The 130,116-nt window shown below is 38.5% G+C and overlaps 31 protein-coding genes across 47 annotated transcripts in view; 13 read left to right on the top strand and 18 right to left on the bottom strand.

Moving 5' to 3' along the window:
• The window catches only part of LOC117613922, a 3,538-nt gene extending 1,911 nt beyond the window's left edge, over positions 1-1,627 (bottom strand). Inside the window, exons 1-8 of one of the 2 annotated variants that reach the window (XM_034342537.1) lie at positions 1,598-1,627; positions 1,326-1,504; positions 1,168-1,229; positions 797-847; positions 660-686; positions 460-564; positions 160-267; positions 1-13 (exon numbers count right to left, since the gene is read on the bottom strand). The exon at positions 1-13 is cut by the window's left edge and continues 59 nt beyond it. In XM_034342537.1, the coding sequence (XP_034198428.1) occupies positions 1-13; positions 160-267; positions 460-564; positions 660-686; positions 797-847; positions 1,168-1,229; positions 1,326-1,422 (463 nt within the window). In that variant the 5' untranslated portion in view covers positions 1,423-1,504; positions 1,598-1,627. The remainder of the gene's footprint in view (positions 14-159; positions 268-459; positions 565-659; positions 687-796; positions 848-1,167; positions 1,230-1,325; positions 1,505-1,597) is intronic. The other variant, XM_034342538.1, reaches the window with a different exon arrangement.
• A 255-nt stretch (positions 1,628-1,882) lies between these two features.
• On the bottom strand, positions 1,883-5,884 carry LOC117616291 (conserved oligomeric Golgi complex subunit 8). Of its 2 annotated transcripts, XM_034345551.1 has the most exons (12): positions 5,558-5,884; positions 5,316-5,468; positions 5,062-5,210; positions 4,718-4,795; positions 4,513-4,606; positions 4,323-4,397; positions 3,896-4,192; positions 3,366-3,433; positions 3,227-3,281; positions 2,929-3,067; positions 2,558-2,742; positions 1,883-2,467 (listed from the first exon to the last, which is right to left on the bottom strand). In XM_034345551.1, the coding sequence occupies exons 1-12, from the start codon at positions 5,678-5,680 to the stop codon at positions 2,111-2,113; spliced, it is 1,773 nt and encodes a 590-aa protein (XP_034201442.1). In that variant the 5' UTR covers positions 5,681-5,884; the 3' UTR covers positions 1,883-2,110. The 2 variants fall into 2 exon arrangements, with proteins under 2 accessions (XP_034201442.1, XP_034201443.1); XM_034345552.1 differs by lacking the exon at positions 2,929-3,067 and having other exon boundaries at positions 3,227-3,276; positions 5,558-5,835.
• A 602-nt stretch (positions 5,885-6,486) lies between these two features.
• LOC117615310 (leucine-rich repeat extensin-like protein 3) lies at positions 6,487-7,244 on the bottom strand. Its single transcript, XM_034344376.1, has one exon. It carries the CDS (start codon positions 7,175-7,177, stop codon positions 6,596-6,598), a length of 582 nt encoding a protein of 193 aa, XP_034200267.1. The 5' UTR covers positions 7,178-7,244; the 3' UTR covers positions 6,487-6,595.
• A 663-nt stretch (positions 7,245-7,907) lies between these two features.
• Positions 7,908-11,543, bottom strand: LOC117631276 (U-box domain-containing protein 35). Of its 2 annotated transcripts, none has more exons than XM_034364331.1 (9): positions 11,194-11,543; positions 11,019-11,095; positions 10,788-10,909; positions 10,453-10,665; positions 10,058-10,346; positions 9,852-9,953; positions 9,308-9,736; positions 8,381-9,163; positions 7,908-8,270 (listed from the first exon to the last, which is right to left on the bottom strand). In XM_034364331.1, the coding sequence occupies exons 1-9, from the start codon at positions 11,375-11,377 to the stop codon at positions 8,220-8,222; spliced, it is 2,250 nt and encodes a 749-aa protein (XP_034220222.1). In that variant the 5' UTR covers positions 11,378-11,543; the 3' UTR covers positions 7,908-8,219. The 2 variants fall into 2 exon arrangements, with proteins under 2 accessions (XP_034220222.1, XP_034220232.1); XM_034364341.1 differs by having other exon boundaries at positions 10,058-10,340.
• Positions 11,544-11,866: 323 nt separating this feature from the next.
• Positions 11,867-15,641, top strand: LOC117631293 (peptidyl-prolyl cis-trans isomerase CYP57). The gene is made up of 10 exons (XM_034364366.1): positions 11,867-12,279; positions 12,386-12,564; positions 12,677-12,778; positions 12,877-12,983; positions 13,139-13,280; positions 13,614-13,836; positions 13,972-14,011; positions 14,241-14,436; positions 14,774-14,914; positions 15,173-15,641. The coding sequence occupies exons 1-10, from the start codon at positions 12,060-12,062 to the stop codon at positions 15,311-15,313; spliced, it is 1,491 nt and encodes a 496-aa protein (XP_034220257.1). The 5' UTR covers positions 11,867-12,059; the 3' UTR covers positions 15,314-15,641.
• Positions 15,642-17,681: 2,040 nt separating this feature from the next.
• LOC117631299 (protein ALP1-like) lies at positions 17,682-19,653 on the top strand. The gene has a single exon (XM_034364379.1). The coding sequence runs from the start codon at positions 17,928-17,930 to the stop codon at positions 19,383-19,385; it is 1,458 nt and encodes a 485-aa protein (XP_034220270.1). The 5' UTR covers positions 17,682-17,927; the 3' UTR covers positions 19,386-19,653.
• A 567-nt stretch (positions 19,654-20,220) lies between these two features.
• LOC117631308 (protein WHI3-like) lies at positions 20,221-22,621 on the bottom strand. Its single transcript, XM_034364391.1, has 6 exons — positions 22,338-22,621; positions 21,984-22,105; positions 21,585-21,906; positions 21,393-21,454; positions 21,161-21,242; positions 20,221-20,897 (listed from the first exon to the last, which is right to left on the bottom strand). Exons 1-6 carry the CDS (start codon positions 22,384-22,386, stop codon positions 20,782-20,784), a joined length of 753 nt encoding a protein of 250 aa, XP_034220282.1. The 5' UTR covers positions 22,387-22,621; the 3' UTR covers positions 20,221-20,781.
• A 2,424-nt stretch (positions 22,622-25,045) lies between these two features.
• Positions 25,046-31,209, top strand: LOC117631287 (serine/threonine-protein kinase tricorner). Its single transcript, XM_034364354.1, has 12 exons — positions 25,046-25,379; positions 26,794-26,968; positions 27,155-27,238; positions 27,344-27,585; positions 27,731-27,974; positions 28,074-28,153; positions 28,232-28,316; positions 28,441-28,572; positions 28,663-28,776; positions 29,012-29,059; positions 29,664-29,748; positions 30,611-31,209. Exons 1-12 carry the CDS (start codon positions 25,246-25,248, stop codon positions 30,700-30,702), a joined length of 1,515 nt encoding a protein of 504 aa, XP_034220245.1. The 5' UTR covers positions 25,046-25,245; the 3' UTR covers positions 30,703-31,209.
• A 5,680-nt stretch (positions 31,210-36,889) lies between these two features.
• LOC117627431 (probable protein phosphatase 2C 6) lies at positions 36,890-40,391 on the top strand. 3 transcript variants are annotated; one of them, XM_034359550.1, is made up of 5 exons: positions 36,890-36,985; positions 37,560-38,827; positions 38,945-39,262; positions 39,341-39,446; positions 39,743-40,391. In XM_034359550.1, exons 2-5 carry the CDS (start codon positions 37,934-37,936, stop codon positions 40,078-40,080), a joined length of 1,656 nt encoding a protein of 551 aa, XP_034215441.1. In that variant the 5' UTR covers positions 36,890-36,985; positions 37,560-37,933; the 3' UTR covers positions 40,081-40,391. The 3 variants fall into 3 exon arrangements, with proteins under 3 accessions (XP_034215441.1, XP_034215433.1, XP_034215449.1); XM_034359542.1 differs by having other exon boundaries at positions 36,911-37,194; XM_034359558.1 differs by having other exon boundaries at positions 36,923-37,031.
• LOC117627415 (aminopeptidase M1-like) lies at positions 39,567-46,110 on the bottom strand. Of its 3 annotated transcripts, XM_034359512.1 has the most exons (19): positions 45,801-46,110; positions 45,423-45,568; positions 45,210-45,312; positions 44,754-44,943; positions 44,577-44,670; positions 44,234-44,387; positions 44,017-44,121; positions 43,824-43,940; positions 43,513-43,626; positions 43,123-43,305; positions 42,636-42,951; positions 42,411-42,532; positions 42,236-42,333; positions 41,726-41,903; positions 41,525-41,639; positions 41,374-41,441; positions 41,185-41,259; positions 40,870-40,947; positions 39,567-40,750 (listed from the first exon to the last, which is right to left on the bottom strand). In XM_034359512.1, the coding sequence occupies exons 1-19, from the start codon at positions 46,014-46,016 to the stop codon at positions 40,565-40,567; spliced, it is 2,658 nt and encodes an 885-aa protein (XP_034215403.1). In that variant the 5' UTR covers positions 46,017-46,110; the 3' UTR covers positions 39,567-40,564. The 3 variants fall into 3 exon arrangements, with proteins under 3 accessions (XP_034215403.1, XP_034215412.1, XP_034215420.1); XM_034359521.1 differs by lacking the exon at positions 43,123-43,305; XM_034359529.1 differs by lacking the exons at positions 45,210-45,312; positions 45,423-45,568 and having other exon boundaries at positions 45,801-46,109.
• Positions 46,111-46,532: 422 nt separating this feature from the next.
• Positions 46,533-52,346, bottom strand: LOC117627408 (aminopeptidase M1). Its single transcript, XM_034359499.1, has 19 exons — positions 52,072-52,346; positions 51,592-51,737; positions 51,380-51,482; positions 50,969-51,158; positions 50,790-50,883; positions 50,456-50,609; positions 50,231-50,335; positions 50,037-50,153; positions 49,710-49,823; positions 49,031-49,213; positions 48,505-48,820; positions 48,295-48,416; positions 48,120-48,217; positions 47,783-47,960; positions 47,562-47,676; positions 47,410-47,477; positions 47,246-47,320; positions 47,025-47,102; positions 46,533-46,871 (listed from the first exon to the last, which is right to left on the bottom strand). Exons 1-19 carry the CDS (start codon positions 52,285-52,287, stop codon positions 46,686-46,688), a joined length of 2,658 nt encoding a protein of 885 aa, XP_034215390.1. The 5' UTR covers positions 52,288-52,346; the 3' UTR covers positions 46,533-46,685.
• Positions 52,347-58,576: 6,230 nt separating this feature from the next.
• On the top strand, positions 58,577-59,385 carry LOC117627461 (uncharacterized protein At4g33100). The gene is made up of 3 exons (XM_034359581.1): positions 58,577-58,731; positions 58,889-58,973; positions 59,081-59,385. Exons 1-3 carry the CDS (start codon positions 58,631-58,633, stop codon positions 59,204-59,206), a joined length of 312 nt encoding a protein of 103 aa, XP_034215472.1. The 5' UTR covers positions 58,577-58,630; the 3' UTR covers positions 59,207-59,385.
• On the bottom strand, positions 59,289-61,366 carry LOC117627452 ((S)-coclaurine N-methyltransferase). The gene is made up of 8 exons (XM_034359570.1): positions 61,078-61,366; positions 60,870-60,978; positions 60,547-60,771; positions 60,357-60,456; positions 60,161-60,271; positions 59,988-60,071; positions 59,749-59,807; positions 59,289-59,677 (listed from the first exon to the last, which is right to left on the bottom strand). The coding sequence occupies exons 1-8, from the start codon at positions 61,262-61,264 to the stop codon at positions 59,485-59,487; spliced, it is 1,068 nt and encodes a 355-aa protein (XP_034215461.1). The 5' UTR covers positions 61,265-61,366; the 3' UTR covers positions 59,289-59,484.
• A 641-nt stretch (positions 61,367-62,007) lies between these two features.
• On the top strand, positions 62,008-66,226 carry LOC117614547 (protein PLASTID MOVEMENT IMPAIRED 1-RELATED 1-like). 4 transcript variants are annotated; one of them, XM_034343397.1, is made up of 3 exons: positions 62,008-62,186; positions 62,409-64,702; positions 64,792-66,226. In XM_034343397.1, exons 2-3 carry the CDS (start codon positions 62,433-62,435, stop codon positions 65,912-65,914), a joined length of 3,393 nt encoding a protein of 1,130 aa, XP_034199288.1. In that variant the 5' UTR covers positions 62,008-62,186; positions 62,409-62,432; the 3' UTR covers positions 65,915-66,226. The 4 variants fall into 4 exon arrangements, with proteins under 4 accessions (XP_034199288.1, XP_034199287.1, XP_034199284.1 ...); XM_034343396.1 differs by having other exon boundaries at positions 62,332-64,702; XM_034343393.1 differs by having other exon boundaries at positions 62,329-64,702.
• Positions 66,227-66,308: 82 nt separating this feature from the next.
• Positions 66,309-67,395, bottom strand: LOC117615147 (probable WRKY transcription factor 50). 2 transcript variants are annotated; one of them, XM_034344162.1, is made up of 3 exons: positions 66,855-67,395; positions 66,605-66,755; positions 66,309-66,508 (listed from the first exon to the last, which is right to left on the bottom strand). In XM_034344162.1, the coding sequence occupies exons 1-3, from the start codon at positions 67,147-67,149 to the stop codon at positions 66,388-66,390; spliced, it is 567 nt and encodes a 188-aa protein (XP_034200053.1). In that variant the 5' UTR covers positions 67,150-67,395; the 3' UTR covers positions 66,309-66,387. The 2 variants fall into 2 exon arrangements, with proteins under 2 accessions (XP_034200053.1, XP_034200054.1); XM_034344163.1 differs by having other exon boundaries at positions 66,605-66,752; positions 66,855-67,363.
• A 1,031-nt stretch (positions 67,396-68,426) lies between these two features.
• Positions 68,427-72,021, top strand: LOC117629160 (probable 28S rRNA (cytosine-C(5))-methyltransferase). The gene is made up of 14 exons (XM_034361665.1): positions 68,427-68,471; positions 68,503-68,840; positions 68,945-69,003; positions 69,129-69,179; positions 69,284-69,422; positions 69,695-69,780; positions 69,958-70,056; positions 70,236-70,289; positions 70,434-70,578; positions 70,781-70,842; positions 70,952-71,039; positions 71,268-71,351; positions 71,487-71,648; positions 71,730-72,021. The coding sequence occupies exons 2-14, from the start codon at positions 68,597-68,599 to the stop codon at positions 71,957-71,959; spliced, it is 1,503 nt and encodes a 500-aa protein (XP_034217556.1). The 5' UTR covers positions 68,427-68,471; positions 68,503-68,596; the 3' UTR covers positions 71,960-72,021.
• Positions 72,022-72,104: 83 nt separating this feature from the next.
• LOC117629170 (17.1 kDa class II heat shock protein-like) lies at positions 72,105-73,001 on the bottom strand. Its single transcript, XM_034361677.1, has one exon. The coding sequence runs from the start codon at positions 72,777-72,779 to the stop codon at positions 72,309-72,311; it is 471 nt and encodes a 156-aa protein (XP_034217568.1). The 5' UTR covers positions 72,780-73,001; the 3' UTR covers positions 72,105-72,308.
• A 1,585-nt stretch (positions 73,002-74,586) lies between these two features.
• Positions 74,587-75,500, bottom strand: LOC117615307 (17.1 kDa class II heat shock protein-like). The gene has a single exon (XM_034344372.1). The coding sequence runs from the start codon at positions 75,476-75,478 to the stop codon at positions 74,828-74,830; it is 651 nt and encodes a 216-aa protein (XP_034200263.1). The 5' UTR covers positions 75,479-75,500; the 3' UTR covers positions 74,587-74,827.
• A 1,315-nt stretch (positions 75,501-76,815) lies between these two features.
• On the bottom strand, positions 76,816-77,627 carry LOC117612249 (17.1 kDa class II heat shock protein-like). Its single transcript, XM_034341019.1, has one exon. It carries the CDS (start codon positions 77,426-77,428, stop codon positions 76,952-76,954), a length of 477 nt encoding a protein of 158 aa, XP_034196910.1. The 5' UTR covers positions 77,429-77,627; the 3' UTR covers positions 76,816-76,951.
• Positions 77,628-77,792: 165 nt separating this feature from the next.
• Positions 77,793-79,989, bottom strand: LOC117612240 (ankyrin repeat-containing protein BDA1-like). The gene is made up of 2 exons (XM_034341008.1): positions 79,192-79,989; positions 77,793-78,820 (listed from the first exon to the last, which is right to left on the bottom strand). The coding sequence occupies exons 1-2, from the start codon at positions 79,969-79,971 to the stop codon at positions 77,978-77,980; spliced, it is 1,623 nt and encodes a 540-aa protein (XP_034196899.1). The 5' UTR covers positions 79,972-79,989; the 3' UTR covers positions 77,793-77,977.
• A 1,403-nt stretch (positions 79,990-81,392) lies between these two features.
• Positions 81,393-83,424, top strand: LOC117616073 (solute carrier family 25 member 44-like). The gene has a single exon (XM_034345273.1). The coding sequence runs from the start codon at positions 82,089-82,091 to the stop codon at positions 83,127-83,129; it is 1,041 nt and encodes a 346-aa protein (XP_034201164.1). The 5' UTR covers positions 81,393-82,088; the 3' UTR covers positions 83,130-83,424.
• A 1,557-nt stretch (positions 83,425-84,981) lies between these two features.
• On the bottom strand, positions 84,982-88,338 carry LOC117631166 (PHD finger protein ALFIN-LIKE 4). The gene is made up of 5 exons (XM_034364165.1): positions 87,994-88,338; positions 87,869-87,901; positions 86,702-86,930; positions 85,822-85,954; positions 84,982-85,531 (listed from the first exon to the last, which is right to left on the bottom strand). The coding sequence occupies exons 1-5, from the start codon at positions 88,088-88,090 to the stop codon at positions 85,262-85,264; spliced, it is 762 nt and encodes a 253-aa protein (XP_034220056.1). The 5' UTR covers positions 88,091-88,338; the 3' UTR covers positions 84,982-85,261.
• A 170-nt stretch (positions 88,339-88,508) lies between these two features.
• Positions 88,509-90,748, bottom strand: LOC117631158 (pentatricopeptide repeat-containing protein At5g39710-like). The gene is made up of 2 exons (XM_034364151.1): positions 88,728-90,748; positions 88,509-88,597 (listed from the first exon to the last, which is right to left on the bottom strand). The coding sequence occupies exon 1, from the start codon at positions 90,672-90,674 to the stop codon at positions 88,947-88,949; it is 1,728 nt and encodes a 575-aa protein (XP_034220042.1). The 5' UTR covers positions 90,675-90,748; the 3' UTR covers positions 88,509-88,597; positions 88,728-88,946.
• Positions 90,749-91,040: 292 nt separating this feature from the next.
• On the bottom strand, positions 91,041-92,696 carry LOC117618273. Its single transcript, XM_034347870.1, has 4 exons — positions 92,318-92,696; positions 91,783-92,042; positions 91,502-91,693; positions 91,041-91,382 (listed from the first exon to the last, which is right to left on the bottom strand). Exons 1-4 carry the CDS (start codon positions 92,694-92,696, stop codon positions 91,041-91,043), a joined length of 1,173 nt encoding a protein of 390 aa, XP_034203761.1.
• A 480-nt stretch (positions 92,697-93,176) lies between these two features.
• LOC117614084 lies at positions 93,177-95,009 on the bottom strand. Its single transcript, XM_034342770.1, has 6 exons — positions 94,399-95,009; positions 94,173-94,293; positions 93,886-94,079; positions 93,690-93,784; positions 93,410-93,559; positions 93,177-93,310 (listed from the first exon to the last, which is right to left on the bottom strand). The coding sequence occupies exons 1-6, from the start codon at positions 94,835-94,837 to the stop codon at positions 93,182-93,184; spliced, it is 1,128 nt and encodes a 375-aa protein (XP_034198661.1). The 5' UTR covers positions 94,838-95,009; the 3' UTR covers positions 93,177-93,181.
• Positions 95,010-95,305: 296 nt separating this feature from the next.
• LOC117614083 (omega-amidase, chloroplastic) lies at positions 95,306-98,924 on the top strand. 3 transcript variants are annotated; one of them, XM_034342768.1, is made up of 10 exons: positions 95,306-95,723; positions 95,815-95,931; positions 96,505-96,729; positions 97,092-97,185; positions 97,358-97,432; positions 97,763-97,841; positions 97,946-97,961; positions 98,177-98,257; positions 98,448-98,530; positions 98,652-98,924. In XM_034342768.1, the coding sequence occupies exons 1-10, from the start codon at positions 95,424-95,426 to the stop codon at positions 98,728-98,730; spliced, it is 1,149 nt and encodes a 382-aa protein (XP_034198659.1). In that variant the 5' UTR covers positions 95,306-95,423; the 3' UTR covers positions 98,731-98,924. The 3 variants fall into 3 exon arrangements, with proteins under 3 accessions (XP_034198659.1, XP_034198660.1, XP_034198658.1); XM_034342769.1 differs by lacking the exon at positions 96,505-96,729 and having other exon boundaries at positions 95,382-95,723; XM_034342767.1 differs by lacking the exon at positions 98,652-98,924 and having other exon boundaries at positions 95,382-95,723; positions 98,177-98,326.
• A 5,333-nt stretch (positions 98,925-104,257) lies between these two features.
• LOC117614030 (protein BIG GRAIN 1-like A) lies at positions 104,258-106,098 on the top strand. Its single transcript, XM_034342703.1, has one exon. It carries the CDS (start codon positions 104,578-104,580, stop codon positions 105,955-105,957), a length of 1,380 nt encoding a protein of 459 aa, XP_034198594.1. The 5' UTR covers positions 104,258-104,577; the 3' UTR covers positions 105,958-106,098.
• A 2,867-nt stretch (positions 106,099-108,965) lies between these two features.
• On the top strand, positions 108,966-112,906 carry LOC117615078 (serine/threonine-protein kinase STY46-like). Of its 2 annotated transcripts, XM_034344072.1 has the most exons (6): positions 108,966-109,053; positions 109,615-109,804; positions 110,469-110,771; positions 110,910-111,420; positions 111,512-111,654; positions 112,618-112,906. In XM_034344072.1, exons 2-6 carry the CDS (start codon positions 109,619-109,621, stop codon positions 112,789-112,791), a joined length of 1,317 nt encoding a protein of 438 aa, XP_034199963.1. In that variant the 5' UTR covers positions 108,966-109,053; positions 109,615-109,618; the 3' UTR covers positions 112,792-112,906. The 2 variants fall into 2 exon arrangements, with proteins under 2 accessions (XP_034199963.1, XP_034199962.1); XM_034344071.1 differs by lacking the exon at positions 108,966-109,053 and having other exon boundaries at positions 109,521-109,804.
• A 2,096-nt stretch (positions 112,907-115,002) lies between these two features.
• Positions 115,003-118,923, top strand: LOC117615955 (mechanosensitive ion channel protein 10-like). Of its 3 annotated transcripts, none has more exons than XM_034345139.1 (7): positions 115,003-115,165; positions 115,283-115,331; positions 115,674-117,126; positions 117,227-117,347; positions 117,612-117,905; positions 117,980-118,182; positions 118,421-118,923. In XM_034345139.1, the coding sequence occupies exons 3-7, from the start codon at positions 115,724-115,726 to the stop codon at positions 118,683-118,685; spliced, it is 2,286 nt and encodes a 761-aa protein (XP_034201030.1). In that variant the 5' UTR covers positions 115,003-115,165; positions 115,283-115,331; positions 115,674-115,723; the 3' UTR covers positions 118,686-118,923. The 3 variants fall into 3 exon arrangements, with proteins under 3 accessions (XP_034201030.1, XP_034201031.1, XP_034201033.1); XM_034345140.1 differs by having other exon boundaries at positions 115,026-115,165; positions 115,684-117,126; XM_034345142.1 differs by lacking the exon at positions 115,003-115,165 and having other exon boundaries at positions 115,166-115,331.
• A 4,727-nt stretch (positions 118,924-123,650) lies between these two features.
• Positions 123,651-124,387, top strand: LOC117614701. The gene has a single exon (XM_034343596.1). It carries the CDS (start codon positions 123,889-123,891, stop codon positions 124,255-124,257), a length of 369 nt encoding a protein of 122 aa, XP_034199487.1. The 5' UTR covers positions 123,651-123,888; the 3' UTR covers positions 124,258-124,387.
• Positions 124,388-124,391: 4 nt separating this feature from the next.
• LOC117614700 (thermospermine synthase ACAULIS5) lies at positions 124,392-127,453 on the bottom strand. Its single transcript, XM_034343595.1, has 10 exons — positions 127,170-127,453; positions 127,008-127,074; positions 126,791-126,885; positions 126,216-126,318; positions 125,760-125,848; positions 125,472-125,628; positions 125,309-125,384; positions 125,118-125,176; positions 124,892-125,028; positions 124,392-124,799 (listed from the first exon to the last, which is right to left on the bottom strand). The coding sequence occupies exons 1-10, from the start codon at positions 127,343-127,345 to the stop codon at positions 124,718-124,720; spliced, it is 1,041 nt and encodes a 346-aa protein (XP_034199486.1). The 5' UTR covers positions 127,346-127,453; the 3' UTR covers positions 124,392-124,717.
• Positions 127,454-130,116: the final 2,663 nt, after the last annotated feature.

Here is a 130,116-nt window from a genome sequence, read left to right as displayed (position 1 = left end):
ATAACACAAAAATCTGCTTAACAAGTCAGTCTAAATAACAAAGATCATTTGTCAAACTGAACAAGTGGGGAAAGTTGCTCAGTGAGAAACTTAAGTATAAGAGCATTTATCAATCAAAGAAATATAAACAATTGGAGTCCATATGTTTCATTCATATACCATGGTTACAATATCTACGGACGATGAAGAAATCTGCTTGCTCAGATCATCAATGGTCAGATCACAAACAAACGCACTAACACGGCTATCTGTGAAGTCTTTATGTGCCTGCAATAACAACATAAAATTCATCATGCAGCAGTTGCCATAGATATTCAGTACCAACTACTACCTAAACCGAAATTACTATTTATTTGTCTAATTATATTTTATTGATCAAACATGAACAACATCCTCAAATATTCAATATAAATATCCTTTTCCATGAAATCAGCAACTAAATGTAGAAGAAAACCACACCTTAACCAAGTTAACAGCATGTGGTGAAAAATCACATGCATGGACAAAAGCATCAGTGTATGTCTCAAGCAGTGGAAAAATGGTGTTACCAGCTCCGCAGCCAACCTGCATATTGAGAACAGTAATCAATGATCATACTGATACAGAGGATATCTAGACAACAAACAATAGTAACATGCATGATCTGCACACTAAGTTACCTCTAAAATAACTTTCCGCCCAGCTCCCTGATAGTCAAAAAGATAAAAGTTAAAAGTTTATGCAGTTGTTGGATGGATACGAAACAACAAAACTGAACCCACACACACATATATATCCAACGGAATTCTTCACTCACAGAGAAATATTGGCCCCATTCCTTGTCCAGGTAATGTCGATCTTTAAAAAACTAATGAAAAGGAAAAAAAATTAGAGTATGAGGAAATGAGCCAATGATAACAGACAAAACCAATTTACAGTTTATTTATCTTTGAAAGACTGAACAGCTTCGTGTTGTTTGGGCTTCGGCCCCCTCTTTACCAAAAATAAAAAGACTGAACAGCCAAAAGCCAGATACAGCACAAGACCATAGCATAAAGAAAAAAGCAACAGAGCTTAAAATCATAATTTGGGAGCCTGGCTCTCCAGGGTAAGTGATAGTAGTAGTGACAGCAGAAGAAGTAACAGCTATGGTGAAATTACAAACAGACCAAAGAAACAAAAACATACCCTGTCTTGATGGCGCTTGTAAAAGACATCCCAATACTTTTTGGCATCTTTTTCATACTTGTCTGCAAAAGGTGGAAACAGAAGCGAATATTAAAAAATGAATAAATGATCATATGCTTGAGAGAGAGAGAGAGAGAGAGAGAGAGAGAGAGAGAAACCTCTCCAGAAAGGGGAGAGCGTATCAGAGGTGGAGTAAATCTGCAATCTTGAGGTTGGTTGCTCTTCTTCTGAACCCTTTTTTACATTGGATGCCATAGTCTACCAAGCTTCTTCGGGAACAAAGATAATATATATCAAATTCAAACTCTGAAACTCTGAATTTGAAAACAGAGTAATCCTGGTATAGAAAAAATTATCAGCCTCAATCTATTTTCAAAATCTCCTTTAGATTTCAATCTGAGTTCTGCTTGGAAACAGAGGAAATGTGTACCTCTTGAAAACCAAGGTCTGATTGCTGAAGGAGCTGTGTAACTAGGGTTTTAGTTTGAGCGGGTTTTACCCGTTGATCAAAATCCCAATACGCGCCGTTTCGCTCGCTGGTCCTTTACAATTTTATTTTTTCCCAAGGTTGGTCCTTTACAATTCGGTAACACTCACTTCTATTTTATTTTTCTTCTGTATTTTGGTAAATTTAAACATTTTTTTTTCACAGTTTTTTAATTTTGTTTTGCAGAAAATGAAACAGAAATTTCGCTTGAGGATGGTACACAAAATCAGTATGAAAGTATTATTAATTGCTGCTGTTTTTCTACAATCAAATTGTTTCTTTTCTCTATCATATAACATCTGAAATTCGGACATCATCTTTGAGCCAAATAATTACAAGCACAAGATTATAACCAGTATTGAAAATCAAAAATGGTGAAGATACAAATAAAAAATGATGACCTACAGAATCAAAACATGGAGGCTACAAAGATTTCTATTTCCTTATAAAGATGCTTCAAACATTACTGCGCCTTTCCTCTGTTTGCAAAGTGGGGCTTTTCTGTTCTCTTTCATCAGCGTCTGTATTTTCAGTTTTTTCTCTTTCATCAGCAATGGTATTATCAGTTTTTTCGACAACAGGTGTGACACCATTTTCCACCACAGGCAGGTCACCATTCTCAGTTACGCTCTTTTCATTTCCATCTCCATCTGCATCTCCATTGCCATCACCGACAGGTTTCGAGGGTCCTCTTGATGGAGTGACTGTCAATAGGCGGCCAATCCCATCATACAAATTCTTTGCATCCATGATTAAAGCAGCCCCGCCAGGATAACAGCGACCAAAGCATGTTGCACAATGTGGGTAAGTAACCTATGAATGTGTTCATAAGATACAAAGTCCGTCAATGTCTATAGACACAAATGTCAGACAAGAAGCAGCCCAAGTTAGTAAACATTATACCTCAATAAATGCCCGACAAAGCGAGAGGAAAAGTCCAGACTCATTTTCTCTCAGCATCCGAGTTGTATTGTACCTCAGTAAAGAGTCAGAAACAGTCTGCAATCCCTTGATTAACTCTTGAGCAAGGACATGCTTCAAACTTATTGGAGCACAGGGCCGGAGGTCATTCATCGCTGCAGACACACCTACAGCCACAAGAAAGAACTATATGCATAAATGCCGGAAAAAGAAGCAGCAATCAGCCATTCCTATTGAGGACTATTATGCTTTAGATGAACGTATTAAGACTTTATTTTTAAAATAAACCATGAGATATACGCCCCACATCACATCTTCCAAGAAATTAGCCGAGAAGCTTATATAGGATTTACCGTTCACAAAAACAGCAAGAGGTGGATGTTCCATAAGAGAAGATGGTGGGGTTACATCATCCTGACTTTCATCACCAACACTATTTGATGAAAAGCCAACGGATGGTAGTGGGACCCAACGATGTGAATCCAAGACCACCTGGATTTAAGAACAATATCAAATTAAAACTCACTACCAGAAAATTAAGAAAAAGAGCAAAAGGTTGCTTGCTACAAAGTGAAACTCCCAACCTATTGCAACCATTTGTATTTCTAATTCTAGAAACACTGAATTTAAACTCATTCACTGTCCATTTACCTGAAAATTCTCTACTGCTGTACTCATATTTTTTGAGAACAAGTTGAGAACTGCCCTGAAAAGCAAACAAGGTCAACATTCATAATGAGAAAAATAATGTAAGGTAGTAGTCAAGAAAAAAAGGGAAGAAGATATTTACTCTTCAAAAAGTGATGGTAGCAAGCCCCGGAAATCTAGCCCAACCCAACCAAGCCCCATAGCACAATACTGTCAACAAAATATGGTAACAAGGTCAAATAAACAAACACAGCTTCTATTACTCTTGATTTTCAAAGGTATTTGAAGGACTAGCATCACCAAATTACAAGCAACTTATTTCCTGGGTGTAAAATGGAAAAAGAAAGTATATGCCAAACGGTTATGTCATTTATATTGCAGATTGCTCTGCAGCATAAAAATATTTATTCATGCAATTCCCATATCTCCTATAGTCCTAATGGTACACACTAAAGCAGTAAAAATTTGAATTGAAGGCTTTCAATCAGTTTATCATATGTAAAAAAGGTGGCGAATGTTATTTTAAAGGGAGAGTTAACTGAATAGTGATATATCTTGCAGATCAAGGTCCATTACAGAAACAACTATATTCAAGCATGTACGTATTTCCTTTTATAGCTTGATGTGAGCAAATAAAAAATAATAATAACAAATTTAACAGAACATGCTCACCATGCATTGATCCAAAATATTTGATAGAGATCCGCCTTCAGTTATCTTCGGAAGTAGAATTTTAAGAGTCTTAAGGTGTGATGTAATTATATGCATAGCCCAACTAAAAAGAAGACCACCATCATAATTTTCTTCACTGCCTGATGTATCATCAGCAAATATTGCTCTATACTGATTAACAACATCAAAAAGATGCATTCTATGACAATTTATCATCCCCTTCAGATACTCGTAAGCATTTCTCTGGTCCAAATCCTCCAGAATTCCAGTAAGCCATGCCTCCCGACATCTCAAAAACTAAAACGCGGAAAATTAAGGTCAGATACAGTCAACCTCAATGTCCACAAGAATGAAAGATGTTCATTTCAAGTGTTTCGCATCAAATAAAACTAAATGCAAACAATGCAAGTTGCAACTAATCCCTTACCTGCAAACGCATTTCATACTCGCTAAAGACTCCTATTCTACGTAGGTATCCAATGATGCGGAGACATTCAGGTAACTGCAATACACAAAGATACATCCACAAAAACAATATATATTAAATTCTACAATCAGGGTAGTTGAAAAATCAAGCTGGGCTGGTTGATACATATGTACAAGTCATTACACAATACCTGAATATTTGAACGAAGTTTCTGAAGAAGCTGGGAAAGTAGAGATTGAGTGGTCTGCCTGACTTCTGCAGCCAGAGCTTGAATAACAGGTAATCTTACAGGAGGGAAAAAAGAAGGCAAAAGAACAAAAAGAGCCTCAGTGCATTGCCTTTCACAAGTTAAAATCACTATTGGTTGATGAGAAGAATACGGGGACGAGACTCACTTGGGGTGCACGGTTGAAAGCTTGCAAACAAATGCTTCTAAGTCTAGAGCTTCATCATAATTTCCATTCCTCACACACCTGCATAATAATGGGAATGAATAAGAAAATAAAAACCAATTCACTAGACTCAGAAAAGAAAGACATTTTTAGTCAGAATAAAAAGGTTCATCCCAGTTCACTTGTGCTAATTTAAGAATGCATTGTTTGTGTTTTTTGGTTTTGGAAAAGTAAGTCCAAATCAGACACATGGGTAATGCCATAGGCTCAGAACAAGGATTTGTACTATGTACAGTAGTGATACAATTGAAAGAAACGAATTTTTTACAGTAATTTAAAACACGTACGTATCCATAAGCTGAGGAATTTCAAGTAAGTCGAGCAAAGTACTGTGATTGGCTAGCAACGTTTGGTTCAACTTCCTTTTTTCCAAAATCTGTTCTGCGGATTCAACAAACTCAGTGCACCCACTTGTCAACTTTGGGATCTCCCCTATCTACCAAACCCAAAATCACAAGTTAGCATTGCCAAAACGTATCATAAAATTCAATAAACAAACCAATAAAATCAGTAAGTAAGAAGAGTCAAGAATTAATAATACCAGAGACTCAAGATGGTTGTCAATGGAAGACACTTCGTCTCGAATTGCAAGCAATGCATCCGCAGCGGCAATGAACGCTCTGTAATTACCCACCGCCACCTCCTGCATTTGCCTCTGTATTCGCTCCGCATCGACCCGAAGAAGCTCCGGTTCCTAAGAACCCGAACCGAAATCAAATCAATCGAAGTTTAATTATTAACGAAATGAACAATGAGAGAGGAAATGGGAGAGAGAGGGAGGACCTTGTGGAGGCGATCGAGGGTGAAGGAGAGGAGCTCGGAGACGTAGGGTTGCTGGGAGACGGAGGCCAGAGGGAGGAGGCTGGCCACCGCCGAAGAGTCCTCTGCGGCATTTTCGGACTCCATCGTGGGGTGGAGCTCCGAATTGATTGGAATTTTCGGATCGGACCCTCCGGTTAGGGATTTGGATGTTCGGAGGGAAATGCAGATTTGCAGATCTGCTGCTGCTGCTATACAGTGCAAGTCACCCGGGTTCGTTGTTCAGTTTGATGGAGTAGTTGTCTTGTCGTTGATTTGCCGCGATTCGGATCTGGATCAACTCCAAGGTCGTTTGTTGGGTTTATTGGGCCGGGCCTTTCAGTGTCGGCTGGGCCCACTTTGTAACGGGCCCCACACTACTTGTGACAAGGGCCACCTAAGAATTCTCTCTCCACAACCAACTTCCATTTTTCTTTTAAATTTCCAGTTTTGTCCCTACATTGGAAAACCAAAAAAAAAAACTTTTTTTTTTCCTGGTGAATAGATACATAGTAATAGTATGACTGAGTTCCGTTTTATTTTCATTTCATTTTTTTATTAAATTTGTGGTTACCTTTTTACTTATGATCTTAATGCTTTGGATTTTTTTATTTTTTTTATTTTTATGGCAACCTCAATTTCCACCCAAATGAGGTAATTATGTTCATGATCAGACAGTGGACTTGTTATTCTATTTCTTACTTGTTTCTGCGATGTGTTTTGTTATTTTCTTTGCAAACATATGAGAGAGAGAGAGAGAGAGAGAGAGAGAGAGAGCCCAGTGGTTATAGAACATAATAAATTTCCTTCAAAGTATACATATAAAAAATACCAAAAAATAAAATAAAAGGAAGAGTCTCTAAACATCACCAAGATTGGTCTTTGATGTACAAGAAATTTATGAACAGAATGAATGAACAAGGAAGTAGAAAGCCTTTCTCAATCCAATCCAGCCACCTTTACAATGCAACCACATATTTTATCACAGACCAAAAAATATATATAACTAAGCTAGCTACTTTCTCACCAAAAAGAAAACACAAGCTGAACTAAGAAGACAAATAAGAAGAAGGCATGAGCAGAGAGAGAAGAAGCTTCTGAGGCGTAAAAGTAGTAGTAGGGATAGGAATTGTTATGCAGCACTCCTGTCGTTGTTGTTGTTGTTGTTGGCACTGGACCTGAGGGAGGCATGTTGAAGAAGTACACAAAAGAAGGCGGGGGAGGAGCGCCTTTCGAATATGATGAAGGTGATGGTGATTGTTTTGGTGGTGAGGGAGGAGGCGGCGGCGGTGAGGCCGGAGGAGAGCTGTAGTCAAATTGCGGTGGCGACGGTGGAGGAGAGCTGTAGTAAGATTGAGAAGGCGAGGGGTGCACTGGTGGCGGTGATGGTGGTGGTGAAGAAGACTCAAGTTGAGGAGGGGGAGGAGTTGAACATATGACTGGACATGTTGTGCACTCACTGATACATAGTAAACCAGTCTCAGCCTCTCCCACTTGATCCTCATATGTCAACCCAGCAAACATGACCAAACCAATGAGCCCTGCCTTCAAGAACCAATGAAACCATTTTCCTTCCATGAATGCCAAAGCTTTGAAACTACCCATCTGAGAGAGGCATAACCTTGAAAAATGAAATCCAAGTTATGGTGTGACCTAGATAAAACTTGTAGTACTTATTGCCCTATGATTGCATAAGGTAGTGAGGTCTTGACGGGTCCCTTTATACAAACGTGTGTATGGCTCCTTAAAAAGTTTGATTCAGATGCTTCTCTTATGATGGTAGAATTAGTGCATTGCTGTAAAGGTGCACACTTTACTTCCACCTTTTCGTTTTTGAACTCACGAGGGTTAAATTAGTTTATACCAATTACTCTGGTTTGTTTGAGCAAAGACGTGCAACAAGTTTCCTCTTTGGGTGACGATTGACAAATCACAGATGTAGATGGAGATAGCACACAATTTGGATAAGCAGGAACCAAACAAACAGAAGGGATTAAACGCGTTAACGACACGTTAAGTGCAAAGTAATAGTTAATTACTTTCAACATCTTTGGAGTTTGGAGAATGTATTTTGTTATTCTTTCAATTCTTTGCTTTCTAATCCTCTAGAGACCTCTAGAGATCTCTTTTTATTATGCCTTTCTGCAAACATAATCAACCTTTGTGTGGATCAATTCCCACCTTATAGTGTTGCACTTTACGCTGCTTCTTTAGTTATACTTTTCTTGGCAAGGTGGGCTTCTTATTTGATTACTATGACCGTTTTACTAACTACTCCCTCTTCAGTTCTTTTAGGCCTACAATGTTCGGCTACGCGTAAATTCTTGCAAGTTCCTTTTGTGTCATCACCCAATCTTCTCACCCTTCAACTGCAGAGGGGAGGGTCATCTTATAATCAGGAAAGGAAAATTTGTGAACAGGCACAACATGAGCAAAGCACACAGAGGCAACGGCTTTTTCTAATACAACCACCAGAGAGTAACTTAAACCAATCAGGAAAGGAAAATTTGTGAAGAAGCCTAAGAATATAAATATTTTTTTCTTACATCAATGTCCTATTATCTACAAACAGTTCTTCAGTTTTTTCACTTGTAACTTTGCGGATTTTCTCCATGTGAACTTCATGTGTCTCCATCTTCTTTGTATGTCAAGTCTGCGCTTCAACTCTGTCCTCGGCAATGCTCTTATTCATTGATTCCTAGTTATTCAACAATGGAGGAGAAGATCAAATTAATTACATGACCACATGCAAATAGATAAAATGTTAAAATTAGTAAATTCAGTGATTGGCATGACTATGTCACAAACCTGACTACTTGTAGTTGATGATCTTAATGTGGAAGGGCGTAACCCGGAGCTATGACTATGAGCAGTGGTGAAATGTCCATGATGAGATCCTTCACCATGCCTTCCAAAGTCTCTTAATCGGTTAAGCTCGGGCACTACAACTGTGCCAAGATCCGGCCTGTCCCTCTTTCTTAGCTCTGCGCATTGTAATGCCAACTGAGCAAATGCTAGAGCCAGTTCGATAGGCCAGTCTGGCACTGCGGGATCAAGCATCTCAGAAAAGGTTCCTTTCTCAATGGACCTCCTGACATGGTGAGAAAGTCCCATGGCTGGCTTGGCTGTGATGATTTGGAGTAGCACTATGCCCAGCGAGTATATATCCGACTTTGTTGTTAGCATGCCTGATTGTTGATACTCGGGATCTATGTAACAAAATGTCCCTGCAGCTGCAGTCATGTGATATTGTGTCACCTCATCAGCCATAGATGGAGGAACTAAGCGCGCTAGACCAACATCACTGATTTTGCTCACATAGTTACGGTCTATGAGGATGTTGGCTGGCTTAAGGTCCCGGTGGACAAGGGGCTCTGGCTTTGCTTGGTGAAGGAATAGAAGGGTTGTTGAAATCTCAGCAGCTATTCTGAATCTCCTCCTCCATGAAATTGGGGGGGTGTTGCCTCTTCTAAACAACAGGTCCTCCAAGCTTCCGTTGTCCATGTATTCGTATACTAGGCATCCAAATTCAGGGCACGCACCAAGCAGGAGGACCATGTTAGGATATCTAATGCAGCTCAGGACCTCAACCTGCATGTGAACACAAAATAAGTTCAGACTAAATGGAAAGCAATATGACATTGAACAAATATTTGGGCCAATAATTTGGCAAGCAGTGCATATCTGTACTTGTTTATGTAATATAAACTCGGGAAGTTGTATCCAACATCATACCTCCTGTTGGAATTGCTTCCTCCCTTGAGCAGCATCAGGTCTTAACACCTTAATCGCAACCGGTGTGTGGTCGAGTTTACCTTTGTACACAGGTCCATATCCACCTTCACCAATTTTGTTTGATGCTGAGAACTCTTGAGTGGCTTGTTCAATCTCTTCTATGGTGTACTTTCTATATCGGACATCATTATGCGCCAAAGCATTCAATGCCCGGTTCTTCTCTTGTGCCTCTTTCTTCGCCTTCATCTCTGCCTGTCTTCTTCTCTGAGCTTCCATCTCAGCCACCCTCTGTGATGCCTCAGCTGCTTCAATGGCAGCTTTGCACTTTGCCTTTTCCATCTCTGCAATGGCAAGAGCTGCCTCTTCAGCATGCCTGGCTTCCTCGAATTTACGAGCCTCCTCCTGCTTCCACTGATTAAGCTCTTTAGCCTGGATTTGAAAGAGTCAGCTTTAGTACCCTCTTGATCATGCTCCAAGAACCATGTTGATTCAGTAGACAGCAGAAACAAAGGTGTCACTGAAAATTTCATGGCATAAACATTACCTTATTTTTTGCTGAGATTGCTTCTTTGCAGGCAGAGCTGTACATGTCCATGGTTTGTTTTAATTCCAGCTTCAATCTTTTCATTTCGGCTTCAATATCCCGCTGCAACGATTGAGAGCAGATGACAATCAGATCATTCTTTTATATGCAAAACCATCAACTTTTCCTACTGAGTAGCATGCATTATACTTGTATACACAACTTACTGCAGATTGTCTGGATGACTCCTTGGGAGAACATGATGCACTGGAGAAATCTAACCCTTGGCTTATGAAGTCCACTGATCCAAATGAATTAAACATCCCTGGAAATTCATTCTCATCCGCATTCGAATTCCGGCTGCTAAGCGAACACCTTGACGAACCAGGATTAGGAATGTCAATGTCCATTGAGAGATTGACTGGAGCACTCCTCGTCCTCTCTCGCACCACAGGAATTTTCTCTGATCCTCCTCCACTTTTCCATCCTCCCCTTACTGCAGGCTGTCCTCTGCTTCTACCAAGCAACATCATACAAAGCACAAAGAGTTATGTGTGTTTCTAATTTAAAAAGGACTTAATATATACAAGACAAATAAACAGCTCTATTAATTTTTTTGTACCTAGCTCCATTGTCTGCTTCAGTTTGTTCTGTTGGAATACAAGGTGGAAGTCCCTGTGGGGATGGTTGTTTTGGTGGAGTAGCAGTATTGACCACCGGCCTCTTAGCCGTTCGCCCGACGACCATCTTCCCTTTCGAAATTACATATACAGAGCAAAACTCTGGTGCAAGCTTTACTAAGCTGGTGGGCACATCATACCCAATTTTGAACTTTCTATGAGAAACACAGCATCACAATGTAGCTCATTACTTCATGATCATTAGATAGATGCATATATTTGATTAAGAGAGAGAGAGAGAGAGAGAGAGAGAGAGAGAGAGAATGGGAAATTAAACCTTGTAAGAGCATTCCTTGTTGATGCACCAACTACAATATTATTGATGTAGTGATTGTTGATGTACTCCAAAAGTGCTTTAGCAACATCATGATCATCAATGATAACCTCTTTCACTTGGGCCTAAAATTCAAAATCAAATGTCGTGTCACTTTATGACATTGGACCCTTTACGCTACATCATGTGAGGCTACGTCTCTAATGAAAATAACTGACGGATGAATCTGCGTACCTCTTTACGTGCGCAGTATGCACGGTAAGGAACGAAAACATGATGTCCATCATGATTGCCCGATTCACCATCACTCTCTGCATATAACTCCAAAAAGAAACAGAGAAATCACGTTGACAGAGGCCAACAATATTCTAAAAATTAAAGATTGAGAAACAGAGGGTAGGGTACCTACGATGTGGATGATGGTTTTTGTGCTTAACGTGGATGAGGATGATATATGGGTTGGTATTGTTAGCTACAAGATGATCAATAGCAAATCGGACAGCGTGGTTGCTGTTCTTGTTGTCCTTGTCAACAGCCACCGCCGTGGCATTGATTGACGGAACGGTGTCGTCGGAGGTTAAATGGGAGGCCATTTGCGTTACACACCTAGCGCAGCAATAGTACTTCCACTGCCGCTGCAAATGGCACCGCCTCCGACGACCAACCCGCCACTAGAGCGAAGCTTGAGACACAAGAAAGGAGAGAGAAAAAGAGGAAAGAAAACCTCAGGCCAATTAGCTGAGGATCCTTTCTGTTGCTTTGGCGGTGGAACTGGAACGCCAGCTAAACATAGAAAACGGACATAACTAACTAACTCGTATTGTGTTGACTCTCCTCCATTGGCTTGATTTAGGCATTTTGACGTGGCCATGACCAAATCAAAGAAAACAACTATTTGGCGGGCAGGTATTCAGTACTAATACTAAACACACCAACTTATCATACAAAATTTGAAGTACGAATTTATATAGTAATTTTTCATTTGTTATATGAATATATAAATTAAAAAAATTGATCCAAAATGGAAAAAACAAATAAAACGATGCCAGCGGTGCAACCCTTTTTGGTGCGAATTGAATTTGCCGCTACCAGCGATCATGGCCCATGGCGGCCCAAATACCAATCAAGACAAAACGACGTCGGCTCGAGCCGGTGCAGTCGAAATCCGCAAACCCTTTCTTCCCCAATTACTGAACCAACCGGAAATCAGATAGCAATCGATTTCCCAATTCCCAGTGGAGCTCAGTTCTCTGGAAACGCCGTGGTGCGTGAGCAATGTCGTCGATATACGTATTAGAGCCACCGACGAAGGGCAAGGTGGTGCTGCAAACAACCCATGGGCCGCTCGACGTGGAGCTCTGGCCCAAAGAGGCCCCAAAGGCCGTCAGGAACTTCATTCAGCTCTGCCTCGAAGGCTACTACGACAACACCATATTCCACCGCATTATCAAAGGCTTTCTTGTTCAGGGCGGCGACCCCACCGGCACAGGCACAGGTAATCGCAGAAAATATTGAGAATTTCGGTTGTTGAATATGTATAGTAATATGGGTTACTTCAGATTTTGGATTTTGAGCTTGAATTGTTGGTGGGTTTTTTGCAGGTGGTGAAAGTATTTATGGTGGTGTTTTTGCTGATGAGTTTCATTCGCGTTTGAGATTCAAGCATCGGGGTTTAGTTGCTTGTGCAAATTCTGGTTCACCCAATTCTAATGGGAGCCAGTTTTTTATGAACTTGGACCGCTCTGATTGGCTTGACAAGAAGCATACTATATTTGGGAAGGTAATGATAACTTAATCGCTAGCTGCAGCAGTACAGCAATTATGAGTATCAGTAGAAAACCAAGGAACCAAACTCATTTCTTTTTTTTTCTTTTCTTTTTTCTGTTTTTTAGGTGACTGGGGATTCAATATATAATCTTGTGAGGTTGGGTGATATTGAAACTGACAAGGAGGATCGACCCTTGGACCCACCACCAAGGATACTATCAGTAGAGGTAGCTAAACATGATCCTTAAGTAAGCCTTAAGCTTTCCTCTTTCTATATGCTTATGTGATTTGAAATTTTGTTTTGGTGCTAAATTCCCTGTTTTAGGTGTTATGGAACCCCTTTGATGATATTGTTCCAAGAGTACGTGCAAAGCCATCGACGGAATCCACCAATGACGCTGACAACAAAGACACAAAGAAGAAAGCTGTAAAGTAAGCTTTTTCCTTTCTTGATGGAACTCATGCATGTCTGTTTATGTTTACCTGTGTCTGTGAAAATAAATGCAGTGATGCCACAATATATGTTGTTAAAAATGTCATTACACTTACGGCGTATGTTGTGCGCGCGCTTTGTTTCCACGATGCAGAAAGCTGAACTTGCTTTCGTTTGGAGAAGAAGCTGAAGAAGAGGAGAAAGAATTGGCAGCTGTAAAGACAAAAATCAAGAGCAGTCATGATGTATTGGATGATCCTCGTCTTCTGAAGGACGAAGTTCCAATTAACGACGTGGTAATTATCCTGTATCTCTTTTTATGCCTTGTTTGTATAGAATGGTTGAAATGTTGCTATTTTTTAGGTCTAAGGGTTTATGATCTTGCGAATGTGATTATTGCCTAATATGAAGTGGATTACTCTTTATCTTTATGAAATCACATCTGGATTTATCCCCCATCACTCTTACTACTATTCTAGATTTATCCCCCATCAATCTTACTACTAAGATTAATATTGTCCTGACAACCAACTTGGCTAACATTTTTCATCATTTACATATGCATATTCTGTCTGTCATATAATAGGATCATCCAAAGAACTTACCTCCGGCACATGTTTTGAATGCAGAACTCTGATGCCAAAACAAGGCATGTACAGTTATCTATCAGAGAAGCTCTAATCTCAAAAAAAGACGAGCCCGGGAAAGACTCAGAATCCAACTTTTATAACACCCTCAATTATAGCGATGATGACGATGATGAGGCCAACTTTGATGCACGAATGCGTCAGCAAATACTCAGGAAAAGAAAGGATTTGGGAGATCTCCCACCAAAGTCAAAGATGCATAATGGTACCTAATTGTCCTCAATGTATTAAACTTTCTCCTTATGAGGAATAATGAATGCATAATACCTTTTAATTGACACTTTTTTTTTTTCCTTAATAATTTACGCCCATTTTCTTAACCTATCACATGCATATGCAGGGAGCTCTAGCCCAAATCAGCGTGAAACACCTGCATCAAGGTAAAGATGTTGGAAATTTTCTTGACATTATATTTGTTTGCAAGGATTCCTTCAAAGAGTTCGTGGCTTTATCAGTTTCAATTCAATGTTATGATGAACGAAAATGTATTTCGAGGCAAAGTTTTGGGTGTTGGGGATGTTTTGGCAGATTTTTGTTTTAAGCAAGATTACGAAGACTGACACGTCTGAAAATATATTCAAAAGAATCTCTTCATTTCCTTCTTGCCAGGTCCATTGTTGAAAGCATTAATGATGATCAACAAAAGGTGGAAAAACTATCCTTGAAGAAAAAAGGGATAGGATCAGAGGCAAGAGCTGAACGCATGGCAAATGCTGATGCAGACTTACAGTTGTTGGGTGAAGCTGAAAGAGGAAGACAATTACAGAAACAGAAGAAGCGTAGAAATCAAGGACGAGAAGATGAAGTATGTTATGTGTGATTGGCCCTTTTATGTATTGTTTTCTTGATTTACATATTTACTTTCTTGTCCTCCCTTCAACCATCGGAGTAGGTGAAACTGGCCATTTTTAAAATCTATTTAAACATGATAATGTAGTAGATGCAAGTAATGGATTCCATCAGCTGGCTAAATGAAACAGAACCCATGAATTGTGCATTGAAAAGTCCCTGTTTTCGGGAATTTGGGACTGCACTCGCTGCATGTGTGGATATCATCTTTAATTCATTTGTATAACTATTTACCATAAGCTACTTTATTGTGTGTATATATAACCCTGTTTTTATGGATTGGATGCTGTTAGGTTCTGGCAAAACTTGAGAAGTTTAAGAAGGGTATATTTGAAAGTCGCACAGCCTCAGGTATTGAATCTGGAGGTGGCAAAGATGAAGATGCATCTGATTGGAAAGCTGTTCCGTTAAAATTTGCTCCTGAGAGTGGGAAGGTAAGCTTCTGCAGTTCATATTTGTTTATGCCATTTCATTTGAATCGGAAATAATGCAAATCAGGAAAGTAATTAATGAAAATGCAAATGGAATTAGATTATTTCATCCGCATATGCAAATGGAATGACATAATTTAATTAATGAAAAGGGACTCCTCTTCACATTTTAAATATTCTTTGAACAAATATCAATTTGCTCTTCATCTAGATTTCTGCTTTTCTATGGCTTAAAGTGTTTTTCTGTAAATCACTGCGCAGGATCGCATGTCTCGCAAGGAGGACCCAAATGACTACGTTGTGCATGACCCTCTTTTGGAGAAGGGGAAAGAGAAGTTCAACCGGATGCAAGCCAAGCAAAAGCGACGAGAGCGAGAATGGGCTGGCAAATCCCTTACTTGATCCCATCTCTGCCATGCACCAACTTTATGGGTTTGTGAATATTTGAAACTGAATCGAAGCTATGAGAATTACATGCCATTGTCTTTGCTGTGCTGCATGCCTGCTGAAACAGTGCACCGTTGCCACATTTTCAAGAAACTAACGCTAGACTTTTTTGCTCCAGATTAGGTTAGACAGCTCTAATGTGTTGTATTTGTATATACTTCAAACAAGTCTTAATGAGGCTGTTGTAGGAAAATCGAATTTCTCATTTTATGCATTAAGATTTCTTGTTAAACTGCAGCGCAGGCTTTACCATTTCAAATGTTCTAGACCTAACATTTCTAGACTTTGCTTGTTCAAATGTCTTTGTGAATTGTATTGGAGTTTAGCCGACCCCACTAAAACATCTGACCCAGGATTTCATCTTGGACCGGGATTATTTAAACCAATCCGTGTCCGGCTTGAGCAACAAAAATCCAATAATATCATCAGTAATTTGGACCCGTTCAAGGCCTGTTAGCTGGACACACGGTACATGAAACTGCATGGCCTTTGGTTGACCAGGTCAACATTTTTATTTTTTATTTAATACAAGCCATAGTCTGTCAACATTTTTTTTTTGGGATGAAACAGTGGGGAAAGAACCGCAGAACCCAAACCAAACACAACTCAAACCAAACGAGGGTGACCAACTCCTAAAGAGTCATCAATCAAAATGGAACTGTATATCAACATTTTGACTTGCGAAAAACGTTGGTTTTTTTTCTCGAAACTTGTCGTCTGTTTTCATCTGTGGCCAAAATCTTGGAAAGACAGGTCTTGTTTCTTTGGATGTATAAATAAATAAATAAAACTGCTGAGCCAATATTAGCAAACGTAATTACCAATCTAATGTTGGATTATCATAATAAACGAGAATCTTTGGAAGAGTACAACATTAAAACATGTCCTCTGTTCCTCATCTGGTCGATAAATTCGCAGTGTTATTCCCTTTTTAACCTCAGTTGGACCGCCTCTTGGTTACAACTTACAATGTTTTTGTTACTTTTTATTTTTCTCCGGAAATTGGGACAATGAAAATAGCTTTTCAACCACGATTGTCCTATTGCGTATGGTCAAAAGTAGTGTATATTTTTGAATTTTGGTACCTCGTGAGGGCCCACCGTATTGTAGCCAACTGTACATTGCAATGTTCCAAAATTAAAAATATTAAATACATGTGGAAAAGGTTTCCAATGAAGCTGTTGGCAAATCAAAACGAGTAAAGAGGAGTTGAAAGTTTACACCGCTTTTCTTATCTTGTTGGACAAGCATGGACTCCATACCAATCTTCCATCTGCAATCTTCATATTATATACGATAAATGTATAACTTCTCTCTTGTTTAGAAATTATTGTTGGTGGAACTCATAATTAATAATACCCAAGTGACACACAGGCATTTTGAGATTAATATGAATGATATTCATTTTATTAAATAAAATATTCATTTATAAAGAATTAAATTTTATAACTCAAGTAATTAAGAGTAATTATTCATCCGGCAAGTTGCAACAGTTGAAAATCAAAAAGCCCTTAAAATGTCATAATGTCAGCATGATGTGGATTAGTTGTGGGTTCCACAATATCATACTGGCCCGCAGATCTATGGTTCCATTTATCAGGCCCAACACAAATACTTTTCCAAAAACTATTGGAATTGTTCCGCCCAATAAAAAAAAAAGGATACTGGAATTGTCAAAAAGGTTTGAAGTTTGGCGTTGTTATTCTCACAAAAGTAACATTCCCAATCAGACTTTCCAAAATAAAACGAAGAAAAATGAAAAAAGAAAGCATTTCCTAAGTTCCAGGTAATCGCTAGTCACCGTCTTACACCCACCAACCACCGCCACTCCGAACCCGCGTTCACACCTGACACCTTTTAAACGCTCTTATTTTATCCGCATTTTCACACGCAAAAGGGGCCCCAAGTCAACGTTTTTGTACAAAATGCCATCTTATTCTAGTCCTCTCATCGCATTTAATTTCCAACCCAATTCCTGATCAATTTACAAGTGTTGCGTCCATGACGAGTTGGTTTGGAGTGTTTTTTAAAATGGTTAAAAGCGAGTTTTGATAATTAAAAACGTTTATAATAGTATTTAGCATAATAACTTATTAGTGATTTTGAGTCACAAAACGCTTTATAAATAGAAGTGTTTTTTTCAAAAGTATTTACAAACGAAACCTTAATTAAATACGACTTAATTACCTTAATCATTGCATATGATAGATAATCTCCTCTCTCATTCTAATGTGGACAGCCAGTAACATATGCGCATAATATAATAAGGGGTCCCATTTTCTCAATCCCAATCCAAATTTTCAATCTCTGCGTTCACACTGGTGTTTCCATTTCACACATATAATTAAGGTTATTTTATACTGTTCAAAGCCAAGGACCTTTTCTCTCTCTCTCTCTCTCTTTTTCTACTTTTGCTTCTTCTCCTCCCTTTCATTTCCTTGTTATTGTTGTTGCTGCAGTCAAGACCAGACGTCTCAGCTCAGCTGCTATATGAAACTGGAGCTGCCAAATAGCCCACACCCAGAAGACTTACCTCTGCACCCTGCTCCGAACCTCTCTGCACACCCAAATGAACGATAATGGCAATTCCAAGAAACGGCGTCGTAAGGGCAACAATAATAACAACAGCAACGACCAGGACGACGGTGACGCCAAGAAGAAAGACTTGAAGGGCATCATCGCTTCCCTGTCGTTGCTGGAGGAGCAAGAGAAGGAAGACGAACAAGAGCACGACAGGGCCTCAAATGACGACGCGTCGTTTATCGAAGAGAAGCACAAGACGAGAACCAAAGCCATGTTAGATTACTACTCCGATTTCCAGGACTGCTATTCGGAGGTCGAAGAATCCGAAACGATGAAGCGAAAGCGGTCGAGAAGCGCGGCTTGCGCTGCCGCTGCGGCGGTGGCGGTGGCCGCCGACGGGTCCGATAAGGCGAAACCGGGTACTGGGTCGGCGGCGGGTCATCACAGGAGGCTGTGGGTCAAGGACCGGTCCAAGGCCTGGTGGGACGAGTGCAACCAACCCGATTTTCCAGAATCGGAATTCAAGAAGGCGTTTCGGATGGGGAGGGCCACGTTCGATTTGATATGCCAGGAGCTCAAATCCGCCATTGAAAAAGAAGACACAACTCTGAGAAACGCAATTCCGGTGAGGCAGAGAGTTGCTGTTTGTTTGTGGAGACTAGCAACAGGTGACCCTCTTCGCCTTGTATCTAAAAAATTTGGTCTTGGCATCTCAACTTGCCATAAACTTGTTCTTGAGGTCTGCTCTGCAATTAGAACTGTGCTCATGCCCAAGTATCTGCAATGGCCTGAGGACAGTGTGGTGAGGAAGATCAAAGATGAGTTTGAGGCCATTTCAGGCATACCCAATGTTGTGGGGTCCATGTACACAACCCATATTCCAATTATAGCTCCAAAGATCAGTGTAGCTGCTTATTTCAACAAGAGGCACACAGAGAGGAACCAGAAGACTTCTTACTCAATCACAGTGCAAGGTGTTGTGGACCCAAGAGGGGTTTTCACTGATGTGTGCATTGGTTGGCCTGGATCAATGCCTGATGATCAGGTTCTGGAGAAGTCTGCTTTGCATCAGAGGGCCAACAATGGCTTGCTGAAAGGTGTTTGGATTGTTGGGAGCTCTGGGTACCCTTTGATGGACTGGGTTTTGGTGCCCTACACCCAGCAGCATCTCACTTGGACACAGCATGCTTTCAATGAGAAGATTGGGGAGATTCAGAATGCTGCTAAAGATGCATTTGCAAGGCTAAAAGGGAGGTGGTATTGCTTGCAGAAGCGAACCGAGGTGAAGCTGCAGGACTTGCCCGTAGTGCTCGGGGCATGCTGTGTTTTGCACAACATATGCGAGCTTAGAAATGAGGAAATTGAACCAGAGCTGAGGTTTGAGCTTGTGGATGATGAGATGGTGCCAGAGGTTGCTTTGAGATCACAGAGCTCAATGAAGGCTAGGGATGCCATTGCTCATAATCTCTTGCACCATGGCCTTGCAGGCACTAGCTTTCTTTAGTTAATAGATACATAGATACCATAGAGTTTGCTCTCTGTGCCCTGCTGTGCTCTCTCAGATCAGATTGATCTACTAACTTGTTATAGTTTTATTTTTCCTGTTTTGTTGTAGAAGTCGTTGTCATCATTTCCTCCTTATTTCGTGATTTGTTTGTAGATGGGGGGCTCTCTGTAAAAGGCATACTTGCCCCTTCCCACAAATGGATGATTGTAATTTGTACCAAGTTTTATACATTAATATCACAGAAACACTTTGTTGTAACCTCAGATTCCATATGAAATTGAATGCCAAAATATATATATTCTTTTTTGTTGCATGCTTTTGCTTCCTAATATATTATATTTATCTCATGGCATTTTCCTTTTTCTTTTGTGCCAACCACACAACTCAGTTTATCATTTTATCTTAAAACCAAAGGGGCCAAAGAAGGAGAAGGCCATAAATGTGAACACACTCTCTCACTCCTCACTAACCTTTGGGGCTTTGTTTCCCTAATCAATTTGTAATAGTCTACTTAGTTTAAGTTTAAGAAATACTTAAAGACTCGGGGGGTGTCGGGGTACTTGTATCTTTCTTATTATTATATAAAGTTAAGATCATTAATTAAGTCCAACTAACAGTTCCCCAAAGTAGGAGGCATTTTCCATGCTAAACACTTCAATTTCAAGATGGACATTATTATAGGTTTTTATAACAAATTATTATTATAAATGCTTTACTGATGTCAACCTCATAATGCAAAATAATTTGTATTATTATTGCTAGTTTTTATATAAAAACATTTTTTTTGGTCGATCTGCAAAACTGTTTTTTCATGAAGAGTTCATTGATAGTCTTCCTCTCTTCCAGTCCAGAATCTTGTACCATAGGTTTAGATCTTACATTATAGCTTCAAGTTCTTCAAGCATAAAAAACCTACTACCGTCCCTACGCTTCTCTGATCAAGGCAAGCTTATGCTGGAAGCCCGGGATGAGCTCGTTTGATTTCTATCAATACCAAACGAAGACCCTTGGATAAACACCAGTTCAATATTTACAAATACCAAGTCAAAACCTACTAAAGCCATCATGAAAGAGGCTCCAGCCAGCCACATATTTCGGCATTCCTGTGCCGTTGTCCTAAACTTGAGTTAAGCTGCACTGTCTAGACCCCTCTACCCCAGTCAACAAACAATGCAGCAATTTTAGCGAATGGCTTACCCATTTCAAAACTACAACCATGAAATCTGTGGAGGCCAAGTCAAGATTTAAAGCCCCTGGTGTATGGAGCTGCTCGTGTAGTGTATCATTCCACGACCTAAGTATATCATTCTAATTGTTGATTTACACAATTCACTATCAAAACGAATGCTCATATTGTATAAGTCAGACAGATTTCATCCCAGCATTGTTTCCATCACCGTGGGATTCCAATTCGTTGTTCATTGCCATCGGCTGGTAGACGAAAAGGGAAATGTGCAAATTGGATCCTCAATGCAGAAGAATCGGGTTTCTTGATATCAAACTTGTAACCTGCGTGCATCCACATTTCAGAGCTTTATAAGTGATGAATTCCCTCAAATTACTAGAAATCGCTGAAGCCTTGTAAATTCATTGTGTTAAACAGGATTCTAAACAATACAAAGTTCTTTACATAATCAGCTTCTGAATGTAACATACAATTTCCGGAAATAAAAATCACTAACTGCCAATATGGTAAAATTGATAAGTGGAAAATTTGATATCACACTTTGTGCTGTAAGTGGATAAATCATGGTTAATTGCACATATAATACCTTGAAGAGCTTCCATAGCAGTCAAAGCACACTTTGGATCAGCAAACTCCACAAAGCACAAAACCATAGCCTTATCTCCACTCTGCAGTTCATTTAAAAGTTCAGTAACATGGAGACAAAGCTCAAACAAAAGTAAAGTAACCCAGACATCAATAGTAACAAATAACTATGCGAAACCACATCGAAGTCTCTGAAGGTTACTCAATAGAAGCAGGTAAATGAGCAGACTTACACGTCTAGGCTCCTTGTGAACAACTTTGATTTCTTTAAACCCAATAAAAGGACGGAATATATCTACATTGCAAATTAAGGTTTTCAAAATGACAGAACAAAGCAATATAATGAGCACATTCCCGCCAAGCCAATTCGATATCCATAAAATCTGAATCTACGGTCTGTTGCCTCGACAGGAGCAAAAGGATACGGCCTACTTCTCTTCGGGTACAGTCGGTGGGAAGTCCATCAACAAACAAAACGTTTGATTCCCCTTTCAGAACTGGAGGACCATCAACATTGCTCAAAGAGCCAGGAGGCCTTTCTTTACTTATGTCAGCAGGAACACTTGCACTAATGCTAACTGCAGCAGCATCCTGTCTCTGGCTTAGCAAACTTGGAACTTCCAAAGGAGATGGATAGCCCTTTATGCTAGCTCCTGCTGATGCTGCTACACCAAGAATAGGTTCGGGTCGAAATCGAATGCCCCCAGTAGCATCCACAGCATAGGCCCCAGGGGTCAATGATCTTATCTGCAAGTACATCCAAACCATTCAATAACAAAATTCCTTCATATACATACTCATATGGTGTTAAACAAAGTTCTTACATCTCTCTGCAAAAAATCAGACGAATAACTCGGAGGCTCAGTAGAGGGAAGAGTAGGATCGAATAGCAATGAGGGTGTTTCAGACGACAAGTAACCAGGAAAGCTTGGCCTACCAACATCGCCTGGAACGCAATTAATTAGGAAAAAACACAAATTATCCAATTAACACAAAGATTATTAAGGATAATATGCACATAATCAAATGCTATAAATTATAAATCATTCAATTGATGTAGTCATGGTTTGTTTGGATGCTAAGAAAATGCGAGAAAGCGAGTGGAAATTGTGTGCAATTTGTTCGGGAAAATGAAATTTTGGCGGTCATGGGATGCGGGGGAGGGAAAATTAAAGAACCTCTGTCAGTGCCAGTGGGAGTGTAGTATATGCGATAGGGATCGCCCATGTCTTCCACCGCCACCTCCACCAGTTTCAGAGCTCGACTCTCGCCGACTCTCTGGTGAAGCTTGCTTTTCAGTATCTAAAAACCTCCCCTTGCCTTTGGTTTGCACTGTCGAATTCAATTGGCATCCATACGACGCTGTTTTGGCCGGCAAATGGTTGGAAGAGCTGTACAACTGTACACACTTGATCCGAACTCAACAAAAAAAGTCCATACATCGCAGGCCAAACAACCCAAAATAGAAAGGGATACTCCTGTGCGGTATATAAATTTACAACTGGTAGTTAGTGGTCAACTTGGCTGGGCCAATTGGTTAGTCTCTTCCTTTACGTTCGGGCTTTGGCCTTGGGCCTCTTTCACTAGGGTAAGTACATACGTCATGTCTTAAATAGGGAATTTTTAATTTTACACAATTTTTTAAAATACAAACGATAATTTAAATTATAAAAGGAGGAGAGTTTTTCACACACACATATTACTAAGATGCCATAGAAGTTCGAACTTGAGACCACTGGTCTGTAAATCAAGGTCATTTTTCACTTGACTAGACCTCGTTTTTTACACATAATTTGAAAGACAAACAATGCCACATTTTTTTCAAACCTTTCCTTTTTCTTTTTCTTTTTTCAATCAATATGACATCATAATGTTGGGGTTATATTCCAATGCAATGTCATACAGGGACAGACTCAGGATTTTAAAATTGGGTGGGCTAGATTTACCTTATTGAACTATTAGATTTTAGGCTTATGAAATTGATCATATGTGGGTGTGTGTATATATATACAATTTAACAACATATCATTTTTATTTTATTTGTTTAAAAGGCCTATTTTACACCAAAAATGTCGACTAAGATCTACCATGATGAACAAAAATGAATTAAGAGAAAATAAAATTCATAAGAAAATTCAAAAATGAAAATTTATCATCACAAATAGAGTCAGATAAACACACGGCAATTAAAGGTAACGCTACAATTATCCAATAAGTTCAAATTAATATTTATGCTATAAATGGGATTAACATTAACATTAACTATAAGAAATAAATAAAAAAAACTCACATGGGCTATAGGCTAGGTTGTACAATTCATAGGACCGTCCCTGATGTCATAGTATGCACATTAAATGTCGTATAAGGTTGAAAAACAAAAAATAATAGCAGAAAAAGTTGCGCTCTTAAGCATTTTCATCTCACTAGAATTTATGTTGATTGAGTAATGCACAAACATAAGTTGGAAGGCGATATACGATGTAGTGGGATATCCTTTTGGAATCCGATATGTTATATTGTTAAATTGTTAATTTGATCACTCATTCAAATTAAATTAAATCATATAAGAAATTTATACACTATGATAACATAATATATTTTCCACAATATATTATCATAGCTAATATGATTTTGTTGGGTTTGATGTGTTTTCTTATTTCATAATGCAATAAATTAGTGTTTTTTTTAGGGTATGGGAATACACATGACAATTAAATATGTATTTAGATAATAATATATATTGTTACTCTCTAAATGGTAATTGCAGTTACTAGTTCATCTTCAAGTTCCATTTTAACATAAGTTGTGTCTTTGTGGAAGTCACGGTTGCATGTTTCTAAAAGTTTGTCATTATTTATCCCCATAGAAAGTTGGGAGATTTATTATTATACTCAATATAGGGGCTCAAATTATAAAAATACCTTATATGAAATGGACTTTAGAAACACATCTAAAACCCATTTACAATATAACAAAGAGGCTTTTAACTTATTATAAATTATAAAAATGTCATCAAATTTTTAAAACAAGTTCAACCCCAAAACCTCATAAAAAAACCCAAATATATCAAAGTAATTTAATAATCAAATTTAAATTAAATAGAATCAGCTGTCATTTTTTGGGTTTGTTTATAGAAATTCAACGATGTAGGGTTTATCTATATTATTAGTACTAAGAATAGGTATATGACTAAATATCTCAAGAAAGTTTATCTCATTTTATAAATAATTACATTTAAACAATTTTCTAATGAGATTAGTGCTTGTCTCTGTAACTAAGTAAATTTTTACCCTTAATGCAATAACAATTGGCGATGAGTACGCACATGCGATTGTGTTGCTTTGATAATCAGAAATCAATAATAATGCCATTAAAAATCAATCCTGAGTCCACGTAGGATTGACCGTAACATTTTTCATCAAATAATTCACGCTAAATTATTACACACAAAAGACCATTAAAGAAAAAAACGGCTATTCTAGACCTGTCCACAGGGGATACAACTTGCACGGTAATTACAACACGAGGTCCAGGGTGTTTTAGCAGAGACACTACATCACTGACCTGGACATTGAACAGATCCACATCCTATGAAAGGCGAGTGCGCATCACGCCCCAATCACTGCCAACTTACGGGGCCGTCTTTGTGCTTTTCACGTAAAAAAATGTGATAAAGCGTCATTAAATATGACAACTACACTTCCTCTCACAACAACGTGGAGTGCGTCACACTCCCACTTGCAAGCGCGTGCTTCCACCACTCATCCTGTGGCAGCGATCGTGAAAATTATTGATAAAGAAATCAACCAGCTCCGATCGCCTGCTTCGAAATTCCGTGGGCTTGCCACTACCGGTCAATCGATCCCCGCCACGTCAAGATGAGTCAGAGTGAAAAGTACGACCCGGACACGTGGCATGCGAATGGCGGTTGAGGAGTAAATGGAAGCTAGAACGAAGGAGGTTTTCTGAGGTTCTCTTTCATCATCTACTCGTCGTCGTTGCAATAAAAACGAGCTCCAGAGTGAGTCTCTAGAGAGAGAAAACTGATACTCTCTAGAGAGAGAAATAGACGATACATAGACTGTAATGGAGGATCAAGAGGAGCAGGAAGAGGAGGTGTTGGGGTCAAGCTTGACGATGGAGAAGGTGGCAGCAGCCAAACAGTTCATAGAGAACCACTACAGAGCTCAGATGAAGAACATTCAAGAACGAAAAGAGAGGTATGTTTCAACTTAATTGCTTACAGATTTTCACCTTGTTATGCACTTAAGCTTTGTTTGATTGCTTAAGTAATGTAGTTTGGGTAGTAATTTGGGCTGTGAATCATGAAACTCTTCATGTTTGGGGATACGACTTGACATAGCATAGCTTTGGATTTCGCCATTTCATCAATTGCTTTCAATTTGTGCTGTTTGGTTTATTTGAAAATTTGGCAAGAACTAAATGTGTGTTATTATCATGTTTTGGTTAATTGAAACATGTGTTTCTCTTTACATTTGTGTTTAGGAAATGTGGGGATAAGTAAAGAAATCAGAGTTTCTTAGATAGAAACAAATATGGTAGTTTCTCCATTGGGCAATAGATTGAAGTTTGCTAAATCTGAACCGTCTGGGTTCTGATCTTGTTATTGTTATTTATAGTATTTGGTCTCCTCGGATTATCTTGTTATTGCCATTCAATGTCATATGGAATTTGAGGTTACAACAAAGTGTTTCTGTGATATTAATGTATAAAACTCAGTACAAATTACAATCATCCATTTGTGGGAAGGGGCAAGTATGCCCTTTACAGAGAGCCCCCCCTTCTTCAAACAAATCACAAAATAAGGAGGAAATGATGACAAGGACTTCTACAACAAAACAGGAAAAACTGCAACAAGTTAGTTGATAACAACAGATTAATAAGCAAAAAAATCTGAGAGAGCACAGCACAAGTATCTATCTATCTATCCACTAAAGAAAGCTAGTGCCTGCAAGGCCATGGTGCAAGAGATTATGAGCAATGGCATCCCTAGCCTTCATTGAGCTCTGTGATCTCAAAGCAACCTTTGGCACCATCTCATCATCCACAAGCTCAAACCTCAGCTCTGATTTAGGCTCTACATCTATTAGACTACTACCCTCAAATGTATACCAACTAATTGTCGGCGAAAACATTGATTTTCTAAAAATCTTCAAGATTATGCTCAATGAGTATTTTAACCAGTCTTGATCAACAATACTCAGATATTTGGTGGAGTCCACTCTTGCAAGGGGCAGCTTTTCTTTCCCAAAATCTTCAAATTAAGAAGGGTCCCCTAAAATTTGAGGTTAAGGATAGCGTTATCACCTTTGCTTTTGATAGAGTTCCACACCAAAGTTCTATAAGGATAGGTAGTGGCAAATAAGAAACTTATCTTCTCAAACACTGCAACTTTGCATGAACAATTGAGTCGGTATCTTCTGATATGTGATAGATCACGTGTGCATATTCCATTCAGTTTCTAAAATTTGCTTTTTCATAGGTATTACTGCCCCCTTGTTGTATTCTTAAGATTTAAATATTCTGGTGAAAATCTTTCAAGGACACTGCAAAATGTTTTAGTTCAAAGATGCAACTAAGGAATTACTGACATGATGTTTCTTTTTGTTGCAGACGATGGGTGTTGGAAAGGAAATTAGCTTCCTCAGATGTGCCAAAGGAGGTACAAGTCAACCTGATCAAAGACTTAGAGCGAAAGGAAACAGAATTCATGCGACTTAAAAGGCACAAGATTTGTGTTGATGATTTTGAACCTTTGACCATCATTGGTAGGGGGGCCTTTGGTGAGGTCAGTATTGAACATAGTATCCTTAAGAATGTAAATGTACTAAGCTTTTCGGTGTTCATTGGATCATGTGAGCTTAAAGTTAGCTTTAATTTCAGAAACTATGCTTGTTCTATTTGCTTCTTATATATTTTCCAAATGCAATTGCTGATAGTAGCATACCTTTCCTAATGCATGCTCAAACTACAGGTCCGATTGTGTCGAGAGAAAAAATCTGGCAATATCTATGCCATGAAAAAGTTGAAGAAATCTGAAATGCTTAAGAGAGGACAGGTAAGACCATACATGTGACTTTGTTCCAAACCTACCACTGGAACTCGTTCTAAGATTTTCTTCATTGAACTATTGCTGGTCATATTTTTTCATTTTCCCTTGTAGGTGGAACATGTTAGAGCTGAAAGAAACTTGCTGGCTGAAGTTGCCAGCCATTGCATAGTTAAACTTTACTACTCCTTTCAGGATGCTGAGTACTTATATTTAATAATGGAATATCTGCCCGGTGGTGACATGATGACTCTGCTGATGAGGGAAGACACCTTAACTGAAAGTGTGGCTAAATTTTACATTGCACAGAGTGTACTGGCCATTGAATCTATCCAGAAACACAACTATGTACACAGGTTGAAGACAAATATTACTCTCATGTTATTAAATTATTCTTTTGTTATCAAAATATTTGTTGTTTGATGTATTATTCTGGGTTGATATTTGTATGCATTAGGTATTTAGTCTTGTCTCACCACTTTGTATTCACTGCCTTTTCAGAGACATTAAACCAGACAACCTTCTTCTGGATAAAAATGGTCACATGAAACTCTCGGATTTTGGCCTCTGTAAGCCTCTTGATTGTACAACTTTACCTTCACTGCATGAAAATAGAACTATGGATGATGAAAATTTGACAGAACCAATGGATATCGACGTATGCGTTCCTGATGCGGATAATAGGAGTAGTTGGAAAAGCCCCCGTGAACAGCTGCAGCATTGGCAGATGAACAGGAGGAAATTGGTACGCTAACATCTTTACTGACTTGTTTTTGCAGTACATCTTCAGCCTTACCCCTTAAAATGTTTCCCTCACTATATCTCCCCCCTTTTTTTCGGATAGGCATTTTCAACTGTGGGGACCCCCGACTATATTGCACCTGAAGTGCTATTGAAGAAAGGATATGGAATGGAATGCGACTGGTAACTGATAATTGAATATTTTATTATCTCTCGCCTTCTGTCATCTTTTTTGTTGGTGATATGCATCGTTTGATTTAGGTGGTCATTGGGAGCAATAATGTATGAAATGCTTGTTGGTTACCCTCCATTTTATTCAGATGATCCAATAACTACATGCAGAAAGGTAACGTGATACTCCTCACATAACTCTGAGTGCAAAGTTTCCATGGTGAGTCATAGGTGTGAGCTAAGGTCACTTCAGTTTCATATACAAAGTTCTCCTCACTCTATTTGTCAATTTCTGGCAGATTGTTCATTGGAGAAACCACTTAAAATTTCCAGAAGATGCAAGGTTGACAGCTGAGGCTAAGGATCTTATTTGCAGGTTGCTCTGTGATGTTGAATATAGGCTAGGTACTGGTGGCGCACATCAAATCAAAGTGAGGCCCTCATATTTAAATAAAATGTTTTTCGGGATCCTCACATCGATATGTTCTTTGCCTTATAATTGTATAACTATGCTGTATCAGTCTCATCCTTGGTTCAAGAACATTGTGTGGGACAAACTCTATGAAATGGAGGCAGCATTCAAACCAGAAGTGAATGGGGAACTTGATACCCAGAACTTTATGAAGTTTGACGAGGTATTGTACAATATCATCCTTATATTTTCTTATTTCATGGTTTCTTTATATTTGCACCAACATTATTGTTTCTTCTTTTACTCTTCTACTAATATTACTGCTATAACAGTTCCACTAATTTACACCTTTTTAGCTCCTGTACGCTTTCATTTATGTGATATCTAGAAGCTTCATTACGTCACTGTGAAACATAATGTGTTTATTGATTTCCTGCATCTTTTGCATTTGTGCTTAGTTGGAGCCTCCAGTGTCATCAAGAACTGGCTCAGGACCCTCACGAAAGGTTTGTAAACTATGCATACTGTTTATGTACTCATGATATGCATACATCATTATATAAGACATGTTATGTAATACTTTGCATAGTCAGTTGGTATTATGATTATCTGTCCCTTTGAAGAGACAACCCAGTAGACGTTCCATAGGGAAAAGAAAATATCCTACCCGGATTTTTTATTTTTATTTTTTCAAATTTTGTTTGTGTTTCCTTTTTTATTTGTATTTTTCTTTGTGATGCGGTCAAGTTAAAATTGTAAACATTAGCCAGCCACTGTGAAATCTGCAGTAGCGCCATTTGATGTCAAAAATTCTGTTTTTTTTATTTTGTGTCGGGGATTTGGTTGTAGAAAATCAATCTCAACTGGCTTTTGCTTATCTCTCATCTTGTGTAGCATTTTTTCAAAATGAATATGCATTATTAGGCAACAAAGGTCTTTAAATTACTATTGCCCTTTTGTTATCTTTAAAGGTCTCGTGTCTATTTTCCAGAGGATCCACCAAAATCTGCAATAGGCTTTTCATACGAACTCATGCCACGTTTTGAAGGAATTTATAATTTAGTACGAATGTATGACTGTTGATCCTTATCGCCTTATAATTTCATGCAGTTGCAATTGACTCCCAAAGATCTAAGCTTTGTTGGCTATACATACAAGAACTTTGATGCTGTAAAAGGGCTTCGCCAAGTTTTTGGTATGCAATCGTGACTCCATTGGTGACTGGTCGTTATTTTCTATTTCTATTTCTTTCCTCATGGCACGAGGGAGGAATTTTCTGACTCATAAAAGCATTTTCGACTAGTTTTTTTAATTTGGTCAGTATCCATGTGCTTCTGAGTGAGTAGATTTTTCATGCTCAATTGTGGTTGCATCCGTCACCTGAGTGTATGCTGTTCTTGTCTGTGTACTAGAAAAATACAAGATTGACTTCATGTTTGACTTTGCATAGGGGTGACAATGACGTTGGCTTCAGTTTATACTAGTTTTGGCAATGAATTTTATTTTCATTTGCATAATACACATTGATGGTGAAAAGAATGACCTGTGTGAATTCCAAAACCCCATCTTACGCTTCAGGTGTGGGTAGACAATATGCTGGGCTTGCTATGTCTGGAATTCATTTCAGACAAAATAGTCTGAGTGATGGAATAATCAAATGGCAACATTCACTCAGTGGGGTGTACTGCCCCCCTCGTCAAATCTCTTCCCTCCTGCAGGTTTAACCCAAACCTCTTTTAGAGGGAGAGGTAGCACATGGTTAGAAACTTAGAAATGAAAATGGTGACATCATGAATTCTTATAGGTTAATCTTTTTTCTTTTAATAACATTATTTTGTTGATAATTTTCTCGATGTGGCTTTTGCTTGATAGTATGAAATCCAGCCTTTGCTTTCATGGAAATGTAGATTGGACAGAAAGGTATATCACCTAACTGTCCGCCTAATGAGTCTAATGCTTTGTTCTTGTTTGCAGGATCTTATTACTTTACTGGTATTATCTGATGTTATTCTGTTATGAATCTTAGTCGATTAAAGTTTAGTCTCTAATATCTGCAGGTGATTCAAGAGTAGATTTTACTAGTGAACGGGCAGCCAAGGAAGCAGAGTTACATATGCTTGCATCATCTGGTGATCCCATGTTACCATAACACCGAATCCCGGGGGTCAGAAAATGGCAAGCCGACTGCGCAGACATATGCTCGTGCACTTAATTTGGTTCGTAATTAAAAAAGAAGGAAAGAAACTCGGCATATCTTGTGAATTGGCTGCCATACAGCTTGCCATATTACCATTTTAGTGTACAGTAGCTATTGAAAAGCTTCATAAAGGCCCAGAAAAGGGCAAGTGTTATCATCCTTGCCTTCTTCAGTAAGGTTTTGTGAGTTAGTAAAAGTTAGAATGTAGTCTGACTGAGAATTCTGGAACTGGTGTCCTGGCTGCCCAGGTTGGCAATGTTATCATCCTTGCCTTCTCTAGCGGCAGTTTCCGGCCAAATCATAATTCAACTTGGCCAATTACCAAGAAACTCAGTAATGGCCATTTTAGAGAGAATTTTCTCTGTTGTGTTGTGTAATCTTTTAAGGGATTAACTTGAATTGCACCTCTTATTGTGTGTCCAAAATGGAATATTACAAATTATGAGGTGTCTTTTAATATGCCTTGCTTTTCCATTGTTAATATGACTATTCTAAGGTCGTCTTCTTTTCTTAATATGTCACCTTGGACGTATGGGAGATTTGGAATTTTCTTTTTTTAAGGGAAACTTTTGAGTTTGACTTTTTAAATATCATTCTCAATCAAACATGAGAGCAAGCAAGATCTCTCTGTTCTTTTCTTTTTATTTCCTGGCCTTTGTTTTTTGTTACCCAGCTCAAGGGAAGTTTGGGCTCAAAACTTCTCTGATCCAAATGAGACAGAAACAGAGAGGGCCCTGAATTTTTTTGGGTCAGGCCCTAAATTTTTGGTCAGACTCAGAGAGACCTACAAACAAAACCCAGAAGAGGATAAAAGATGAGAGACCCAATAAGAAAAGTGAAGTGGGCCGTTTCATTTTTCAATTTGAGTAATTCGCGTCACTTGGTGACGTCGTTTTATGACACCAGTCAGTCAGCCAGGTCGTCCGAGTCTCCGAGACATCTTCACTTTCTTTCTGTTTGTTTCGGCATTGTTTTCAGGAAAATAAAAAAAGAAAAAAAAGAAAAAAGAAGATAAATAGTAGACACTTTACAGTATTTTATTTCACTTATTTATTTATTTTTATCTGTTTTCAAATCTTGATTTGTGGAAAATCTTTTTAAATTTTGTTGGGACATCTTCCTATTCAGGCCAAATGAGTATTATTAACGAAATTTTCTAGTGGATTTGTAAAAGGGACAGTTGAGCCATTTGGGAGAAGGCGTCTAGTTTGTCTAAATTTCAAAAGGTACTGTCGTTTTGACTTGTCATTGTTTTTGGAAAAGAAAATGCTAATTTCTTTTCTTCCATGATTGATTTAGTTAATGATTGCAAAAGTCAACTAATTGATTTAGTAATCAAGCTAAAAGTAGGGCAGAGCTGAGACATTTCGCAGAGCTTAATGAATAATTATACAACTAAATGCCATGTTTCCCCAAGTATATTACGAAATTTGTATTATACGGATATTTTATATACAAATTATGTGAATTTAGGTTTAGAGCAAGTCCAACGGGCCAGCCGAGTCCGAGGCGAGGGGGAAAAAAAAAAATTTCGTTCCAGCGGCTAGCCCAAGCCCGGGGGGCTTGTGGGACCCACCAACTAGGGCCAGCCCGAAGGCGAGTTGAGCCGGAGCTTCAGCTCGCAGCGCTGACGTCAGCGCTTGCGTCACGCTGACGACAGCGACCGCGTTCAAATTTTTTTTACCGTTGGCGCGTGCAACGAGCGCTGACATCAGCGCGATGCCAGCTCCAACGGGAAGTTGCCACGTGTCGTGCCCCCAGCCCTCCGATCAGCATATCCGAATCCAATCCTACGGCTGTGCCTTTTTTTGGCAATAAAATATGAAAAAAAAAAAATTCGAAATTTTTTTTAAAAAATTCTAAAAAATTCTGATTTTTTTTCTTCTATAAATACCTATAAATACCCTTCACTTTCAACACCAATCCTCATACATTTCATTATACTTATACTATCGAAACCGGAGGGGCTTGGAGCACCATGGAAGATGTTTCCTTGTGTGAGGCTTGGCTCCAAATTTGTCATTGTCCCGTGTCCGGCAATGAGATGAAATTTTTTCATATGTGGAAAAAAATTCATGCCGAATTTTGTGAAAAAATTCCGGGTTCTACTCGTACGGAGATGACATTATCCAGTAGGTGGAAAATTCTACATAAAGAGTTGGGAAAATGGAGAGATGTCCTAGCAAAAGCGATGGACAACTATCGGGGAAAATCGTACTAACGAGGTAAGTATTTTATAATTTTTGTTTTATTAAGTTTAATCTCCTAATATATATATTTTGTTAATATTGCTTGCATTTTCAATATTTTGTTAATATTTCTTGCATTTTAAATATTTTGTTCATATTTCTTGCAATATCAATATGTTGTTAATATTTCTTGCATTTTCAATATTTCTTGTTGTTAATATTTCTTGCATTTTAAATATTTTGTTCATATTTCTTGCATTTTCAATATTTTGTTAATATTTCTTGCATTTTCAATATGTTGTTAATATTTATTGCATTTCCATTTGTTTCTTAATTTTCTTGCACTTTTAATTTATTTGTAAGGTTAATTGCATTTCCATTATTATTTTTTTTGTTACTTGCATATCCAATATATTTTAAATATTTATTGCATTTCCATTTTTTTGTTAAATAGATGATTCAAGCACAAATGTGGTTCGGTGCAACCGGGGGTGGCAAAAAAAGTTTCAACCATCATGAATGTTGGGAGGTGGTGAAATATTGCAAACGCTTCATAATTATTCCGACGGGTCCCGCCGTTGTGTTAAACGAGACGCCACTCCGTGATTCAATGACATCGGATTCACCTCTCGATTCTCCTATGAGTCAAGACTCACCCATCGAAAAGGAGCCGAGGCCCATTGGCCGAAAGGCCGCGAAGGCAAAGAAAGCGGGTAATTCAAGCAATAATAATTCAAAATTTTTGGAGGAAATTGCAAGGCAAAACGGCATAAGAATTGAAATGGAACAAAAACATCAAGATAACGAGTTGGCCCTTCAAGCTGAGTATGCACGAGAAAGGGAGTATTTGGGCAAAAAAGATATGGACAAGACGGATCGGGAAACCATGGCGATGGATACAAGTCATATGTCCCCTGAAACAAAACAATTTTGGAAGCTAGAACGAAGGGATGTTATGAGAAGAAGACTTTTCCGGGATGATGGGCCTAGCAACATGGATTGGTTAAATGATGGAAACCATTAAATTAGTTAGCATACCTTTTATGTATTTGTATTTTTCATGTTTTCTATTAAAGTTGTTGTGATTCATGTATTTTATTTTAGTAGTAGTAATTTGTAATGACTTGTATTACATTTCGTTATTTAATAAACAAAGCATTCAATAAATTACCTTTTTATTCAACATATTCCATACTTCAAACAAAACAAAATAAAAATAAAAAAAACTACAAACAAGGCACAATAATAATAACAAACCATAATAAATAAAAATACAACACAACCTAACCATAACTAAATAAAACATAACCAAAGCATCTATGCTCCATCATTCATCTTCATTGCCTTTCACCGCCCATAGATGCTCCATCAAGTGAACTTGACGCATTTCATGAATATACGAAGATTGCATCTCTGTATATCGATCTATCATTCGGGTCATCAAATGACCATCCCTCACCAACGGTTCGGCTCAAACGGTTCTCCACTTGGCCCCATGGGCCTTTCATAAATCCGTGTCAAGGCCATGTTCATTGGATCCGGTTCGTAGACCTCTAAAGCATCATAATCGTACTCATCCTCCACAATCATATTATGGAGGATGATGCAAGTCATCATAATGCTTCTGAGGATCTCCTCATCAAACATACGGGCCACACCTCGAATAATCAACCACCGAGCTTGAAGGATGCCAAAACACATTTCGACATCTTTCCTATATCCCTCTTGATAGGTAGCAAATAATTTTTGCTTATGGGATCGGGGATTCGGAATGGATTTGACAAAAGTGGTCCACCTCGGGTAGATGCCGTCAGCTAGATAATACCCCGTCTGGTACACTGTATTGTTGACTTGATATGTGATATTGGGGCCCTGGCCTCTCAATACATCGTTGAAGACCGGGGATTGACCCAGCACGTTGAGGTCATTTTGGGATCCTGCAACTCCAAAGAAGGCATGCCAAACCCATGTGTCGAAGCCAGCAACAGCTTCGAGGATGATACTTTTTTGGCCTTTTCTATTTCCATAATCACCTTGCCAGGCAGTTGGGCAATTCTTCCATTGCCAGTGCATGCAGTCGATGCTACCAATCATTCCTGGAAATCCTCGAGCTTCGGCTTTTTGTAGAAGCCGTTGGAGGTCCCTGGGAGTAGTCTACGCAGGTAGTCCCTAGTGTACAGAGTTTCAACTGCTTGACAAAATCTTACCAAAGCCTCCAACGTAGTGGACTTCCCCATCCGGGCAATCTCATCCACCTGATCAGCAGATGCTCCATACGCCAACATTCGTATAACAGCTGTAAGCTTTTGCTCCGGAAGAAACCCCAAAACCCCAATAGCATCACACTTTTGAACAAAGTATGCATCATAATTGCAAATATCATGCATGACTTTATTGAACAAATGAGGTTGCATTCTAAATCGCCTTCGAAAATCAACATCAGAGTACAAAGAAGTTGGGATAAAATAATCTTCCAAAAGATTCTTACCCCGAGAATGCCTATAACTTTCCACATTCCGGCGGTGGCCGACTTGTAAACCACGGCGGCGACCTTGGTTATCTTCATCTTGCAAAGCCACTGCTATGAGAACTTGTTCATCGACTTGTCTCTGCAACTCATTGATTTCATCTGCTCTACGGTTTCTCTCATTTGTTTCTCGCTCTTGCCTCTCCAAGCATCTCCTAAAATCTTCCATTGAGAATGAATGAAGTATGAATTCTAAACTATGAGAAATGAAAATATAGAAAGATGTGGTGTGAGAGGTATGAGCTGAGCCTCTGGTTTTATAGAAAATTTTGGCAAGATAGACATGCCACGTGGCTTGATTTGATTGGATGAAAATCTTATCTGAAATTTGAAATTCATCCGAAATTTGAACCTTAATTTGTATGAAATTTGAATTTTGAAATTCATCCGAGATTTGAACCAAAATTTATCTGAAATTTGAATTTTGAAATTCATTCGAAATTTGAACTCAAAAATTTATTTGAAATTTGAAATTTGAAATTCATCCAAAATTTGAATCCAAAAATCTTATCCGGAAATTTTATCCGATTATGAATAGTCTTGACACGTAGGAACCCGGAAATCTTATCTGAAAATATTATCCAAATTAATTATTTTCATTAAAAAATAAGGGGGAAAAAATAAAAAAATGAATAGTAATTGCCCTTAGCCATGGCAATGGATGGAAAGACAAAATACTATTTGCAAGGGCAACCACTATTCACGTGAATAGTGGCTGCCCTAGCTCCCCCCTTGCCATGGCTAAGGGCAAATGGGTGGAGTTGCTCTGTTTGACGTATACAGCAATTCATATAGCTCTCTCTGGAGTTCATGCATCATATGCTTCTACCAAGTTTTACTATGCAACTTGACATAGTAGGTGCTTTAGTTGATAAAACAAGGACCTTTTTTTTTTTTTTTTTAAAGGCCTGTTTAGTAACGTTTTTTAAAAATATTTTCAGATGAATGAAAACAAGAAAACAAATTTACCGATCTATAAGCATAATTATTTGTTGAAATTAAGATTGAAATGCAATGGTAGGTTGGTTTTCATATTTAGTCAACTAAATTCTCAATTTGTGTGTGTGTGTGTGTGTGTTTTTTTTTTGGCTGTGCTTTTGGTTTCTAAGGTTACAAACTTACATGTACTTTCTACCGAGCCATATAAAACCTCACAAAATGCAGTTGTGACTATTAAGTATTCTCCCTAAGCAAAAAGAAAAAAAGAAAAAGAAAAACCTTGTAAGGTATATGAGAAAAGTCCCTTTCTAATATTAGCAAATATGTAAAAAATCCTTTTAAAGTATTTTGATAATAATTTTGGATTAGAGAATGAAAAGGGAAAAGATCATGGGATGGGTGGAGATGCTTCAATATGCTCTTCTAGATTTGACATGTGTCACCTTTTTCTCACTCTTCAAATACACTCCCCAGTCTCTTTTGTCCTAATTTGTTTTCTCTATTTTCTTATTGTTTTTACTTTATTTTGGGTATTTCTTCTCTCCACTCCCTTTCTTGCGCTTGCAAGTCTCAGCTCCAGGTACGTATATAAAAAAGAAGTCATATTTGAGCTGATTTTTTAAATGGTAAGCATCCCCATATCTTGTTTCTTGATTTTTTTGATCCTTCCCATGGATTTCAGCTGTTAAAATAAAGTCTCTGGACGTAGAAAATGATAGAGAGAGAGAGAGAGGGAGAGAGAGTCGAGTGAAAGGGAGGGAAGAAAAGACTATACAGTTGACAAATTAGGTAGTGATTCTTCTTTTCCTTTCTTCTTTTACCTTCTCCCTTTTCTTGCTTAATAATTGTCATAATTATTTGAAAGAGAGAGAGTTCAATTACAAGAGGCCGAGATAGCTTGCCTCAGATCCAGGGAAGTCAAGTAATAGTTTTTTTTGAAAAAAAGGTGCTTTCTTTCATAGGGTTTTCCTGTGATTCTTGGCTTTGCCTTTCTTGGGTTTCTTTCTCATGACCCCTTTTTCTCTTTCTTTCTTGTGTTAGATAAGGGGTTGGTTTCATATTTAATCTGATTTTTTGTTTTTTTCTTTCTTTCTATTTTAGAGTTTTTCATTTGTGCATTTAAAGGTTTTTCTGGTTTTTTCTTTCTGCCGTAGTTGATGGAGGTAGATAGAGAAGAGTCCAGAGAAGAAGTTGACAAGGCCTCAAACATGTCTTTTTAGCCTATTTAGGGCTCATATTTCCGCAAATAGAAGTGTCGATCCATTGTTGTTGGCCAGATCTGACTACCCATTTCCTTTTCACCACCTTTTAGCTCATCTATACATTCACATCTTCTGAATTTGCACCCTCTTTTGGCCTTTATTTGGGTGCCTTAGGCATGGACAATGGTCTGTTAAAACCCACCATTCACATTCCAAAATCATTCCCAATAAGAGAAGAAAGTCAAAAATTAATTGAGAAATGACAGGTTGTGTGATGTTAGAGGGGTCAAAGGGTAACTTTTTGTACTGCCCAGATAAGGATTTTGATGGAGGAGATGTCTCCGGCGGTCACGGTGCCATTTAGAGTAGGTAACTCAGTCTGTGATAACCCAAACATAGCTACCCACATGGATGTCACAAGACTTAAGCTAATGACAGACACGGCGGGGTTGCTATCTGATTCTGTCACCAGGGGTTCCAGTGAGACGGTTGCAGCTGGTGAAGAGGTTTGTAATTGTAGTTATTTGGAGAATGAAGTTAGTTTTGTAGAAGTTTCAGTGCCAAAAGAGGACGAGGAAGGAGAAGCTCCTTTGTTGGATATGATATCTCAAGACGGAAGCAATTGGGCTTCTGCTGCTGATGAGATAGCTCGGGAAAGTGAGGAAGATGATTCCTTATCATTGGAAGGCGATCAGATTCTTGATAGCTCTTGTTCACTCTCTGTGGCTAGTGAGTCAAGTAGCTTATGTTTAGAAGACTTCCTCGTTTATGAGGCTAGTCCTGACATAGGGACACTGACTTCTGTAGACGTTGAGAAGGGCATTTGCTGTGTTGATGTTGCAAGGGCTTCAGAGTTGGGTGATTCAAAAGTTGAGACAGAGGTCACAACCGACCCCCTTGCTATGACGGTGAGCCTCGAGGAAGAAAATCGTGATGGGTCTGACCCAAAGTCATCTGAAGTTGTTCAATTGCCCGTGGAAACAGTGGTCAAAGAAACAGTAAGCCGCAGTGTTTTTGAGGTAGACTATGTGCCACTTTGGGGGTTTACGTCCATGATTGGAAGAAGACCAGAGATGGAAGACGCACTTGCCACTGTACCTCAACTTTTAAAAATTCCAATTCAAATGCTGATTGGCGACCGGGTACTTGATGGCATGAGCAAGTGTTTAAACCAGATTGTTCATTTCTTTGGAGTCTATGATGGTCATGGAGGCTCTCAGGTACCATTTCATATTTCTTATCTATTCCTTGTGCATAGTTTTCCTACTGCATATCATGCATATAATGTCTTTCTGCCAGTAACTGTGTTTCGTGGGGTTGGGTTTCACTTTGTTTAGGTTGCAAACTATTGTCGTGATCGTGTACATTTGGCTTTGGTTGAAGAGATAGAGTCCGTTAAGGAAGGCCTTATTCATGAAAGTGTCAAAGATAATTGCCAAGAGCAATGGAGAAAAGCATTTACCAATTGTTTTCATAAGGTTGATACTGAAGTTGGAGGGAAGGCTAGTCTTGAGCCTGTTGCCCCGGAAACTGTTGGTTCCACTGCTGTTGTTGCCCTTATTTGTTCGTCTCATATAATAGTAGCAAACTGTGGAGATTCAAGAGTAGTTCTGTGTCGTGGTAAAGAACCCATGGCATTATCAGTGGATCATAAAGTAAGGTTCACTAACTGAACTACTCTATCTTATAGTTCATGACTGATTATGCAAACTGATCTGCATTCGTTATTTTAGCCAAATCGGGAAGATGAATATGCAAGGATTGAGGCAGCTGGGGGCAAGGTCATACAATGGAATGGGCATCGTGTTTTTGGTGTTCTTGCTATGTCGAGGTCTATAGGTATGTGCTTCGTCATGATTTTTTTTTTTTTCTTTTGCAATTCCATGCTTCTTTCATGGATGACTTCTGTAGTACTTCACATAATACTATTATATATATACAGTAAAGTAGTAACTAAACTTTGTCCAGAAATCATATATTCATGAAGATTTGATGTTAGGTCCAAACATGATATGTGTTTTTTCAGACGCAAACTTATTTTCTAACCAAGGTACATAGAAAAAATACATCCTAGTCAAACTTGGGTAGTCTAACACTTCGTAAAGTTAAATTTCAACCTTGGTTTCGAGTTGCAGGCGATAGATATTTAAAACCGTGGATCATTCCAGAACCAGAAGTGATGTTTATTCCTCGAACAAAAGATGACGAATGCCTCATTTTAGCCAGTGATGGTTTATGGGATGTTATGTCAAATGAAGAAGTGTGTGACCTTGCTCGGAGACGAATACTTCTCTGGCACAAGAAGAATGGCATTACTCCACTTCCGCTGGAAAGAGGCGAAGGAATTGATCCCGCAGCTCAGGCAGCTGCGGAGTTGCTTTCGAACCGTGCTCTTCAAAAAGGAAGTAAGGACAACATTACTGTAATTGTGGTGGATTTGAAAGCTCAAAGGAAGTTTAAAAGCAAAACATGATGGCTTCTTATGATCTGATATTGTGTTGCCCATTTGTTTTTCACCTGGGCTTCATTGCTTAATGAGAACCGCAGTCTGTATGTATCATAGAACATCTGCCATGCCATTCTAGAATCTTCGGTTTTTTTATTTTTGAAGTGTTTGATGTTCGCTGTGCTGTACCCACTTTGGCTGTGTAAATCTTAGCTGCTTGGTAGTAGAAATAGGAAAAGGTGGCAGTGTGATGCTTTTAACATTGTGGGCAAATTGTATTCATTATGCCTCCGAGTTAAACAGCTCAGTGAGGTATTTACCCCGTATTTACCCCTAAATATTATTTCAATCCTAATGCTTATAAAAGTAGTAAATTTGGAAATTGGCTTGCACATTTGTGATCTTCTCTGTGTGATTTTTGTTATATTATTCTCAATGGACTGGTGATTGGTTTGCCGTTGACATAACGGGCGAGATTGGCTACCGAGCAGAGGAGGCCAAAAATGGAACCTCAGTATTTCCTGTGCACCAACTCCTTCACAACATCAGCAAGATTTTTCTCACTATCAACACTCTGAACCCACTTGGCGTTGATGCGTACCCTCTCGATGCTCTGCTTCAAGGTTCTAGTTATTGAAGGGTTAGGACGGGCTTTGAAGAACTCATCTATTTCCTTCACCTTCTCAATTGAAGCAAACTGCAAAGGAAAATGAAGGCGTTATATACCATTTGCTTATGTAATTTCGGATCTAAATTAAACAAAATAGGAACATCATAGAAAATAAGATTTTTTTTTATTTTTATTTTTTAACGAACCGGAGAAACAATTGCTGTGACAAAGCAGGTCATTAGAAATCCGGAACTCCAGGTGTTCGAGATGTGCTCCCAGTTATCCTGCATTTCGAAGCATCCAAAAGGCAAAATCAAACATAGCAACAAAAGTGGGAAAAGAAGACGACTCAAAAACAAAACACTGAGCCCGCCCCTTCACACCCAAGTTCGAATTTCCCTTCCGTAGATTTGATAAATTTAGAGTAAGTTAGACTATCACTTGTATAAAAGAAAAAAGAAAAAAAAAAAGGAAAATATTAGGGTTTAAAGAAGCAGTAAAAACTAGTGCTTGAGAGTTACCTTCAGCCACGTCCAAGCTGTTTCCCGTCCTTTACTACTAACATGAAGTCCCATGATAGCGTCCTGACTGCGGACCTATATAGATGGGTATTGAAGTTGGTATATCACCAAGCTTTGAGATACTCTAATTTACTACTAATTTGTAAAACTATCAAACTGAAATTAAGAGAGAAATAAAATCTGAAATACCTCAGAAGTCAATAAAAAGTTGAGAACTTCCAGTGTTATGATTGGATCAGGACACGATGCTAATGAACCTGCAGGCACCGAGAGAGAGATTATTGCCACATTATAACAAACTCAGATGTTTGGAATGATTTTACAAATTAATCAGTATTACTTAAAATGCGGTTTTTCTCCTGGCTTAGATCAGTCTCTCTGTAAACTCTAAGAAGAGATTCATAGCCTGATCTGTTAGACGTGCTTACTCTTCGCATTACAGCCACATACACTGCCTGCAGCAATAGTTCATGATGAACATCAGCAGGGAACTTAAAAGGACAAATATGGGTGCTTAATGAATGGTTTAAATCAAAACAACCTTTCTTATGTCAGCAGGAAGGAGTGCCGTATTTCTGTCATCTAAGAAGGCATGAAAGCGCCTACTTGCTTCATTTATCGTCAGGTCATGTCCAAACACAGCAAGGGCAGCTAAAATTTCTCCTCTCAACATTGCATCTAAATGACTCTCGCCGGGTTTAGGGTCCCAACCAAGCTTCCTGTAAACAAATTCAAATATAAACAATAAACTTCAACAAAAATAAAGAAAAAGAAATAAGTAAATCTTGTGGATAGTTTGGGAGTGTCAAACATATGTAGCATCAAGAAAGATGTTTCCCGATATCTTGTTTCTACACAAAGGCAATGTTCCATAAACCTCCCATTTTATATGGTAGCTTCAAAATTTAACTAGCAACAAATTTGATATACAACTGACTTATATCACTTAAGGTTAAATGAGCAGTGAACAGAGCACTTTAAATTCCCAGAATTCTTAATCACAGATTTCTATAGATGCTTGAGCAGTTAAAAACTGAAGAAAAAACCTTACTGTGCAGAGTACTGGAGAAGGCCAATAAGGAATTGATTAATGAGATCCAGTAGCTCGGGTACAGCATCAGCTGCAATTCTTGCCAGCTTATAGCTTATCTGTGAAAAGTTAACAACAGAATCAAGCCAAGGCCATAAATACAGTAACATAAACACAATGCAGAGGTGATCATTACGGTAATCAAATTTGACAGCACTGTAAAGTCAAGTTCCTCTCTGTAAGCACCCAACAAGGTAAGCAATGATGCAAAAGACTGCTGGCAAGCCATAGAAAGGGCAAATGAATCATCTAAAACTCCTGTTAAAAGGAAAAACTTGATGAAACTGCTGGCGAGCCAAGGTAAGCAATGAAAACTATCAGCTTCGCTATCAAAGAGATGTGTGCATAAAAAGATGATTACCAAATCTGTCAGTTGCAGACAAGTATTTGTTCTCTATAGCATTTCTAAGTTTATCAGCAAGTTCCTCATCATATTTCACCCTGTAAAAACCAGTCTGATCCACATTGAATTTTATCCAGCTGCATAATGCATTGTTTTCATTGCTTCCTCTACTTCCAGTCTCTGATATTGAGCAATCCAGAAATTCCTTTATGTCAAGAGTTCTAGACTTCGTTTGTAGTAGGAAACTCTTGCGTACATTATATGAGCCACAACATAATGTTATCGGCACAATCCATTGTCCATCACCTTGAGAACCACTTGACAAGAACTGCGTCTGTCAATTATTACTTTATTTATCAGATATTTGTCCGTTTCCAAGTACCATGGAATTAAACCTAAACAAACAATTTAACAGCTTATATATGCATTAGATCTCAGACACTATTTCTTGATAATTGCATTTGATACTAAAACAAGATTTTGAAGGAGGCAAACACAAGGAAACCTGATCAAACTCCAATTTCTGATCTTTGACTTTGACAGAAACAACTGGGTAACCTTTTTGCTGAGTCCATGAATTCATTAGCTTGTTCACAGGTTCACCAGATCCCTCCTCAAGGGCAGCCCATAAATCTTCTGTCTTTGCATTTGAGGATGCATGCTTTCTTATATATGAAGCAAGTGACCTCTAGATGCATGAAAAAATAACATGTAATCAACTCTGTAATTTAAATAAGAATCCGGTTTGATAAGGAATGAGAATACAAATTTAAAAATTCAAGAAAACAGGATGAGAAACACTACACCAAACACCTTTATCATAAATGTAAATTTCTCAGAGAATAAGATAGTTGCTTCAAGCCAGAGGGGGTTTCTAAAATAACAAAGGACCAACCTGAAAGCATTCAGCGCCGAGATAGCTTTGTAGCATCAGGATAAGAAAAGCACCTTTTGTATAACTTATGTCATCAAATATTTCATCAACCTCATCAGCATGATTTATCTCCACCTGACGGTAAAAAATATTACCAAAAAGGTTACGTAAACCAAGTATATACTAACACTCTCCAGTACATAATGACCTAAATATAACCGCGAGTAAAGCCTGTCATACAGGTTAACAAGGATTGATGCCCGCAAAAAGAAAATTTTTGGACAAAAGAACTCAAATGAAACCCATGAAAGCCTTAGTCCACATAAATGTACCTCGATGGGGTGAGATTCTTCAAGAGCATCCAGCCTAAGACCCCCAGTACATTCATCAAGAAACTGAGTCCATATTTGCCACTCTGGGAACAAGTTATCAGTAGCTAAATAGCTCACCTAATGACATTAAAATACTTACTTTAAGTCCACAAACAGGTAAAGTAACAAGTACAAAAATGAAATGAAGTGATACCCATGTTGCAAATCCCTCGTTCAGCCACAAATGTGTCCACCATTCCATCGTTACAAGATTGCCAAACCACTGGTGAGCCAGTTCATGTGCCACGGCAACTGCAACCTTTTATGAAAACTGCATGATATCTTTGGGTGCAAAAACAATAGCTCCATATTATAGTAAGTTATTATCTAAATTCTGAAAGCTAGAGTGACATTCAGGATTTGCATATTACATTTTGCTTGTTGGAAGCTGCAGAATGCTGCTCATCAAAGAGCAAAGCTGCATCACGGTACGTAACTAAACCATAATTCTCCATGGCCTCGGCAGAAAAATCAGGGATTGCAACCATATCCAATTTGGGCAAAGAGTAGGGCACAGCAAAGTATCTGTAGAACATGTCATCATTGATTTGATGATGAATGCCAAAAATGCAGTATAATCACAAAAGTGCTACTACTTATAGTCCACAGCATACATTAAGTGTAATTTGCAGCTTGAACATGATGACTATAACCCATGATCAGTAATTTTTTTTAATACAAAAATTTGGGTGATTGTGTGATGTATAAACATACTCTTTGTACAATTCAAGTGTCCTGACAGCAACGCTCAATGCAAATTTCCCTTGGTTTGCCTTACCAACTTGGCAATATACCCGCACTTTGACCCCTGTGATGAGATGAAAGTGACAACATCAAGAAAGGGTTGTATTAACATACACATGAAAGAAGGGCTATGGTATATGAGTTTACCATCAGATGTATGATCTTCAACATAATCAAACAATCCAACAACAATGGCCACCAAATATGTAGACATAATTGGTGACTCCAGATATGAAACTGTCTTCAGATGTCCATCCACTTTTTCTTCTACAACAGGCATGTTGGAAAGAGTTACTAATTCAGACGGAACATCAGCCAATGTAATCTTGAATGTAGCCTGTCAATCAAAGTGCCAGTAAGAATGAATAAGGTCAAGGCATAAACTGTAGAAAACAATTCAACCAAAACTGGAAAATTGATTTCTCTACTAATCTACAATCATACACAACAAATCCTTTTTTCTCTTTTCCAGGACCCAAAGTGCATTTAGAACCATGTAACGGATCCAGAATTTATTTTTAAAAAAGCCACGAGATACTAATAAAACTTAAGCCAATTCCGTGAGTGTGAGAAAGAGAGAGAAAATGTGTGCGTGTGTGTGACCTTCCAAGCAGGTTCATCCCAACATGGAAAGCACCGCCTGGCGTCAACCGGTTCAAACTGTGTAACTGCCATATTTTTCTTCTCAGCATTATGCTCATATGTACTGCACAGAACAAATCAAAGTTTAAACATGTCTATAACAATGAATTAAAATAAGATTGAAAGAACAAAAAGAAGATAGAGTTTATGACACATCCCACATTCAAATAATACCTTCTATAAAACCCCTTCATGTTGTCATTCAAGATTCCTTCAAAAAAAATAGCCAAAACTCCCAGCCCAAATGGAAGTTTCTCCCCAAACTCCAAAACCAAAATCCCATCTTCTTCGAATATCTCAAGTTTTGAAGGCTTGAAAACCTGCTCAAACATTCAGTTACTCAAATTCAGTTAACATAGCAAATCCGCCTGTGAAATGCAGGTAGGTAGGTGATATTCCAAATGGTCTTTCCTTTTCCTACACCGCAAACTCCTCTACTATCCTTTCATTTCTTTTTCTACAAATTCTCGGCAGCCAAAAACAAAATTCCGAACCGATAAAACAAAACAAAAATTAGACCGAAATAAAGCAAATGCAAGGATCAGTTTGCACCTTGGAAGAGTCCTGGTGAGTGAAAGACACAGAACCGGCGTTAACAGAGAGCTTGGCGGCGTTGAGGACGATGAATCGGGTATCGGCGACGATATCGAGATCAACGGCGACGGAGCCGCCGAATTTGCAAGCGGTAAGGTCCGGTTTGAGGCGTATGTCGTATCGTTTAGGGACGGCGAATTTCGGAAGGCGAGGTTGGCCCTTGAACTGCTCCATATTTTGATTTTTGCAAGCAGAGAGAGTAGAATTTTCCTACGCTCGTTTAAAACTCAAATTCAATCTTGAGCATGTATTAGGGCTTAAAAGAACACAGAACGACCAAGTACCGCTAATTTACCGGGAAAACTGGAATGAGCAACGCGCTGCCACGTGGCATGAACTTTATTACAACGTTTAGAAAGAAGTTATAACCAACTGATATATAATACTGATTGGTGATGTCGACGGCCCACTAATCCATTGATAAGTGAGTCATAATAAGAAAGCAATGTTTAGGTAGCCCATCAAGCGTGACAATTTTCCAGTCGATAGGGAAGAGATAAATTCAAGCAATGGATCAATGGTTATATTTTTTTTACCGCGGACATTCGATAGGTAAGAGATTCGAATTTGGGATTTAATTTCAACGCAAATGAATTTAGGACTTCTGTCTAAACGTATCTAACATAACGTTTCCTCTACCTTTGTTTTCATCCTATAAAAATAGCATATATGGGGTTTGATCAAATCATATGAATGAGAGAAAACACTTGTAGAAAACATAACGTTTCCTCTACCCTTTATTTTATCAAATCATATTTGAAAATTAGTACATTTATTATGGAAATACAGTCCCAGAGATGTCTTCTTTGAATTTTGATGATGGAAGAAGCCAAACATGATACCCTAGTATTTCCTGTATGCCAACTCCTTCACGGCATCGGCAAGATTTTTCTCCCTCTTAACACTCTCCACCCACTTGGCGTTAATCTGCACCCGCTCAATGCTCTGCTTCAAGGTTCTAGTTGTGGATGGGTTAGGGTGTGCTTTGAAGAACTCGTCTATTTCCTTAACCTTCTCAAATGAAGCAAACTGCAAGAGAAGATAACCAGAAAGGGGCAAAGAGGGAACAACAATAAGGAAATTAAAAGGCATTAGAAACCATTGCTCTTGTAATTTCATATTCTGAAGTAAACTAACAAAAACCTCAGAAGACAAGAACAAAAGTTTCAAGAGAAAACGAACCGATGATACAATAGCACTGACAAAGCGAGTAATTAGAAATCCAGAACCCCAGGTCTTTGAGATGTATTCCCAATTAGCCTGTATTTTGAAGCATCCAAAAGGCAAGCAAAATCAATCATAGCAACAAAGTGGGAAAGGAAGAAGAAGGAAAAAAAAAATATATATATATATATATATATATGAAAAAATTGTATAAAGAAGCAGTAAAATCTTGTGCTTACCTTCAGCCACATCCAAGCGGTTTCCCGCCCTTCACTACTAACAGCAAGTCCATAGACAGCATCCTGACTGCGAACCTACATAGATGAGTATTGAAATCAGTATCATCAAGCTTTGAGATAAAACTTTCAACCTCCAATTAAGAGATAAATAAAATCTGACATACCTCAGGAGTCAACAAAAAGTTGAGAACTTCCAGCGTTATGTTGGGATCAGGACAAGATGCTAATGAACCTAGAGGCACAGACACTTATATTACTGCTAGGATCTAACAGACTCAGGATGTCCAGCATTATTTTACAAATTAATCATATTTACCTAGAATGCGAGTTTTCTCCTGGCTTAGATCAGTCTCTCTGTAAACTCTAAGAAGAGATTCATAGCCTGATCGGTTAGATGCGCTTGCTCTTTGCATTACAGCCACATATGCTGCCTGCAACAATATTCCATAATGAACATCAACCGCAAACTTAAAACGTTAAACATCAACTGCAAACTTAAAACGTTAAACACGAATGTGTAATTAATTATTTACATACCCTTCTTATGTCAGGAGGAAGGAGGGGTGTGTTTCTGTCATCCAAAAAGGCATGAAAACGCCTACTTGCTTCATCTATCGTCTGGTCATGTCCAAACACAGCAAGGGCAGTCAAAATGTCTCCTCTCAACATTGCATCTAAATGGTTCTCACCGGGTTTAGGCTGCCAACCGAGCTTCCTGTAAATATATATAAACATAAACAATAAACCTTTTAACAAAAAACAAAGAAAAAGAAAAAAGCAAAGTTTGGCACTGGTTAAGCATTTTGCTCCTGCCCTAACTTCTTTGGCATCAGATAAGCTAGGTACTTGAGTAGTTAAAAAAGTTCGAGCTTACTCTGCAGAATACTGGAGAAGGCCAATAAAGAATTGATTGATGAGATCCAGTAGCTCGGGTACAGCATCAGCTGCAATTCTTGCCAACTTATAACTTATCTGTGAGAAGTGAGCACCAGAATCAGCCCAAGGCCATAAATACAGTAACATAAACACAATGCAGAGGTGATCATTACAGTTATCAAATTTGACAGCACTGTATAGTCAAGTTCCTCTCTGTAAGCACTCAACAAGGTAAGCAATGAAGCAAAGGACTGCTGGCGAGCCATAGAGAGGGCAAACGAATCATCCAAAATTCCTGTGAAAGGAAAAGATTGATGAAAACTACAAACTACAACTTTCACTATCAAAAAGATAAGCAAGTGCCTGTAGAAATAGATGATTACCAAATCTGTCAGTTGAAGACAAGTGTTTCTTTTCTATAGCATTTCTAAGTGCAGCTGCAAGTTCCTCCTCATATTTAACCCGGTAAAAACCAGTCTGATCCACATTGACTTTTATCCAACTGCATACTGCATTGTTTTTATTGCTTGCGCTTCCACATCCAGTTGCTACTGAGCAACCCAGAAATTCCTTTATGTCAAGAGTTTCAGACTTCGATTGTAATAGGAAACTCTTGCGTGCATCATATGAGCCACAGCATAATGTTATTGGCACAATCCATTGCCCATCACCTTGGGAACCGCTTGAGTAGAATTGTGTCTGCCATTTATTAATTTACTTATTAGATCTTTGTTTGTTTCCTTGTACTATGGAATGAACATAAACTAATGAATTAACAGCTCATATATATATATATATATATATATATACATATATATATATATATATATATATTAGAGCTCGAGATGTTCTTTCAGAATTTCATTTGATAATCAAACAAGATTTTGAAGGAAGCAGACAAAAGGAAACCTGATCAAACTCCAATTTTTTATCTTTGACTTTGACAGAAATAACCGGGTAACCCTTTTGCTTGGTCCATGAATTCATTAGCTTGTTCACAGGTTCACCAGATCCCTCCTCAAGAGCAGCCCATAAATCTTCTGTCTTTGCATTTGAGGAAGCATGCTTTTTTATATATGAAGCAAGTGACCTCTGGATGCATGAAAAAAAAAACAGGCAATTAACTATGTGACTTTTATGAGGAATGGGTTTAATAAAGAATAAGAACCAAAATTCAAGCAAAAAATATGAGACACAAAGCAAACATGTTCATCATATGAACAGTAGCACCTGATTTCTTAAACAATCATCATTTGAAGAAAAACAGTTATCTTATTTCATATATTTTATAACTTAAGGCATACACAAATAAGACCATAACCATTATGTTCAGTCTGGACCATACTAACGATGGATAGAAGGCTGGATATCAGCCCAACATTAGATTCGTGCTAAAAGACTTTGACCAAGCAATTGGGCCAACAAAGTATATTTAGCTAACTTTCTCAAGATCCCTGTCCTCACAAAATTCCTGCATACCTAGAAGCCTTGATTGTTTGGAAACTTCAATGTAATAAATGAAAAATTCTTATAAATAAGGTAGCTGTTTCATCTTCAAGGATAACCACCAACAAGCCAAAGGACCTACCTGGAAGACTTCAGCGCCAAGATAGCTTTGTAGCATCCGAATAACAGAAGCACCTTTTCTGTAACTTATGGCATCAAATATTTCATCAACCTCGGCGGCATGATTAATCTCCACCTGGACCATAAAAAATATATTAAAGCATAATATACCACAAACACATATACTAATACCTTTTGAAAAAAATAATGCCCTGAAAAATATAGTGCTGAATGTTACTATTTAAAGCCTGTCATGCAGGTGATCAAGGTTCAATGCAGGGAAATAGCAAAATTTTGGATAAAAGAATTAAAACAAAACCCATGAAAGACTCTGTCCATGCACAAGTACCTCAATGGGGTGAGATTCTTCAAGCCCATCCAGCTTAAGACCCTCAGTGAGTTCAGCAAGAAACTGAGTCCATATTTTCCATTCTGGAAACAAGCTATCAGTAGCTAAATAGCTCACCTGATAATGTCAAAATACCTACTTTAAGTCCAAAAGCATGTAAAATAACAAGTAAAACAAATGAAATGAGATGATACCCATGTTGCAAATCCCTCGTTGAGCCATAAATGTGTCCACCATTCCATCGTGACGAGATTTCCAAACCACTGGTGTGCCAGTTCATGTGCCACGACAGTTGCAACCTTTTACGAAACCAAATGAAATGATTAAACATATGTTTGGGTGCAAAAACAATAGCTACATATCATATTGAACCAAAATAATTATGAAAGCCAGAGTGACATTCAGGATTTGCATTTTACCCTTTGCTTGTTAGCAGCTGCAGAATTCTGTTCATCAAAGAGCAAAGCTGTTTCTCGGTATGTAACTAAACCATAATTCTCCATGGCACCAGCAGAAAAATCAGGGATTGCAACCATATCCAATTTGGGCAAAGAGTATGGCACAGCAAAGTATCTGTAGAACTTTTCATCATTGATTTCATATTGAAAACCAAATAATGCAGCATAAGCACAAAAGGGCAAAAAAAAAACTAGAGGAACTACTACTTATAGTCCACGACATGCACCAAGTGTAATTGCAAATTTGAATATGAATGAGTAGTAATGTATTGTGATTTTGTGATCCATAACATACTCTTTGTACAACTCAAGTGTCTTGACAGCAACATACAAAGCAAACTTCCCTTGGTTTGCCTTGCCAACTTGACAATATACCCGCACTTTGACCCCTGTGACGAGATGAAATGTTACAACATCAATAAAAGGGTTGTGCTGACATACACATGAAACAAGTGATATAGTGGAGGACTTTACCATCAGATGTATGATCTTCAACATAATCAAACAATCCAATAACAACAGCCACCAAATATGTAGACATAATTGGTGATTCAAGATATGAAACTGTCTTCAGATGTCCATCCACTTTTTCTTCTAGAATCGACATGTTGGAAAGAGCTACTAATTCAGACGGAACATCATCCAATGTAATCTTGAATGTAGCCTGTCAATCAAACAGCCATTAAGAATAAATGGGGTCAAGTTCTAAACTCTAGATTTCAACAATTTGACCAGAACTGTAAGATTGATGTCTCATCTGTACTTAAACAAAATCACTTGATACTAATACAAATCAAGATCTTCAGTCAACTCTGTGTGTGTGTGTGTGTGTGTGTGTGTGTGTGAGAGAGAGAGAGAGAGAGAGAGAGAGAGAGAGAGAGCGACCTTCCAAGCAGGTTCATCCCAACATGGAAAGCACCGCCTGGCATCAACCGGTTCAAACTGTGTAACTGCCATATTTTTCTTCTCGCCATTATGCTCATATGTACTGCACAGAATAAGTCAAATTTTAAACATCGCTATACCATTGAGATATGATAATATTGAAAGAACAAAAGAAGATATACTGTACAACAAATCCAGCATCCAAAGAATACCTCCTATAGAAGCCTTTCATATTGTCATTCAAAATTCCTTCAAACCCAATAGCCAAAACTCCTGGCCCAATCGGAAGAGTCTCCCCAAACTCCAAAACCAAAATCCCGTCTTCTTGGAATACCTCAACTTTTGAAGGCTTGAAAACCTGCTCAGACATTCATTCACTCATTCAGTTAAGATCAAACTATCTTTCGAAATTAAAATAACAGCAAAATCAAATAAACAAAGAAGAAGATAGTGATTTTCCAAATGTTCATTCCTTGTCCTGCAATATCTGAGCAGCCAAACAAGACATACTAAAGTTGACAATGTTACAAGCTTCATATCAACTGAAGTCCATTCACTTACTCATAGATCATGAACAGAGCATTTCAAAATCAACAAAAGCAATCAGAGATTGATTAATTCACTTGATATTTACTAATTGAAAAACGCATTTTTGTATAATTGTGTAAAGCAAATGCATCGATCAGTTGTACCTTGGAAGAGTCTCCATGAGTGAAGGACACGGAACCGGCATCGACGGAGAGCTCGGCGGCGTTGAGGACGATAAATTGGGTATCGGCAACGATATCGAGCTCGACGGAGACGGAGCCGCTGAATTTGCAAGTCGTGAGGTCCGGTTTGAGCCGTAATTCGTATCGTTTCGGGACGGCGAATTTCGGAAGGCGAGGCTGACCCTTGAACTGCTCCATATTTTGATATTTGCGAGCAGAGAGAGTTCAGAGTTTAGAATTGAGATTAAAACTGACAGAGAGTCGGGGGTTATCACGAGTATTTAACGTCTAACGTGTGGTACTTTTTTGTCTTTTCATTTTTTTTATTGCTTTTTTTTTTCTTTTTTGGTATTTCCTTGTTTCTTCCTGTTCCTGATAAGGAGAGAACATGATATAAATAGTTTTATAAATTCTTTACACGGTTGATTTGAAACATAAAAATCAAGAGGATTTGTACACATTGTTTTGGTATTTTATTGTTGGGGTAAAATAATATAGGAAAACTTGTCCACTTAGCAATGTAATTCAAAGTTTAAATAGATTTTTTGTGAAATATTAAGTGTGTTAGATGTTTGTTTTGAGCATGTTGTTAAGTGCAAGTCGATAATTAATTATCAAAAAGATGTTGTATTTGATATAAACCTGAGTGTTAAGTTATTTATGTATGAGTCATCGGCATAGTCTGAAATATCAATAATATCGAGGAAATATCGAGGATATTTCGGTGTTTTCGAATCACGGATATTTCGGAACATATCCATGTACATATCGTATAAATATCGACAATATCGACGATAATATCGGAAAATATCGATGTCGATAATTTCGCTCACATTTCAGCAATATTTTGTCAAAATATCGGTGTAATATTGCTAAAATATCAAAAATATCGATGTGAAGGAAAAAAAAAAATTTAAACAAAAAAGGGAAAAAGGGGAGAAAAAAGCACAAAGGGGATATGAACCCCTCCCATTTTACTCCTCCAACACCTTAAACACCATATCACTTATGTTTTTGTGATAATATGCTAAAATATTTATATTTATATGGGTGGTATGTTAACAATTACATGCAAAACTATTTTGGGGATTTATCATTTGATGACTACTCTTCACAATACACTTATTCTACACATAGAGATGATGAAGATAGTGAAAAATTTGAACCTCGTAGGAACTCTATGTGGTACTAAGTCACTCATGTATCTTACCATGCAATGTATAAAGTGTAAAATATTATAGTAAATCATTATATATAAATGATTACGGTGTATTTAATCTTTTTTCATTAATTATTACATATTTTTTTACACTCATAGTGTTTGCCCGCTTGCTGTATAATCAACTTAAAATTAGTTAAATCCATCATGCAATGCATTTCCTTCTAATTTTTTGTGATAAACTCATAGATAATTGACTAAATAAACATTCTCCAAAGTTTCAATGAAAATTTTCAAGTTTTTCTTACAATTTTCGTGGTTTTTATTCAATTTTTATCGATATCGATAATATCCCGATATTTCCATCGAAATTTTCATATTTTTGGACTACCGATATTTCCGATATCATCGATATTTTAGACCTTGGTCATCGGTTGATTTTAAAATGTCTTAATTTAAACTCCCAAATAATTCGAATTGTGAAGAAGTTTTATTTTGTTGTAGACAAATCATTCTTAAATTTCAATATCATATATTGTTAATATGATTTTGCCACCTGCAACACCCTCTCCATCTTTTCACAAAGAAGACAACTTTCTCCAAGACTTCCACGTCAAGAAACAAGGAGTACAAGGGAAAAGAAGGATATATTCGTCGGTTGGGATATGAATCAAGGAACCAGGGGAAAGATTGACAAGCTTTCACATCCACAGTTCAAAAGTTAGGTGCAAAGAGGAGGGAATAATAATTAGAAAATACCAAAAAATTAAGGTTCGTTCGAGGCATTTGATTCTCTTGCAATTTCCAATCAAACTTCTCCTCCTTGGTGTTATTGGGGTTCCTTCCTTAGCTTATGGGGTTAATTATATTTTATCATTTTTAGTTGATTAACATAGAAACATGGAATTTATGCGTGGCTTTAAAATGCTCACTCTTTCAATTTTCAAACATATTTTTCATTATTATATTAGAGCAACTCCAGCAAGGAGCTGAGCCCAAGACTGGGAGGAGAAAAAAACAAAAACATGTTTCCAGCGAGGAGTTTAGGCCCGGTCGCAAGGTGGGACCCAGCAACCTGGGCTGGCCCGAAGGCAAAGTTGGCCCGAGCTCCAGCCCTCGTTTTGGTGCTGACGTCATCACTACATTGCTACAGTGCCAAACGCTACAATACCGCTAAAAGTCCACGTGTCGCACTCTGGGCTCTCCGATCAGATTTTTTTTCTCCAATCCAACGACAGCTAATTTTTGTGCAATAAAAAAATGAAAAAACCAAAAAATTACTGATTTTTTTTCCTATAAATACCAAAATTTATCCGATAGAGATATGAATTTTATAATAAATATTGATATGTACGAACCCAAAAATATTATTCGAAAACATTATCCAAATTAATTATTTTCATTAAAAATTTTGTGAAAAAAACAAAAAAATGAATAGTAATTGTCCTTAGCCATGACAATGGGTGGAAACACAAAATATTATTTGAAAGGACAACCACTATTCACGTGAATAGTGGCTTCCCTAGCTCCCCCTTGCCATGACAAGGAGCAAATGAGTGGTCTTACAATTCCAAGTGAGCCCTAAGTTTAACATATTACATATACAAAAAGTCTTGTTCCCTTCCAATTAAAAATAATTTCTGTCACTGATCAAAACACAGGGAAGCATATAGGAAAAATGCAAGAGGCCTCTAGAGTCTTCATGCCAATTTGTAACATAATTATATATTAATATTTGTATCAAATTGGCATGCAATATCATTGATTATTGATATTGTTTTGGTAATTTATTAACTTATTAACAAGTTAGAACGAGACTTAAACTTATACAATTTAACATTTACCAAGCACATCATTGTAAATATAACACTGACATGAATTATTTGGTTCATGAAAAAGATTTGTTCGGAAATGAAATATTTCTTTCTTTTCCATGTTTGGTAATGCTAGGGAAAATAACCAGAAAATACAACTTTATTTCATTTCACATATTTGGTTTGCATATGAATGTAAAACAAAGGTTGTTTAAATTTTCAATTATACCCATATGAAATCAAATGAAAAAAGAATGCATTTAGTTGCTATATTGTAATTCAAAATTATTAATAGGGACAAAATTATCATGAAAAATGTAATAACCCAAAACAAAATATCCTAAAATTAGTATTAATTTATTCTAGCAAAAAGACGATTTTGCCCTCGCATTATTTAATAGGGAAAAGTTGACTTTTTGACCGAGAAGGAATTTGGCAATTCCGCTTTATCCGTTGCGTAGAACACGACGAAACGAGTCCGTAGACATGGAGTGGACTCGAATCGGAGTTGTAACGAACAAAATACAGTCAAAATACCGTAAAGGGCAAAACGGTAATTTGAACAAAAAGTCAGATTTTTATCCCTTCTCTCTCTTTCTTCACCTCAACTTTCTCTCTCTCTTCCCTCTCTCTCCTCCCGTCGCGCCCTCTCCCCTTCCAATCAAGACAGCGGCCACCACAGGGCACGCCGATCCACGGCGTTGGTACCGTTGGCTTCGTCTCGCCGCTGCCGTCACGCCACGACCAGTCTCCGCCCACGAGACGACCGGAGCTCGCCAGAAACTGAAGGAGAATCGCCGATTTTCACCCTATTTTCAAGCCTCTTGTTCTCCCTCAATTCTCAACCAAATCGTTCGAGTAAGGTATGGATTCTCACCTATTTTTCGTGCTCTAGCTGATGGTTGGATGGGTTTTGATCGATTTTAGCCGTAGATCACTCGATTTTCGAATTGAAAATCGGTCGAACTTCGGCCGATGTGATCGGCCATTTTCGGCCACTTTTTGGGGTATATTCAAGAACAAAAGTGACTCCAAATGGGGTGTTTTACCTAGGATAGGAGTTTGGAGTTTTTCTAGCGAGCCGTTATCGCTTTGGACACCCAAACTGCCGGCGTGTGAGGCGGCGCGTGGGTGAGGGCAGTGCAGTGACTCTGTACATTTTTTCGATTCTCGTGTTGTCACGAGCGCGTAGGATTTCGCGGATCTCAATTTGGAGTCCGTTTGAACCCCGAACGGATTTTCCATATTGCGCGATTCTTGGGTGCAGTATCGTCAAACCGTTCGATCGCACTCAACTTTGGATATGTCGTTCTACATGATTTCAGGATCGTGTAGGATTTAACGGATTGCGAATCGGAGTCCCGGATACTCAGAAATCGCGAACCCTGGGGCTGGGGTTTGGATTTTAAGCGATAACGCGATTTTGGCTAATCCGACCGTCCGTTTCGGGCCAAACTCGCAGGATATGGGTCTTTCTCTGTGAGGAACCCCTAGAGAATCCCAAATCGGCCATCGGAGATCGTGGACCCCACGGGATTCCCGATCGGCTGGTCTGGCAGTTTATCGCTTAGTAAAGCTTCGGGTCTTTTAAGGCCGTTCTAATTGTCTGAAAGGCTAAAATGGGCATAGGAGTGACTTGAAATGAGTGCACACATTCCTAGGAGTCGGGGGTTATGGTTTTAATTTAATTCTTTTATTGAACAGTTTATTAATTTAACCTTTATGGTTAATCAGGCACCAGAGGCCAGACTGAGCCACAAGAGGGACCTTCAAAAGGTCCAGCTAACTCGGACCAGCAGTGAGTGGACTTTTCTTTTCTAAACGGTTTTTATAATTAAATTTCTTATTTGATCTTGAATAAGTTTTAGTAAATGTTTCCGAGCATTATTAGTGCAGTAATATTTCTATAATTCAGTGCTGTTTACTTGCACCTGCTAAAAAGTTATAGAAACAGAGTTTGAGGCTTGTATCAGATAAGATAGCAGCATAATTTTAAATTACAGTTATTTATCAGACTTTCCTAAAGTAATTTATTTTAAAACCACCATGTACCCATTTTTTTTGGTGATTACCCTCAGATGGACTGATGTCTACGGACATCCAGTCTATTTACAGTTCTGTCAGTGCACTTGACATTGCCTTACGAGTTTCGGGGACGCTCGGACCGTGAGTGCCAGGATTTGCGCTCGGCAGACTTGGTGTCCCGAGACCTGCCAGGATTTGCGGCTCGGCTGACTTCGTATCCCCGAGACTTGCCAGGATTGCGGATCAGGCTGACTACGGTCCCCTGAATCCTACCAGAGCGGCTCGAATTGACTTTGTGTCATCGAGGCCTGCCAGTGGATCAGGCTGACTATAGTCCCCTGAATCCTGCCAGTTTGCTGTTCAGATGGACTGTGTGTCGCCGAGACCTGCCAGGGGATTTGACGGATTTTACAGGGGTACACTTAGGTGGTAGTTTTAAAGGAATTTGAGTACTTTTATGCAGCTATTGCTTTCAGTCATTTTATACAAGTTTTCTCTATATCCGTGCATATTTTATATATGCATCGTTACATATACATATTTATGTTTATACGAATGCCTTATATTTGAGTATAGTCGAATTTTTGATTTACTTACCTATTTATCTATACAACGGGGGTTACTATGTTATAAATTGTTTTGAGAACGTTATTTTTGGTCCACTCACACTTTCAAATTGTTTTGCGTCCCCAGGCTGTAGAAGTTTGAAGGAATCCACCATCGGCTCACTCCTAACTCCCGCGCCACCCACAAAACGTAGGATTTGTTGTAAAGTACTTAAAATTTTGTAAAATTGTAGTAATTGCTCTGATATCTGGCTGGAACTGAGAACCAGAGTTGAGAAACGTTTATTTGACTTATTCTGGCAGTTGGTGTGAAAATATTTGCTTGTTTAACAGGTGGAAAATTTTGGGTTTGGACAAATTACAGGGGAGACTCTGCCGAATTTTCGGCATGAGTCTAAGGAAAGTTTTATTTGTAGTTGCAACAGTAAGGGTAAAAAGGTCTTTTGTGCCCGACATTCGCTAGGTGTCGGACATGCACAGGATTCGGCTCGAATTCCAAAGTGAAATTGAGATTGGGTCCTGTCAAAAAATGTGCATTTAATGTTGGTTTATTTTCCCAAACTTTCCCATGAGGAGGGAAAACAAAACTCAAGGGAAGAGGAGGGCTTCATTTTCCCTCTACTTTCCCATATGTCAAGCAACCATTTCTCATGTTTGGACTTTCCCATGAATCAAACGGGGCCTAAATGTTTAGTTAACAATCCAAGGGCTTGTAGCTCAAATGATCATTTACCCCTGCACGCAAGGTCCTACGATTCCCCCTTCCCCAATATCAATTCTTAATAAATAAATAAAACTTAATAAATAAAAAATGGAGGCCCAGTTGTCTGATCAACATTCTAAAAAGGCCCGAGAATATGAGCCCCAGTTATCACTTTCCCAGTGCTTTTGAAACAGCCCAATCTAGACAAGAATATATATACCGGCCCATAACGTTTTCATCTGCGAGTGAAATCGGACCTGCCACCTGTGACGGGATGGGGATCCTCACAGACTCACAGAACAAGAGAAGCCCCTCTTCTTCTTCAACATCACCCTGTGCTAATCTCAGAGCTGCTTACCACAATTGTTTCAGCAGGTCATCTCTCATTTTCTTTATGTGTAGCTTTTCTATGTTCTTTGCGGACAAATCGTCTCCCTTATTCCCCTTAAACCCATCTTCAACCCTAATCTATTTCTCAATACCCTCAATCCATTTTTGGTTTTTCTGAAAAGGGTTTTGATATTATGTGCAGGTGGTATTCAGAGAAGTTTGTAAAGGGTCAATGGGACAAAGAAGAATGCGTTTCAGAATGGCAGAAATACAAAGCTTGCCTCTCTGTAAGTTTTCGATAAAAACCATCTCCCGAGTCTTCATTGAAATCATGAATACTTGCTCAATTCATTTTTTTGGGTTTTTTTTTTTTTTTTGTTCTTGTTCTGGGCAGCAACATTTGGAAGATAAACAGTTGAGTCGCTTCTTGGAGGCTGAAGGGCCTGTGAGCTCCACCATTGAAGTTGCTTCCTCCAGAACAACCAAAACCGATGGCGCTCCGACTGGTTCTTCTCAGTAGTTTTTGCTTTCGTTTATGTTAGAACTTGCTTTGTTCAAAGAGCAAATCGTTTGACGTCTAGATTGTACTTTTGCTGAGCTAGTTAATCAACACGATAATATCATTTGAAGAGTTCCTGCTTTTGCAATCTCAAGAGGAACATTATTGAACAACAAAGATACAATTCATTTCCATCGACATTGCTGCTTTTACAATCTCAAGAAGGAACATTTTTTGAATAACAAAAATACATTTGATTTCCATTGCGTTGCCTCATAGCGAAACAGGCTTTCATTACTTCATTTCTTCTTGAATAGGAAATGAGCAACCATCCACTCTTCTCCATTGTTATACCCAAAGAGTTCTGCAACGGAAATGAAGAATGTTCTCCAATATACGGTCCACTTCACAGCCGAATCCTTTCCATAAGTTGACTCCATAATTGGTTTTATGGAAGCCACATTCTGGTCCATTCTCTTAAGCCACTCTTCACTGCAAAACAAAAGGGTTTTCAGCTTTCTCTTAGTATTTGAGGCATCCCAAAGTAAAGAGTTGAGGTTTACCTTGTCTGTGTATAGTGTTTCCCATTAACAAGCCAATGATTGACAATGGTAACATCATCCTGCAAAAAAAAAAAAAAAATCATCACCAAGAAGCCATTAACAAGTGATTTGGATGAACTCTGAATCTCCTCGTTACTTAATAATGCTACAAGATTATCAAGCCTCAAGTAGTAAGACTGTTGGCAAGCGAATGATCAAATTCGAAGTTTGACAGTGGGAAAGTAATGTGAGGGGATCACCTGGAAATAAAGTAGTAGATTTGCTGAAGGCATTGTGCCCCCACTGAAGAAATACCTAGTAATCCAGTCATCTTCACTTTTGTCCTGCATCAGAAAACAGGCAGGAAAATAAGTTATGCACTTAACGTGGATGATGTGCCACTAAGCAAAATGAAATCTTCCTCCGGTTTCACCTCAAAATGGTAAGCAAATGCTTTGTGGCAGAAATGATGAACAAACAGAAGGCCATCCTGTTTCATCCACCCGGAAATCTTCTTCAGAAGATCCTTGTAGTTCTTCATATGCTGTCAAATGCGAAAACCATTCTTCAACAAAATCAACAATGTAACATCATGCCTACCACATCACAAAGCATGAAAAGGGCTTTACCTCGAACATTTCGATAGAAAATATTCGGTCATAGGATGCTCCCATCGCAAATGTGCTGACATCTGCGACTATGATCTCTAAATTCTGCAGCTGAAGATTCCTACAAATTGGCAACAAAACTCACTTTAATCAAAGCACATAGTCTATCAACTCATAATCTGGTTAAAATTAACATATAATCGTTACGCACCGGCATTGCTCTTCTATGAAAGCCTTTTGTGTTGTTGAATTGCAAATCCCTGTAACCTTACAGTTGCTATATTTCTGAGCAATGTATAAAGACAAAGATCCCCAGCCACACCCAACATCAAGAACAGTGTGACCATTTTTGATCTGTGACCTTTCACAGTAAAGCTCCAGCATTGCCTTCTCAGCTTCCTCCAGGGTGCTTGACCCATCAGTGAAGTAACAACAACTGCAATATTAGCCCATATTTACCAAAATTAGACCAACTCCCAAAAATAATGGAACAAAAAAGCAAAAAAAACAGAAAGAAAAACACCCTAAAAGTACCTGTATTTGAGATTTTTTCCAAGCACTATTTTGAAAAAAGATGTGGGCACTTCATAATGTTGAGCTTTCGGGTCATCAGTCTTTATGGCTATGGGCATCTCCTTCAGCGCTGTCTTAACAGAAATAATACCTTAAACTCCAATTAACTACTATTCAGAATATATAAACTATAATTTGAGAGTACAGAGGAGAGGAGGGGTTAGTTTACACTGTACGAACTGGAGGAGGTCAGAGAGTTGGAGCTCAGAGGTAGGCTTGTAACCGGATCGAAGACGACTTGCTAGGAGCAGGCGGGTCAGCCTCCGTACAACCGCATCCGGTAGCAAATTTCGCTCCAGCGAAGATAGCGCGAACCGGACCGTAGCATCGTACGGTAGTTGCATTATCCGGTTCATTCTCGCTTCGTTTCTTCTAGCTCCGCCCACTCTCTCACTGCCTTTGCTTTCTCTCTGACTACTGGAATGGATTATATTAGCTGTCCATGTCGTACCTCACACCCAGTGGCAGACTCAGAAATTTTTTAGCGGAGGTGCAAAATTGATTAAATATGAAAAATAATTTTTCAGAATAATCATTTTCTGAAGATAATTTTTGGCGGCTTTTATTCCTTACATATCAAATAAGAAAACTTGATTTTATGGGATTTTAGTATGAAGTATATATTGACTTAATGAGCCATCATTTTTAGCATAAATCGTATTTTGCACTAAAACCGATTTTTCATATTTTGATTTGGTAGGAATTTAATTTTCTAATATTTTTATTTGAATCCAAATGGGGGGTACTTCCTTATTTATATTGTAAACTTAAGTAAATGGAATAATATAAAAATAAATTAAAGTAAAAGGACAAAGACATTTACTTAAATGTTGAAAATGGAAATAAGGTAATCTGTACACCAGTTCAGCAAAGGGGCAGTTTGAAGCACCTACAATAGTTTTTTCGACGAAAGAAGGTGCAGCTGCGCCTTAGTGGATCCGCCTCTGCTCACACCAACCGTCGACGTGGACCCCAACAGAGGCACATACACAAAAACAGGTAAACAAATAAAAAATAAAAGAAAGAAGAAGAAAAAGTGTGCAATGACGATTATGACCCTGTGAAGCTGGTATGAGTTGACACAGCGACGATTCAAACCTACTCCACTTTCGAATACACTAGAGACAAAACATTCATCTTCCTTTCGCCTTTAACATTTGTCACGTTAACGTTTTCCCGGAAAATTTTAACGCGATTTCGGAGGAAATACCTAAACCAACCAGACGCTTTTCTTCAGCAAGGCATCTCTATGGAGTTCAGAGACTGAGACTAAGCGAGGTTGGTTCATGTTAGTATTGTAAATTTGGTGATATTTCTTTGGTTTTCTTTTTTAGCATTTCTGATTTGGTTATCAGTTTAATTTTGATTATGATTGTGTGCTAAGTAGCTTTTTTAGTTTTATTTTTGTTGTTTGATCCAGAAGAATCTCTAAGATATCAGAGACAAGCTGGATTGCTTACAAGTTCCCATGGTCGCTTTGGTTGGTGATTATGTTATCAGATTGTTTTTTATGCAAAGATAAAGATGATGTTGCGCAAAACTGAGTCTGTGAGCAACAGCAGTGCTGGGAATTCCAACCATGGTCAATTGCTGCGTGACATTGAGGAAATAAGCAAAGCCCTTTACTTGCATAAACCCCCTCCAAAGGTTTTGCTTTCCCCTTCTAATGCACGATCCAAATCTGCTGGAAAAACCCGTTTTCCGGAATCGAAATCAAATTTGAATTCAAACCCAAGATTACTCAGGGAGGATTTGTTGCATAAGGACAAGAAATCATCTTCAGTATGGAACTGGAAGAAACCCTTAAAGGCTCTCACTCATATTGGGAATCGGAAATTCAGTTGTTGTTTTTACCTTCATGTCCATTCAATTGAAGGGTGGCCAGAAAATTTCAACAATCTTAGTGTATGTGTGCATTGGAAGAGAAAGGATGAGGTGGTAGAGACTCGATCTTCGAGGGTAGTAGAGGGCATAGCTGAATTTGATGAAACTTTGATGCACAAGTGTTCTGTGTATGGAAGTAGGAATGGCCCTAACCATTCGGTTAAGTATGAGGAGAAGCTTTTCTTGATCTACGTTTCTGTGAGTGGGGCACCAGGGCTTGATATTGGGAAGCATTGGGTGGATCTTACGAGACTGTTACCACTTACTTTTGAGGAGTTAGAAGGGGAAAAGAGTTATGGTAAATGGACAACAAGCTTTAACCTTTCAGGCAAAGCTAAAGGTGCTAGTTTAAATGTTAGTTTGGGGTTTTTGGTGACGCGGGATAAGTCAGTTGGTGTGAGCGTTAATCCTAATATTCCTGAGCTTATAAACACGGAGCAGAGAAGGTCAAGTTCTTTGGATAGTGGGGCTACGATGCTTCGGCGAGTTGGGAGTGTGCCAAGTAGTGTAAGCCCCAGGCCTGCCTTCTCATCCCAGTCTCTTGATTTGAAGGTCTGTCGAGAAGTATTACTGACGGGAGGGTTGGAGCTCTCGAAGTCAATTAATTTTTTATGTCAGGCACTTGATGAGGCGAACTTGAGTAGTGCGACGGAGTCAGATGCTGAACATGTGTCGCCACTCAAACCTAAGCCTGATCTGGACCTTTTGGCTGCTGAAAAAAATGAAGAATATGAGGATGATGACACTGAATTTAACATTGTAGAAGTGGGGACAGAAATGTGTGAACAGTTGAATTCTGATCAAGTTCCTGGTCATGCTAATGATGAGTCTGCTGTTGAAATGATCTATGTGGATGAGATCATTAAGGATTATAACGTAGACCTCGATGAGAAGACTATGGTTATTACAAAGGATTCCTGTGATAGTTATGTGGATGAGGTTGCGATGGATGACAGCAAACATGAAATGGATAGCATATGCACCGAAGGATCAACCATGGAAAAAGTGGATTCTGCTTCTCATTTTCAGTTCATTTCAGAATCAGCAGATTTGGATCTTCCATTTGTTTCAGGAGAGTTTTTTGAGGGAAAAAAACACATGGAGCTTAAGTCGACTTACAAAGCAAGTAAAACAGGTAAGAAGTCACTTAGCTTGGATGATGTTACTGAATCTGTCTCAAATGATTTCTTAAGCATACTGTGGATGGACTGTTGCATGAGTTCTGATGGTGATGCCGAGTCTCCTAGAGAATGTCTTTTAAGAGAGTTTGAGAAAGATACTCTGGCTTCAGGAAACTTATTTTTCAATTCTGATTGGGACGAAGAACAGCCTGAAATTGGATCCTCTGTTTCACCAGGTTCTGATTTTGGAGATTGTTTTGAGAATTCTGATTTGTCTTTGATTATCCAAGCTGCTGAAGAGGAGCACAAGAGAGCAAGTGAGCTATTAAAGAGAAGGAAGGCAAAAATTCTTGAAGGCTTGGAGACTGAAGCTTTGATGCGAGAATGGGGATTAAATGAAAAAGACTTTCAGAATTCTCCCCGTATCTGCTCTGGGGGATTTGGTAGTCCAATTGAGCTCCCCCTTGAAGAGCCACTCCTACCTCCACTTGAAGAAGGCTTTGGTCCTTATGTTCGGATGAAGGGTGGAGGCTTTTTGCAGTCTATGAATCCATCACTTTTGAAAAATGCTAAAAATGGTGCGAACTTGGTCATTCAAATTTCTAATCCAGTTGTCATACCACCAAAATTGGGTTATGATGTTATGGAGATAATGCAGCATCTGGCATTGGTTGGAATTGATAAACTGCGTGAGTGGGTTAATCAATTACTGCCGTTGGAAGATATTACTGGGAAGACAATACAACAAGTTGCATGGGAGGCAGCCCCAAACACAGTGGTGTCTGAGAGGTTTGTCAGCATCATAATTACATTGATTTTTGAATTAGTGATTTCAAATATTTTTCTACTTGTTGGCTTACTTCTCGTTTTTGTTTCAGGTTTGAGCAGATTTTATATGGTGGGAGACAGGATGAAGGATTTCCATCTAGTTGGAGTTGTAATAACCTGAGATCAGAATTGGGAGGAAGTGAGATGGGATCAGACTCTGTATCTCTAGAATATGTCGCTCCTTTGGCTATGGCGAAAATTGAAGCCCTCTCGCTGGAAGGGTTAAGAATACAGTCCCACGTGTCAAATGGAGAGGCACCTTCAAGTGTATTTCCTCAGTCTGGTGGGAAAATGCCAGCAATTGGAGGGAAGAGTGCCAATCATGGCGAGGTTCTCAGGTCAGGAGGAGTTGGAGGGTTGCAACTATGCGATTTTGGAGACTTTGATGATGACGTTGACGAATTAATGGCTCTATCTCTATCACTGGAAGAGTGGTTGAGGCTAGATGCTAAAATCATTGGGGATGAAGATTACAGCAGAGAACAAATATTGAAAATCCTTGCTGCCCATCATGCCAAGTGCTCAGATTTGGTCGGTGGAAGGTTGACACGAGACATACACTGCAATGATGTATCTGGTAGCAAGTGTGGACTTTTGGGGAACAACCTCACAATTGCTCTCATGGTGCAGCTTAGAGATCCCTTTCGAAACTATGAACCTGTGGGCGTGCCAATGCTTGCTCTAATCCAAGTGGAGAGATTTTTAGCCCCTTTAATGCCAAAAGTGTCTAGTGCGCTGTTAAACAGTAGCAAGGAGAATGAACACGATGAGCCAGTGTTTGAGGATATTGGTGACAAGAAAGAAAGGGAGACAAATGAAGGAGATGAAGGAGGCAATCCTCAGTTTAAAATCATTGACGTTCATCTTGCAGGAGTGGATGCTACTCCTGGCAACAGGCAGCTTTGGGGTACCACAACACAGCTGCAGTCCGGGTCGCGATGGTTGCTTGGCAGTGGCATGGGTAAGCCCATTAGTTTTCCACTTTCGAGCTCAACTGCCATTGTAAGATCATCCCCACTGGTTTCGGCAAAGCAGCGTAGAGATGCTTTATGGAGCATTTCCTCTCATTCTCAAGGAACGGGAGCTACCTGGTGGGATTCGATAGCTCCTCATATTCGAAACCCCAACGTCATATTTCCAAAGGAAACCATCAAACCACACGTAAACATGTAGTAGTTAGCTCTTCCTTCATAGCATATATTCTTTTGTTTGTAGAGTGAATAGAGAGGTGAAGGCTTATTATTGCCTTTTCTTTTCATGTTACCCAAGCTAGTATCATACACATATGGCAAGACCAAGTGGCCAATTTTGCGTACAGGTTTTCTTTGAATGATAGAATCTGTTGTGTTACACTTGAGACGAATGAAACAGATTCATATGCATTGATGATTTAAAGCAGAAGCTTCTTGCTTTCTTTTGTAAACCATCCTGCTTTCTTCTTTAGAAGAAAGTTTATTAATTATTGAATAAATTCAATTCCTGATATATATATATATATATATATATATATATATTTTGTTTGGTTGGTTAGGGCAGTCGCTTTGTTCACATCAGTTTGTGAACAAAATTTTGAAAAACTTTTGGGGTCTCAAGTATTATTGAAAATCAAGTTACAAGGGAAGCCAAAAATGCTTCATGACACAAAATTAGAGGCTCAGATGGTTATGAACGCCCTCATACGTTGTAATTACAAACCTTGGATCATCTCTATCTCTTTCTACTCTCTTTTTCACAGGGCAGCCTTCAACTGAACACTTGTAGTAATTCCTGCAACCAAACATAACATGGTCAGATCAGATCAAACATGTCTAAAATCACATCTATATTCGATCAGTCTTGCTTTATTTTTACTTTGTTTTTTACCTTGGATTTGGGCTGTTCTTCACCATCTTTTTACCATACTTTCTCCATTTGAAACCGTCATCCAATATTTCAACCTCTGATTTTGTTTTGAATGCAACTCTTTCTCTAACTTCCTGCCTCTCCTGTACGCTGCCGCTTTCATTCTCTCCTGCTAACACAAACACAACCAAATGGCTCGAGCATGAGATGACAGATAGAGATTATGGAACAAAAAGAAGAATTAACAATTAGTTTTATTTTATATGCTTACTGCTATTAGACCCTCCAAGTTGGCTGCTACTTCCACGAGACTCATCAACTTCATTTGCTCGATACCCCGAATTCTGGACAGTCTCCAAAGCCATGGAAGTCGGATGATCTTCATCTAGCCACTCACCAATCATCAAGTACTCGGAAAACTCGAAATTGGACTGCTCGGAAAAGTCATTCTCAGGTGACTCTTGTGCTCTAAAGTTGTTGCTGTTAGACATCAATTTAGCTACTAAAAAGGTGGTGAATGCCTTTTTAACACATAACTTTGTGACCAAACTGCATGTTGATATCATACATATATCATCGTCTCTATGGCTCAGAAGGAGGCTTCATCCTGACCTTCCTAAGCAATGATGGGAAGGTTCAATGCTGATGCTAAATAGAAGTGCCACATAGACATCTGAACATATGAATTAGGCCAAAACCAAGTCCACAGAGAGAGAGAGAGAGAGAGAGAGAGAGAGAGAGAGGGTAATAGTACAGTAGTGGGGCATGGCAAAGGATGACTTGAGGGAAGACTTAAACTTGATTTGTGTGACTTAAGTTGAGGGTCTCGTGCTTAGACCAACGCCTATTCACCTTCACATTTGATAAAATAATTCAAGTCAATTGTGATGGTGAGTTGAGGCGTGACAAGCTGGTTTTGGTACCACATAATCTTATATATGCAGTGCCGCAGCAAGCTGAGCTCATAAATTTTGACATTTCATGTTACATTTATTACACCTCTTTGTTTGTGTCCTGTCCACACGTTGGTTGCTCTTCAATACAACTTACAAGCACATGCTAGGCCCGTAAAGGAAGTGTTTTTATAGAAAGCACTTTACTTGTGCTCATAAGTGTTTTGGCTTTTATTCGAAGCACAACACAAGAAATAAATTTTTCTAACATGGGATTTCACTAAAAATCAGCCATGAGATGGTTTTTCTTTTTTTCTTTTTTCTTTGAGTCAAAGTTACCTGTCAGTCTGATTTGAGCATTTATCCCCTTACAAACGTCTCAAGCTAAGTCATTGAGACCCATTGTTCAATCTCAATCAATCCGTCAACAAGAATTAAACAAAAGGTTGATAATCCTTTCAAATTAGGATCAGGACAGCCAACAGGCCTTACGAAACGATTAACCAGAGGAAGTTTGTTGGTAATTTCCAGTGCCGTTGTTGAAGGGTCCACTCATTAACACAGATTTCCAAGGTCGAGCAAACCAACCCTTTCTGCCTTCCCATCGGTTTCATTTCAGTCTTTGGAATCTTATCATGTCAAGATCAAGTTCGGCAGCTAAGCAATACCGTTGAAACACAAATTTTTCATACAATTTAGTGGGAGCTGTACGAAGGAACAAAAAAACGGTATCTAGGGTGAATTTGTCCCCTTTAATCGAAGTTTGACACCTTCTCATACGTTAGAATAATTTTTCTTTTGTTGATACAATCGATGGTGAATTTATTATTATAACAATAAATATTCTTAACCATTATAAGAGTATCTTAAGAAGAGTCTCCAAATTTAGTCCCGTATTACATTTTATTCTTTATCCTTAAATCACCCGCTACATTAGGGCAGTTTGAACCCAACAAACGACTAGGTACCCTACGACCAAAATAATAAACGAATAGGTACCCAACGACCAAAATAATAAACGAATAGGTACCCAACGACGTCGTTCGCTGGAAAATATATATCGCCAGTGCATTCTTGTCACTGCCCCTTTCTGTGTTTACTGTGCTCTCACCGTGAGGCCATGGCGCGCCGAAAGCACAGAGCCACCCCGCCGTCTGCAGCCGCCGAGAAATCGGATAACCGGCGTCACTTAAGCATGGAGAGGTCGGCTTACTTCGCTAGGAGAGAGGCGGCGAAGGTATTGAAGCTCGTTCTCCAAGGAGACGCCAAGCGCCAGTCCGTCGGCTCCATTAAGACGCTCGTTTACGGTCCCTCAGTGAGGAACAAGAGAGGCACGTTTGCTTTGATCTGTCAAACCCTAAAGTGTAAGTTCACGACCCTCGCCAAGTTCAGAAATGCACACGTTTTCATAGCTTCGGTTCTGTTTGGCCGCAGAGAAAATTGATTTTCTGCTTTTATCTGCTTTCAGATCTTTTGATAATCCAAGACCTGTTGAAGACCGCCGACGTATTGAATAGCAAGTGGAAGGTATAAGAAGAACACGTTCTCTGTTATCTATGGAAATTAGAAATTCATTTATTGTTTATTTATGTATTTGTTTATTAGTTTGGCTAGCATTTTAAGCACTGAAATGGTTACTTGTGGTATTGCAGAAGCAAGACGAGTTAGTATACATAGTCACCTATGATATTCTTTTTGGCCAGGTAATGTCTTTTAGGCTGTCTTTTATACAGCATGAGCTTTTGTGCTACTAATTTCATGCTGTGGTTGTAATTTTTTATATGAACTGTGAATTTGAAATCTATAGGTGAGTTCATCAGCGGTCGGGGATGCGGAGAAGTTTCTCATGCGTCGCAAAGAGGCTCTGCAGGCAGCTCTAGCGCGGCTTTTAGTGAAGAAAAAAGTGAAGAGTGTGGAAGAGTTGATAGCTCTTTATGATATACCTGGTGTGTATGTGTGTGTTTGGCTTCACATTGTTATTTTTACATTCATCTTGTCGAGCCTACTCTTCAGTTGTAGGACTACCAGAGTGAAACTGATGGAAATAAATTATGTTGATTTGCAAATTTGTATTTTGTAAAATACCAATGGGGATTATGGCATTGGGCAATGGAATACTGATTTGTTGGTTTGCGATGTACCTAAAAGCTTAAACTGTTAGTATGCGGACCAAAAATTAGGAAATTAGTTTTTGTTCTAACCCTAATTTCTGTTGCAGATATTTCAAATCCTCGTTATGTTCGTGTAAATACTCTGAAAATGGATGTTGAGACTGCCGTCCTTGAATTACAGAAGCAATTCAAGGTATTTCAGGAACTTTTATGGTTGAGTTTTTTGTTAGAATGTGATTATGTTCTAAAGTATTTTGTTTGTTACACATTAGAAGTAATCTTATGATTGAGTTTTTCATGTGCTAGTCTTCTGTAGTTTAATCATTGTGTTACTGAGACACTTTTTCTCTTTTGGTTTTCTTGCATATAGGTTCAAAAGGATGACCTGGTTCCTGACTTGTTGGTTCTTCCACCGGGTAGTGATCTCCATGATCATCATCTAATAAAGAATGGAAATGTCTTTATGCAAGTAAGAATTTCGATAATCTTTTGCAAGAGTAGTTTTCTTATAAAATTTTCAACCAACCTTGATGTCATCTGATTTTTATTTGTTGAGGCACAACACTGATGGTTCTGTGCCATTGAAAAATTTGTGTCTTAGCTGTGATAGAAATTTCTCATTCATTTGTTGATCACTTTACTACATAGGGAAAGGCAAGCTCTATGGTGGCAGCAGCCCTTGCACCAAAACCAGAATGGGAGGTTGGTAAAGTTTGTACATCAGTAATTACTGTGCACTTTGGTCGCTGTCAGCAATTTTTTCTTATGTTTCTAGCTAGGATTGGGGTTGGGAATTCGAGATTGATACAACAATTTTATTCCTACTAAAGCTGATTTTCCTTGAAGGTTCTCGATGCATGCTCAGCTCCTGGAAACAAAACTGTACACCTTGCAGCTCTTATGAGAGAAAAGGGAAAGGTCATAGCCTGTGAGCTGAATGAAGAAAGGGTTAAACGTTTAAAAGAGACTATCAGACTCTCTGGTGCTTCTAGTATCCTTCTGCCTATATTATTTGTTTATTTTCATTTTACTCTCTTATTTCTTGTTGGAAGTAGGGAATTACAGAAATCTTACTGTTGCATGAGATTTCCCATTTCTATGACTTGAGTAATATGAAATATGATACTTCCTCATGTCTGCTGTTGCCTTATCAACTTAATATAATATGACATTTGACTTAACCTGGACGGTAGATATTAAGGTTGTGCATGGAGATTTCTTAGACTTAAACCCTGAAGATCCTCCATATTCCAAGGTAAGATATAAAATAACTTCCAGTCCTCTGTCACTTTTCTCCTTTTAGTTGCAATTACATGTTTCCAAACATAGCCCATGCATGCTTGCAACCAAATTCAATTTTACAGGTGCGCGCCATTCTCTTAGATCCTTCCTGCTCTGGATCTGGGACTGCTTCTGCAAGATTAGATCATTTGCTCCCATCTTCTGCTCCAGGTAACTTCTACGGTTAGATAGCTCCTTAAATCAGTAATTGCTTGAAATTCACCCTGTTGAAATATAATGACATAGTCTGCACCATCTGAGAGTGTTTATACGCCTCTGGCAGAAGTTTGGGACGGAAGTCTCATCCAATAATGAGAAAGGAAGTTTATTCAGTGTAAAAGTCTAAGTTCCTTTTGTTTTTGCAAATTAGTTTAATTCTTTGTTTTCTAAAATACATAGGTCAAGCTGCTGATTTTACCAGCACAGAAAGACTGAACAAGCTTGCGGCCTTCCAGAGAAAAGCTCTAGCTCACGCTTTATCTTGTAAGTTTGTTTCTCTATCAGATGTTGCCTCATGGTTTTTATTTTCCATTAATTCCAAAGACTCTAACAACCCAGTTGTTGATAATCTGTGAGTATTTCAATGATATCAATGGATTTGTGTACCACTTTTGCCAGTTCCGGATGTTGAGAGAGTTGTTTACAGCACATGCTCTGTCAACCAAGTTGAAAATGAAGATGTTGTTAAATCTGTTCTACCACTTGCTGCATCCAATGGTTTTCAACTGGAAACTCCGTTCCCGGAATGGCACCGCCGTGGTCTCCCGGTTGTCGAGGGCGGTTAGTAAATTTTTAAACCTTCACAAATATGTTGCTAAAAATGATCAGATATTCACATTTCACTGTTTTCTTCGCTCGCAGCTGAATGCTTGCTTCGGACTGATCCCAAGGAGGACAAAGAAGGCTTCTTTATTGCTCTGTTTGTCAGGAGGAGCTCTGGGAATCAATCAGAGAAACCTAACGCCGACGGACACACTCACAGTGCTTCGACGGCAAAGAGAAGTTATGTGGGAGCTCATCTCAATCTGTTTAAAATGTTTGCACATGCGCATTTGAGACGGCGTAATTGTAGTCATTGCGATTGTTGTTAAACGGTCTGCCCTCAATTTTAAAAGTTTTATTTTGTTAATTAAGCACCATTTTAGGTCCTTAATGGCTTGTTTTCAGATTTTGTGAATAAAATGCCACACAAAATTTTAAAAAAGAAAAAAGAAAAAACAGAGATTGAAGAAGAAATATTACAAACGTATGCTTCATTGATAAAAACCGCACTTCACAACTGATCAGAAAATGCAAAAGCTTAGCACACCAGAACACAAACAAACAAGAAAAATGAAACACATCCGGATTAATACCAAAAGGCCTTAAAACCTACCCATGCCCTTATCATAAGCTATAAGCATAATCAAGCTCATAAACCCAAATCTCAGAGAAAACTCCTCAAGCAATCTTGACCTCAATGGTCTTGGGCTTCTTTGGCTCAGGCGGAGGCAGCTTCTCCACAGTCACAGTCAGGACCCCATCTTGGCAAACGGCAGAAATGGCTTCCACATTAGCATTCTCAGGCAGCACAAACTTCCTCATAAACTTGCCGACCCTCCTCTCCATCCTGACATACTTAGCCCCCTCCTTCTCCTCCTCCCTCTTCCTCTCGCCGGTGATCAGAAGCACATTGTCGTCCTCCACCTGGACCTTGATGTCTCCGGACTTGAGGCCTGGCATGTCCACGACGAAGACATAGGAGTTGGGATACTCCTTGACGTCCGCCGGCGTGGACGCCATGGCCTTGGCGTCGCGGACGTAGGTGCGGGTGGGGGCGTTGAACGATTTGTCAGGCTCGTCGGTGAAGTCCATGATGTGCTGCAGTGTGGAGAAGAGTGGGGAATCCAAACCCGCAATTCTCACGTCCATGTTTCTCTTCCTGCTGGCTGGAATTCTCGATTTGAATTTGTGCTTGCTTAGCGCCTTGTTCGAACTCTGAAGGTGTCTCTGAATTTTTGTTGCTGTGATGGAGAAAAAGGGCGGGGATTGTGGGAATTTATAGAGGGGATAAATGGAGGAACCAGGTGGCTTAGCGGCGAGAGGAAATGGAAGGTTCTGGAGACACGTGGAATGAAGTAAGGGGTTCCAGTAGGTTCGCTTGCTTATTCTGTATGCGTCTAGAACGTTGTGGAAGGTTTAGTAGAGTCAGGGTCACATTGGTCATTACGTTAAACGTACGAAAACAATATGCTTTTTATTTCGCGGAAAAATCTTCTGGAAAAATGAAGCACCAGACCGATAGATAATTGGTGCAGTTCCTACTATTAATAGTAAAAATAAAATAAGAGAAATTTATATAAATACCACCTGAAATTTTATATATATGTAAAATTACAACTTGAACTTTTATTTTCTATTATTAACTATTTGCACTGCAGTTTATATAGTGTTGCAATGTAGCACTTACATCTAATTTTGTTAAACTTTCTGTTAAATTTAATGACATTTTGGTCAATTTCTTTTATAACTAAAAAATTTAGAATTTCTAAAAGTAATAGAGTAATCAAAAGACACATGGCCGAGAGAGAGAGAGAGAGACGTAGGGTGTATGAAGACATTGCAGGGGGCAGGGCCATGGCACTGCGACATTGGAGTTGCAAGGGATTAGTGAGGTTGGGTTTTCTTTTTAATATTTAAATTATTTGTTTAATAACACTCTTCCTCTCTTCCTCTTTTCACCTCTTCCTTCATTTTTAAAGACAAAAAGTTGTTCCTATTTGTCTTAATTTTATTATGATTTTCATCCAACCATTAAAGGAGGCTGCAGCTCAACGTCAAATCTTCACCTGTATTCGGCGTCGGATCTCCACCACCATCTTTTTTGCAATTTCTTTATGTTTTGAATAAGTTGCAAAGACTATTTGAGTTCTTTGTGTAGTTTTCACCTCCCCTTTTGTGAGAGTTTTTCATATCTCCTTTAAGAACTTTTCATCTCTACTTGATGAAAGTTTTATTTGTATTGTTATGGCTTGGTTTTTTCAAACTTTATTTTTTTTTTAATTCTAAGTTTGCAATCTTAGTTGGACTGTGCCAGAATTTCTTCGATCTTGCCTGATCGTTAATGAAGACATACCTGATTTTCTTAATTTTGATATTAGACCGCTCCGTTATTGTAATGGCCCTTTTGTGACTAATTTGTATTGACCTTTTGTGGCTAGTGGTTTTTTTAGTTGAATTATGAATGCAATCATAGAATTCTCAACCAAAAAAAAAAACAACATAATTTTTAACATATTTAAATTTTATTATTATAGAAAATTGACTGAAATGTGATTAAACTTAACAAGTTAAATATAAGTGATACCTTACAACACTATATAAAATTCAAGTAGTAATCACACACAAAACTAAAAGTTCAGGTGATATTTATACAAATTTCTCACAAAATAAACTATTTATAACCGCATTTCTCTACTTTTTCCCAAATTAACTAGTTAAAAAATTAATGTACTACATTCCTTTAATCTAATTGTGTTCAAATGTATGGGTGAATTATAAACTGTTGTAAACTTGTAATAGATATAGGTATAACCACCATTATTGATCATACACAAGCACGTATTTACATATATATATATATATATATATTTTTCAAAAGGAAGGGACATCCACATTCACTCATTAAGAAGACAAAAAAAAAAAAAAAAAGATTACAAGACGTACATGTGCCCCATGATTAACTACAACCTACCACTCTTCTTATTCAAACAAGAAGCAAAACAAAAGAGACACGACCAAAGCATACGATAATTGCACATAACGGAACCCCAAACAGAGAACCGTATATGCACGCACGCAGCTTTATTTACATATACATAGTACATGTACCATATAGATCTTCAGTTACTGCCCCACAAAATTCATGCACGCCCATCAGAGCTCCGCCCGCTTTGCCCTCCACGCCCGTCTCCTTGCCTTTACCTGTCCTGGTTCCCACCTTGTCCACCTTGACTGCCATGTTGGCCCCCTTGTCCACCACCTTTGCCTCCCTGCCCGCCGCCTTGATCACCCCCATGTCCTCCTTCGCCGCCCTGACCACCGCCTTGGCCGATTTGTTTGCCTTGACCGCTGCCTTGGCCGCTGCTTATTTGGACCTGAATAGTCTTGGGCTTCTTAGGCTCAGGCGGCGGCTTCTTCGCCACACTCACAGTCAACACCCCGTCCTGACACTCGGCGGAGATCTTCTCAATATCAGCATTTTCAGGCAGCACAAACTTCTTGAGGTACTTGCCAAGCCTCCTCTCCATCCTCAAATACTTAATCCCCTGATCCTTCTCCTTTTCTCTCCTCCTCTCCCCACTCACCACCAGCACGTTGTCGTCCTCAACTTGAACGTTGACCATATCCGGCCTCAGCCCGGGCACGTCCACCACAAAAATATAGGCGTTTTGAGCCTCCTTGATGTCGGCTGGCGTGGCAGCCATGGCCTTGGCCTCGCGCACGTACTGGCGCGAAGGCGCATGGTGGCTCGACTGGTTCTGCTCGTCGGAGAAGTCCAGTAGGTCGTGCAGAGTCTCGAGCAGGTTTGGCTCGAACCCCATGTTTCTCAGGCTCACCTCCATACTCATGATATTATATATCAAAATGAAAAGAAAAGCTTGGATCAATATATGAGATTTTCTTTGGTTTTATATAGCTAGGTTGAACTTGAAGTGAGGAAAATGCGAAGCGGTGTAGTTTTGGTTGTACATCTGTCAGGGTAGTCTAGTTGTCATTGTTCTTGGGGTGACAGATAGGCGCGCAAGTTTTGGAGTTATGTAATTGCTTGCTAATTACAAAGACAATCTTTGGTTTAGGCATTGACAAGTGTCCGTAGATGTGGAAGAAATGGGAGAAAGAGGTGTGAGGGTGACGCCAGATCTCTAGCTAGCTCTGCTTTTTGTGAAGTGATGACAGCAGAGCAGGGATCGGTGTTTTTTTGTCTGTAAGCCTGCTACGTGGTTGCTCAGACGGAGGTTTCGGATCCGCGTGGCCATGCCATCGCCTAAGACAAAATGCACGAGCTGAGGATGTGGCAGGCAAGCCTACATGATATATTATCATTCTCTCATTCGTGGGAACGATATTGTAAATAGGAAATGAGAAAGAAATAATAAAAAATACATGATATATAAGTTCCAAACTTAGCTACTAGTAGTAGTAGTTCTAGAATGTTTGGCATTATTGAATGTGTAATTGTCTATTTGCAATGCAAGCCTTCTTATTTATTTAAGGAGTAATTATAATTTTGGTCACTCGAATGATCAAATTTAATTTTGATCACTCAATTTTTAATTTTTAATTTTTTGATTGTCACATCAAAACTATTTAGGATCAAATTTAATTTTGGTCAGTCAACTTTCAATTTTTCGATTTTGATAATCACATCAAGACCAATTGAGATATTCCGTTAGTTCCGACCAATTGGGATATTCCGTTAGTTCCGACGCACGTGCTGCGTGCGTGCAGGGGCAATATTGCCATTTCACCCCAACCCATCTCTCTCTCCCCTTTTCTCTGCAATTTCTTCCGTCTCTGCAACTTTTCAACCCAGCGAGAAACAGAGTTTGAGCTTAGAGGAGGGGAATCGGAGAAAATACAAGACATTGTTGTTTTTGTTTGAGGTAAAAATAAATGCTTTATCTCAACTGCATGTGCATAATAATCAGACGAGCTCAGATTTCAAATCCGGCAACGTTGGTCTTCGTGGATCCGGCGTCGAGGCGAACTTTTTCTTGTGTAATTTATTTGAGTGATTCGATTGCTTTTGCGGTAGTTTGGGTATTAGGAGGTGGTAAGGAAGGGATGCAAGGCTTTGGAGAAGGGCGATGAAATGATAAACAAGCCGGGTTTGTTCTAAGAAAAACCCACAAAAGTTTTCAGTACCCAACAAAAATCTATCTCACGATACCAAAATCAAAAGAAAAAGACAAACAACACAAACAAACTCAGAATTTATTCAAAGTTGATACACACATGTTCTTCCCCAAAAGAAAAACCCAACACCAATGACATCAAGTTTCATTCTACTCTGAGTCACTGACTGAACTGACGAATGATTTTCAAGCAACATTGACGTGGATGGTCTTGGGCCTCTTGGGCTTCGGCGGAGGCAACTTCTCCACCCTCACAGTGAGCACCCCATCTTTAGCCACCGCCGAAATCGCATCCAAATTGGCATTCTCCGGCAGAACAAACTTCCTCATGAACTTCCCAACCCTCCTCTCCATCCTCACGTACTTCACCCCACTCTCCTTGATCTCTTCCTTCCGCCTTCGCTCCCCGCTCAGCACCAAAACGTTGTCGTTCTCCACCTGCACTTTAATTTGTCCCGCCTCGATTCCCGGCATATCCACCACGAACACGTACGCGTTCGGGTACTCCACCACGTCCGCCGGCGTCGCCGCCATCGCTTTCGCATCTCGGACGTACGCCCGAGACGGGTTGTTGTTGTTTCGGGGCTTTTCGGGCTCTTGCTCTGCCAAGTCTAGCATGTCTTCCAAGACCGCGAAGATATTGCCCGCGTTCCTAAAGTCCATGTTGAACGCAAATTGTTTGAAAGACTCAGATACTCAGATATATGAGGCAGCAGACAATCGGCTAGTATCGAAAATGAAGGATGAGAGTGGCGCATTTATAAAGTGGTTTAAGGAAATAACGAGTAAATGTGAGAGAATTCTAGAGCCTACAAAGAAAAGCTGGCAGTTGTCTCTATATATCCAGAATAGTGAAGAAGGTTCTACTGCAAAATTAATCCTTTTCTAATTTAACAAAATCCAAAGATAAAAAATTTAAATTTCCTGTTTTCTCTTTGGGAGGAATTTGAAATTGAGTTTAAGACGGGACTCCCTGCTCTAACTGACCTCTATGAGCTTTCCTTTGATTTTTAAAACAAATAAAAAAGAGCAACAAAAACCTAGCACATATACACATGAGCCTTAAAATTCAACTATTTCCCTTTACATATGAGATAGTACCAGAATTTACAGGAAATATATATATATATATATATATCTCTCCACATTTCAATGAAGTATTTCACAAAATAAATTGATATTGCCACAAAATTGAGAAAACAATCTACATATTCAAAGGTCGTCATTGTCCTCGTAGTCTACATAGAGTGAAGCATCTATTTCTTTCGGCTTGATATATCCGTACTTTCTCAGAAGCCAGATGATCGCCCTTATCACATTTCCGATAAACACAGTCCCCATCAGGGCCATCCATATGAGCACAGAAACTTGGGTCACATGATACAGATAATTCTTGTTCTGCCCTGGCGTGATGAATATCAGTCCAATGAAATACGTCCCTGTTAGCGCAGTGATTGCGATCCACATGGTCACCATCTGCAGCCACATCCACCGCCGCCGCTTCAGCGGCAATCCGCTCACAAGTAGCAGAATTATGCTCAGAGATGAAAGGAATGCAATGGTGCAGAAGATCATGAACTGTCCATATTGGATAGGCTGTGTGTAGGCCATCACTGACTGCCCGGCCTTGTGTGGACGCTCCACCGGGTTGCCATTGAAGTCTGTCAAATAGTCGTCCTGCCAAACTCCACCGGGTGGTGATATTGCAGACTGAAATGCCACTGTAGCGATTAGGGAAGACACAACCATCAACGAGCTTCGTTTCCTGCCCAACCAATCAATATGCTGCTGCTTCTTAACCATCATACTCATTTTCTTTGACATCAGTGGTTGCATTGAAACCGAGTTCGATGATTGCAAAGTATCCAGTTCCAGATGATATATAATGGCTGCGTTCTTGTTCATTCTTTGAGCTCCAGCTCTTTGGAGAGACTCTTTGATTCCCAAGTCTCGTAAATCTCTGGAACTATGAGATAAGACGTCCAATGCAGTGAACCCATTTGCATTTTGGGCACTTACGTCGATCTTCGTATAAGTGAGCAAATAAGTTATAACCTGCACAAAAATTGACACCTTTTCTTCTCAAAACAAGGGAATGAAATTTCTAGTAAGCAACGTATCATAATAAAACAAATCATAAATTGGAATTGAAATGAAACTACAAGAAACAAGGTCATGTCAAGCATTGCAGCCGATCACATTTGAGGCAAAAATGCTTGAAAGGGTAATTTAACAACATAAATGTGCCCTTTTAAGATTGTTTTGAAGCCTTTTCTTCACTGATTAAATTTGTTAACAATCAATTGAGCTACCTACAGGCTACAGCTATGTAACATTCATACAGCTCTGTTTATGCCCATGAAATGACTAATTTAAAAGTGACAAAAGACTAAATCTTTCCACAAAAAGGTAAAGACTTTGTGTACCTCTAATTGTTTCTTGGCCACAGCCACATGTAAGACTGTGTTGCCATCACCATCTCTCCAATTCACAAACTCATCGTCTCTCCCAATACATTCCACCAAAACCTTCAGCACCTCCAACCTGTGATGCTTCACACACAAGTGGAACCCACTCTCGCCTCCGTGAGTCAACACCCGAATCACCTCCGGTCTTACTCGGCCCAACTCAGCCACCACCCCAACTCTGCCCTTGATCACACCCAGATGCAGGGGAGTCAACCCATCGCGATCCCAGACCAAACACAGATCAGGGTTAACCAGCGCCAAATGCTTCACTATTTCCACGGATCCTTTTGCCGCAGCCAGGTGAAGCGGCGAAGAGCCGTGGGAATTCAACTCGGCGGCGAGTTCGGGCCTCCGACTCAGTAATTCTTTGGCGAAAGCAGAGTGACCCAGAAGGGAGGCGATGTGCAAGGGCGTGTCTGAGAGAGATGGTTTGGTTTTGTTGAGGATTTGAGGGTCTTCTGTGAGTAGTTCTAGGAGAGCAGGTACAGAGCCCCGCATGGCTGCTTGCTGCAATTCTTTTTCCATGGTTTTCTCTCTCTGTTTTGCCTCTTCTTCTTTCTGGTCGTCCAATAATCTAAGCAGCTTCATTTTTTTCCTGTGTGATGTTTGCGTGCGAAAGAGAAATGTTATTAACGGAAAAAAAAGACGGACACGCCGACGAATGACCTGAAATTGACAGACGCCGTCAGTTGACGATGCCAGAGAGGGGATGTCAATGGTCCGAAAAATGTTTTTCATACATTTTTCGTAATTTTTTATTTTTATAGGCCCTCCTTCCTTCCAGGTCCTCCAAATTTGACCTGGTTTGAGTCAACACAAGACAGGTAGAGCAATGGCTTTCATCTAGAAACTTTTTCTTTGCTGGGTCCCATTTTAGGTGGGACGGGTTTTGTATTCACATTAATATGATATTTTAAGTTCGAGAGAAAAGTGTGACAAATAAAATAATGTAAGTTTTGCACAAGAGATGAAATACCATCACTAAAGTTGCTGGGTGGGGAAACAACATATACGATGAAATTGCAACTCCAATAAATCATCACCTGAACTGATGAAAGATTACAAGTAATGTGAGTTTGCCTAAGCCAATTGTGATGTGGTCATAATTAGTTTCCATTGCCGGGGCATATGGGCCTATGGCTAAGTGGTAGAATTGATCAAGTGTGGATTAATAACGTTATGATATATGTGATAACTTTTTTACGGTTATAGCATTACTAAGTGATATCCTCGTTGCACTCAAATTTTTTTGAGTGGAAGACAAGTTGGGTAAGAAATTGCAGCCTTGGTTCAAACCCAATACATGGGTTATACGAAAAGCAATGTCCCTTTTGATATGATTTGGGCCCAAAAAAGGAAACCCGGAGCTCCGTCAATAAGTGGAGGTTTATGTATTGGTGATTATGGTTAGTAAGATAAAAAAAAAATAAGGGAGGTGGTTTTTCCTTTTTCTCTTTTATCCACTTACACTCTCTTTTGTCTTTTAATACTTTAAAATTAATATTGTTCTTTTATGTTCTTTCTCTATCCTATTCTACCTTTATCCTATATTAAGGTTTTGATAACTGAAATTAAGAAAAGTTAACAGAAAATAAATCCCAAAAAAAAGAAAAGGATAGAAATGTGAGTATTTGTACGCCAAATTCTTAGTTTTTTTACCAAGTATGTAAGTACTAATTATCTTTGTTATAGTTATCATAATATTAGTAGGTGATTGTACATGTTTATTAAAGAGAATTGTAGAATAATTGTAGAATAGTAAAGAGAAATGATAAAAAAAACAACAAAATTGATTAAAATATTTAAAAGCAAAATGAAGTGTAAGTAAAGAAAAAAGAACCGAAAAAATCAGCTCCCAAAAATAATATGCGAATTTACTAATTAAGGTGGCTATGTAAAGAAGTGGGGTCAAATCAATAAATATAAAAGAAAAAAGGACAGCATGTTAAGAATTTCGTACCTAAAGATAGAAACGAAAAATAAAACTCCTATCTCCATTTGTCCAAAAAATGATTTAAATATATATCGAACCTAGTTTTCATTGAAGCTTTGATGGATCCAGGACCGCAAGCCCACAGTTCAACCCATATTTGTTAAAAGTGGATCACCCAAAACACAGTCAGCAGCGGCTCCAACGAAACCCTAACCCGGTTAATATCTTGGAGAGTCCTCGAAATGATAACCGACACGTGTCCGCTTTTATCGATCCGAAAAACCCTCGCTACACTCCATAAATCTTGTCCTCTCTGTCTCGCCTTCAAAGCCCTCTCTTTCACCCTCTCTCTCCTCAATCCTTCTTCTGCTCAATCCGCTTCGCTTTCTGTGAGACTCTTCACTCTCTTTTACTTTAGATTTTCGCAGCTGGGGGGTTCGTTCCATCTCCGCCGTTGCTTTTGCAGAGATGAAGTTTTGAAGATGATGATGAGCCCTGATGATCTTCCTCAGCTGGTAAGAACCATCACTACTGATTGGGGTTTTTACATGAAGAAATGTTCCACCCATTTATGGTGATCCACGTACGGTCCCTAATCTGGTTGCGCAAGAGGAAAAAAACCAGCACCCAACAAAACCCTTATCCCAATTAGTCCAATAGCTCTCAAAGTTCTTAACTTTTAACTTTTTCTTTGGTGTCAAAGAAAGTCTTAGTAATAGTCCACTTGTAAAGTTCCGAGATTGCATTTTTGCTTCATTTCCCATCCTGTATTTCTTTTTCGCTTTGCTATTTGTTATTGGGTTGAGACTTTTTTTTTAGCTCAGCTAAGTAGAATAAGCTAGTTGTATACAAAAATTTGTTCTAATAGTTAGTTTGGTAAAGAGGGATTTTGGATCTTTAATTAATTCTAAAGGTGGCGAAGATGAGCTTGAGGGCGGCCGAGAAAGATTCGGCTTCGGAAATTCATATCCCAGCCGATATAGATTGGCATATGCTTGACAAGTCCAAGTTTTTCTTTCTGGGTGCTGCTTTGTTTTCTGGTGTTTCAGCTGCTCTTTATCCGATTGTGGTCTTAAAAACCCGTCAACAAGTTTCACCCACTCAAATTTCTTGCCTGAAGATGTCTTGTGCTATGATGCGCCATGAAGGTCCTAGAGGGTTTTACAGAGGTTTTGGTACCTCTCTCATGGGAACCATTCCTGCTAGAGCACTTTACATGACAGCGCTTGAAGTTACCAAGAGTAATGTTGGGACTGTAACTGTTAGATTAGGCTTTTCAGATACTACAGCAATGGCTATAGCTAATGCTGCTGCAGGGTTGAGCTCAGCCATGGCTGCCCAATTAGTTTGGACCCCAATTGATGTTGTGAGCCAGAGACTTATGGTTCAGGGCTGCAGCGCCAGCAGCAAAAACATCCTCCCCAATGTGAGTTCCTATAAGTATAGCAATGGTCTTGATGCTTTTAGGAAAATTGTACATGCAGATGGGCTGAGAGGATTGTATAGGGGATTTGGGATATCAACACTGACTTATGCACCGTCGAATGCGGTTTGGTGGGCTTCGTACTCTGTTGCACATAGGCTCATTTGGGGTGGTTTTGGTTGCTATATGTGTAAGAAAGATGAGAGTGGCTCAGCCAATAGGCCTGATTGCAGGGCAATGCTGGCAGTGCAGGGGTTGAGCGCAGCCATGGCTAGTGGGGTTTCTGCTTTGATCACCATGCCACTGGATACCGTCAAGACCCGGCTGCAAGTTTTGGATGCAGAAGAAAATGGGCGAAGAAGACCACTGACCATAATGCAGACTGTGAGGAATTTGGTGAGGGAAGGTGGGTTTGCTGCTTGTTACAGAGGCCTAGGGCCTAGGTGGGCTTCAATGTCAATGTCTGCTACAACCATGGTCACTACCTATGAGTTTCTCAAGCGGATGTCGACTAAGAGCCAAGGGAGCTACCCTTCTTGACTTGAGCAGTCAAATGGAGAGAACACAGAAAGAAGTGGGTTTTGATTCCATTTGTTGCAAATTGTTTTTGCCGTTGGCAATACTGCCCTGCCTACTTGCCACCATATGGGATATTGTAAATATGTATAGCGTAGTTTTCTTCTATATTTCCTCTTCTTTTTTTCCAAAAATTTATGTATCTTGCCTCTTCCTCTTTCATCTATGTTGTGCAAGTAATTATATTTTCCATGGTTTGACTTGACTATGTGTCTATGTAGGGGATAAATAGAAACTTCTTAACATATTATAAGGATAATATTCATATAGATCATTGCTCCCAAATAAATTAGATTTGTGAATTTCTCACATCAGGCAAATGATGAACAAGAGATTGGGAAATAAGTGAAATTTATTATGCTTAAAAGCCTAAGTTTTGGATTATAGGCTTGGCGAAATATATATATATATATATATTCGGATATCTTTGTCATATTGATATAAGGAATCTGTTGATGCAAGACATTAGACACATTGTCTTGTGTAAAATGCTAATTTTATGGCAAGCCCACTCGCCATCCAGAAATAAAAACATAGTCAGAACTCTTGCTTGTGCACAACTTGATGAGTGGGGTGGGTGGGTTTGTTTGCACTATCTCTGTCTCTCTCTCTCTCTCTCTACATTATTCATGAATGGTGCCAATCATTAGACTCAAATAAACAAATCTTTCCCAAAAACCCAACAATTGGCTTGGCATGGCACCCATCTGTTTAGATTATGCATTGAATTCATTGCTTTATAGTTAGTTGATGGCAAATTGTCCAGCAATGAACACATGGACTTGAGGCGATGGAAGCTTTTATGTGACTCTGAGCATCTCAATCTGGATTAGAAGTAATGCAAAAATTAGATTAGTTTAACTTTCTGTCAATGGTGGTGGGCGGTGGAAGAATCTGACGACCAGTGTAACGTGCATGAAAGACAGCATATAATGAGTGTGTAAGAACGAGGGGCTTTTGTTTTTGTTTTTTCCTTCGTTGTGGAACCGAAACTCGAAACTCGAAACTCGAAAGGGCAACAAAAACCAAAACCAGGGGCTAAACCTAAATGCAACGCGGTGCAGATATCTAATTCTATGGATCATCAAATCTTAGCCACTAGTTATTATAAATTTCTATGGACCATCAGATGCAAACCCACTAAAAAGAAACAGTGGGCCTCACATGCTCTGTCTCCTCTTTCTTTCTCTCTCTACCCTCTCAGCTTATCCTCAATGCGTGACATGTCTGAGACTTACTGCAAAAGTCCCAATCAAGAAGGACCACTTTATAAAAACCAAGATCCCATTAGGCATTACACCGTAACTAACTCTCAATTGGGCGGCCGTTAAAGTGAGCATGAACGACAAAGATAATACGACCCAAGATCATGCATAGGCACTAAAAATACCAACTCCTCTTGCTAGCTAGGTCTCACGGTTTCGGGTTGCTCTATAAATCCACCCATACCATACCAGATGAACATGTCACAAGAAGCTTGTTTCTATGCAAACCAGAAAAGAGAAAAACTGTTTGTTCCATGTGTTTATCACCTCTTACAACAATCCAGTCATGTGTTTGGCACATAATCACTTGTTGCTATGCTAGCGGAATAATTCAGTTTCTTGACACGTGATCACTTATTGCGAGAGGAGAGTAAAATTACCCGCCAATCTATGTTTGACCAACTATCAGGTCCATACGCTCAGTCACTTAAATTTTTTCAACGGAGGAACCCATTGGTGTCAGCGACCAAATTTAACTCAAACTTGAAAACCACACCCAGAAAGAAGTCCAAGCCCAAATAAGACACAAGATGTCAAATGATCGATCAAAGTCAACTGAGAAATGGGCCGTTAATTTTATAAACACTAAACACATTCATGCATATAGATGACAAATCCCACACTGACGAGACGAGGGGAAAATGATTTCCAATCTCAATTCAAACATCCTGGCATATGATATCTAAAATAAATAGCAGACTTGCAACCTACACAACATCCGAGATTAAATCCCCTAAAACTACAGGCATGAGACCAAGTGACAACCTGACCTACGAGACAATGAGGAGTCAACCACCCTAATACATAAGATGTCAACTTCCTCAGAAACCATTAAGGCCGGGCTCTCTTGTTGGTGCAAGATGGGCATTTGTACTGCTTAATATGCTCAGCCCTAGCTGGGGTGATCTTAACGCACTTCCCATGGAACCACTTCTCACAGATGTCGCAGCAAATCCAGAATTCGTCAGATGCGTAGTTCTCTCCACAAGCCCCACACAGTGTCTCACCATGCTCGTCCTCATCGTCATCTTCCAGACCCTCCTCGTCCTCGTCCTTTGATTGCACTGCCTTTGTATACCTGGGATGAGGCTCAGAACCACGCTGCATTTGCCAACACAATAAGTTACAAGGTGGCCAGGTTGTTCAGCAAACCAAAAACTAATAATGTATTCATCCTTTACTCTCATGTTGGCATGACATCACAATATTTCTAGACATTTCACAGTTTATATTTTGAATTGTAAATACGTAAAGAAGAATGCAAAGTTTCCACGTTTGCACAGTTATCCCATGCCAAAAGACAACTTAAAGATTCTAGCACAACAATTTGAAATTGAAAATAGCAACTAAATTATGAGATTCAGAAACTAGCAATCCAAGTTTTTCCGAACCTTAGAGTTTGATTTAGATCTGTTGCTGCCATGATTTGAATTTGATGACTTCTCCTTCACTTGTTTCTTAACTGTCCCTGTCACAACCTCGAAAATTGTTGGAAGTTCATTTATCATATTAAAAAGGCGTTTCCTGCAAAGCAGATACCAACAGCATAATGGTAAGTGAACATGAAGAACCTAAATACAACAGAAATGCAAGACAAAACCAGAAAAGAGCACCAAAAAAATTAATTTTGGGTTGTAGTTAGCGGACTCCAAACAACCAAATGAAGGGTACGGTACCTAACAAGAACATTATCAAAAGGAATACAAAAAATGACCCTCCCTATTCCTTTTTCATTACAACAAAACCAAGCATCCTCTTTAATTGGTGTAATGCATCAAAAATTTAAACAAGAAAAGCTAAAAGTCAAACAGCTTCAACTACATTCCCAGAAAGATGTCAAAAAACGCAACCCGACTATATCATGAACACCTTCTTCATTTTCTCAAAGAAGAACAGACCCAACCGCTTAAAACAGCCGTGAACAGTAGGCTACAATTTATCAACTTTACTAGTGCTCAATCAAAAACTTATATTTGTAATATTAGGCCATTGTAGTTTTCCTGAAAAGAAGAATACACAGCAAACAAACATATGCATGCGAGCACACATACATGTAACATTGCAATGTAATAGCACATAATGAAATCAAACTAGAGATGAGTACTATTAAACTAAGAGTAGGTTCCAGCAAACTAGAATATAAGGACGATGATTAACCAAAACACTAGCCTGATCTAAAAACAAAGCGATGCCTCACCTCTGAACTAAAGATCTGAACCCATTAGAATCATAGAGTCAAACCACACGTTAATATTGTACAAAGAGCCATACCTATCAGCCTTATCAAATCCGAACCTAGCACCAAAATAAAATGCCACTGCAAGTAACCATGCATCACTGTGGACAGCAACCAAAGATAACCAATCCTTTTCTTGCATTCCATCTCTTGCAAAGTTAATACCAAGTGCTGGCTCCGGAAGCTCTGGAGGAACCTCCTCTGCTGGTAAATTAACTTCCCACTGCTCGGTTGGAAATCCATAAAGGCAAAGATTCTCCTTCTCTGTCATGAAGGATGTTTAAGGTACTATTGCATGCTCTATGAAAACTAAGGAAGCAATGAAGGTATGACAGAGAAGCACACGCAGGATCAACCATTATGGAAGCATTAAACTGTTGCATTCACATATATTTTTCACCAAAACAAAGTACGAAACTTGGTTCATAATTTCCTTTTTAAGAAATTAAAACAACCTACTTTAAAAGCAAGCCAAAAGTAATTCAACTTAACTTTGAAACTTTAATGAGATATATAAACACAAATTAAATTCATTATTATTAATTTTTAAATTATAAAAATACTCACTAAATTTGCACCCACCCAAGTTGATAATGCATCGTTGAAAAAGAATAATAATTTCTTCACACATTCTTCCAAGGTACTCAGTAAGAAATATGGTATTAGTCTTAGCAATATTTCAACTACTACAAGAGGTCAAACATAGGCTTACGTGTGGTACATGCTTCCAATCCAAACTGAAAATAAGTAGAATGCATTAATCGGAACTCTAACAATCACTGCATCTCTAAGCATAACCTAAAGCAATGCCAATGTATGCAAATTATCAACAACGAGAAAGGGCAGGCCTTTAAGCCTAGAAGCTTCTACTTCCATAAATATTTTTTTTTAATGAAAATTAAATGCAAACAAAGATACAATTGACTAAAAGTAGAAAATTGTTAGATAAAAATATAATTAAAATGAGATTAATTATAGGGTTCCTTTTCATGAATTACTTTAAACAAATTAATAAAAATCTCTTTCACACACGTGTTGGTTTTTTTTAAAGTACCAGAAATTATTGAATAAAAACCCTTATTCAGTTCAGTGTTGGTTAAAAAAAACACCTTCTGTCAATAACCAAACAGCGCACGCACCAAAATTAACCACTACAAAAAAAAAAAATTTGACAAAAAAAAACTGAAGGAGAAATCCATTACCAGGGTCACACTGCTGAAAAAAGTCTTCGACCTCTGCAAACACAACAAAGGAAAAATCACATCGAATTTCCATAGCTTTAACGGAGAGTAGACAGTTGACTAGAAGCGGAAAAGATAAAATATACCGGTGGTGAGAGCTTTAATCATGGCGGCTCTTCGACCCTTGAAGTCTCTGAAGACCTCCTCAACCGTACGCGGGTTGTACAGAGCACCCCCGTCCATGTCTTCTTCACAATTACAGAGACACAAAAAAAAAAAAAACGAAAGACTGGAAGAAAATACCAAAAAAAGGGAGGGAAAGGTTGGAAAATATTTGACCTCTGACTCTGATGAGTGAGAGAGAAGGTGTTTTGTGTGTGGGCGTGTGTGAGAGACAGAGAGAGATGGTGCGGATTTAAATCGGAAGGAAATGGATTACTAAAGTGGATTTGATAAAAGAGCGAAGAGTCCGTGAGGATGATGATGCGAGACTGGCCCAACTATTTGTAAAGCCGAAAAGCCCTAAACACGATTAGTTCTCAAATTAAGACCTTGCCACGCTGGCGGTGGCAGTGGTTAATTACTGTTCCTCTGATTACGATGGTAGTGGGCCCGGGTTCTGAGTTCGACGAGTTCTCCAGGAGTGGGCTGTGGGCCTACAATGGCAGACAGTGATGTGGACTTTTGGGCTAATTGTCGATTTATTTGGGAGAAATAATTCGTAACTTCCCAACTTTACCCGTGGCTGCACTGAAAAATTACAATGGAAAAAAAAAAAAAAAAAAAACCAATGAAGACGTGCTGCTCATGCATTATAGCAAAATAAAATAATATGAAGACAGAGAAGATCATCATGTAAGAAATCTGAATGTGGCCAAACCATTTCAATTGATAGTTTGCACCAGATGAATGCCAAAATGCAAAGCGTCTTCCCTGACTGAAGAACACAACAAGGAGTCTGAAACCCAGAAAATTTGGTTATGTTCAAGATTCCAGGAAACTTATTCGAGCTTCGTGATCATGTAGAAGGAAATGATCAGGCATGCCATATAGAAGCATGGCAAATCTATGTTCTTGATCATCAAGAATTTTCACTTCTTCATGACTCCATTCTATTCATCTTAATCACTTGCCTATTAGAACTTGGATCACTGCTTATATCAAGTACCCTCTTTTCTAGCACACTTCTGTAACTATCTACATCAACCACTGTGCATCTGTTACACATATCCTCAAAGATCCTCTCAGCCTCAAGGACCATCCCTTTCGCACACAGCTCCTTGACCAAAATTGAAAAGCTCTCCAAACTAATAATATGATTATCATCCAATGCTCCACAGAAAGCCTGTATTGCCATGTTCACATTGCCGTCCTCACAATAACCCATAATTACACAACTGTAGAGGACGGTATCAAGCTTGTGGCCGTTCCAAAGCATGTCACCAACGAGCTCTTCAACCTCCCCCATTCTACCTCTCAAATTACAAAGACTACATATCACTGTGTTATATGAAAAGAAATTTGGAGAGCAGCCCATTTGGTTCATCTTCTTTAGAAGAATAATGGCTCTTTCAAGGTCCCCGTTTTCGACAAGAACCTTGAGCAGTCTGTTAAAGCTTGAAACACTTGGCTTTAGGCCTCTCATCCTCATTTCCCTCAAAATGGACATCGCTCCATCCGGTTTTCTCATCTTACAGTACTCATTAAAAACGACTCCATATGCTTCCACATCTGGTTTCATCCCAAGATTCACTATATCTTGAAGATGCTTAACAGCTTCGTCAGCCTTTCCAACAATGCAAAGTCCTTTCAATATGGCCGTATGTGTAGCTATATTGTCCTTCACACCATTTAACCTCATCCTTGTCAACATCCTCTTTGCCTCACTAACATGACCACTCAAACAGAAACCATGAATCAACGCATTGTAAGTAAACAGATTAGGCTCACAACCCTGCTTCCCCATTTCGTTCATACACTCCATTGCCTCCTTCAAGTCACCTTTCTTACAATACCCATCAATCAAAGTTGTATACGTTACCGTATCAGGCAAACAATGCTCACTCTCCCTCATCTGACCGAAAACTCTCCTCGCACTATCAAAATCACCCTTTAGACAAAACCCATGAATCATAGTGTTGTAAGTAATCAAATTTGGCTCGCAAGTCATTTCATCAAACACCTTCTTGGCATTCTCAATTTCACCCCTTTTGCAAAACCCTCTAATCATTATTGTACAAGTCCATACATTCGGATTTACCTGAGCTTCCTTGACAATCTGATCATAAATTGCCTTAGCTAAATTCATTCTATTAGCCCTAACCAGCACACCCAGAATCGCATTATAAGAAAACAAGCACCGCCCGTTCTCAATCGACTTCGCCTTGTAAAACCAATCTATGGCGGCTCTGATATCGCCGCGGCGGCCATGAGTTGTGATGAACCTGCCAAGCATAAAATCATAGAGTCTATTGGATTCTTGAAGGAGTGAGGAGGCAGTGGAGACGAGGGAGTGGGAGAGAAGAAGCTCAGTGATTGCCAAGTAGCAGTTGTGGGTGTGAGAATAGTTGTTGGGATTAGGATCAGGGTTTGAGGACCATTTGAAGAAGAAGAGGGCATGGTAAGGATTGGGCTGAGATTTGATGACTTGGATAACTAGGCTTGGGTTCAGGTGAGGTGAGAATTGGTTAAGGGGGGCTGAGCTGAGGTTTGAGGGGTTAGGGTTTTGTGGATCTAGGGTTTGCAGAAGGGAGGTTATGCAGGTCAACAGAGAGAGATTTGTAGAGGGGTGAGATGGGTTGGTTAGGGCTCTAGCTGGCGTAGCCATTGATTTTCCAAAGAGCCTTCCTCAAGAAGATAGTGACACTGTCTCTAATTGGAGGGAACATATTTCACTTTTGGCGCTTATGAATAACTTAAGCAAACAAAATTGATTTTGCGCAAGCACTTTTAATTTACACAAGAACTACTTGGTAACTTTAACTTATGTCATACAAGCACTTCCAAACATAAATTGGACGACTTTCATAAATTCAAATAAAGTAGGCGATTGATCCTAACACATGTCATACAAGATAACTTATGCAATTAGAAAATATAATTTTTAGCATTCCCCACTTTATTTACATCATGATTCTTGTGACTTGATTTGTAGAGGTGTGAGATGAGCTGCAATTGTCAAACTACAAAATGATCACCCTGTTTTCGGGGGACAAGAGCCACTTGGCGGCCGGAGTACTGTTGTGGCGCCAACAGCTTTCGGAGCAATGGGAAGTAAATGGTTAGACCAGGCCATGAGGTGAAGCTGAACTCTTTCCGTCTGGTCAATGGCCGACGCAAGAGTTTCTTTAATTTCTGTGTGATCACAACAGTGTATGAGCCCCGCAGAGCTAACATGTGATGGCATCAAGCTCTTGCCCTCTAACCTAGACATCACAAGCTGGCGGCCACTTGCGTATGCTTCCTCATGAAGGCTGCCAAGACCACAACGATCAGCAGCTGAACCTTTTGCCACTGAGTGAATGCAAATCAGTCCCTGCACTTGTTTTTAAAGCATAACAAAATGGAAGTTTAGTGTATCAGTCTGTCAAAATAGTGGTATGCTGCATTTTTCTGGTAAGTTTTTCAAAACAAAAGTGCATGCAGGATTCTAACCTCGTCAGTGCGTTTGATTTCCAATCCGAACCGCGCTTCACCAGGTTGAGGTATCAAGTCAACTAGCATTTCTGCAGCTCCGGGCATGAACCACAGTCTAATCCCTTGCACTATTTGGACTGTTGTTGTTGTTGTTGTGTAATTTTGTTGCCTACCCCAACTCATATCCTTTCCTATCAAATTATTCTTCTCCTTCAAGAAAAAATAAAACAAAATATAATTAAAACGGAGAATAAAATGGTTACTAACTAGCAATTCAAGCTAAAAAGAAAGATTGATACCGACGACACGATCTGTTCTGTTTGAATATTAACAAAAACAAGAGGAACCCCTGAAGCAACTGCTGCAGAAAACCAAGCCATGCACCTGGCTGTTGTGGCCTCAGTGCATTTCTCGCCTGGCAGTGGCATGAACAAAATGGAGCTAACAATTGTGCAACGTTGGTCAGGCAAATAGCTACCAACTTTCATCTTCCAGTCATATTTAACTCCCCTTTTGTTATATCCTCTGTACTCCACGTTTACCAAACTCCTGCTCAATTCTGCAAAATCAAATAAAACACAGATCACTCAAGGGCACACTGGTTTCAGATGAATAAGAGTTTTCATTGTCTGATTTGTGAGGACCTTCCTTAATTGTCTAACGTTAGACAATCTAAAATGTTATGTTATTAGACCATGAATCATAACCGCTGTCTGTGTGGGATCAAAACAGAATGTGTGATTCTAATTCGTAGTATGACAACATAACATGTCACATATCTATCAAGAGATCGTCACTATCTTTACTATTAAAAATCTGTCAAGAAAAACCTACCCTGAAGCTCAGAACATTGGTCTGAGGTCAAGTCCCCCAAAATTGCAACATGTCTGTCATCTGTAGCTGCTCTAATGGTATACCTTCTCTGAAGCATCGAAATCCTCTCAGCCACGACACGGGTCTGGAGCTTGAGTGTGCTCTCACCCCTTCTCACCTTGACCCAAATGACCTCAACATGGCTGAACTTAGCAAGCTGTAAGGTAAGCTCTGACTTGGCTTTGGTATGCACAAAAAACTCATCAGCAATAGTATCACTACTCTCAGAATTATAAAACCCTTCAATTATATCTCCAGGCAATGGCATGCTCTCATCCCACTCTTCTGGTTCCTCTTGCTTCACTTGTTTCACACACACCAGTGTGTGAGCACCGGCCATGTCTATGTTCTTCTTCAAAATGCAACAACTGCCTCCCATAATCTTATTGATCGAATTCACTGAAGATATGTTTCATGGAGTTCTTAGGAATCTCCATCCATTTACGAACACTTCAAGGTTAATCTTAGGTTACTACGTCTTACACATTATAGTGAGGGAACTTGGCCATCCCTTTGGGGTCTATATATAATCATTATATTGAGATAATTCCTAGACAGCCAGCTGGCCGCTCTACATGGATATTGATGTGAAAAATGGATTGGGAACCAATAGACTAATTAAGAAAAAGAGTTGGTTAAGTACAAAACAAAGATCACTATAATTAATCTTATAATACAAGTCAAATATCTGCAAATGTATAGTCATTTTCTGTACAAGTTACTTTCAGTCTCGAGAAAATTACATTTCCTTAATAATAATAAATAATTTCTTTAAAAATTTATATGTTGCAAAACTTGGGAGACAGGATGTGTACTTCATTCACATTATGGGACAAGTTCAGCTATTTCTCTTTCAAGCCTAGAGATTTCAGCTTCAGCATGCACCCTTGTCTCTGCATCATCTGAATCTAAACTTGGTCTTAACCTTGAAATTTGCCTATTAATGCTTGTAATCTGCACATGTGATAAAACAACAAAACAAAAAACAAAATAGGTAGTAAAAATGAAGAAACAAAAAACTTCATAGAAAAATATATATAGAGGAAGACAAACCTTTCTAGAAGGCCATCTACGTAATCCATTCCGGCGGCATATCCTTTTGACTACAGTTGGGCAGACATTCAATCTCCGAGCAGCTTTTTCGATGGGAAGATGGACGTAATCACGAAGATCATCCAATGTCATGTTTGCTGTTCTCTCCCTCTGCACTACTCCCCCAGCATGAAACAAATGACCAAGTTAACAAAAGAAAATATATATGTTTACTAATGTTTTATCTAATTATTGTAGGTAAATGTAAGAGCTTTTTGTATTGAAAAAGGTTAGCAACAACCTGTTCTGCAAGGGAAATCCTAGGATTCGTCTCAATCTCATGCTCGGCAGCCTCTGGTTGAACTGCGGCAGGTTGTTCCATATCACCTGCTGTTCCTAAAATAAATAAATAAAATAGAAAATATAACTCAACCCTTTGTTTGAACATAAAATTTCCTAGATCGTACAAGTTCACAAGGCAGATCGAATGCACGAACCTGAATCCGGTGGAGATGGTGGAAAATCGAAGTCATCGGGGGGGTTCAGAATGGCATCCCAATCCATTCCAACGCAGAGTGCCTCATAAAAGAATGTCAATGGATCTTGCTGCATAATATACCCCTCTAGCTTTCTTTCTAAGCAGTACTGCATCAGAAATTGCTTCACCTCCTCCCCTGGTGTCTTGCAAAAACTAATTCAAGAAAGAAAAAAAAAACAATAACACAAATCAAATCCTTGGTGCCAACCCTTTAATCTACAATGAAAAGGGGGTGCAAAAACTTACTCAAGCATTTGATATTGATGATTGACAGAAGAATTCACATTGGCATTGGGCCGACTCTGAAGAATTGCGTGACAGATCACACCGAGTCTTCCATGAATTTCAAGTTTCATAACGTTGTCGCCTTCCATCCAATATGAAAAGCGAAATTAGTACAGTAATCAACGCTTAAATTGAATAAAACCCACAAAACTAATTCTACTAATGCAAGAAAGAACACAAAACTTACTATTGAAGTGTACTATTTCCCTAAAAACTTGGCAAAAAGTACAGTTAATGGGGTCTGATGGCAGAGGCCAAACTGAAAGTGGCCTCACATTGCCAAAACCATGATTCTGTTCATTGCCATCTCCTCTTGGGGGATTAGTACCGCTCGATTCTGTGAAAATCTGCGAAGGACCCGCTTGTGAATTAATACCCTCTCCTCCATTATCAGAACCATAGATGAAATCCCACATTGCCTGATCCATTAAAGGCTCATCAACGTCTTGAATTTCTTCGTCAAACATAGGAGTTGGATTAGGGGAAGCGAGCGATCCCTCCAATGGTGGTATATTATTCTCATCAATTCTTGGATGTTCAGAATCATTCAACAAGTTCATGATTTTGGTATACGGGCCGCTATCGTATGGGTCATGGTATGGTACAACAGCCCTTGGATCTGCCATGCGTAAATTATATCTTTCTACAAGACTCTACGATTCTTCAAAGTCTCAACTCAATGTGAAAGGTTTTTCTCCTTTTTTTTGTTTGAGTTTTGCAAGTGGCGCGTAAAGGGAAAGCGATCTGAAGGCCTCAAGCACCAAAGTTTGATACTTTGGTGCTTGAGAGCGAAATGGAAACAGGGTTTCTTTTGAATTGTAAAACTGGGATTGTTTGAGAGGGTGCAAAGATATAGAGGAAGAAGGCGCGAGTGACAGTTTATGACCGTTTGAGACAGAGTCGGTTGGGTTGGGATTTCGAAAAGTGTGAGGTTGTGATCGGGTGCTATGCGTTCCACAATGGGATCTTATTCCTCTGTTCCTAAAGCCCAATCATTATGGCCCAAGTCATTCTGAAGCTCGAGGTAAAGCCCAATTGAAAATTTGCAACGCCAACTATCTAAAACTCTAAACAAAACACGTCAGAAAAGGTGAAAAACGTTTTTTTTTTCTTTTTCTTTTTTTAGGGCGAAGTGAAAAAAACGTTTTAACGCCCCAAAGACCAAATCAAGTGAAGAAGTGACGAGAGAGAGTAGAAGGAAGTGAAAGTGAAATGAAAGCAGCGCTATCCACTCTGATCAGCTCCAAGAATCTTCCTCCTCACCACTGCGCTTCATCTTCCTCCTCTTCTCTCTCTCGCTCCATTTGGCTGCACCCAAAGCCCCTCTCTCCTCCATCCTCTTTCCTCGCCCCAATCGCACCCGCCAAGTCCCTCAGCAGCAGCAGGATCGGTCTTAGCCGCAGCTCCAAAATCCACACAGCTAATTTCTCGTCGACAATGGCCTCCGCTTACAAGCCCGAAGCATCCAGGGTCCCGCCTGCCCTTCCCTTGCCCACCCCTCCCGTCACCAAGGCAAGCTATATCTAACGTCTTTCTGTATTGTTGTATTGTTTAGAGATTGGAGGTTGAATTTGAATTGGGTTTTTTATGTGGGTGGGTGCAGTTTAAGATTGGACTGTGCCAATTGGCGGTGACGGCTGATAAGGAGAGGAACATTGCCCATGGCCGCAAGGCCATCGAGGACGCTGCTGCAAAGGGTGCCCAGCTTGTTCTCCTCCCTGTGAGTTTTTTACTATTCACCCTCTTACTAAATCCTTATCCTTGTGTGTTTTTCTGTTGTGTGCTCATTGACCTTACTGGTTTAAGTTGATTATGGATTATAATTAGCCTGCCCATTGCTTCTTTAAGAAGGAGAATATGGTTGGATACGGATGTTTTTCAGATAAATCAAGTTTTAGATGCCCATAGGACATTATAGCTTGAGGTCTGTATTTCTTATCATGCTTCCACATGAAATTAGCATATGCCATGGCATAGACTGGGAACTTCATCCTCATAACTTAACTTATTATCGGTTATGAAACTGGGTGTCGTTTTTATTCACTGTACCCACTAAACAGAGATGTTTGACATCAAAGGGAGGCGTGGAGGTATATAAGAACATTAATATGTTGAAGAAACCGTCCTAATCAGATCAAATGGTGCTTATAAACTCACCTTTTAAGTTAAAAAATAAATAAAAAACCTTTAAGAAGCCGACCTAATCAGACCAAATGGTGTTTATCAACTCATCTTTCAAGTTGAAAGCGCTAACCCTTTGGTCTCCATTTGTGTTTGCTTCTTTGTTTGCCAGGAAATTTGGAATGGTCCGTATTCAAATGATAGCTTCCCGGTTTATGCTGAGGATATTGATGCTGGTGGCGATGCATCTCCTTCAACAGCCATGCTGTCTGAGGTTTCTCAGCGTCTGAAGATCACCATTGTTGGTGGATCTATAGCAGAGCGTTCTGGGGATCGGTTGTACAATACTTCTTGTGTCTTTGGCACCGATGGGAAGCTGTTAGCTAAACATAGGAAGGTAATGCTGTAAGCCTAACATAACGGGGTAAGTGATAATACCATCTAGTGTATCAACCAGACCCACCCAAGGAGTGTGACTGCCTCTTGGACTTATCTGGATCTAGCTCAATGAATAGCATCAATCAAAATCTGGACTGTTTATTGTGCATGGGGCCTGCCCCAACACAGGAGGCCTACTGCCCTGGGATGGTCTGGACTGAAAAATTGCTCACTTCATTTTCTTTGCAAATGAGATACTTTTCCTTGATTGAACGAACCTTCACGTTTGGGACACATGATGGTTTGAACATTTAATGCTTACCTGTCAAAGGAAATTATTTGTCAGTCTTTGCTTCTTACTGATTCCGGATGTAATTGCAGATACACCTATTTGATATTGACATCCCTGGGAAGATTACCTTTATTGAATCAAAGACTCTTACAGCAGGGCAGACTCCTACCATTGTGGACACAGGTATAATGCTCAGTCTGTGCAGTAGTGACTATTACAACTTTCTTTTTTGGTTGGGGTCAAAGTCAAGTGATGTCATTTGTTATTTCGTTTACACAAACTCGTATTCCTTGGTTGAAAGTAATTATTATCATTCATTAAGGATGGGATACTAACTATCACATGCTTAGTGCAGAAGTTGGGCGTATTGGCATAGGTATCTGTTATGACATTAGGTTTCAGGAACTAGCAATGATTTATGGAGCAAGAGGTTAGCCTTTTCTTTTACTTTCCATGGACATATGCAATTAATTTTTGTTTCCATTGTTTCTGGGCATTGCTAAACTAATAAAATTAAGGGTTTTTCTTTCTGTAATCAGTATCATGATAATTCTTTATTGTTATACACAACTATTTAGATTTAATAAATTCCAAATACGCATACTCTGCACAGGATTCTTCTTTACATGTTAACTAATGTACTTGTTATTGAAGAGCAAGTGGAATTATCTCTCGATTGTTTATTCCTTTTCAAGTGAAGGACTGTAATTTCTGCAGTTGGAAATACTGAATGGTAACGGTATTAATTTGTTGACATCAGGTGCTCACTTGATATGCTATCCTGGGGCTTTTAACATGACTACTGGACCGTTGCACTGGGAATTATTACAGAGGGCGAGGTATCAATTAAAATATTGCATAATTTATATTATTTTGAATTTTTTATCCACAATTCTTTATGTAGTGATTTTCACTGAGATTTGCCTTGCTATGTCTTCTGCAGGGCTGTTGATAACCAGGTGGTTAACATATGTCCTATATGAGATGCACATCCTCGTTTACATTTGTTAAGAAACTCAGAGCTTGTATCACGATACAAACAGAACTTTGTGATAAGATTACATCACTAGAAGCATAGACTCAAGTCACTATTTTATTCTAATTACTGTGTTGATTATCATCTTCCGTGTTAACTCCAACGATTTCTCATGGATGGCTTTCTGTGGGTTGTCAGCTCTATGTGGCAACTTGTTCGCCTGCTCGAGATGCTGGAGCTGGTTATGTGGCATGGGGCCACTCCACCCTAGTCGGACCAGTAAGTGGATACTTACTTTTAGCTATAGAAAGCATGCATCCGTTGGATCTTTAGTAGATCCATTCATTGGCAAGTTCTCCCTTTCTACTTTTTAGTTAAAACAAGGTTCAGCATTTAGCTACTTGTTGAAGCTTTTGCGACTGCAAGTTATTTGCATACAGAGTATCACTAAAAGAATTAAATGTGGCAGTTTGGAGAAGTACTGGCAACTACAGAACATGAAGAGGCAATAATCATAGCAGAGGTTGATTATTCACTTCTTGAGCTTAGACGGTGAGATACGGTTTCCAACCTAAGTTTTTTTTTTTTTTTTTTTTTCCTTAGATTTATAGATGAAATATTTTTTCGATACTTTATATAAGTATTTAAAATAAGTTTGTTCGAAATTATGCAGGACAAACCTGCCCTTACTGAAGCAAAGACGAGGTGATCTTTACCAATTGGTAGATGTTCAGAGGTTGGATTCTCAATGATTACAGATGGGTGGAAGATTCCTATTATGCCTGAAGGAAGTGCCAGTGAGAAACCACATGTTTTACTTTTAGAACAAATAAAGAGACCATGTTATTATCGAAGACTCCAATTATTGTCATTGTACCGAGATACTTGGATTTGCTGTGCATTTCTTTGTCTATGTTTTGATAACAAAGGTGCTTTTATGTGGAGATGATGATGCATATTCATGCAGTGCAGCATATACTTTCAATTATGCAACATGATAAATTAATAATAATAATAATGATCAAGTAATAACAAACTTAAACCTGACTGGATCTTAATAAAACCCAATTTCAATACTATAGTGGTAAGATGTAAAATATGCATTGTGTCGGTTGGATTTTTGGCCAGGGCTGATTCACTTGAAGCCGAGTGAATTTTTTTGAACATTAAGAAGAGAAATACTACTAAATCAAGATAGTGCTGACGATATAACAATTGATTCGTCGGTCACATTCTTGTATAAGGGAGGCAATCTTCCCTGCAAAGAATAATTTGATGTCGAATCTTGAACTGATGTTTTCTCTGTGCTTCGTTGCAACTTGCAAGGTGGGGTTTTTGGAGCAAGCAGGAGGAGGGGTGTAGGACCTCTGCTGCTAAAACAGTATTGGGCCCCGAAATTGAATAGGGAGAGAAGAAGAATTGCAGAAGGCCATAAATGAGAGAGGCCCATCAGGCAATGAAGTGTGCAAGCAAACTGTGCACGTGAAGATGGAGACCCCAGGTAGGAAAGCAGCTAAGTGCACGTGGGTACAGCATGACAATGTACAAAATTAGCCTCAGTCCTCATCACCACTCATCACCCCCTCTCTCTCTCTCTCTCTCTCTCTCTGTGGAGGCAGAGACACAAACCAGAGAGAGACAGAGAAAGATGAGAGAGAGAAAGCTGGCTTGTCAGGAAACTCACAGAGTAAAACAGAACCCAGTGGAGTAACATTATATTACAATGTCTTGCCTGCCAAATAAATATGCTGCCAATGCTTTGTTGGGAAAAGAAAAGAGCACAGTTTGTGTGTGTCTCTCCGTTTCTTTCTTGTCCACTGTTCTCCTCACAGGAACTATCTTCTTCTTCACCCCCTTGGGATCCCAACATCACATCTCTTTCACAAACAAAACTAGTGCATGTTTGGCGTGATCTTGATAAAGTCACTTCATACTTGCCCAAAAATGAAAAATGAAAAACAAAGAAAAAAAGACAGCTCTTTCGTATCCGTAAAAGTGTTTTTTTATTTGTATAAGTTTCTAAGGCTTGTTCCAGTTTTCTTTCACCTACCATTTAATGTAATTTAACCTCCATTACTAATCCCAAACATATTGTCTGTAGCTAAGGGATGAGAAATAGAAGATTTCTTTACAACGTGCTGGGAAAATAATCGGAAAATATCACTTTATTTCCTTTTTCATGTTTGTTTTGAGTATGAATGGAAAACAAATTTTGTATAAATTTTCAATTATACTCATATTAAATCAAATAAAAAAAGAATGCATTTAATGATATATTATAATTCTAAATTGTTAATGAAGACAAAATGGTCATGAAAAATGTTTATTTAATATTAGCTCATTTTCCCAAACTTTCTTATGATAAGGGAAAACAAAATCCAAATTGGGAGGATGGCTTCACTTTCTCTCTTACTTTTTCATGGGCCAGACAATGATTTCTCATGCTTGAACTTACCAAACATGAGAAAGTAATTGATTTTCCATCCTCAAATTTCCTTTTCTATGAACCAAACGGAACTATAAGGAAATAATTTTGAAATGATGCTACAGCCAGTCGCTCATAAGTTCTACACATATCAACGTTTAGGAAAAAGATACGGACGATTGAGCTTACCACAACTCATTGAATGTCTTTTACCTAGACGCACACAAAAACACTTCATTCTTTACTTTTTGACGTAAAGATATTTAGCTCATATGACCAAATCTACAAAGGGCATCATCCTACGGTTGGTGTTGTACAAATTAAGAGCAGTGCAGAGTCATCTTATTCCTCCCCACAGAAGAAGAAATTTTTTATCAAGAAGGTCATGAGCTATGACTCACAGCACTGTTCATATGTTCGTGGTACCCTACAGAAATGAGGTATAATGAGGTGTGCGTGAGCCATGCTTTCTCACGTGGTCTAGGAGTGCAAATGCACGTTTGGGTCCCAGAAAACTTAATAATGTTTACTGCCAACGTGTATATTACGCTGGGAATTGCTCTATTTACAGCAGACAAAAAGTTTATTGAGAAGCTGGGCTTCCTCTGTAGCCAGATATTTTCGGCTACTGTTCATAACCTGCTCTATCTATTTACATTGATTCAAATTTGTTTTTAACCAACCCAAAAAAAAAAAAAAAAACATTTCGAGGATGGTGAAATGTTTCTGAGTTATTAACTTATGTCACCAGCGGATCATGAATTTATCATTGTGAGGGAAAATGACAATGACCACTAGGGAATATATGTACTTGTTTCATTGTGAGTTTAGATTATTAGTAATTTCGATTCATATCATCATTGTATGAATGCAATTGTAATACTAATTCTCTTAGTACAACGGTACTTCTCTTTCCAATATCGGAAGATGTTCCAAATTCGAATTCCCGTCTTCTCTCCAAGTAATTAAAATATGTAATCACGATGAGTTTTGAGCATATATATCAAAATAAGATACGTGAAATATAGTCCATACGTTCTAACATAAATCAACTGATTAAGTGAGTGACACTCATTACAAAAGAGATTTCATATTTAGTTTATGCAGGACCTATAACATATAGAAGACGCTTGGAAATTATGCAATAGCAAGAATTAAAGCTGTGGGTCTCACTTTAAAGCCACATTGAGCTAGGTTCCCCATTTGCAGCACTAGTCAAGTTCAACGAAGGTGACCTGTTGGCATATTTTTTTCTCAGCTAAAATGCATTGGTCTGGCCAAAGTCCTAAACAGAGGGCCTACATAATATTTAATCTCTCAAAGATCCATGGCCATCAAATTGCGAAAGTACATAAGATGATTGTCTAATTGTTGGTGGAAGTCACCTTACATGTATCTTATTTTAACCCTAAACCAAAATGGCAGGGATACTGTTTGAAACCCGATTAAGGGACCAAATCAAAGACCTTTCTTTGTCTTTCCACTTTATATCATAAGCTGGGGGTGCATAAAGGGCTATGGATGTTGCAGACATCATAGCCCATGTCCTGGGATGGATGAACATGAACAAACCAAAATGGGAAAATCATGTGATCTTGGCTAGGGTTTTGGGGGCAGATCCTTGGTGGTCGCCATGTAGTTTAAGGCATTGGTGGGGTTTGTTTGGATCTTGATGTAAGTCGAAGCCATCCTTTTCAGTCTAGTTAATGATTTTGTTTGTTTTAACGACTAGGAAACAAGAAGTGCAAGTGGTATACTCTTGCATTTGATAATCCTAATTGCACTTCAATTACCACTTACTAGTTCATATATCATGCGGACATGGTTATTGTCAGTGCTTCTGGGTAGGGTTTAATCAATTAAATGCACTAAAGTTTTTGTCTAACCCTTATTTATCATGTATTTCAAGAGGGTTTTCGTTAGAATAAAACGTACTCGTATTTCTCGTATCAATAATATGATGAATTGATATATAAAAAAAGACGTGTTAATTCCATAAAATGCATACCAACTGTCAAATTGGTTATCAATTAGCAATTGTATTGCTAATGTTGAAACAGATTTGACTAAAGAAATCAAATTTGAACTTTTTAACTAAAGTCAACTCATTGAGTTTTCAACTTGATCAAAGGCTCCAGAGAGCCGTTCATCAAATTCATCGCTCAAAGATGGGAAACTGAGAGGCTCCCGGATTAAATCTCCATGATTAAAGGCCAACTTTGCAGGCTCCTTCAATAAAAAAATATCAACCGTGGTTAAAGGCTAGATTTTTCCCATGATTCAATCAAAGGCCTTCTTTCATCCACTTGTAAGTAATCCTTCTTTTACCTGTCATTTCCATTTTTATTTTTAATTTTTTTGGTAACAGAGCTTACGACTTTCAAAATTCAAAATATCATAATAACATCAATAAAAGCAATATGGGGCCCTCCAACTCTTACAAGAATCACTCCAGTAAAATTAAATTTTATTTATTTATTTATATTTATTAAAAAAAAAGAGAGATTCTCCACCACCAGTATCTTTTGTTGGTGAATCCATCTGTTTCTCTTTTGTTTTCTTGTAGTTTCATTTGTTGGTATTTATGCAAAAGTTGCACGTTTAATAATTTAATAAAAGTCGTGGTTCTACCTAAACACAATGTGTAATATCTATGTTTTTATGGGGTTTGTTTGTTTGTACCTTTGGTTAGATAAAAATAATTACATATTATTCCAATCATTAAAATGGCATACCCACCAAAATTATTAGAAGAAATAAACATTTATTGTCATATCATTAATATGACAAAACTACCAAAAACAATGTCCAAACAAGATTAAGAAGAGTGATCGTAGTTGTAATTGTATTATTTTCCTCCTCTTTATTATGAGTTATGGGCGTGCCAGCTCAATATGAAACCTCAAATATAACGCACCATCTCGCCCGCCACCTTTCTTCTTCAACCTTGACATCAATTTTTTATTTATTTTTTACTTTTATATTGAAAGGAATGATAATATATTAAATTCACACAAACAACACGAATGTTAGGATTCGAACTTAGAACTTTATTAAAATATTGAATAATATATTTTCCTTTTGATTAAAACATTCCCCACGGAATTCCAAATCTTGATTGTCAACCGCTCTTGGACTAAACAAACCTTATTAAATTGATTACTACCCAAAATGTTGAATTATATTCCGCTACAAAACATAATCACAATAATAACAATTTCAATTACCCCGGTTTTGTATTTTTTTTTTAAATTCAATTAATTTCGCTTAATCATTCGCACCTTTATGGCCTCAACTTCAGTTCACAAAACGCGTTTTAACTTGAAAAATATGCATGAAAGAAATTATAAAAATCCACAAACAAAGCTACTGTCAGTTAGGTTAGTTGCCCAAAATAGTATTCCGGTTTCTTTACACTCAAATTTGATTCTTTTCTAAATATATATAAAATAAATTTAAAATATCACATTGTCAGAAAAAGAAAAAAAAAAAACACAGAGACAAAAACTTTACTTTTTACCTCACACCAAGATGCGGACCGCCAATTATTATTACAAGGCTAACAGCAAGTGTCACGTACGAAGGCTTGCCTGTGCCATAACAGGCTTTGTCCACCCCTCAAACATGATCAACGGCTTCAAATTCGAAATGGAAGGTGAGCCATGTCAGGGGTCAGAGCGTCATTTGCTCGTCAAAGGCAGGGGCAATTTGGTTATATCAAAAGGCAAGCTTACCGCCACGTCATCGACTGCCAATCTGGCATTGGCTCCAATTAGGATGGACATGCACGCGCGTGCCGACCTTTATAAAGCCCTCTCTCTCTTCCCCTGTTCCCTCACTCCCTCCTCCTCCTTCAAGGCGTGCCATTTTCGCTCTCATTGCTCTCTCTATCTCTAGACTAAAAGACAAGCATCGATTGCTTTGTTTCTTCATGCGTCCTTCTCTTCATTCCCAAAAACCCAGAAAATTTCGACATTTGCTGAGCTCAAACAGTGCCCATTCAATTCTCTCAATTTCCACACCCTGCAGTTCCATTGCAGCTTTTGATTCTCTCTAAGCAGACACAAGGAGACACAAAAACAAAAACTCCTCTAGTTTTCTCTAAAACCCTCAACTTTCTCTTTCTGCCTTGTTTCGTTTGATACATTTCTATCTCATTTCAGAACACAGAAAAATGTCGAGGTGGGAAAACACACAGAGAGACGATAGATACAGGCGTGAAAAGAATAACCCATCTTTCTCTTCCAGTCTTCTGGACAAAATTTACAGCTCAATTGACGAGGGTGACCCCAGAAACCGCGGGGACTCAAAGTTTTATAAAGACACAATGCAGCCAAAGAAACAGAGCAAAAGTGGCGTGAAAACCAGCAGAGCTGTTGAAGAAGACGAGATGGCCAGCCTTCGCCGAGCTTGTTTGATAGAAAAATGGATGGAGAAGAAGGTTAGCGAGAAGGTTGGAACACAGAGAAGGCAGTATCTCACCGAATTGGATAGAAAACCAGACCATGACCATGATCGTGATCTTGATGGTCTGTTTTTCAGCTCCACTTCTAGCTCTTCTGATTCAAGCTCTGGTGGGTTCTCATCCTCGGATGCTGAATCCATGTACGGCTCTAAACCAAGATCCTCATGTTTCGCTCCGCCGAGGCCCAAGCCGGTTCGCACCAGCGTCTCTGCTCGATCGGCAAAAACAGAAGAGAAAATAGAGATAAAAACAGAGAGGAAACAGAGGACTCTGTTTTACGAACAGAGGGAAGTGCATATGTTTGACGATTATCATTACAGTTGTGCCTCAGAGCCGACTCCAAAGCTTGAGGAAGGTATAATCAAGTCCAAATCAAGGGCCTTGAAGATTTATAACAATCTCAAAAAGGTGAAACAACCGATTTCACCGGGCGGTAAGGTTGCGAATTTCCTCAATTCAATCTTCACCACAGGGCAATCCAAGAAAACAAAGAGCACGTCATCAATTGAAGGGTACAAGGATGCTAGTGCAGAGAAAAAATTGAAGTCGGGGCAAGCCTCAACTTGTTCATCAGCCTCTTCATTTTCCAGATCATGTTTAAGCAAGAACTCGCCTTCTACGAGGGAAAAACTGCGAAATGGGGTTAAGAGATCGGTTCATTTTTATCCAGTGAGTGTGATTGTTGACCAAGATTGTAGGCCGTGTGGGCACAAATGTTTGTACGAAAGAGAAGATCAAAGCCTAATGCCTGTCACAGTCCCAACTGCATGGAAAATTGGCAGGTCACCGTCGAGAAAAGCAGAGGAAGAGCTTAAGCTCAAAGTGTTGGAGAAAAACAGGCAAGTAGAAGAAGCAGCCAGAGAGGTTTTGAGAGATTGCCATCGCAACCAAGTTAAGAAGGATTCAGTGAGCAGAGATTATAATTATGTTGATGATGAAGATGATGCGGCTAGTTGTTCAAGTTCGGATCTTTTCGAGCTCGATCACCTTAAGGTGATTGGGAAAGAAAGGTATCTTGAAGAACTTCCTGTGTATGAAACCACCCATGTTCGTACAAATCGTGCCATTGCTAATGGCTTAATAATGTAGTCAATAATAATGTAGCACTTTTTTTTCATAATTTTGTTTACAGCATATACAAGTATAGAACCAGATTGTTCTTAACTTCCTCCTTTTTGTTTTACTAATTAATGGCATTGATTTTACGATGCGATACAAAATTTGGACATACATTTTGAAAGGTGCAGAGTGCAGTTTATTTGTCGGTTTTTGTTTGGAAGAAAAGAAAAGAAAAGAAAAGAATGCATGAAAGAAGAAGATGTGATGGCAATCTGGGGATGTAAAAAAAAAGGGAAAAAGTGAGGAACAGAGAGTTTGATTTTCTGAAAAGAGAGAAAGAGAAGGTGGGGATGCGTTCATTCTCGATCATGATCTAACACTCAGATGGATACTGACAAGTGCAGATTGATAGAAACGGGAAAAAAAGGGAAGGTGGAGAGAGAAAGAAAAAGAGGAAGAGGAAAATAAAAATAAAAATGAAAGATTCGATGATGGCAAGGACAAGCAAGCAAGCATATCTGAGACAGCAAGCAAGAGAGAAAATGAAATGAAATGGAATGGAATTATTTGTGATGGTAAAGGCAAAGGCAGATCTTCGCCCATGGGAATAGAGAAAGTGAAGTCCTAAAGCATTTGCTTTTTCTCCTCTCTTTTCTCTGGAATTGGATTTTTGTAAATAAATTTGTTTCCCAACAACCAAGAAAACATAAAGACAGTTATTGCTTCTTCTACTGGCACTGGTGCTTGCTTGTGTTCATTCATGGATTCCAATTCCTCCATCCATATCAAAATTTCCACTGTTTTTTTCACTTTCCCAGTGAAACTTCTGTTCAATTACAAAGTTATTTACCAGAATATGATATCTATCTCGGTGAACGAACAATGATATCATCATGTAACTTGTTCCTTGCTGGAATATATCGGGAACAAACCATTGTTAGATGCATATGTATTTTTCTTTTTTTTCTTTTTTTTTCTTTAAGAAAGAACACCAACTGGCTGGCCCTATCTCTTTAATGCAAAAGAAAATTATGTTGGCAATTGACGAGGGAAATGGCCAGGAGAAAAAGAGTGTGTTAATATGTGATTATTAGACTTAAAAGGGATCCCAAGAAAATTCAATTAATGTTAGACTTGGTCCTAAAATGAATCGAGGAACATAGGAGGTTGAGGAGTAAATTTTGAGTGTGATGATTATCATGTCACGTAATGTTAGGACAGGTAACTTGAGCAATTAAAACGGATGAAATGTTGTATGATGGAATTCAAATATACGTGATTTATTCTTGAGAAATCGAAATAAAGTCCGAATAGGTAGAGTATTAGCTAGGAGGGTTCATTGTCAGTAGACCTAATAATGGCCTACTAATATATAAGATTAATTCGTAGTACGTGATGAGCATGCAGATGCAGGGGCGGGTCTCAAAATTAGACCCACACTTAAAAAAGGAATCTCACCTTCCAGAGTCAAAATCAGCATCATCATATATGATTAACAACTAATTAATTTTTAGAAAAACAAAGCCTCAAGAACTCAACTATATATTCATTTGAGGCGGCGGTGGATTTGTAACTTATTCAACAGCAACAACTATTTCAAAGCTTTCACAATCAGGACGTACAGAACTTTAAGGGTTGAAGTTTATTATGCGTAAACATTAATTAACAATGGATTAGATTTGGGTTAATTTAGCATAATCAACACTTACTCTTCCTTGGTTATAGAGAGTCCGTACAGTGGGTGAGGTGGAGGTGGGGGTGGGCAATAATGAGAAGAAGAATAATGTGTGTGGATGGAGAAGGAGTTGATGTATAATTGATAAAGACACCACCTAACTGCTTAGAGGTCATTGACCCCCCTAAAAAAAATACTTGCCGGACCGTCCTCAATTTTCTAGCTTCTAGGCTGTACCAATTCCTAATCATATTCATAATATTCCCGTCTGCCCAATTGCTCAATTTGTTTTTTCTTTTAAATCTGCAAAATTTGTGTTTTTAAACTTGATGAACCCAGAAAAAACATCCAGGATAAGTTAAATCAGACAAGGCAGTAAATAAATATATATTGCTTGTTTGAATACTATATTCATTTGAGCTAGAGTCTTTTTTGTTTAGATTTTAATTTCATCCACCAAACAAAGATGAACCCTTCTCAGTTGGTACATTGTCAAATGTAGAAAACTGTTCCTTTATTGCTGTTGCTGTTGGTGCATGTTTTTATGGAGAAACACTTGTGTGAAACAAGGATATCATATCGCTATTTTGTTATTCTCGATCAATCACTGCATGCCACTCGTGATAATTTTTGCTCGTTTCATACAAATTTTTATGGCATTTAACTATCTAGGTTGCAGCAGTTCCAGTTCATCAGTCAAAATCATGCCAGCAAAATGTATGTACTGTGTACAAATGGCTATATTTAACATTCTGAAGTTCATTAAAGTAGTCAATAATGGGAAAGGGGGACCTAGTTACACCTTCCATTGACAATGCCTCCAGCCTTACCCAAAAAAAAATAAGTTCAATTAAAAGTAACTGCAATCTAAGGACTTTTTTGGCCTAAAAATTAATAAGAAATTCAACAAATTCGTGACCAAATGCAATACACATTATTTTGCTGTTAGGGGAAAACAACAATATAAATATCTGCATGAGAGAACCCAGTTTTTAATGAGAAAATTATCTGCATAACAAATTCACCATAGCATCTTTTAATTCATATTCTTGTATTTTATTTTATTTAATAGCCAAGATGAGGATTTTGGTTTGAAATTGTGAATATATATTCAAGAAAACAGCGTGAAAGTGGGCAAAAGGTGAGGACCGCCAGGCTGACAGGCAGACCCCTCCCTGACCCTCGAGGCCCAGCTCAGTGAGAGGGAGGAAGAGTTGAATGGTCCACGCAATTGTCCTCAGTCAGTCCACACTCATTCACATTAGATAGATAGATCGACAGGTTCCCTCTACTTTTATTTTGGGTATTTGGGTTAAGTGCGTAGGGAAAGACCTAAAAGACAAAGTCACAAAGCTAGGTCATGTTGTCGATCCCGAGGTGAATCTATTTCCACGACATTGTTAGCACCATCTCCTCTCTCCTACGAAGTCATCCATATGTGATTGTGAGAGGTAAAGATCTCGCAACGTCGCCTTATTTACACGAATCTAACCGTTGATGTATTATGAATTTTAAAACTCGTCTTTAGAGTCGTCATAAGTTTTTCAAGATTCATATATAGATTCCACTCTTTCTCAAATTTTAAGTTGTATGCATTTAAATAGTATATGAAAATCTAATCTATTCATTTGGCATCTTTATTAGTTTGAATCAGTTGGGTTTGCAGTAGATCTTTTCATGCTTCAAGTATAAGATATCCGCAGAGCTACTACTGTAGAGGGAGCCACATAATTTATTGGTGGTCCAAATTTTAACCCGTGAGCCTTTTGTTGTAGTAAATTCCGCCCAACTGTAATTTCGTTTTTGGTCACAGAGTTGGCAATACCGCCTCAACCACATACATTAAACAAAAACAAACACTTATGTATATGTATATATCCGTCCAAACCGTCGTTTGCATGCACAAAACATTGTAAACGACAAAGATTGTGAACAACATTATAAGCACCATTAGGCCATGTTTAAGCTTCCCTCTCTTTGCATCCACACACATTAATCACAATCAGCCGCAGGACGATGAACCATCAGAAGAAAAAGGGCGGCGCGTTGTTTGGGTGGTCTCCTCAGTCGAGCAGTGCAAAGCAAGCGACGGCGACAACAACAACGGGATGCTGTGGAGGGATTCATGGCTGCTCAAGCTTGGAGGCAATTAACGTTGTTCCTCCTACGAACCAAAATTCAACCTCTAAATTGGAGCTGCAGGTATTTATAATTTTGGACCACAGACTTGGGTTTAGCTTTGAATATTTTTTGTCAAATTTGTTAGGATTAGGACCACATCTCCCTCCATTTCGTGTTGTGTTATCTGTCGACCCTGCAATAAGATTTTGGTTAGATATCATTTGGTCCAGCTCCAATGGTCAAATCCCATCCAAAATTCAGTAGCCATTCAGGCTCTACATATGTTATTGGGCCCCCCACAAAAAGCTTTTTAATCAGAGTAAGTGAGACCATTTCTCTATGTTATGGCTAATATCCAAAGTAGTGCATCTCTAGGTATAACTTTTTCCAGTGCTGACTTCTAAGAAAATGATTGCAATATTGGACTGCATCATTGCAATGGCGATCCCAAAGAAAATGGGTTAGAATTAGATTAGGTTAAAAATTCCATCGCCTTACATTTGTTTAGCAAAATTGTAGACTAATTATATATTGGGTTTTAGGAGGAGTCCAATTCTCAGGCAACCCAGCCCAAATATTGTGCTAACCATTTTAGCCCAAACCATTTAAACCAAAAAAAATTGAATTATCAGACACCCTCGTCATAGAAGGACTCTATTTAACAAGACATTTATAAAACTTATTTATTTAGTTTTTAAATAAATAAAATTGAACTGTTCTCTGTGTTTTGGGCTGTAAACTAAAGGTAGCTGAACTTGAAAAGAAAGTCCTTAAGGAGAAAGAACTTCGGGCGGTGTACAAGAAGAGGATGGAAAGAACACAAGATTATCTGAGGTACTGCCTACAAGTGGCCCAAGATAATGGATTCTTGGACCTCATTCACAACTACAACAATAATATGGGTCCACAATCAGGCCTTCTCTCCCCCAATATTCTCACTCCCAATACCAGCCCTCGATTGCCAACCACTCCTCTATACCAACCGTCGGATCTAGTCGTTCTCATTGATCAAGCCCACCTAAACGGATGGTATATCCATCCGGAAGAGGTACTTCTCTCTAATTACTTGAATTTTACCCTATTGTGTTAGACTTTTAATCATTCGAATGGGAGGTTTTGATTCACAGTCTTGATTGAGACATACGCAAGCTTATACTTTATGAATATGTGATAAAAATTGAATCAGATTGAATTCGAAGAGAAAATAGGGCAGGGGAGCACGGCTCACATATACAAAGGAACATGGCATGGGCTTGATGTGGCAATCAAATGCATATACCCAGATTTCTTTGAATCGAATGAGAACGGTATCTCGTTTTTCGCACAAGAGCTCGACACATTATGCCGGCAGCGCCATAGATATGTACTTCAACTAATGGGCGCATGCCTCGATCCTCCTAACTATGCATGGGTGGTGACAGAGTTCTTGGGCACAACACTCAAGGAGTGGCTCCATGGCCCTGGCAACAGGCAAAGAGAGAGGATGATTCCACTTCCTCTGTTGAAAGAACGGTTGGATCGGGCATTGGAGATTTCTCAAGCCATGCAGTATTTACATGGGCAAAAGCCGAAGGTGATTCACCGCGACCTCAAACCTAGCAACATATTTTTGGACGATGCCATGCATGTAAGGGTTGCGGATTTTGGTCACGCTCGGTTCTTGAGTGACGAAGAGAAGGCCCTCACTGGTGAAACAGGCAAGGATTTATGTATTAATCAGTTGATTGATTGATTGATTTATATATAGATATATTGTGTCTTGATAATTTGGTTTGAAATTATTTGCAGGAACTTATGTGTACATGGCACCGGAGGTGATCCAATGCGAGCCTTATAATGAAAAATGCGATGTGTACAGTTTTGGGATAATACTCAATGAGCTTTTAACTGGAAATTATCCATACATTGAGACAGATTATGGTCCCACCAAGGTAACAGCTCACCCTCTCGAGTCAAACAAAAGACATATAAAAAGTTGTAAAGTTATACCATTATTAGTAGTATCACTAAAGTTTTTCAAATTCAAAGATAATCAAACAAAAATTATTTATTATATATTGAGTTTTGAACCAAACTAAAATCGTCAGTTGATTAATACAGTGAATTCGCTTCCTTACACAAAATCAGAGTTTTTTTTTCGTATATTATATTAATTTAGAGTTTTTTTTTTTTTGGAGAACTTTTTCTATTTATAGGAGTGATAGTGTACTAAATCATGGACGGATTTGGGATTTCAACATAGGGTGGGTTAAATTTACTTAATATATAAACCGATTAAAAATATAGAAAACTCAACGATATAGATGAATCATTTATAATAAAAAAAATATACCTAATTACTAGTGAAACATTCACTTCATATGAACAAAAAACTTCATTACCAACGAGTATTAAGATGTTTTTTTTTTATAAGCCCAATGCATGTTCAACCTAGGTTTGAACTTTGGCATCCATAATGCCAAAAGATGCCAAAAGGAGGAAATAAAAAATATTTTTACTTGAGTGGATTCTTCCGTAGAAGAGAGAGAATAGGTTAGAAAAGGGTATAATTGAGTTTTGCTTTTAAAAATATATTTTGAATTGGTGATGTGCTGTGCTATATGTATTTTGGGCTTAAAAAAATTAAAAATTGCCTGGGTTATATACTAGGTTAGTGCTTTTTATGGTCCGTCCCCGTATTAAACTCATATATACACTACACAGATGTTAGAATTAAAATCCAATATATTTTTATGAGGAAGCAATTACTTCAAACCACTACACTAGTGGATCATTTGCTTAATTTCGAGTAGTTTAGACTATCTTTTGTTTTTTTTTTAAATTAAAAAAAACTATAAGCAAACAAATAATCAAATTAAACATGATTTTTAATTGTGCTTAATTATTTTTTGTAGATTGCGATGGAAGTTGTGGAGGCTAACCTAAGGCCAAGGCTTCCTGATGATGATGGGCAATTTCGGGAGCTAATTGACCTAATTTGCCTTTCATGGGATGGAGATGCTTCTGTGAGACCATCTTTTGCCACCATTACTTACAGTCTCAAGGATCTTCAAAACAGAATATTATAGTTTGGTTGTTAAGGAATTATAATATGTTAATCCATAAATCACACTCCACATGTTTGTTTTCTTTTTTCTCCACAAGCTTTACCTGCTAATCATACCAACATTTCAAACTGACAAATCAGTGCACCTCAACTGCTACTTAATTAAGTAGCTAAACTCCAATTCATTTTGGAATCGTCTCCTTCAAAATAAAGTTGACGAAGACCAAAGCGACTTGAAAGCGACTTTGGCAAGTCGTTTTTAACCCCATAAATAAATAAAAACACTGAATTTGCAAGTCGTTTCACTTTCTTCCCTTTCTTTTTTTTTTGGTGGCATTTGTCATTTTCCATGATTGATGAGCAAGCTAAAGCTCTATTTATCTTACTTTTATATTGTTGGTCGTCGACCTACAATTATTGGATAAATATTAGAAACTATGGCTTGCAGATGTTTTTGGTCATTTTACTTGGTGTGGGTGGCTGACGTTCCCAATACTAGTTTTCATTTTAATTTTTTTTAAAATACTTATGGTGTGTGTGATCCTATAATTGTTATTTATTTATATAAATGATATTCTATTTTAATCTAATCTAAATTACGGGAAAGATTATTCGAATTCGGATGCAGAGTGGGGAACACATACGCTCTAACCAATTTGACTAAGCCCATGTATGCCTGTGCTCCATTTCGTAAACATTTTTATAAAAAATATTGAGTTAATTTCATTTTAACCCCTCATAAGAAGCTTAGCCAATTTTTTATATAGATAAATACAAAATCAACGGAATAGATATAGTATGTATAAAATATGTACGCGTATTGTTCGAAAATTTTCAGAAACAAGTGAAAAATTGGTCATTATATAATATTCTAATTTTATATGTCGTCTTTGTTTTTTCAATAAGTGTGATAAAAAATATTTTAAAAATTATATTAAATGAATATGTACGTGATGAATATGTATATACTATAACATATTTTCTCCTATGGTGTGATATATTTTCTAATATCCTCCCCATATATTATAATACATGTATAGGAATAATAGTTCTGATTTCTTGGACTACAGGAGTCTAAAAGATTTGTGGTCACCCATCGTTGGATATTAATATAATATTTTTAAATTTTTTTTTTAAAAAGAGTGTAAGAGTGAGTGAACCGTTGAATTTACATCTAACGGTGACTGACCACAAATCTCTTAAATCTCTGTAGTCCAAGATATCAGAACTGATAGGAATAAATAGAACTCAAATTTATTTATTGTTTGGGCCAAAGCAGAAATAAAAATGCAAGCATTATGGGATTTGGCTATCGGGATGTCGTTATTCAGTATCAGTACGACGAGCCATGTATTGGTGGGCCTTCCATTATTCCTACCTACTACTATGAACCGCATGCTCAAAAACATTTAAGATCCTCCAGATATATGGGCCCACTTTTGTTATTTTGGTGGGCCTCTGATTATCACTGTACCTCAACTACCATCTGCATTAAAAGCGACTTACATTACGTATCGATGTAAACGTCAACAGATAAAACGATAAGAGAAACACGTCTTTTTATTTGGTTCCAAATCCAATGCACTTCGAAATTTTTTTTTTTTAATTCACTAATTACGACTTAAATAATGAAGATAATCTTTAAAAAAACTTCAACTCTACCAGTCTCACTTATACTTTTCCAAAAAATCTTATATGTAACGAAAATAGTACTGTTTTGATATCTCTAATTATTCTACATTTCTAATTATCCTACATATTATTGCATTATCCTAATTATTCTACATATACTCGTTACATGAGAATTTTTTCTTCCGCTTTTAACAACTAATGTTTGGTATTAGTACTTGCTACTTGTTCCTTGTGGCCAGAGAACACCTGTAAAGCCAATCACAATTATTAATTAATTAACTCACACCAACTAAAAGTTCATGCTCCAAATTCCATTTTTGCCCTCGTTTAGCCTTCCAAATCCGACATTCATTACCTTAATAATGTCTTTATCAAGCAATATTAATGTTACTATAAGAAAGCAAGGTAACGCTGATGCTGTTATCATCACTGGGGCATGTGACTGGTTAACTTTAATTAAGAATTTAAAATTTTAAGACCTTTCTTATTGTACTTAAATCTTATCATTTCTTGTCATAAAAGATATCTTATTATTTCTTTGTTTATTTTTCCAGGAACCCCACGTGGTTAAACATTTTTATATGTCTTAGGAATTTGCATTTCCTCTAACATTTGAATCCTCTGCATCTTTCTGTCCCTGACTTCTGCAGCCATTCTTTCCTCCTCTGCTCGTTCACTTTCTCACTCTGGTCTAAGCTCCAAGAGCATCACCACAGTCTTCTTCTTTTCAAGTTTTGCAAGCATCATCACCAAATCTCTAATAGGTAGGAACTCCACAAGGCCTTTTTTGGGGGTATTTTTTGCTTTCAAAGTTTACTTTTTTCCAGTTGATCAATGGCTTTGCACTACTGAATCAACAATCACTGGGACCTCCTCTTCAGCAAGTGGCCTTCCAGCTTTTCCTTGGTGGGTTCTTCGTGGACAGCACCGGTAAGTTTGATTATACATATTCAGGGAAAATAAGCAGAGTCTTCCTTCCTTCCTACTGTTCTAGACAATATTTAGTTTTTTATTTGATATTTTTGGCGCTAAGATAACTTCTTTGCCTGTTTTTCTTAAATAGAATCAGCTTATTATAGTTTTGTTAGAAAGCCAATGCATAAAGCACAAACCTTTAAAGAAAAATAAATGAAGATCAGAATGGGGAGTATCTACCAAAAGTGTTCTTAAAGTTCACATTTTTAAATGTAATTCTGTATCGGGTGCCTCATATTGGTTTTTATTTATTTATGAGGTTTTAATGCGAGCTCTTCTGTGTGTTTATTGTGGTAGGGTTTTATAGCCACAGAGAAGAGAAAGTTTTAAAAGTTGGCGAAGTAAGCATGTCGGAGAAGCATTCTGCCAATGGAGGTGAAGTTGTATTGGAAGTTCGAACCGAAGTTAGCAATGGAGCAAAAGGGTCTTCTTCAAAAGGCTCGGAATCTTCTGCCCCCAAGCCAAGCAAAGTGGGCTCACCCGCCAAAGAGTCCACTGAGTCCAGCACTGGGGTTTCTAAGTCAGTCCCAGTGAGCTTCCCTTCCCCTGAAATTTCAAGATCCAGTCCCGGTAAGCCTCCCAAGATCCCCACCGCAAATGAGACCCTCACTAAGAGAAAGTCATTCACTAGGTTAGTTTCCAAAGCCAAGTCAAGGTTTGGTGAACAATCAGTACCCATTGATTCCAATATGTTTGAAGAGAGTGGTTTAGATCAAGTTGGTGCAAATTCTCCCTATTCCCCATATAGGGGTTCATTCAATAGGGCTTCCCCGGGGATTAGGACTGTTTCAATCTCTTCGAGGGTACCAGTGATGCCGTCTCCGGGCAGGGTCAAAGAGCAGGAGGATGAAGAGATTTACAAGAAGGTGAAATTGAGTAGAGATAAGCATAGGAAAGTGAAGACTAAGGTCTTGTTCGAGTGGGTTGTTTTTCTGGGCATTCTGGCTTGTTTAGTGTCTAGCTTGACTGTTGAGAAATTAGAGAATTTTAACATGTGGGGGTTGGAGGTATGGAAATGGTGTGTGCTTGTGATGGTGATATTCTGTGGCATGTTGGTTACAAACTGGTTTATGCATTTCGTAGTGTTTGTCATTGAGAGGAACTTTTTGCTTAGGAAGAAGGTGTTGTATTTTGTTCATGGAATGAAGAAGAGTGTTCAGGTTTTCATTTGGTTGGCTTTGGTTCTTCTCACATGGCTACTGGTGTTCAATGGTGGCAAGGTCGAGCGATCAGAGACTTCCACCAAGATTTTGAATTACGTCACATGGACTCTTGTTTCCGTTCTTATTGGGGCATTTTTGTGGTTGTTAAAGACTTTGTTACTTAAGATCTTAGCATCTAGTTTCCATGTGAACACCTTTTTTGATAGAATCCAAGAATCAATCTTCCATCAGTATGTTCTTCAGACACTTTCAGGGCCTGCACTTATAGAGGAGGCTGAGAGGGTTGGGAGATCACCGAGCACTGGGCAACTGAGTTTCAGGACGACAAAGAAGGCTAAAGCTGGGAAGGAGAAAGAAGTGATTGATATGGGAAAGCTTCAGAAGATGAAGCAAGAGAAGGTTTCAGCTTGGACCATGAAGGTATTGGTGGATGCAGTTTCTACTTCAGGGCTGTCCACTATCTCCCATACATTGGATGAGATGGAACATGGAGGGGTTGGACAGACAGATAAGGAGATTACCAATGAGATGGAAGCAACTGCCGCTGCCTATCACATTTTTTTGAACGTTGCGCCAGCTGGTTCCAAGTGAGAAAGACCACCTTATTGTTTAGCGGTAATTTGTGATATTCTGGTGCCCTTTTCATATGTGTTCTTTTTTTATTTTAACTATCTTACATCTGACTAGGTACATAGAGGAGGAGGACCTCATGAGGTTCATGATTAAGGAAGAGGTGGATCTTGTGTTTCCGCTGTTTGAAGGAGCAGACACCGGACGTATTGACAGAAAAGCTCTAACAGATTGGGTGGTAAGACCTTTTATTTTTATTTGTCTTGAGTTCCACATTGAGTGGCAGTTACTGATACTGTAGTCATGGGGTTCTACTTCTGCATCATACATATACATGCCCTATTATGAAATCATGCATATCTTTCAATCTAAAAGCATATAGCAGGGGATGGAGAAAGAGAATTTGGTAACTTAAGTCTGCTTCTGTTTACAGTTTTTCCCTTCATCTTCTTGGCAAAATGAAATAAGAGGTGAAACATATTTTACCTTCTTATTTTTGCAGGTGAAGGTCTACAATGGTCGCAAAGCATTAGCTCATTCTTTAAATGACACCAAAACAGCTGTAAGGCAATTGAACAAACTTGTGACTGGTATCCTGGTTGTTATTACCGTTGTAGTGTGGCTTCTATTGATGGAAATTGCAACCACAAAAGTGCTTGTGTTCCTCTCATCACAGCTCGTAGTGGCAGCTTTTATGTTTGGAAACACTTGCAAGACAATATTTGAGGCTATCATTTTTGTATTTGTAATGCATCCATTTGATGTTGGTGACCGCTGTGTTGTTGATGGCGTTCCGGTAACTTTCACTACTCTTATTTCATTATGTGGAGTTTACTTAAATCAAATTTCTAATACCTGGTAACCTGACAGTTGATGGTTGAGGAGATGAACATCTTAAACACAGTCTTCTTGAAACTCAATAATGAGAAGATTTACTATCCAAATTCCGTTTTATCCATGAAACCCATCAGCAATTATTACAGAAGTCCAGATATGGGCGATATTGTGGAATTCTCGATTGCTTTTATGACCTCGGTGGAGAAGATAGGCTTGTTGAAAGAGAAAATAAAGAAGTGAGTTAATTGAAGCTTTTACTTGTTTTGTATGTGCGGGCACGTTTATAAAATACACATGTCTAATTTCTTCTCAAATAAACTTATATGTTATGCTACTCGACTACCAATCACAATTGCTATATCATACAGACTGCACTGCACGTTCACACATGATTCCACTTGATTGGACAGTCTAGCATCAATTTGTACTGCTGCTCTGTGTTTACTCTTTTGCAATTTCCTTTTGCTTGTTCAGGCATTTGGAGAGGAACTCGCAACATTGGCATCCTAACCACAATCTGGTGGTGATTGAAATTGAAAATCTGAATAAGTTAAAGATGGGTCTCTATGTGAATCACACTATGAACTTTCAGGAATTTGGAGAAAAGAATAAGCGGCGAACTGAACTAGTCATCGAGTTGAAGAAAATATTAGAAGAGCTAAACATCACATACAATCTGCTGCCCCAAGAAGTTCATATAACTCAAACTAAAATAGATGCAGCTCTTGCCAGCAAATGATTTACTGCGGGGTAAAAAGAAGACCTCTTGATGATTTTACTTCTTTTCATTTAGTTAGTAGAATTTTGGAGGTGGAACCACCATTTTTAGCAGACAGATGAGATTACTGCTGTGGATTAGATAAGGAATGAATATGATATGAAATGTTGTTTAGTTTCTATTTTTCTTCTCTCTGTACTTTTTTGGTGGTGAATGGTGACTTTAGACTTATTAATTTGAAGAAGGCAGTATATTTTAACTGGATTATTGCCCCTATGTTTAGCTGCTCAATTTATGTTTCTTCATAGAAGTAGTATAGTTTTCTGGATTTACATGGAAAATTCTTCAGGTATGTCTGCAAATTTTGAAAGCTCAAATCCTGGAAGGTGTTGGCAGATGACTTTGATAGCAACAAACAATGGTGATGCTTATTGGTCACAGACCATTAACCTCACTTTTTTACATTTATTTTCTTCAAACGCTTTAAGAAGTCTCTGCCTCTAGAGTCAATTGATCATTTGTAAGGGCAAGTCCAACGGGCCAGCCGAGCCCGAGGCGAGGGGGGAAAAAAAAAATTTCGTTCCAGCGGCTAGCCCAAGTTTGGGGGGCTTGTGGGACCCACCAACTCGGGCCAGCCCGAAGAAGAGTTCAGCCCGAGCTTCAGCCCTCAGGCGCTGACGTCAGCGCTTGCATCACGCTGACGTCAGCGCGACGACAGCTCCAACGGGAAGTTGCCACGTGTCGCGCCCCCAGCCGTCCGATCAGCATATCCGAATTCAATCCTACGGTTGAGCCTTTTTTGGGCAATAAAAATATGAAAAAAAATCAGAAATTTTTTTTAAAAATTCTAAAAAATTCAGATTTTTTTTTTCTATAAATACCTATCAATATCCCTCACGTTCAACACCAATCCTCATACATTTCATTATACTTCTACTATTATTCACTATTTACTCAACATTTTCCTCTTTTTCACCTTGTTTTTTGATTTCATATTTTTATGGCTTCTTCTATTGAAACCGGAGGAGCTTGGAGCACCATGGAAGATGTTTCCTTGTGTGAGGCTTGGCACCAAATTTGTCATTGTCCCGTGTCCGGCAATGAGATGAAATTTTTTCATATGTGGAAAAAAATTCATGCCGAATTTTGTGAAAAAATTCCGGGGTCTACTCGTACGGAGATGGCATTATCCAGTAGGTGGAAAATTCTCAATAAAGAGTTGGGAAAATGGAGAGATGCCCTAGCAAAAGCGATGGACAACTATAGAAGCGGGGAAAATCTTACTAACAAGGTAAGTATTTTATAATTTTTGTTTTATTAAGTTTAATCTCCTAATATATATATTTTGTTAATATTGCTTGCATTTTCAATATTTTGTTAATATTTCTTGCATTTTAAATATTTTGTTCATATTTCTTGCAATATCAATATGTTGTTAATATTTCTTGCATTTTAAATATTTTGTTCATATTTCTTGCATTATCAATATTTTGTTAATATTTCTTGCATTTTAAATATTTTGTTCATATTTCTTGCATTTTCAATATTTTGTTAATATTTCTTGCATTTTCAATATGTTGTTAATATTTCTTGCATTTCCAATTGTTTCTTAATTTTCTTGCATTTCTAATTTATTTGTAAGGTTAATTGCATTTCCATTATTATTTTTTTTTGTTACTTGCATATCCAATATATTTTAAATATTTATTGCATTTCCATTTTTTTTTTAAATAGATGATTCAAGCACAAATGTGGTTCGGTGCAACCGGGGGTGGCAAAAAAAGTTTCAACCATCATGAATGTTGGGAGGTGGTGAAATATTGCAAACGCTTCATAATTATTCCGACGGGTCCCGCCGTTGTGTTAAACGAGACGCCACTCAGTGATTCAATGACATCGGATTCACCTCTCGATTCTCCTATGAGTCAAGACTCACCCATCGAAAAGGAGCCGAGGCCCATTGGCTGAAAGGCCGCGAAGGCAAAGAAAGCGGGTAATTCAAGCAATAATAATTCAAAATTTTTGGAGGAAATTGCAAGGCAAAACGGCATAAGAATTGAAATGGAGCAAAAACGCCAAGATAACGAGTTGGCCCTTCAAGCTGAGTATGCACGAGAAAGGGAGTATTTGCACAAAAAAGATATGGACAAGACGGATCGGGAAACCATGACGATGGATACAAGTCATATGTCCCCTGAAACAAAACAATTTTGGAAGCTAGAACGAAGGGATGTTATGAGAAGAAGACTTTTCCGAGATGATGGGCCTAGCAACACGGATTGGTTAAATGATGGAAACCATTAAATTAGTTAGCATACCTTTTATGTATTTGTATTTTTCATGTTTTCTATTAAAGTTGTTGTAATTCATGTATTTTATTTTAGTAGTAGTAATTCGTAATGACTTGTATTACATTTCATTATTTAATAAACAAAGCATTCAATAAATTACCTTTTTATTCAACATATTCCATACTTTAAACAAAACATAATAAATAAATAAAAAAGTACAAACAAGGCACAATAATAATAACCAACCACAACCACAACCAAACCATAATAAATAAAAATACAACACAATCTAACCATAACTAAATAAAACATAACGAAAGCATCTATGCTCCATCATTCATCTTCATTGCCTTTCACCGCCCATAGATGCTCCATCAAGTGAACTTGACGCATTTCATGAATATACGAAGATTGCATCTCTGTATATCGATCTATCATTTGGGTCATGAAACGACCATCCTGTAAGATCCCACATCAACCAACGGAGAGGGGGTGATGTGCCTTATATGTGCACACCCGCATCCATCTAGTACGAGGCCTTTTGGGAGCTTACTGGCTTCGGAGTCGTAGGAATTCTGAAGTTAAGCGAGTTAGGGGCTAGAGCAATCCCAGGATGGGTGACCCACTGGGAAGTTGGTCGTGACCTCCCAGAAATAAAACCGTGAGGGCAGAGAGGGGGGCCCAAAGCAGACAATATCGTGCTACGGCGAAGCCGATCCCTGGATGTGACACATCCCTCACCAACGGTTCCGGCTCAAACGGTTCTCCACTTGGCCCCATGGGCCTTTCATAAATCCGTGTCAAGGCCGTGTTCCTTGGATCCGGTTTGTAGACCTCTAAAGCATCATAATCGTACTCATCCTCCACAATCATATTATGGAGGATGATGCAAGTCATCATAATGCTTCTGAGGATCTCCTCATCAAACATACGGGCCGCACCTCAAATAATCAACCACCGAGCTTGAAGGATGCCAAAACACCTTTCGACATCTTTCCTGTATCCCTCTTGATAGGTAGCAAATAATTTTTGCTTCTGGGATCGGGGATTCGAAATGGATTTGACAAAAGTGGTCCACCTCGGGTAGATGCCGTCAGCTAGATAATACCCCGTCTGGTACACTGTATTGTTGACTTGATAGGTGATATTGGGGCCCTTGCCTCTCAATACATCGTTGAAGACCGGGGATTGACCCAGCACGTTGAGGTCATTTTGGGATCCTGCAACTCCAAAGAAGGCATGCCAAACCCATGTGTCGAAGCAAGCAACGGCTTCAAGGATGATACTTTTTTGGCCTTTTCTATTTCCGTAATCACCTTGCCAGGCAGTTGGGCAATTCTTCCATTGCCAGTGCATGCAGTCGATGCTACCAATCATTCCTAGAAATCCTCGAGCTTCGGCTTTTTGTAGAAGCCGTTGGAGGTCCCTGGGAGTAGGTCTACGCAGGTAGTCCCTAGTGTACAGAGTTTCAACTGCTTGACAAAATCTTACCAAAGCCTCCAACGTAGTGGACTTCCCCATCCGCGCAATCTCATCCACCTGATCAGCAGATGCTCCATACGCCAACATTCGTATAACAGCTGTAAGCTTTTGCTCCGGAAGAAGCCCCAAAACCCCAGTAGCATAACACTTTTGAACAAAGTATGCATCATAATTGCAAATATCATGCATGACTTTATTGAACAAATGAGGTTGCATTCTAAATCGCCTTCAAAAATCAACATCATAGTACAAAGAAGTTGGGATAAAATAATCTTCCAAAAGATTCTTACCCCGAGAATGCCTATGTCTTTCCACATTCCGGCGGCGGCCGACTTGTGAACCACGGCGGCGACCTTGGTTCTCTTCATCTTGCAAAGCCATTGCTATGAGAACTTGTTCATCGACTTGTCTCTGCAACTCATTGATTTCATCTGCTCTACGGTTTCTCTCATTTGTTTCTCGCTCTTGCCTCTCCAAGCATCTCATAAAATCTTCCATTGAGAATGAATGAAGTATGAATTCTAAACTCTGAGAAATGAAAATATAGAAAGATGTGGTGTGAGAGGTATGAGTTGAGCCTCTCGTTTTATAGAAAAATTTGGCAAGATAGACATGCCACGTGACTTGATTTGATTAGATGAAAATCTTATCTGAAATTTGAAATTCATCCGAAATTTAAACCCTAATTTGTATGAATTTTGAATTTTGAAATTCATTCGAAATTTGAACCCAAAATTTATCTGAATTTTGAATTTTGAATTTTGAAATTCATCCGAAATTTGAATCCAAGAATCTTATCCAGAAATTTTATCCGATTATGAATAGTCTTGACACGTAGGAACCCGGAAATCTTATCTGAAAATATTATCTAAATTAATTATTTTCATTAAAAAATAGGGGAAAAAAAATAAAAAAAATGAATAGTAATTGCCCTTAGCCATGACAATGAGTGGAAACACAAAATACTATTTGCAAGGGCAACAACTATTCAGGTGAATAGTAGCTGTCCTAACTCCCCTCTTGCCATGACTAAAGAAAAATGGGTGGAGTTGCTCTAAGCTAGACTCCAAAAACTGAGTTTTCTATTCACTGAGAGGCACTTGGAAGCCCAAATGAGCGCATGACGTGGCATGACAATCCAAAAGCATATGTGGCCTGCCGAGTGCCATGCATATATACGCAATGCTTTCTCAATGAAATCCTGAATTCCCGTTTCAAAAGGGAGAGGATCAAATCTGGGGGATAACCTTATCCTTCAAACCCAGGTAGAGATTTTGCCACGTAGGTTAACTCTGAAGAGACACATCAGCTGAAAATCTCTAATTTCCACCCCCCATTTCATTGCCTCCGCTGCTCATCCAATATCTAAACTCCAAGCCCACTCCAAATATACCAACACCTACACTTGCATTCTAGGCAAAGAGAAAATCCATTAGCTAGCACCAAAAGAAATGGCTTCTGCTTCAATGGCTATCCCACTGATGTCTGCCACCCAAAACAGACTGAACCAGTCTAACTCTGCATCACTGTTCAAATCAGTCCCAGTCAGGCCATCAAAGGAGGCTGCTTTTGTGAAGCCAAAGTCCAAAGGCACGCTTAAGGTGGAGGCATCTTTCAAAGAAAAGGCAGTGACAGGCCTAACAGCAGCTGCATTAACAGCCTCCATGGTGATACCTGAGGTGGCTGAGGCTGCAGGCTCTGGCCTCACACCCTCTCTCAACAACTTTTTGCTTAGCATTGCTGCTGGTGGAGTTGTGCTTACAGCCATTATAGGAGCTGTTGTTGGGGTCTCTAACTTCGACCCAGTTAAGAGAACCTGAAGGGGAGGTTGAAAATATTTCCTCAAATATCTGTCTTTTCTGTTTTCTGTATCTTTAGTATGATGTGCAACTCTGGATGATTGTATGAAATATGTTTTTCAAGTGAATTGATTTTGATTGTTTATAACAATTAATTAGATAAAGCCACTGTGGGCTTCAAACACTTTCTATGAAAATGAAAGCTTTCTAATAAGGAATGGAGGAATGCCTCATCATGTTTCATTCATAAAAGTAAAAGATAACTTGAAAAAAAGTCTCTCACTTTGAATCCTATGAACAACCCAATGAAGCTAACATATTCTAGTGTAAAACCAAATGCTGCAAACAATTGTTGTTTTTTTTTTCTTTTCTTTTGTTCTTTTGAAGAAATCAGTGACTGTCAAACTCCCATTCTTCATCACTTTGTTGTTTTTCTTTTTTGTTGCTGTACAGCAATTCCCCCAACCTGTGGCTTGAGACCTCAGTTGATGCGGTAAGCCACCCCATGTCCATGAATAAATCTTGCATCTTCCTCAGTGTAGACATGAGTTTCGTTCAACAGCCTAAAATGGCACAATATTATCCCATTAATAAATTGTTTTTAAGCAATAATTTAACGGCGTAATTTGTATGATGGTGAAGGAAGTGATCTTACGATAAAGAAACAGTTTTGTTCATGGTTGCAGAGGAGATGAACAAAGCACCATTCAAATAGTTCAGTTCCCCATCAATTCTTTCCTCTATCCTTCTGTCCATTTTCTCAGCATTGATAGAGAACGGTTCATCCGAGGCCTGATTACAACAACATTTACACATAATTATAAACTCATAATCAAAATGACCAGTGCAAATTAAATATTAATGCGTTTGAGTTCACATACCATAACCCATCCCCATGTATCTGCAAAAGATGGTATGTGAGCTGCATATGCCACCACATCTGCAAAAAACATGTAAAAAAAAAAAAAAAATAAGACCAGGGAACATAAACTAGACTTTTGGGTTGAATATATACATACATATATATATATATATATATGTGTGTGTGTGTAAATTTAGGGTAGATACTTACACTTGAAGACCTGTTTGATTGTGTTGAAAATAGAGGTGAAGACCTCTTTGTGGGTGAAAATGCCTGCTGGTCCAGCCTGCATGTCAAACAGAATATATGTTTTAAGTTTCTCAGACGTTGGTGTAAAAAATTGAAAGAAAAAAGACATAAACTGATTATCTACCTGAGTGACAAAAATGCCACCGTGATTAAGCTTAGGTTTGAGAATTTGCTCATAGAAAGATTTTGTGTAGAGTTGATAGCAAGGCCCTCCTTCAACTGGGTCTGCTAAGTCTCCTACTATGATATCGAATTTTTCGCAACTCTTCTCCAGTTCAGCCCTGTAACCAAAATAATAAGTTTGGTTATTATAAGACATTAATTGAGCTAACTATATATCTTCGCAAAATTGGAAGAGTTCTCAAGTTCGAATCGTTTTATTTATAAAAAGCAAAAAATTATGTACACTTACTTGGCATCATTTATAACAAGATTAAGCTTCTTGTGAGAAAATGCCTCCTGATTCACTGTCAAATGTCTGCGGCAGAAATCAACCACCTCCTGCAAATAAGTCACGTGGCCCAAAAGTTTTATTTTGTTGTCCAATGTCATATCCACAATATACATATTTACAATGATTTTATTTTACACAGAAAACTTAAGACATTCCCTCAGCTTTATTTGTTGAGAATTTGTTTTAATATAAGCACCAAACGTGCTCTATTTGTGGAGTGAATACTACAATAATACGGTCATATTGTATATCTTGTACACGTATTATAATATATATCGATATTTATTAATATTATTTTTTAAAATAAGGAAAAATAAATTATATAATTCACCCATATGGTAACACGTACTTATATTAAAACAAATTCTCAACAAATAAAACTTGATGAGAATAAAAAGAAAGAAAAAGAAATACCTGATCGATGTCACACATTACCACTTTGTCCAGTAATTTGTGCTTGAGAGCTTCTCTTGCGGCTGACCCTTCTCCACCCCCCATTATAAATACAGTTTTTGGCCTGCACATTCTCAATCTCAATTGCTTAATTAAAGGTAGAATAGAAGCAAACGAATATGAATAAATTTTTATACCTTATACATAAAAACAAAAAAACAAAAAAACAAAGAATACGAATCAATTTTTGTCACACCTTATAAATGTTTTTATTTATTCCCGTCAATCAAAATGTAAGAAAAGCCTCTGAAAAGTTATTGAAAACATGAAAAAACACGCTTTATAATTAGACCCTCTGCTATTCTTAATTCATTGGAATGACATCTCCCTACAATTTATAAAATTAAAACAAAACAAAAAGTGTTAAAATTTCTAAAACATTCTAAGTTACTAACAATTACAATATATAGCAACGAAGCAAGAGGTTTGTAGCTCGGTTATCATACGAATTCCCTATCTCCTTATATCGGTTCGCATGTATTGAAAGAAAGAAAAAAACATGTAACAAGGATGAATATATGGAGAGGAGGACTGACTTGGGATGACATAAGAGAGCAGGATGTATCAAGCATTCATGGTAAATAAATTCGTCCACTTCTGCACTCTGCATCTTTCCATCAATCACCAAAACCTGAATCAATTCAGATATAAATACAATATTATTAGTATCACAATTAGGAAAAACGACATTATTAATTATTAATTGCACCTTTGAAAGACGACATTCACAAATGAATGACGAGATGAACAAACCTTCCCAAAACGCTTTGTATCCAACAAGGCTATCTCCTGAAACTCACTCGTCCCTTTATGCAGCACTCTGCAGAGACAGAGCCATAGACAAAAACAGAGTCTCAAATAAAACAGAGAAACAAGAACACACGTACTTAGTTAAGGAAGTGGAATTATACGAACCCATTAACATTGAGAGCAAACGACCATTTGAGATCATCGTCAATGGTTTCTTCGTACCAGGAACCATCTCTGTCTAAGTGGCTGTTACCATTAACATTAAGTACAAGTTTAGGATCAAATTTTTGGGTCAAGTTAGAGAAACCATTTGCATGGAAAAACTCGACGGCTTCACCCATTTTAATTAGAGCAAAAACACAAACAAGAGATTAGTAGAGACTGATGAAGAAGTTTGAAGAAGAAATGAGATAGAGAAAGTGGGTGTGGTTTGGAGGAGGTTGGCATAAGGAGAGGGGAGGGGCTTAGCTGCTTTATATAATGCCCCACTTTAATAAATTAAATATATTTATTATAAAATAATAATAAAAAAACTCCACACACTGCTGTTAATTAAACCAGGAGGATCTATAAGCATTAGTTGCACGGGTAATGATTTTGTCAGTAGCTAGCAGCATCACGAACTTTCTGTTGCCCTTCACCCCGGCAGAATTACTATGCAAGCCCATGCCTGGAATATAAAAATCTAAACTCATAATAATGAAGTAACAATTTGTGGAGATGATTACTTTTAGATTCTTTACAATTGTATTTACTTTAAAAAAAAAAATACATGAGTATAAAATTACAAACTGTATAATTTTTCTAAAAAAGTAATGAGTCAGTCGTTCTGATGCTGATGCTGATGCTAATCCAATATAATCAATTTGGTTAATCTAAACTTGTATTGAAATTCATAGAATTGAGTTAACCATATTGAATTACGGTTACAAAGTTGAGCTTGGTTGAGCAAGTTTTAGAACACACGGCAGGTCAAGTTTGCAATCTTTGCAAAACGTGTTTGTTTGATACAAATCTTTGATAGAAGGAGGGTGTGAGTTGTTGTGTGGACAAAGTCAATTGTACAAAATTTACACGCGGTAGTGTTGTGTTACACAATTAACACGTGAAACATGTCACACGATGAATTATGAAATTGATATGACACAAATTTAGATATAAGTTGAATATATATATATATATACACGTGTTATAATATAAATAGAAAAATGACGATGTAAATGTTAAACTGAACAATTACACGCATGGAGATGAACCCCACTATGGATTTTATGGGCTGGCCTGCCTTATTTATATAATTGTTTTTTTCTTTCGGCACCCACCCGTTGTTGTAAAATGGGGATGGGTGGGTGACTTATCCATATTGCTAGGCTTCTGGTTACTCGCCAACAAGCCTGTGTAGTAGTGGGGTGTACCCATGTCCCACTAAGCAAAAGCCTGGGAGGGGATTATATTATGGGCCCCACGCCATTGGGATTTCTTGTGGGCCCAACATCAAATGTGGATTTTGTGAGAGAGAGAGAGAGAGAGAGAGAGAGGGCTCATTGAGCGTGGGGTGACTCCACTAAGCTTATATTTGTTTGTGGAACGCCCACTCTTTGACACTACGTTTTCCTAAGCTTCCTCATCATCCTCCTCCCCATCCTTTTTTTTTTTTTTTTTTTTTTTTTTTCTTTCTTTATTATTATGTGCATTATGATTTCTTTCATGCCATCTCTCAAATGACCAAATGACCCATTTGTCTTCAAGCTATGCTGAAACGCTAAAAGCCTTTGGTTTTTGTTTTTGCTTGCACGAGTTCCATTTTAAAATTGAGATAACCATTAGGGAACTTAAAACAATAGGGTTGCAAAGAGAAATGCTAAAGACACTAAACAAGTTTCCAAACTTTGAGATCTTACTCCATTTTAAAACATATACGAATTCAGTCGAAATTTATGGAAATATAACAATGAAGCTTATAAGATTAAATATGAACAAGTGAACATCATTCTCCTTTACCTCATGGAATGTCTTTTGAGGCATCTTATCAAACACCATGTCCCTACACTTAAAAAAACTCACTAACGTTGGGGGTCAAATAGCATATTCAATTGACCCGCATATAAAAATTTCGGTGACGTTTTTGACTTAAAATATGCAAGCCACCGCTATGTGCCACATGTCTCTCCATGAGGATTTGTTGGAACAATGGAGTTCTCATGTTAACTGAAGTTTTTAATAGTCAGTAAACAAATACCAAAGAGAGGAAAAGTATCAGTTTTCATGATTTTTATTGCCCTAATCTCGATGTATTTTTTGTCCATTTGAGATGATATAAGTCGTTAAAAGAGGAACATATTGCCTCTAATTATTCTTTCATTGGCCTTTTTATTTATTATTATTTATAACACAAATGATATTCTACTTTAATCTAATCTAAACTACAAAGGAGGGAGATTCAAACTTGAGTGCAAAGTGATGAGCACATCCGCTCTAACCAACTTGACTAAAACCATGTCTGCATTGCCTTTGAAGGTTACAATTTAGATTTTAATTTGAAAAGACATAATTGTTATAATCTTAATGGGGAGACAAGAGTCATAGACAACACAGGATAATTAAATAAAAACCCATGAGGCGTTGTGGTCTTTGTTCATTGTAAGGGCGGCTCACAATGATATATTTAGTTTAGGGCTTTTTATTTGTTTTGATTGAATTAATATTAAAAACGTAGCCAAAGGTAATTAGTCTACCTTTTAGTTGCTGTCTTTGTTAAGTAAGTCAATGGCTTGGCTTGCTTTCATATAGTCTAGTAGATTGTGGTTGGCTCCCTACACCAAGTCAAAGCTTTTTCTAATTTCTATACATTTTCCATGGAAAAAATAATAAGGTCAACATAAAGAGTCTAGTAGATAATGATCATTCGTGTCGTGGCATTTCATTATATAGTTTATCTTCAAGTTACTCTGCAATTTTTGTATTAGGATTTTGTGTAATTTATTATTTTTCACGTAGATTATAGCTAGGAAGATGAAGGAAAAAGGAAAAAAAAAAACCAGTAACCTAACCTGGGTAAACCCTAAATTTTGTTCCAAGAGCAAGACAAAAGATATAAGACTATGTAATGGGG

Source organism: Prunus dulcis, chromosome 1, assembly GCF_902201215.1.
Source record: "Prunus dulcis chromosome 1, ALMONDv2, whole genome shotgun sequence".
Taxonomy (NCBI): domain Eukaryota; kingdom Viridiplantae; phylum Streptophyta; class Magnoliopsida; order Rosales; family Rosaceae; genus Prunus; species Prunus dulcis.
Note: the sequence above shows the minus strand (reverse complement) of the source record. Positions and strands in the feature narration are given on the sequence as shown.

Bases quoted from the DNA above. Each gene is read 5' to 3' on its own strand.
- LOC117627452 (XM_034359570.1), bottom strand. From the start codon at position 61,264: ATGAACCGGATAATGCAACTACCGTACGATGCTACGGTCCGGTTCGCG. The intron at 60,979-61,077 runs GTAAACTAACCC...CTGTTAAGACAG, and splicing joins CCTCCTCCAGTTCGTACAGT to CGCTGAAGGAGATGCCCATA. The intron at 60,772-60,869 runs GTACTTTTAGGG...CTAATATTGCAG, and splicing joins GGAAAAAATCTCAAATACAG to TTGTTGTTACTTCACTGATG.
- LOC117614030 (XM_034342703.1), top strand. From the start codon at position 104,578: ATGTCGAGGTGGGAAAACACACAGAGAGACGATAGATACAGGCGTGAA.
- LOC117614700 (XM_034343595.1), bottom strand. From the start codon at position 127,345: ATGGGTGAAGCCGTCGAGTTTTTCCATGCAAATGGTTTCTCTAACTTG. The intron at 127,075-127,169 runs GTTCGTATAATT...CTGTCTCTGCAG, and splicing joins TTTGCTCTCAATGTTAATGG to AGTGCTGCATAAAGGGACGA. The intron at 126,319-126,790 runs GTCAGTCCTCCT...GAGAATGTGCAG, and splicing joins GCTCTCTTATGTCATCCCAA to GCCAAAAACTGTATTTATAA.
- LOC117616073 (XM_034345273.1), top strand. From the start codon at position 82,089: ATGAGCTTGAGGGCGGCCGAGAAAGATTCGGCTTCGGAAATTCATATC.
- LOC117614084 (XM_034342770.1), bottom strand. From the start codon at position 94,837: ATGGCAGATCCAAGGGCTGTTGTACCATACCATGACCCATACGATAGC. The intron at 94,294-94,398 runs GTAAGTTTTGTG...ATTGGATGGAAG, and splicing joins GGAAATAGTACACTTCAATA to GCGACAACGTTATGAAACTT. The intron at 93,785-93,885 runs GTTCGTGCATTC...TATTTATTTTAG, and splicing joins ACCATCTCCACCGGATTCAG to GAACAGCAGGTGATATGGAA.
- LOC117631308 (XM_034364391.1), bottom strand. From the start codon at position 22,386: ATGGGCGATCCCTATCGCATATACTACACTCCCACTGGCACTGACAGA. The intron at 21,907-21,983 runs GTAAGAACTTTG...ATGTACTTGCAG, and splicing joins CTGATTTTTTGCAGAGAGAT to ATAAGATCATTGACCCCTGG. The intron at 20,898-21,160 runs GTATTATATGTG...GGATGCACGCAG, and splicing joins TGCTATGGAAGCTCTTCAAG to GTTACAAGTTTGATATCAAG.
- LOC117616291 (XM_034345551.1), bottom strand. From the start codon at position 5,680: ATGGAGTCCGAAAATGCCGCAGAGGACTCTTCGGCGGTGGCCAGCCTC. The intron at 4,193-4,322 runs GTAAGGGATTAG...TCCGCGTTTTAG, and splicing joins AGTATGAAATGCGTTTGCAG to TTTTTGAGATGTCGGGAGGC. The intron at 2,468-2,557 runs GTATAATGTTTA...ACACATTCATAG, and splicing joins TTTGTCGGGCATTTATTGAG to GTTACTTACCCACATTGTGC.
- LOC117615147 (XM_034344162.1), bottom strand. From the start codon at position 67,149: ATGATATCAACATGCAGTTTGGTCACAAAGTTATGTGTTAAAAAGGCA. The intron at 66,756-66,854 runs GTAAGCATATAA...TGTTTGTGTTAG, and splicing joins ACTTGGAGGGTCTAATAGCA to CAGGAGAGAATGAAAGCGGC. The intron at 66,509-66,604 runs GTAAAAAACAAA...GTTTGGTTGCAG, and splicing joins AAGAACAGCCCAAATCCAAG to GAATTACTACAAGTGTTCAG.
- LOC117612249 (XM_034341019.1), bottom strand. From the start codon at position 77,428: ATGGACTTTAGGAACGCGGGCAATATCTTCGCGGTCTTGGAAGACATG.
- LOC117631287 (XM_034364354.1), top strand. From the start codon at position 25,246: ATGGAGGATCAAGAGGAGCAGGAAGAGGAGGTGTTGGGGTCAAGCTTG. The intron at 28,154-28,231 runs GTAACTGATAAT...CGTTTGATTTAG, and splicing joins TATGGAATGGAATGCGACTG to GTGGTCATTGGGAGCAATAA. The intron at 28,777-29,011 runs GTATTGTACAAT...ATTTGTGCTTAG, and splicing joins ACTTTATGAAGTTTGACGAG to TTGGAGCCTCCAGTGTCATC.
- LOC117615307 (XM_034344372.1), bottom strand. From the start codon at position 75,478: ATGAGTATGGAGGTGAGCCTGAGAAACATGGGGTTCGAGCCAAACCTG.
- LOC117627461 (XM_034359581.1), top strand. From the start codon at position 58,631: ATGGGGATCCTCACAGACTCACAGAACAAGAGAAGCCCCTCTTCTTCT. The intron at 58,732-58,888 runs GTCATCTCTCAT...TATTATGTGCAG, and splicing joins TACCACAATTGTTTCAGCAG to GTGGTATTCAGAGAAGTTTG. The intron at 58,974-59,080 runs GTAAGTTTTCGA...TGTTCTGGGCAG, and splicing joins AATACAAAGCTTGCCTCTCT to CAACATTTGGAAGATAAACA.
- LOC117631276 (XM_034364331.1), bottom strand. From the start codon at position 11,377: ATGGCCTCCCATTTAACCTCCGACGACACCGTTCCGTCAATCAATGCC. The intron at 9,954-10,057 runs GTAAGTTGTGTA...CAATCGTTGCAG, and splicing joins AGTCATCCAGACAATCTGCA to CGGGATATTGAAGCCGAAAT. The intron at 9,164-9,307 runs GTATGATGTTGG...GTTCACATGCAG, and splicing joins GGAAGCAATTCCAACAGGAG to GTTGAGGTCCTGAGCTGCAT.
- LOC117614701 (XM_034343596.1), top strand. From the start codon at position 123,889: ATGGCTTCTGCTTCAATGGCTATCCCACTGATGTCTGCCACCCAAAAC.
- LOC117615955 (XM_034345139.1), top strand. From the start codon at position 115,724: ATGTCGGAGAAGCATTCTGCCAATGGAGGTGAAGTTGTATTGGAAGTT. The intron at 117,127-117,226 runs GTGAGAAAGACC...ACATCTGACTAG, and splicing joins GTTGCGCCAGCTGGTTCCAA to GTACATAGAGGAGGAGGACC. The intron at 117,348-117,611 runs GTAAGACCTTTT...TTATTTTTGCAG, and splicing joins AAGCTCTAACAGATTGGGTG to GTGAAGGTCTACAATGGTCG.
- LOC117615310 (XM_034344376.1), bottom strand. From the start codon at position 7,177: ATGGGTAGTTTCAAAGCTTTGGCATTCATGGAAGGAAAATGGTTTCAT.
- LOC117631299 (XM_034364379.1), top strand. From the start codon at position 17,928: ATGAACGATAATGGCAATTCCAAGAAACGGCGTCGTAAGGGCAACAAT.
- LOC117627408 (XM_034359499.1), bottom strand. From the start codon at position 52,287: ATGGAGCAGTTCAAGGGTCAGCCTCGCCTTCCGAAATTCGCCGTCCCG. The intron at 50,610-50,789 runs GTATGTTATGGA...AAAGTTCTACAG, and splicing joins ACACTTGAGTTGTACAAAGA to ATACTTTGCTGTGCCATACT. The intron at 48,218-48,294 runs GTAATGATCACC...CACTTCTCACAG, and splicing joins TGCTGTCAAATTTGATAACT to ATAAGTTATAAGTTGGCAAG.
- LOC117631166 (XM_034364165.1), bottom strand. From the start codon at position 88,090: ATGGACGGGGGTGCTCTGTACAACCCGCGTACGGTTGAGGAGGTCTTC. The intron at 86,931-87,868 runs GTAATGGATTTC...CCTTCATGACAG, and splicing joins TTTTCAGCAGTGTGACCCTG to AGAAGGAGAATCTTTGCCTT. The intron at 85,955-86,701 runs GTATGGCTCTTT...TCTGCTTTGCAG, and splicing joins GGATTTGATAAGGCTGATAG to GAAACGCCTTTTTAATATGA.
- LOC117615078 (XM_034344072.1), top strand. From the start codon at position 109,619: ATGAACCATCAGAAGAAAAAGGGCGGCGCGTTGTTTGGGTGGTCTCCT. The intron at 109,805-110,468 runs GTATTTATAATT...TGTAAACTAAAG, and splicing joins CCTCTAAATTGGAGCTGCAG to GTAGCTGAACTTGAAAAGAA. The intron at 111,421-111,511 runs GCAAGGATTTAT...AATTATTTGCAG, and splicing joins GGCCCTCACTGGTGAAACAG to GAACTTATGTGTACATGGCA.
- LOC117629170 (XM_034361677.1), bottom strand. From the start codon at position 72,779: ATGGACGTGAGAATTGCGGGTTTGGATTCCCCACTCTTCTCCACACTG.
- LOC117627431 (XM_034359550.1), top strand. From the start codon at position 37,934: ATGGAGGAGATGTCTCCGGCGGTCACGGTGCCATTTAGAGTAGGTAAC. The intron at 39,263-39,340 runs GTAAGGTTCACT...TCGTTATTTTAG, and splicing joins CATTATCAGTGGATCATAAA to CCAAATCGGGAAGATGAATA. The intron at 39,447-39,742 runs GTATGTGCTTCG...TTCGAGTTGCAG, and splicing joins TGCTATGTCGAGGTCTATAG to GCGATAGATATTTAAAACCG.
- LOC117631158 (XM_034364151.1), bottom strand. From the start codon at position 90,674: ATGGCTACGCCAGCTAGAGCCCTAACCAACCCATCTCACCCCTCTACA.
- LOC117631293 (XM_034364366.1), top strand. From the start codon at position 12,060: ATGTCGTCGATATACGTATTAGAGCCACCGACGAAGGGCAAGGTGGTG. The intron at 13,837-13,971 runs GTACCTAATTGT...ATGCATATGCAG, and splicing joins AAAGTCAAAGATGCATAATG to GGAGCTCTAGCCCAAATCAG. The intron at 14,012-14,240 runs GTAAAGATGTTG...CCTTCTTGCCAG, and splicing joins CGTGAAACACCTGCATCAAG to GTCCATTGTTGAAAGCATTA.
- LOC117627415 (XM_034359512.1), bottom strand. From the start codon at position 46,016: ATGGAGCAGTTCAAGGGCCAACCTCGCCTTCCGAAATTCGCCGTCCCT. The intron at 43,306-43,512 runs GTTGGTCCTTTG...TCATGCATCTAG, and splicing joins TCGGCGCTGAATGCTTTCAG to AGGTCACTTGCTTCATATAT. The intron at 41,904-42,235 runs GTAAGGTTTTTT...ATTTGTTTACAG, and splicing joins CTTCTCCAGTACTCTGCACA to GAAGCTTGGTTGGGACCCTA.
- LOC117629160 (XM_034361665.1), top strand. From the start codon at position 68,597: ATGGCGCGCCGAAAGCACAGAGCCACCCCGCCGTCTGCAGCCGCCGAG. The intron at 69,004-69,128 runs GTATAAGAAGAA...GTGGTATTGCAG, and splicing joins TATTGAATAGCAAGTGGAAG to AAGCAAGACGAGTTAGTATA. The intron at 69,180-69,283 runs GTAATGTCTTTT...TGAAATCTATAG, and splicing joins ATGATATTCTTTTTGGCCAG to GTGAGTTCATCAGCGGTCGG.
- LOC117614547 (XM_034343397.1), top strand. From the start codon at position 62,433: ATGATGTTGCGCAAAACTGAGTCTGTGAGCAACAGCAGTGCTGGGAAT. The intron at 64,703-64,791 runs GTTTGTCAGCAT...TTTTTGTTTCAG, and splicing joins AACACAGTGGTGTCTGAGAG to GTTTGAGCAGATTTTATATG.
- LOC117618273 (XM_034347870.1), bottom strand. From the start codon at position 92,696: ATGGCCGGTGCTCACACACTGGTGTGTGTGAAACAAGTGAAGCAAGAG. The intron at 92,043-92,317 runs GTAGGTTTTTCT...TTGATTTTGCAG, and splicing joins CCAATGTTCTGAGCTTCAGG to AATTGAGCAGGAGTTTGGTA. The intron at 91,694-91,782 runs GTATCAATCTTT...TTTTTCTTGAAG, and splicing joins CAGAACAGATCGTGTCGTCG to GAGAAGAATAATTTGATAGG.
- LOC117612240 (XM_034341008.1), bottom strand. From the start codon at position 79,971: ATGAAAAACATTTTTCGGACCATTGACATCCCCTCTCTGGCATCGTCA. The intron at 78,821-79,191 runs GTACACAAAGTC...ATTTTTGTGCAG, and splicing joins TGGCCAAGAAACAATTAGAG to GTTATAACTTATTTGCTCAC.
- LOC117614083 (XM_034342768.1), top strand. From the start codon at position 95,424: ATGAAAGCAGCGCTATCCACTCTGATCAGCTCCAAGAATCTTCCTCCT. The intron at 97,433-97,762 runs GTTAGCCTTTTC...TGTTGACATCAG, and splicing joins AATGATTTATGGAGCAAGAG to GTGCTCACTTGATATGCTAT. The intron at 98,531-98,651 runs GTGAGATACGGT...GAAATTATGCAG, and splicing joins TCACTTCTTGAGCTTAGACG to GACAAACCTGCCCTTACTGA.